We start from the raw sequence: 144,179 nt of genomic DNA, 5'->3' as shown, positions 1-144,179 counted from the left end.
ACGCCTAGATGCATTTCGACTCTGTCCAAAGAGCCTCATCAGTAGGCTTTTTGTTCAAATCTAAGTGAGTTCGGTATACTATTCTTGGCCCAGGGTGTCCTAACTACGGGCCCCTACCTTTATATTATTTATATGTTTAGTGGGGAACTGAGTCCCGGATGGCCCATACTCCTTCTAGCGCTTTTCTATGTCCCGTCCTCCCCTTCTTTATTTAACCATTTTTACTCTGCTATGTCACCCCACTCTTTTTTAAATAACGCAACGGGTGGGGGTTTTTTTTTCGACTTTTTCTCCAAAGTGACCTGTACATATTTTTCTTACATATTTCCTTATTGATAAGTTACGCTAGGCTTTATGATATACTTTTGATTAAGTTTAACTGTTAAGGTAGTTCCTAAGTTATTAATAAGTATATATTCATTTATCTAGAGAATAAAACAATTGTTGTTTTTGCAGTTAAAGTAGTGTTCAGTGAGAATCTGTAACAACGGTGTTCGAATAAAGGCTTATTACAACGTGAGAAGCGAGAAGAATAGCACTCAGTTCACAGTGGAAGTGCACAATGTCGAAAAGAGAGACGAACAGAAGCGATGGGTGATCATCCTTCCAGCTAAGGGACCCAGTCTCCAAAAGGGCTACATCAAATTCAGGAAGAGCAATCATCCGAAAAAGCGGAAGTTGGAAGTAGAAGAAGAGGAGACAATCCAAGTCGCCTCACAAATGAAAGGTACAGAGCTCGAGGAGTTCAACCGTAAGCTGAAAGAACAAAATCCGAAGTTAGAAGCTTTCATCATGAAATTGGAGGCTCGAATGACAAACAAACTTCTGAAACAGCAAGCAGCAATGATCATACCGTGACCACCCACGGCAACTTTACAGCGAAACCGATAACCGACATGACTACGACATCCACCAAGAAGCCAACATCACCCCTAAAAGCACCACAATCAACCCAGATGAAAGCACCGACACCCCAGAAGACAGCACCGACATCGACATCAGAGAAGACAACTCAACCACCCAAGTTAAACGATGGATAAGGAGATAAGTCGGGAAAAGTCCCCTGCCGCCCTTAATGAGTTAACACACATCACCAACCGCAGACCCCCCCAAGTTTCGACTCGGCCCGGATCAACGCGGGCGTATCGTACGCCCAAGCCACTCGCGGGAATCCCGAAAAATATTCAACAACTAGTGCCGCCTCGCGGACGACTTCACACATCCTAAACAACAAAGCCCAGAGCTATTCCACTGCAGCTTGTTCGGCCTCGGGCACCAGATGATCATTTATGCCGGCACTGTCTTTTCCAAAGGCAGCTGGGAGCAGCGTGTGGCACAGCAGGATAAACAACATTCGAAATTTATTTCGAATGTTATTAATGCGAGCGGATAGATGACGCCGCCGGCGCTCTCCGTGGCTTTTTAGAACTCGCCACAAGAACGGAGAGCCAGCGGAGAAAAAGTTCCGTTGGTTGGAAACAGAGGGACCGCGTGGAAAACCAGCCGGTCTCTTCTGCTCTAACCGTCGGTGCAAACGCACGCAGTCAGTCGCGTATTTAAATTAAACATATTATTGCCAATCAAATAAATAAGAAAAATATCAAGTGGAGTTTAGTGTGTTTGGTCGAAACGAAGCAAAGAGGACAATTTAGCGTACAGCGGAGACAGCGTTTTGGCCGGAGTTTTGAAGTGGGTAAAGTGTTTAAAGTGGTGACCCCGACAACAGAACAGCTGAAGTGATCTCGAATAGCACGTTGCCCACATCGCCTGGAAATTCTCTGAAAACAAGGAAAGGATCGCAGTGTTTTTTTGTCATCAACAACAAGGCAGCCTGCCTGAACTCTGGTAAGACCAGCACTTATGCGTTATTAGTCTAATATAACCTTATGTGTCTTCTTAGTTTATAACTTAACTCCCTTCTAAATTTTACAAGGAATTCACAAGATGCCTCCCCAATTATCAATTCGACCGATGCATTTCAGGACATCGTGCAGACTCTTCCAGCAGTGCATGCACAGCTCACCAGTCATCAAATTGTTGAAAAGCTATTCGGGAGATCTTGCCATCGAAACCGTGGTCAGAACTTAGGAAAGCCCTTGTACTGCATTTCAATAAGCCGGAAAAGGAGATGAGGCCAATGGAGAAAATACTCGGCTCAGCTCATTTCACAGCTCAACTCTATTCTTATCTGAGTAAGTGCTTGAATCTTGTTTGTAACAAAATAAAAGTGAATAGTGCGTATACAGTTGGACAAGCTAAAAATGAAACTGAAGGCAGACGGAAAATTGTAAAAAATGTGAATACAGTACAACTCGCAACATAACCCCTCGGATAAGTGCTTTCCACGGCTTAGAGTGTCAAAAATATTGATTTCAATGTTTTTTGAAAAATTACCTACAAATTTACTGGCATAAGTACTCCACGTAAAAGCACCTTTGTAGCAGCCTCACTTAGCTCACCGCAAGAGTTGCTTTTGGCGCCGTCAATTAACTTTGGATGTGCCGGAGTCATCACGTGATGAGAAGATGATCACAAACGACCCTTCTTCCAAGAAAGATGCCGAAACACATGTTAGCGACAACACATTAGCAGATAAACCTTATCTTGTGTATCTTATGTTGGAAAGCAATAAAATTCACGGGTCATAGGGAAATATGTTTTGTATATTTTCCCAATGAATCTGTTAGAGATAAGGTTTGTGTATTTTCCGTATTAATAATAAAATAATTAGGATCATGAGTCATAGGGAAATGTGTTATGTATTTTCCCTATCTACTCATTAGACATAGGCAATCCTATTTAAGAGACTAGAATGTAAGAAACAAGGCAGTTGTTTGAGTACCTCCAGCCTGTATAGTCTGGCCCTCTGCAACAAGTAATAAAATAACGTTACCAAATAGCAAAGTCAATCATCAACGTTAACTCATGCAAAGTATTAGGCTTGATTTTGTAAACAACAATGATAATCAACTCGCGGTAAAGTGGATTTCGGAAATTCGAGACAAAACTGAACATAATCAGCTCAAATTCATGTGTAGCATAACTACATTGCATGGAAAATTTTTAGTTTTTATGCTTTGAGAATCCAGACGTAAAGTGCCTCGAGTATCGCAATAGAGTTGCTAGTGAAAGTACAGTGTTGTCTTTTCGAATTTCAAATTGACCAAATGATTACGATTATTTCTATATTCATAAAATCGCATCCAATAATTTAAGGATTATTGGTAAAAAAACAATAAAACCGATAATTTTAGGATTATTGGTAAAACAAATACAACATAAGAATCATGTAGCGACCCAACATGGCAACGACGTAAGCGTGGCAGTGCCCTGCTTTTGATGTCAACCACATTAGCGTCGTAATCGAATACTCAGGGTACACATTATTCAAATGTCAGTCAGTTTTCTTATATCAGCTTGCTTATACGCTTTATCCAGTCTCTCAATAAAGATATTGTTTTGTCGTAATAAAAGATATCGTTCTCTCTTCTAATTCCCCGCAATTCTCTATAATGACATAACATATTTTCAATATGTATACAATAAAGAAATCAGTTGTTCGCTACCCGGCAACTCTTGTGTTTTAATAACAATTTTTTTATTTTGGTTAAAGGGCCTAAATATTTTTATTATTATAGTGAGTGCCTGTACACGCAATAATCAACATTTACAGTGTTCTAGTTGAAGTGCCTGAACGGTAAATTAATATTTTTCGCGTGTTAATATATTTATTAACAACCTATGGACTGTAGAGGCGCAGCAATGTGCAGCCGCTTCACACCAAAGTAGCGCAGCACAACTCACCACGACTGAGCAACTCGAAACTCATCCGCCTGACCATCGGTAGCAGGATGATAGCTACGGGTCCGGTGTAGGAACCGGGCCAGTCTATAGTCAGCTACAGACCGAACCGGTCAAAATTAACTTTAATTAATTAATATATTAAGAGGATATGATTATTGTCTTTGCACAACCGAAAATTCTCTATTTGCTTGTAAAAAGATTTTAAGGAAGTTAATGACTTCTTCAGGACGATGATCCATCACCTCCTAATAATTTCATTTGCAGCCGAAGAGCATTCAATCAGACACTCAAGGCAGCATCCCGGGCCACGGTCTAGTCTCTTCGTAACAATCGCATTGACGCAAAGTTGAGTATTGGTACAGACTCGGTTCTGGTCAAAAATTGACTCGTGCATTTTTTTGAGAACCAGTCTTTTAAAAAGTTAACTTATATCTCTCTCATACATCATCCACTCCCTACCGGAAAGCCACAGGTCTTGAAGGTGGCTTTGTTGGCGCGTTTCACGGGTCCGCAGGAGGCAGGCGAGCACGTCATTAGAGACAAGTGGTTAATATGCGCAAGTCACACTTCTGCACGAGGTGAACCGACAGTTAAGTCCTTCAGGGTTTAACGTGAGCACCTGTCTGGACGACTTAATCCAACGGTCTTCTTAAGAGACGGATTGATTTTGTGACCACAATCAGAGCTCCGTTGAGACAAGCAACAACGGTACCAGTCTATACCAAATGCATGGCTTAGCATTCATACTGGTGGATGCAAGACCTACCTAAATCTCTACCGAACTAAGAGGCACGGCGCCCGTGTTGAAACGCAACACCACGCCGAGGCCCGAAGATCTCTTCTCGCTTGATCATAACCACAACCCCCGTGATACTCCCACTAGGGGGCCAACCGCAAACAACCGAGCTGTACTCACATACAACACCAGTTCAGCCGAAGTATGAGGGTCCAGGGGCTATCCCGATTTCCATGGTACCAGTATACCCCTGGTAAGGTTTCGTGACCAAATTGCCGCTTCAGATGAGTGCCCGTGCAGACTCGGGTCTGATCGCCCTGATTAGGTCTTTGGAGCATTCGCCTACTGCATCACGACCGGCAAGCCAGAGTACAGCGTCTCCCGGTGCCACTACTATGGAGGTTCTCCTCAGCCACTTGGTTTTGGTTTGGCCGGCAGGGTTACCGCTCCGTCTTCCTCACCGCCACCTCCGAGCACCAGGTGTCCCGACAGTGATGGCGGCATCGCGCGTTCCCGCACTCCAGCTTCTTTAACCTTCTCTTCGACGACATCGGATCCCATTTTATCCAAACTCGCCGCGCTGTGTAAAGCCAGCTCACCATCGCATCGAGAGTGTCTCCGTCGGGGCGCTGTCACAAGGTTTCCAGCACTGTCTTATAATTTCGACCGCCATAGCAGATAGCCCCAGCCAATTCCGTTGTCGGACATGAAATCCCACACGTTTGCCCGAGCCCTCTTCGATGGTTGATCAGAACGACAATCGCCTCGGATCAGGTTCCGCAGTTCAAACTGGCTTTTTCTTCGATCTTACTCGTTTCATCGGCGCCACACGCGTCCATAGGATACCCTACCAGCCTGAGGTGAACGGTATGGTAGAGCACATGAACCGAACCTTCAAGGCCGCGCTCAAATACTCGCATGGCCACAAGCCTTACAGTCCGCTCTTTTAAGCCTGCACACGACTTGGAAAGAGGACCTTCAAGCCTCACCGGCAGACATGGTCTTTGATAGTTGGCTGTGAATTTCGGGGGAGTTTGCCTCCACGCCAGAGCAACCCGCGAGGAGCACTATTTTCCTAGCCGACCTTCGACGACTTTTTCGAGCGTTACGTCCTGTGCCGGCTTCACGTCATACAAGTCAACGCCCTTTCGTGTTCAAAGACCTCCAAATTTGCGAATTTGTCTTTCGTGGCGTTAATACCATCCTTGGTGCCAGCTTATTCTGGACCTCATCGAGTAGTCCACCGTATCATCGATCGCACCTTCGTCATGGACGTTAACGGCGTTATTAAGACGCTCCCGACAAACCACCGACTTTGATCCTGGGCCGATCGAACGAGCCAACTTCAGCCTCCTTATCAGCCCAACCGTCGACAACTACAATTCTTCAGCCTTCTTTTCGGAGATCACCGCGGCGCGCTGTGTCACAGTTGAAGCCACCGCCCCCATTTCCGAGACACGAAATAGCAGCCACACCATCAAAGCCCTCGTCACTGCCGGTACGCCCTATGTCGCGCGTTGAACGCAAAAGGGTCACGTTTGCATGCCCTTCACTTACCGTCAAGCTAATTGGAGAGGGAGTGGCTGTAACACACCGAATTTCCGTGGTCACTACAAAGCATTCGACCAGCGATTCACGGCAGCATCCCTGGCCACGACGACCACCGGTCTAGTCTCTTCGTAACAACCACACCTTCGGTTTCGTCGCTTCCATCATACCTTCGACTTACCTTTTCTCGTTGTACAATCGTGTAATTTCACGTTTTATCTTGTAATCTTACGCTTTCATTTGGATACAAATAAACTTGTTTCTTTCAAACGTCGTGTTCCATTCTGTATAGGGTGTGGACGAGATCGACATGATCTCGTTCCCAATCTAAACGTATAGTAGACCGGAACTAGCTCCCTACACTATACAGCCGGCAATCAAAATCTACCCCAGCAAAAAAAGCAAGCCAAACTGTAAATGAGATGAGCGGCTTGCGCAGAATGTCCGAAAGTGTATATTGGATAGACAAAAAGGCTGGTAACCACTAGATCCAGGGAACATATGAAAGAAGCGGAGGTATCTATTAGGAATCCTTGGAAACCCAAAAAATCTATGGTGGCTAAGCATATAGTGAAAGAAGCGTCAACGATTTTCAAGTATCAAAACTGTTAAAGTAAATACTCCGAAAGAAAACTCCACACCCCTTTGTGAAGCTCGAATATCAGTATCATTGTAACGCTGACAGTGTGCAAATCAAGTTGATTTTTCTATTGAATAAACTTGTTTTTTATCACATACCCACTGTTGCATTTAAAACCCTCTATCAAAAACAGGCACGGAAAATCAATAAACTTAACGCCAGGCTTAGTTGTACACCCCCTACTATTATGTACATCCAAACAAGCCGCGTGCCGTCGTCACTTCAAAGGATTATTTGTTTTTAAACTCTTACTTCGCATCAGATTCTAATAAATCCAGGATACGTTTTGCAATCCCCAAACAATTTAAGCTAAAGTTCGTAATGTCGGTTGGTTATCGTCAACGACGAAGACCAAAGATTTTTACAAAGATCCAACTGTGTATCTTCAAATAGTTGCGAAACTAACTCGAATCAGAATTCGTCAAGTCGCATGTAAGGTTAGTTTCTGCTCTTTTGGCGATGCCTCGTTAAATATTTCTCGTTCATGATACTTTCCTTATCAACTATCTTAAATATAACTATATAAATAAAAAGCATGCAATAAATACTGTTTTCAGGCTTCCGTCACGTAAACTCCTTCCGACACCATTTCTGCTGATTTAGGTTCCTCCATTTTGAATTCTGCTGGATTCATCACATTCCTGAGCTCGTTCAAATCTTGATCCGAATCGTTCGTTGATAACTCCGGAATCTCCACATTGCCATTTTGCAGAACTTCCGCATTCACATTGACCACCGATGCAAGTAAATCATTGACTAGCATTGCATTCTCATTGAATTCTGCATCACTTTGGATCTCCTCGATCCGAATACGATGACTGTGATGGTTGAAATGGTTGTCCTTCTCCAAAACAGTACTGTCCGGCGATTCAACACGACTTGGGTAGGAGGTTCCAGCGTTCATTGAATGAGTTTGCATGTGCTTTTTCAAATACGACGAGGTCGACCATCTTTTATTGCAAATTTCACAAGTGAAGGGTTTGTCTCCAGTGTGAAATCGTTTATGTTGAGCTAGCTGACCCGAAGTGGTGAACTTCCGGGGGCAATCACTACATTCGTATGGTTTCTCACCGGTATGGATTCTCATGTGGATCGTTAAGTTATGCCTCGCGAAACGTTTACCACAGAGCTTGCAACAATAAGGTTTTTCGCCGGTATGTGTGCGCATATGCATTGCTAGAGTTGACGAGCTTCCAAACGCCTTGGAACACTTTGAGCATTTGTATGGCTTCTCGCCTGAATGAACTCGAAGGTGAAGCATTAGATTCGATGATTGGATGAAGGACTTGTTACAAACTGTGCAAACAAACGGTTTTTCGCCAGTATGCGTTCTTACATGGCTTATTAGTGTACTTCGATGGGTGAACTTTTTCTCACAAATTGTGCATGAATGCTTTCGCACATTCATATGCGTTCGCATGTGTGAATTGAGGAGGCGCGAGTCAATGAATCGTTTATCGCATTTTGTGCAAACCCATGGTTTCTCACCGGTATGTGTACGGACGTGAATCGAAAGCGAATGAGAATCATAGTAGGATTTGCCGCATTGATCGCATGCATATTTTCGTACGCGCGGCTCGTTTGTGTGGATACGGTAGTGGCGGGTTAATGAGGCCATTTCTGGAAAGCCACGACCACACTGCTCACACTTGATGGGTTTATCCTGGTAATGGGTTTTGACATGGCGTCTGAGTTTTGGGAGATCTGAAAAGCGATTAATTCACCAATGTACTCGCTGTTACTTCAGTTATGCATTGGCTGTATGGTAAGTGACCATTCTACATTCTACGTTTTTTAGTAAAAAGCAAAAGATTTATTCGACGTTAAAGAGAAGCCAGGGCACCAACTGATATCAGCTTCATCTCAGCAATAGCCTAAGTTAAACAATAAGTTTAACGATAAAGGAAACTCCTCAACTTACTTGAAAACTCCTTCAGACACTCCCGGCATTGGAGTTTATCACCCGTCACGTGAATGGATCCGTGAATGTACAAATCACGTTCAACCGAAAAAGCAGCTTCACATTCATTGCACTTGATTTTCCCTTCCGATTCAGCATTGTCAACATTTTCGCTCCTGTGTGATATCATATGACATTCTAAATTAGCAGCGTGTGGAAAGGCTTTGTGACAAACGGGACACTCATGATCAAGTTTTCTATTTGGATGAACTTTCATGTGTTTGTTCAGAAGAGCACGACCTAGAACCCCATGATTTTAGTATTTCAGGAAGAAATCAAGAATTGAGAAATGACTCACTAGCAAATTGTTTATCACAAGTAGAACATTGGGCGGGAGTTGCAGACCTTTGCTCTTTCGGATTTTGCTCGGCATTTTGCTCACTTACGACGGGATTCACCTCTTGTCCGAGGTTGGCCTCTACAGCGAAAGTAACGATTGGTACATCAACTTGTTCGGCCCCTTTTTCACAGTCGGAATAAAGGATTGGATCCGTTTCGTACACCATCATATAGCCAGTTTCATAGTCCTCCTCTATCAGTTCATCTAAGTTGCTTACATTCTGTAGTCCCTGCTGCGATCCGTAATCCAAGATTGACTGATTATTACTAAACAAAATATTGTTCTTATTCCAAAAATCGACCTAACTCTTATGAAACTGACTTACTGCTCTTTGGTCTGTGAAGCGACATCTAGATTTCCGGCTATATGCTCTGAGTATTTCGCAGCGTGCTGTTTTATGGCCTCTTTTAACGTTGCATCTGCTGATTCGATTTGTTGTTTGAATGAAATGCATTTTTTCAGTTTAGCATAGCATTCTGTACAGATTCTTTTCGGTAAAACGTCTTCGAGTGATATCTGTAAAGATTGTGAAATAAGGAATTCTCTTAGATTACTAAAGTTAAAAGATGAACATTCCATTTTCTCGAACGTTTACAAATAAGATTCTAAAACTTTAAGATCAATTTTTTTTCTCAAAAAAATCGACTATTCAGAAAAGAATAACCCTTCCCAGCAACAATTGCCAAACTTTATGGTAATAATACAATTATACCCCACTTTGAGGGGGCTTCTGTTACTCAATATTTGAATTAAACAATTCACAATCTCTGTCGCCATTTATGGCTTTGAGTACTGACCGACTATACAAAACCATGATCGCTGCCTCGCGGTAATGCAGGCATAGTTATTACGTTGGGCCAATCGCACAACATGTCATGATCTCATCCGGAATGAGGACGGACATCCGCCATTGCTATAACGTTATATCGGCCGACAAAATGCAGCAAGCGATCAACCTGTGAGAGGGTAATATAGCTCTCGCGATGGAGCATAAAACCTGCGAAACGCCAGCTGAACCAAGCCGGTGGTGGTAGCCATCATTTCTGGGAGTTATTTCTTAATGAAAAACTGTAATCGAAAAAGGATAGAAGTCTCCCATGTCTAAAATGAAACAAATTCTACCAACTACTCCTCGTTAGGATTGGGTACAACCCTACGCGAAAACCAAGGTTAATCACGAAAGAAGCCTCGGACTGGATGGATTCTACAACGACGGATCCGACAACGGAAACGGATAAATGATTTGAGTCTTTTTTCACGGAACGTGCGCACCCTGCCCAAGTGAAGAGCTGCCAAGCAGCTAGCCGATACTCTGTCCCAATAGAGGGCTGATGTAACTGCGTTGTAAGGGATGTGCTGGGCAGGGACCGGTTTCCTGGAGAACAGTCACTAACCATACATTATAGTGGCCATCCGGTAAACCGGGTCAGCAAAAAAAATGAAACCTACCGTTATCGGCTTTGAAAACATAAGTAAACGACTATGCACTCTGCGTTTGCGACGTAAATTTCGAAATATAAGCCTCTTTAACGTTCATACCCACACAGAAGAGACTGGAAAGTCGGAGGATATTTTATACGAGGCAGTAGATCGAACTCTCGAAGCCTATCCCAGGTATGATATCAAGATCATACTTGGAGATTTTAACAGCCAAGCAGGGACGAAGCCCTTATTCAGGCAATATGTTGGATCCCATAGCTCATATAAAACTACCAACGCCAACAAACAGTCGGTTGATGATCAGCTTACAAAAACTCCACCTAGTATTGTCATACAAAATGATTGTTGGAAGTACAAGGTTTACGCGGAAAGCGGTCCGGAAAAATGCCTGTACATGGGCCTCTCCAGGCGGGACCACTTTCAACAAAATTTACCACGTACTAATCAAACCCCGAAACCTCCCAGCCTTGATGAATGTCAAAACATATAGGGGTCAACATAGACTTAGATGACTATCTCGTCGGCATGGTACTCCGAGCTCGAATAACAATACCACCTCGAATCCCCTCTGACAATCAGGTGAAAGTGAACACTGAAGCCAACCATAACAGAGTCATCTGTAACATCCAATTAAGGCGAAATGAATGCCCGAATAATCGCAGTCAACATTGGTCCTGGAGATGAAGCATTAACAAACGATCATTACAACCACCTGAAGAATGTTATTATTAGTACGACAACAAACATACTTGAACCCGGTCGCAAAAAATCGGAACAACTGTTTCGACGATGAATGTAAGCTAGCAACACAACGGAAGAATGCTGTATACCGTGGAATAGTGCACTCGTCAAGTGGAACAACGACTTCACAGAAAGAAAAAGGAAGGCTGGGAGAGCCAACAGGTCTAGAAAAGTACAGGGAGCAATCGCACCATTCGCAAAATTCTACCAGCAAGTCAGCAGGATGAAGCCTTAGACACTTCGTTGTTCTTCCTGTCGGGACAAAGAGGCGGCATATTGGAGCGACGAGTTGAGTACTTTGATGAACTGCTCAACAACCAAAATATCGGTGAGTTGGAGGTCCCGCCAAAAGAAGACAAATACTGCCACCACCAAGAATGCAGAAACCGTCTATGCAATCCATCGGATTACAGGTCATTAATCGCCAGAAGCCGATAGAAGTACTGCCGAACTAGTTAAATATAAAGGCGACCAATTACACTAAGTGGTTCCCCAATTTATGCTCAATGTACTGGACTTCATCGAACTCAAGTCCGCCTATTATAGCAGAGCCACGAAAGAATTCGGCATTCCGACTAAATGGATGAGATCGATAGATGTCCAGATAAAAGCAGCAGAATCACTCTCGACACCATTCACCATCAACAATGGTCTAAAACAATAATCGTAGGCGCAACAATCCATATTGGATCAAGGCCTTGAAGTGTGTTGGAGCACTTCATCCAAGACCGTAAGGGTACACTACGTACAATGTAGCAAATAATGTGGTCTGCATTGCGCTCGCCCGAGATTATTACCTTGATTTGAATCAGGTGCTCATTCACAGCTGAGTCGACTGAAATTTAAACCGTCACCTTCCACTAAGACCGACTAGCGCTCTAACCAGTTCTTTTTAACTTGAACCCTGGAAAAAGTATCAGTGACGCTGACGTAAATGCGAGAGGTACCATCCTTTTCAAGTCCACCCAACTAGCGACTTATACTGACGATTTCGACATACTGGAGAAAACAGATCGAGCAGTCGGCGTGATGACAGCGTCAGCACCAAAAGCGAAAGAAACAACAATATCAAATGGCACTGGTCAAATGAGAACAATAAAAATAGAAATACAATTTTGAAACCGTGGATAATTTCTCCTAACGTATCTAGAATCGAAAATCACAACGGTGTTTTGTAGGAGAGAAACAAATGCAGTCTATTAGATGCTTTTGCACAATTGGATATAATTCTGTCCAACTAAGGTCATGTAAACCACTTTCAGAAAGGGGGTCGCCCTCAATCGTAGACCTAACTTTTGTCAGCCCTGCACTGGCACGTTGTATGTCCTGGTGCGTCAGCAAAGACTACACCCACAGCGATCACCAGGCAATCTTCTTTGGGCTATGTGTGGACCCACCGGGCAGAAGGCCATAATGCTCGACACTGAGAAAGATATCAGGCTGATCTGCTAAAACTCTGGATGAGCAGCCCTTCATAGAGGTGTTGTTAGACTAACCTAATAAAGAAGGCGCCCCTACGGAAAGCTGGCTATGTGGTCCAATGCATCGCCAAAGCCTGTGACGCCTCCATGCCTAGGAGGTGCTCATTTCCCAGTAGAAGACCAAACTACTGGTAGAATGCTGATCTGGCCAGCCTTCGATTAGCCTGTCACCGAGCCAGAAGATCGACTTAGAGGGCGGTAAGCAGAATCGGCCAAGGGCAAAAAGAGCGCGCCTATAAGGAAGCCCGGAAAACCCTCAAGCTCGCCACCCATCGGAGCAAGAGGGAATGCTTTAAGGAGCTCTGTTCAGAAGCGAACCTAAACCCGTGGGGGAGTACCTATAGAATCGTGATGGGTCGATTCAGAGACCGATCACCTCCACAGATCACGTGCCCTTCACTCTTGTCAAAAATTATCCAAGGGTTATTCCCCCAGCAAGAGGAGGGCACAGACAACTTCCAGCGTCCTCTTAATTCGTCACCAGTGACGAACTGCTGGAAATCTGCGCTAGGATAGGAGATAACAATGCTCCAGGTCTGGATGATGTGCCGAATAGGGCCCTTAAGCTTGCCGTGAAATCCAGACCGGACATGTTCGCTGAGTTGCTCCAAGCGTGCATGTCGGAGGGGATACTTCCGGCAACATGGAAGCGACAGAAGTTAGTGCTGCTGCCTAATGCTGGCAAACCTCCAGGTGAACCAACCTCCTACAGACCTATTTATCTTCTGGACACTGTGGGCAAAATGTTAGAGCGGGTAATTTATAATAGATTACTCTCGGTTGTTGAGAGCCAAGGCGGCCTTTCAGATCGACAGTATGGGTTCCGTAAAGCCAGATCAACCATTGATGCCATCAAAATAGATACTGGCTTGGCCGAAGATGCAATCCACGAAAAGGGCAGTACTAGCAAATATTGCATAGTAGTGACCCTGGATGTGAGAAATGCATTCAAATCGGCCAATTGGAACCTAATACGGGAATCTCTGGCGAAGATTGGTATTCTCGCTATTCTTGTAACTATTGTCGACAGCTATTTACAAGAACGGGGGCTTTTGTATGACACTGATGACGGTTGTTCTCGCAAAACATCTCGAAGATGCTGGGTTATACTCATGGGAAGCGATCAGTGTGGTTAAGGGTTGGCTAGAGAGTTCTGGTCTGACACTTGCGGAGGAAAAAACCGAAGCGGTCCTCATCACCAAGCGCCGTAAAAGAAATGTTGCCTCTATTTAAATAGGGAATCATATCATCACTTCTAAACCTGCAATCAAATACTTGGGAGTGATGACAGATGGCCAAGGATGATGCCGAATGTGGGAGGACCACGGCATGCTTCCAGGTTGCTTGTAGCTAGGGTAGTGAGTTCGATCCTGCTCTATGCAGCTCCAGTTTGGGGAAAGGCATTGCAGGCCACATTTAATGCTAACAAACTGAGTTCAGTCTACAGAAGAAGCTTGCAGGAGAACAGCCCTAAGAGTATGCTCGGCATTCATGACTGTCTCAGAGGATACAGCATTCGTAATCTCTAGAATTATGCCAATTGACATCTTGGCAAATATATACAATGCGAAGTCTATCTCTCCTATATCGCAGATGAAGAACGCCGAAAGGGAGAAATAGATGGCAAGAGCGTTGGGAACGCTCGGGAAAGGGTTGGTGGACACACGGGCTCATCCCTACCATCAAAGAGTGATTGGAGAGATGGCGCGGTGAGATTAATTATAATCTTACCCAGTTTCTCATTGGGCATGGAGGATATCGTCAGTTCCGTCTAGATACATCACCCGATTGTCCAAACTGCGATGGAGTCCCAAAAGACCCAGAGCATATTTTCTTCCACTGTCCAAGATTTGTGGAGGAAAGGAAGAACCTAAAGGAGACTCTAGGAGAGGTGTTTATACCAGAAAATCTGGTGCAAAGAATGTTAGCATGTCAGGAAGACGGATGCTATCAACTCCATGGTCGCATCTATACAGAGCAAACTGCTAAAGGCAGAGGAGACTAGAAAAGCACGGTTACGTACGCCGCGTGGAGACGAAGATAAAATGGTTCCACGAGGCTTGGGTGTGGTTTGAGTGGGTAAGAATCCCACACGTTGGCGTGTCCAGGCCAATGTCTTTTGAGGATTTCCACCTCGTCAAAAAAAAAAGACAGACAATAAATCGATTCTAATAAAATGTTGTTTTACACAAAACCTTAAAAAGGCCGTTGTCGTGGGATTCGCGATGACATTGGGGTGGCCATAACATCCAATCACGCTGGCTTGAAGACTTCGGACTGAAGCTTCCCGAACAGAAAACCGAGCTGATACTTTTTACGAAGTTACCAAATCGCAAAAACCATTCAGATCTGCATCGGCATATATATAGAGTTCGCTCCCAATCATCACTAAAATACCTGGAAGTAACTTTCGAACCCAATTCAAAGCTTAGCTCGACATTAGCGAGGATGCTTCCAAATATCCACAGCCGGCGATTACTTTCATTGCGAGTCGTCAGCTCTGTTCTTTTATACGCGGCACCAGAGTGGGCATCTGCGATAAAAATTGTAGAAAATCGCAGACAGTTTCAAGCTGCATATCGGCTAACTACTCTCCGCACATGATCTGTCTACCGGACAATATCGTATGAGGAAGCATGCGCAATTGCGGGGATGATCCAGTGGATGTTTTAGGCGATGAAGGAAGCTGATTGTACGAGAAGCAGGAAACCTGCCTTAGCAAGCAAACTGAGCCAATAAGTTTATTGGCTGCGTGGCAAATAGCATGGGACCAGGCGAAGAATGGTCGGTGGACATACAGGACAATCCCGAACATAAAGATGTGGACTACACAACACCATGGTGAGACGACTTACGACTTGACTCAATTCTTAAATGGACATGGTGGGTACAGAAGGTTTGGATAAATAGCCAGATTGTTCCATATGTGAAAATGCAGAACACGTTTTCTTCGAACGCCCAAGGAGAAACCTCGAGAATGAGCTGGGGTCCCTGTTAACGGTGGAAAATCTGGTTAGGTATATGGTGGAATTGGATACTGCGTGGAATACAGTAGTCGGAGCCATGAAACGGAGGCACCACCAGCTAAAAGCAGAAGTTGAACGGAGGCATAAAAGCCAAGCTAGTGCAACTAACACAAAATAAAGCAGAAGCAGCTATTGCATGAACCGCTAATAAACTGAACAACGCTGCGAAGCAATTCCAGAACAGTAGCCCCGCGGGGAGAGTATGGAGAAAATATGTGGATTTAGTCGGTAAAAGTTCGGGATGCGCGCATATCCTTGATAGATTTCCTCCAGCCAAAACAGACATTGAACCGACATTGAAAGCTACGGGACACGTACTCTCATTGATAATGGAAAATATTTGGTAAAATTGTTAATTTTCTGCGTTAAGGCTACTGCTATTGAGGCTTAGACCGCTAAAGGTGTTCCCCAAAGATCCGACTCTCTACCATGAGGCGCAAAGTCAGCGCGAATTCAAAGGACATTTTTGTTTGCTAGAGACTTACAGAGAGAGAGACGGTTGGGAACCAGAATATTCCAACTAGAGACAAGGAACGGAAGGTTATAATTGTACTCACATATCAACCACCTGTAGCTCGCACACAGTTTTCGCTCGGCATTTGTTTTCTCGCCTAAGATCACGAATATTTGAAGGAAACTATGAGGAACAGTTACCAGATGCTAAACAACGCACCCCCTCGTCACTAAATCTACAAAATAATTGTTGGGACTGATAACCAATTTTCCTGGAACCACCAGCCGAGAATGCAATGCAAGCCGCACTCCAAATAAAACGGTCCGCCTACAGCATTGAACCTAACGGGAAATAAGATCACGTGAGCTGATCCCAAGAACCCGGTCGAAGTATTAATGCAGGTTCGTCCTGTAAAAATTTCCTACTGAAAATCTTAGACGCTACGTGATAAGTTCAAAGAAATTCTGGTAAATTAACCAAAGTGAACTTCAAGGAACTACCTGCACAGGAGACACTTCCGCAATCATTTCCAGGACGCCGTTGGACGTGTCGAATATCTCCAGGAACTCATCCCCTTCGACAAGGCAGAACCGGCAGATCGAGTTAAACCTGATAAAGGACAATTCTCCCTGTAAACCGCCGTCGATGAACGTCTCGTCTTTGGTGTCCTGATCCAGCTCAGCTCCGCCATTGCAACCAACACGTTCCACAGTTTCCTCGAATGTGTCCGTTAATCCACCGTTAGCGACCAAACTAATTTGAACTCCTTCTATTTTAGCGTTTTGTATAACTGAAGTCATCCCGCAAGCACTATACTGGGAAACTCGGGGAAAACCGTTTGTTTATGTTACGCACGACAAAAGTTATTGCAAAGTGAGGATGGTTGTCAGCTGTACGGTTGCAGTACTAGAACAACTGCAAAGAATTGTGCTAGAAGAGCGGCGGTTATTTTAGTGTTGTGAGAAATCTTCGAAATTACAATATGTCCTGATGTTTGTAAATAAAGAGAAATTAGTCTTTTTCTTTTATTAATGGATATTTAATAGCAATGTATTATATAACAGTTCCTCTAAAAACGATGTCGGTGATAAAAGGTAGGTCGTAAGTATAGCGAAATGGTTCGCGTCTGACTCCTATGTGACTGAATCTGCGGCGCTTCAGATAGTGGAACCTATGGAGCGTCTGAGGGAGAATGAGAATGGGGCGCCTGCCCCCTCGAAATTAGCAGGTTTCAGGTGATCCGTAGAGTTTCCTTGCAACCGCATTAATGTCCACGAGGATTGTTCAGGCCTGTGGCTGGTTTATTCTGAGGAGCAATGAACTCGCTCGGAATCCAGACCGATGAACCCAAAGCTATTTCAGCCACAGACGCTTGTAGATCGTCTTTGAAAGTGGTGCATAGCCAAAGGAGGAGTGCTGAAAGCGCTCAACGCCATGGAATCCCGGGCGTGCAGTTTAAGACGGCCTTGAGAGTGCGATGCATCCATTCCACCATTTCGTTGGCCTGGGGTTGGTAAGGTGTCGTGTAGACATGTTTCGCTGCCACAAGACGGATGAACTGGACGAGCAAATCAGCTCCAAATTGATGAAAGTAGACATCCGATGATCGAGTAATGTTGCATTCTCAATGAACGCAAGCAGAGACTTATCACGAACTCCGTCGAGCGGAGAAGCGACTTCACAGACAGAAAAAGGTAGCCTGAGAGAACCAACAAGTCTGTGAACTCGAAAAGTATAGGCAGCAACCGCACTAGGTGCGCAAATTTTACCAACATATCAGCAGGATAAAGCCTTATACTCCTCGATGTTCATCCTGCCGAGACCAAGAGGAAAATCTGATTTCCGAAAGAATGGACATATTGTCGCGATGGGTTGAGTATTTTGATGAACTGCTTAACAACTAAAATATCGGCAAGTTGGAGGTCCTGCCAACTGAAGACGACGGTCAAATGCTGCCACCACCAAGCATTGAAGAAACAGTCCGTGCAAATCATCGGCTTAAAAATCATAAGTTGCCAGGGGCCCAGGGAATTACAGTCGAACCAGTTGAATGTGCACCAAACGGTTCATGAACTTATACTCAAGGTGTGGGGCAACGAATCAAAGCCTGATGGTTGGCAGCGAGGCGTTGTCTGTACCATACATAAAAAGGCAGATATCACGCAGTGAAGCAATTATAGAGCTACTGAGTACCATCTGTAAGATATTTTCCACTATCTTGCTAGGTCGGATAGACCCATAAGCCCAGGACATAATTGCTCCAAAGAGGCTTCACTCCAGGCAAATCAGCAACAGATCATATTTTTTCTAGTTGGCAAGCGATGGAAAAACTGTTGGAATAAAGGCATCACTTGCACCATCTTTTCATCAACTTCAAGGTCGCCTATGGTAGCATAGCCAGGATAAAACTGTGCATGACCCTGAGTGAAATCGGTATCCCGAAGAAATTGATAAGACTGACTAGGTCGACCCTGACCAATATAAGCGGCCTGATAAAAGCAGCAGGATCACTCTCACGGTTTTTGGCAGCTAGCAGAGCCTATTTCAACTTACCAAGTCTGTCTGCGCTCGAAACGTCTCATAATAGGATCAAAGCTCTTATTAGGCCAGTCCTCATCTATTTCTCGGAAACTTGGGTTCTTAGCAAGAAAAATTGCGAACTCTTAGCCGCATTCGAGAGAATAATCGTCCGAAGAATTTTTGGCCACCTACATGAGGATGGATGATTCCGTGGTCTACATAACAACGAAATTTATGAGCGATACCATGACCCCCTGGTTGTAGATAAAATCCGACTCAACAGGTTGTGGTAGGCACGTCATCTAATCCATATGGGTGGAAAGCCTATAAGGGCAATCTCTATAGTAGAAAAAAAGGTGCCACAGACCCTGTCTGAAATGGAGCGATGGCGTAGGTCATCAGACAGCTTTTAGGAATATCGAATTGGTGAACCTCGGCATAAAGCCGAGATGTCTGAAGTTACTTACTAAGGCAGGCCTGGACGGTATGCCGGTTGTTGCGTCGTTGATGATGATAGTGACGACTCTTTCAAGCAAAAAGACTCTGCCAGCGATCCAGAGAAATACCGGACTCCGGTGGAAAACAGGGAGCATACACAAGCTTTCTAGTAGGGCAGGGGGTTTTCTTGAGCACCCCTCGCCTACATGCTAGCCTTCCTCCTTGGAAATTTTCACGGCTCAAACTACACCCATAAACCTGCGGAGACAAGTGTTAATGAGAGCTTGGAGTTTTCGAGTAAGAGGAGTGCTCTACCTCCATGTGCGCAGAATAACCTCAACTTTATATTGGTGTAGAGGTATCTATATTTCCAGCCAAAGTGAATTGACGGACTCGACGTTCTGCGACGACTGGTCATACTGATAACCTTAGTTTTATTGGTGTTTGTTGCTCTTTCAAGGAGTCATGGAGAGGCAAGTAGAAGTGGGGTGAAGCTCGACTTGCGTCTCCATGACTCCGTAAGATAGCAAGCAGATGTCATCCTCGGAGTTGAAGGAGCGATATCATGGTCCATTGAAACTGCCCGTTCTCCAAACAAGGTAGACGTCACTGCTAACAACAAGGAGTAGTATCGCCGCCAAAATGCAACTTTTTTTGGACTTGATTTTCGACTTCAAGTCGCACTGAAATTTTAGCTAGATGCAGGACGTGATACTCTACGCCACCATATGTCACCCTGATAATTTCTATTAGCTTCTTCAGAACGCCCCCTTGCGTAGAGCATTCCGGATATGTTTCCTGTCTACGCTATCTGAAGCCTGCTCGAAATCGATGAGCAGCAGGCAAAGCGGAGATCTGTACGCCGCACATTGCTACTGCTACAAAATTATGCCAAGGATCAATGCTATTACTGGATTGCGTTACGAAATTCATTCACGTATCAGCGGTTACGCGATTCTTGAATGCATTCCTCAACTGGCATTCTTCAATCCATAATTTACCGCAGTGTCATCCGCCCTGTCGACCTCTATCGTTCCGCATGTTGCCCGACTATAAAAGACAAGCAACGTCGCCTCACGGTAATGGGGGCTAAGATGATGCTTTGGACCAATGGCGTGGACATATAATTCGCGTTTTTGAGAACCGACTTGCCAAGATTGGTCTGAACATCGAAATCGATGGGAAAAAACCAAAAGGCCGGCGCAAACATCGATAGCCTGATACGTTGAATGGTAATTCGAGAACTTCGTGGATCCTTCCAGACCAGGTCTTAAACCAAGCGATATGGCAGCAAAGAAGTATTGATGTGGCTCGTGTAGAAAGGTCTAAAATGGAAACTAGCTTGCTTCTTGTCGATCAAGCTTTCAAGATTTTCTTTAGCAAGTTCAAGGATTTACGGATGAATAACCGAAAGATCGTCAAGCTCAATGGTCTTGCCCACTTGAGTGCATTGACGGCCGAGATGATTTTACCTATGTTTTGAAGATTAGGTCGTATCCGTATGTTACGGTGGCTAGCCATTCCATCCATAAAAAACTGGAATTTCACTAGATGTTATATGGTCGAGAACTACGGTGAAATATTCGCTATATCTCTTAAGTTTCTTATCGTTTTTGCCCCCTAACCAACGCATTAACGAACTCCCCCATGGAACGACAGTCTGGCGTGTTTAGCACCATTAAGGTTCAGCCACCAGCTTGTTCCCAGTTTTGATAGCAGCATTAGCTAATGCTACTGGCACCCCAATTGTCTTAGGATGGCATACACTTCAGCATGAAAGACAGTTGTATATTGTCTCAAGGGAAAAGCCCACCTCTCGTTTTTATTCGAGAGGTAGGCCCCTGCTCAAAAACCCTGTTCTGTTTTTGAGCCATCGGTGTAGTAGACATCAGTATATACTCACACGCATTGTTCTGGTCCCAATTTTTTCTTCGTTTCAAGATAACATAATATCTTCTACCAAACAGATGTACGGGGATCTGAGAACCGGAAAGCATTGGGAAAGCTCGATTGAGTTCTCTCAAGGACTCTTCCAATGCTCTGTGCCCCCGTGTCCATTGTTTCCCCATAGATCTAATCGAATTAGTCTGCTCCCATTGCAGTGCTCTGAATAATCAAATCCAAGGACTGGAAATTGAGTAATGTATTCAGAGGTGCGTCGGATGTCGTGATCATGGCACCGGTGATACCTAGACACACAGTTCTTTGCAGTATGGCTAGTTTACAGCGAAAACTCTTTTATTTCATCTTAACCCACCATACTAGGGATGCATAAGCGAACATCGGCCTAATAATAGCAACATACATATATCCGCATTACTACCCGAGGCTTAAGTCCCTATGTCGAGATAAAGGACCGCCTACACAGTCTATAAGCTGTGAAAGCTCGTTTCATTTTTATCCCTACATGTTAGTTCCAAACAAACTTCTTGTCTAGAATGATTGCAAGATATTTCATTTCTTCGGGGAGTTAATAAGTTGTACCCCTCATCTCTCGAAGGCAAAGACCATTCAGTTTCCTCCTTTTTGTAAATAATACCATTGTGGTTTTATTTGGATTTACTGAAAGTGCATGCCTGAGGCACCAATTATCAATCAGATCAACGGCGCGGTATGTACTCAACCAACAACCCGCACAGCCACGCCATACGCATAAGCTTGTAGCTAGTGGTGAGTCGACTAGCATTCTCCACAGAAGTGGCGATAGCATACTTTCTTGAGGGCAGCCTTTCAACGCTTCCGTTATCAGGCAGCTATCAATACCCACTTCAGCACACTGCAATCTCTGCGTTAGGATAGCGTCGATCCACTGAATTAGAGTTTCATCAACACTATGCTCTCTGGCGGCATCAGAGAGGAGTAAGGGCGTACATCCAAATGCTCCTTGAATGTCCCTGAACACCTCCATTGCGTACTTGCCTTTCAGAGTGGTGTCCTCTATCTTTTAAACCAAAGAGTCAAGAGCAGACTTGCAGGACTGTCCACGTTGGTAAACATGTTGGTTTTCATTTAGTGGGTGCGACTAAGCCGAAAGCCTTCTCGCAAATGTAACGCTCAACGAGTCTCTTCAGACATTTCACCGAAAATGATTTTTAGCTGATTTGCCCGAAGTCCTTTGGATATGAATAGTCAACTTTCCCAGGCTTAGGTATGAAGACTACCTTCACCTTCTGCCAAGAGGGAGGCACGCAGCCCAGAGCAAAACATCCTCGAAAAATATTTCTTAGAAGTTGCTGTAAGTCCTCTATACCCTCTTTTAGCATAACTGGGTAGATGCTATCTGTGTCAGGTGCTTTCAAGTAGCAACCGCTCTCGCAGAGTCATGCAACACCTTCGTGTTGAAAGGTTTATAAAAACTACCAATTCTCTTAACCAGTCTTTATTCTTATTGGTTTTGGAAGCACGATTTAGAAGTCGTCTGGTTGATTTCCTGAGTTGCAGTTCAGTCCCACGGGAACCGTTCTACCGTATTGGTCTCGGGAAATAGGACAAGCCTCTTCCAAACACTCTAAAACTATTCGAATCAGAGTTTCCAATTGATCTTCTATCGCCAAAGGAGTCCTTAGTCGCCTAGGGAGTCCCACTTTATTGCCTTATTGTCTTTGTGTTACAGGCTGTTCGCCTGCAATAGTCAGACTAAATTTTAATTAGCGGCGATCTAAGAGTGAGACTTCACTCCATTTAGCACTCGCCAGTTTCTAATTAACTCTAACAACTTTGAAGTGCATATTGTTAGGTCAATTACTTTACTTCTTCTTGGCCCCACGAACGTGGGGCGCTCCTACGTTCGCGGTCATCAGACCAGCTGTGATAAAATCATCTTCTCTAGGATTGCATTTGCTACAGCCCCAACAAATATGCTGATCGTTCGCATCACAACCTATTAAAAGTTCAAGCCCACTTGATTCTGCATACACTACCAGATCCATCAGTTCTTGTACCGGCAGAGGACACAAAGACTCATAGGGTAAGTAAGCAGAGCAACTATAACGTTTCTCCTCTTACCATTAACCTGGTATTGTAAGTTGACTGCAATAAGGCCCTGGGAGCAGAATTATCTCAGCATGGTTGCCTTTAATAATTTTGACATCAGAACGCAGGCCCTCGGTCTCGAGCATCTTTCATCGAAGAAGATCTTAGTTCCCTTGACAGATCCAATACCACAGATTCTATTAAAAGGAACCCATGGCTCTTGAACCAGAAATATATAAGGACAGTCCTGGAACTTTGCCAGCTTTGCCGACAGTAGATAGGAAGAATCTTTGGCATGCTGCAGGTTGATTTGACTAAGTCTTATGTTTACAGCCATAAGTTCAGTTTAATATGAAAACCGCCACTTATTGAAAAATCTGCTGCGTTCAATGTGGATCTCACCAGCTTGCCTTCATCTTCCGCCAAAAGTTCCGGTTTCTCTGGATACCGCCATACTTGATGGTGTAGCAACGTCCATGTCTTCATTCTCAACAAACTCAGCGCCTTCCGCTGTCGCCGGTTAGAAACCTTCCCAGGTTCACGGAGTGCGGGCTGCATGGCTCTGCTTCCTCACACCGAAATTAGACCAGTTCGTCCACATTACCAGCTTCCCTTCCGCTTTTGCTGATAGAGGGGGAGGAGAAGACTCTGACAGGCAAGCCTGTAGTCCCTTTTCTTTGGGGCGTGACCTGCTCGAGGCTTTAACAGAGCTGCTTCAAACACTGAAAATAAGTCGACTTTCCTCAAAACAGGTTCAGGCTTAATAGTCGTTTTGACATACATATATGAGTATAACATTAGCGAGGAGAATGGTCTGGTTTGTTGACGGGGACTAAACCCACAGCCACCATCAGATAATTCTCCCTCAGATCGAAAATAGGTCATGTGAGGGGATGCGTTCCTGTGGACGTGCAGCTAGAAATCATCCATGGTGAAAATGTTTAAATATTCGCCAATCATCATCATCATCATCATCAACGGCGCAACCACCGGTATCCGGTCTAGGCCTGCCTTAATAAGGAACTCCAGACATCCCGGTTTTGCGCCGAGGTCCACCAATTCGATATCCCTAAAAGCTGTCTGGCGTCCTGGCCCACGCCATCGCTCCATCTTAGGCAGGGTCTGCCTCGTCTTCTTTTCCTGCCATAGATATTGCCCTTATAGACTTTCCGGGTGGGATCATCTTCATCCATACGGATTAAGTGACCCGCCCACCGTAACCTATTGAGCCGGATTTTATCCACAACCGGACGGTCATGGTATCGCTCATAGATTTCGTCATTATGTAGGCTACGGAATCGTCCATCCTCATGTAGGGGGCCAAAAATTCTTCGGAGGATTCTTCTCTCGAACGCGGCCAAGAGTTCGCAATTTTTCTTGCTAAGAACCCAAGTTTCCGAGGAATACATGAGGACTGGCAAGATCATAGTCTTGTACAGTAAGAGCTTTGACCCTATGGTGAGACGTTTCGAGCGGAACAGTCTTTGTAAGCTGAAGTAGGCTCTGTTGGCTGACAACAACCGTGCGCGGATTTCATCATCGTAGTTGTTATCGGTTGTGATTTTCGACCCTAGATAGGAGAAATTGTCAACGGTCTCAAAGTTGTATTCCCCTATCCTTATTCTTGTTCGTGTTTGTGTTTGACCAGTGCGGTTTGATGTTGTTGGTTGATTCGTCTTCGGTGCTGACGTTGCCACCATGTATTTTGTCTTGCCTTCATTGATGTGCAGCCCAAGATCTCGCGCCGCCTGCTCGATCTGGATGAAGGCAGTTTGAACGTCTCGGGTGGTTCTTCCCATGATGTCGATATCGTCAGCATAGGCCAGTAGTTGGGTGGACTTGAAGAGGATCGTACCTCTTGCATTCACCTCAGCATCACGGATCACCTTCTCGAGGGCCAGGTTAAAGAGGACGCATGATAGCGCATCCCCTTGTCGTAGACCGTTGTTGATGTCGAATGGTCTTGAGAGTGATCCTGCTGCTTTTATCTGGCCTCGCACATTGGTCAGGGTCAGCCTAGTCAGTCTTATTAATTTCGTCGGGATACCGAATTCCCTCATGGCCGTGTACAGTTTTACCCTGGCTATGCTATCATAGGCGGCTTTAAAGTCGATGAACAGATGGTGCAACTGTTGTCCATATTCCAACAGTTTTTCCATCGCTTGCCGCACAGAGAAAATCTGATCTGTTGCTGATTTGCCTGGAGTGAAGCCTCTTTGGTATGGGCCAATGATGTTCTGGGCGTATGGGGCTATCCGGCCTAGCAAGATAGTGGAGAATATCTTATAGATGGTACTCAGCAACGTGATACCTCTATAATTGCTGCACTGTGTGATATCTCCCTTTTTATGTATGAGACAGATTATGCCTCGCTGCCAATCGTCAGGCATTGATTCGCTGTCCCATACCTTGAGCACAAGTTGATGAACCACTTGGTGTAACTGGTCGCCTCCATATTTAACCAATTCGGCTGTAATTCCATCGGCTCCTGGCGACTTATGATTTTTTAGCCGGTGAATTGCACGGACTGTTTCTCCTGAACTTGGTGGTGGCAGTATTTGTCCGTCGTCTTCAGTTGGCGGGACCTCCAACTCGCCGATGTTCTGATTGTTCAGTAGCTCATCAAAGTACTCAACCCATCGCTCTAATATGCCCATCTTGTCGGAAATCAGATTTCCCTCTTTGTCTCGGCAGGATGAGCATCGAGGTGTATAAGGCTTCATCCTGCTGACTTGTTGACAAAACTTGCGCGCCTGGTGCGGTTGCTCCCTGTACTTTTCTAGTTCACAGACTTGTTGGTTCTCCCAGGCTTCCTTTTTCCGTCTGTGAAGACGCTTCTCCGCTCGACGGAGTTCGTGATAAGTCTCTGCGCGTGCCCGCGTTCTTTGAGAATGCAACATTACTCGGTATGCGGCATTCTTCCGTTCCGTTACTAGCTTACATTCATCGTCAAACCAGCCGTTCCGACTCCTTTTGCGGCTGGGGCCAAGTATATTTGTGGCCGTATCCATGATAACGTTCTTCAGGTGGTTGTGAAGATCATTAGTTGATGCTTCATCTCCAGGTCCTCTATTGACTGCGGTTATTGCGGCATCGATTTCCCTCTTATAGGTGTCGCGGAGGGTTGCGTTGTGGATGGCTTCAGTGTTCACTCTCACCTGATTGTCAGAGGGGATTCTAGGTGGTATTGTTATTCGAGCTCGGAGCACCATGCCAATGAGATAGTGATCCGAGTCTATATTGGCCCCCCTATATGTTCTGACATTCATCAAGGCTGAGAGGTGGCGGCGTTCGATCAACACGTGGTCAATTTGGTTGAAAGTGGTCCCGTCTGGAGAGGCCCACGTATGTTTGTGGACCGCTTTCCGCGCAAACCAGGTACTTCCAACAACCATTTCGTGTGACCCTGCTAATTGAATAGTCCGCAGTCCGTTATCATTTGTTTTTTCGTGTAAGCTATGGGAGCCAACGTATCGCCTGAATAAGGGCTCCTTCCCTACTTGGCTGTTAAAATCCCCAAGTATGATTTTGATATCATATCTGGGACAGGCTTCGAGGGTTCTTTCTACTGCCTCGTAGAAGGTATCCTTCTCCGACTCTGCAGTCTCCTCTGTAGGGGCGTGAACGTTTATGAGGCTTATATTTCTAAACTTGCCTCGCAAGCGCAGAGTGCATAGCCGTTCGCTTATACTTTCAAAGCCGATAACAGCAGGTTTCATTTTTTGGCTGACTAAGAAACCTACTCCGAGCACATGGTTTACTGGATGGCCGCTATAATATATGGTGTAGTGGCTCTTCTCCAGGAAACCGGTCCCTGTCCATCGCATCTCTTGCAACGCAGTTACATCAGCCCTATATTGGGACAGGGTATCGGCTAGCTGCTTATCAGCTTCATCTCTGTACAGGGAGCGCACGTTCCATGAGAAAATGCGCAAATCGTTGTTCCTTTGTCGTTGCCGGGTCCGTCGTTTTTTTCGCCAATAGACAGCTAAACTATTGTTTGATCGATGATATCGACATCTTGCGGGCGACATGATTTCAGGCGAAAAGACTCTGTCAGCGATCCAACGAAGACCAGACTTCGGTGGGAAACAGGGAGCATACACAAGCTTTCGAGAACTTTAGGCCGAGGAAGGAGGTTTCATTGGGGACCTCTCGCTCTCATGCCGGCGCAGATTTTCGTTGGAAATTTTCTCGGGTCAGACTACACCTATGGTCCGGCGGAGACAGGTTCTAACAAAGGCTTGGAGTTTTCGAGTGACAGTAGTGCTTCATCTCTTGCATCCGTAGTGTGGTGGGTTAAGGTGAGACAAAAAGGTTTTCACCGTAAACTAGACGCACTGCAAAGAACTGTTTGTCTGGGTATCACTGGTGTCATGAGCACGACATCCGGCGCAGCTCTGAATGCACTACTCAATTTGCAGCCCCTGGATATATTTATTCAAAGCACTGCAATGAGAGCAGCTCATAGGCTAATTCGATTAGATCTATGGGAAAACAACGGATGTGGGGGGCACAGAGCATTGGAAGAGTTACTGGGAGGACTAAATCCAGTTCTTACAATGCCTTCCGATTTTCGTGTCCCCATACATCTGTTTGGTAGAAGATATGTAGTTACCCTGAAGCGTGGAGAGGACTGGGAAGACCCAGAGGAATGCGTGGCGGGATATACGGAAGTCTTCTACACTGATGGCTCAAAAACACAAGAGGGTTCTGGAGCCGGAGTCTACCTCTCGAATAAAAACGAGACAATATGCAACAATATGCGATGCTAAGGGTGGCAAACTGGATGATTGACGAGCGGTTAAAGGGCAGGCGCATCGCAATCTGCAGAGACAGTCAAGCTGCACTGAGGACAATGAGCAGTCCTTTGATAACCTCGAAAATCGTTCAGGAATGCAGAAACCGTTTGAACTCTATGTCTAGATTCAATACGGTGGAACTACTCTGGGTACCTGGTCACTGTGGCATAGAGGGAAATTAAATCTCTGACGCTTTAACGAAAGAGGGGTCAATCTCCCCTATGCCGGGACCGGAGCCAGCAATTGGGGTATCAGTAGCATTGACTAAATCTGTTTTCAAAAACTGGGAACAAGTTTCCCATAACAGGTCATAACAGGTGGCAGAGCTTAAATGCTGCTCGACACACCAAACTTTTCCTGCCAGAACCCAACATACGTACCGCAAAGTTTATCCTGTCGAAAAGCAGGAGGACTTGCAGGTGTATTGTGGGCATTCTGACAGGCCATAATTCACTAGCTGGGCATATGTTCAGAATAGGAATTACCGAAGATGATACGTGTCCCTCGTATAATGAGGAAGCGGAATCCACGGAGTATTTCCTATGTGAATGCCCCGCCTATGGACGCATCAGGCATAGATCTTTGGTGCCGATGTCCTCCAATTGCGCCGGGTAGCATCACATCCATTAACGGAAATCCTGCGATACGTTAACGAATCCGGAATAGTCCGTTGGACGAGGGAGGCGAGTATAATGGGCCAACACGGCCTGAGTGCTCAGAAGCTGCAGCTTCTCCCCCACCATACACACACACAGTGCTTCATCTTCATGTGCAGCCCAGTATAATGCGAGCTTTGGTACAAAATAACCTCAACTTTATATTGGTGTGGATGCATCTGCATTTCCAGTCAAAGCGGATTGAGAGCTGATTGGAGGACTCGACGTTCTGCGATGATTCGTCACACTGATAACCCTTTTTTTTTGTGTTTGTTGCTTTCTCAGGGAGTCATGGAGAGGCGGGCTGAAGCTTTACTTACCTCTCCATGACTTGGTGAGAGAGCAAGCAGATGTCATTCTCAAAGTTGAAGGGGAGATATCATGATCCATTGAAACCCTCCACTTTGTTGAACTTGATTTTCAACTCCAAATCGCCCTGAAATTTTATCTAGATGCAGCATGTGAAACTCTGGCTCATTATATGTCACTCTGATAATAGCTATTAGTTTCTTCGGAACAGCCCTTTGCGTAGAGCATTGCAAATTTACTTCCTGTTCACGCTATTTAAAGTCGTCTCAAAATCGATGAAAATATTACTACTGCTACAAAATCATCCAAAGAATCAACGCTATCATTCGACTGCGTTATGAAATACATGCGTTCCACAACTGGCATTCTTTATGATTGACGTATTAGCGAATGTCTCCATTCCATAATTTACCGCAGTGCCATCTGCCCATTCGCCCTTAATAGTTCCGAGTGTTGGCCGTTTATAAAAGATAAGGAAAGGTGCCTCTCGGTAATGGAGATTAAGATTGGGCCAATGGTGTATCCACACTGATGAGAACCGGCTTGCCAAGATTGGTCTGAACATCGAAATCGATGGGAAAAGATCAAAAGGTCGGCCCAGAAAAACAATGCCTTGAAATGCTGAATGGTGAGTTGAGAACATCATGGCTCTATCCAGACCAGGTCTTAAACCAAGTGAAATGACGAAACCGATCAAAACGAACCGACTTAGCAGTTAAAAGGAACAAAGGTTGAAAAAGTAGCATTGGCCAGTGTAGGATGGTCCAAAATTAGTCTGCTTTTGGTTTATCAAGCTATCTAGATTTTCACGTTCCAGGATACAGCAAACGGCAAACCTCTAATGATTTAATTTTTGTTTGGGAATTGGGGGCTTTTTAGCCTTTTCCTTTCAAGATTATCAATAGGGCAATGTCAGCTTCTTGCCAGCGCCATATTGATCGCGAAAGTCTTGATTTCGGATATGATTATAACCTGACCACTGATCCAATGTACTGGCTTCGCCTTCATTGCCGTGAGGTGACATTTACTATCTTGCTGCCCAGCATTCGGAATCATAGGGAGCCACAGGGTGAACAACGCTGCCTTGATGCGTCAATCGCAAAGAACGCCAGTTGTCAAGCGCGGTTTCCTGTAGGCTCATTCACCACTTTGAAAACTTCAAACTTTTATCAGCTCGTGTCTGCCTCAACTCATCTCGCTTGCGCAAATATGAAATGGACAACTTCATTCAGATACCGGGCGTGCTGATCAAAAATTGGGAGTGGATAGGCTACTTGCTGAGAAAGGGTGACAATTCTAATGCGAACTGGTGCTTGCAATAGCGTTAACTATCATACGATGGCCGGTAAGTTGGTCAATCTACATAAGCTGTGCAGGACAATGGAGTAGGAGTGCAAGTTTCTCGGCAAATTTGGTCTAGTCAACGTCTTACGCTACACATAACGGTTCATGGTAACTTAACAACATGGCAAAATGTGAGTGGATTTCAGATACCTCAATGTCAGTCATTCCAGAAATTCAAAAAATTACAATATCCACCCGAGAAATATTTGGCAGGAAATCTAAAATCTGGAACTAAACCAAATTCCTGAAAAATTATTATATTTTAAAAGAGATGTTTTAATTATGTTCGAACTTTTTTAAAGATCTTATAAGGACTTACCTATTGCCTAAATTAATCTTAATTGGACCAAGATCCAACTATAAATATCTGCGAGTTGAAATAAGGCAGCATTACAGCTTTGTTCTTCAACTAATCAACAAAACTTTGAAAATGGCATCAAATGTTACAATTGATCAAGATATCCGCAGGTACATAGAAGATGTCCTGAAAGAAGCAAATCAAGTTGACAACAAAAAACGGAAACGGAAAAATGTGGAGGAAGACAGCAGGTTGAAAGATTTCGATTTAGTCGATAAACTTCATCAAACGAAAAAGAGGAAGATGGACGATGTGTATCGGAGAAGTCAGGGTCCAGCTCGAGTTAGAAAATTGTATCAACCGAAAAATAAGATCCAAGGACCTACCCGCAATGACGTACCAGAGTATGCGAATTTCAAGTATCCTTGTTTGATGGCTCCCATCACCTTCAAATATATTGGGCGTACGTCTGAACCTACCTTAGATTTCAACTATCTTTTGAATAAGAGTAGCGAAGAAAAGGGGAAGGCGAAAGACATTGTAGAATCAGGAGAAGAGTCATCTGACTCATCTCAGCCTGCCGAAGAAGCTGCAGGAATTATGGACTCCCCAATGGTAGAATGCATAGCTATTATCGATGACACAGACCCTGAAGAATCGGGGAGCCCGAAAGGCATTGTAGAATCAGGAGAAGAGTCATCTGAGCCTCTCCAAGAAGCTGAATCAAACGTGGACTCTCCAAAGATAGAATGCATAGCTATCGACGATGACACAGATCCTGAAGAGTCAGAATTAAACCGGACGGATATTTTTGTAAGCGACGAAGAAGGCGATTTGGTTATTGTTCTAGATGACTAGTATATTTAGGGTTGAAATATATTCTTGTTCCCATTGTAATACTTAGTTTCAAATACATTTTTGCATTCACGTAAATATTGTTCTATATGATTACTACTTCAGAGTGGTGGAATTTCCGTAGCACGATAACTTCGGTTAACGTCCATAGTGATAGGATGGTGCGTTTGATTTCTGGGTATGTTAGGTAGGTTTTCCCCTGGATAAAACCGGCGGTTGACCTAAACCGGAATTGAGCCTTGTTGTTGAGTTGTTTTGCTTTACTAGTTCTTCTTTTTATGCAGTTATGCTCCGGTTTAAACTGCCCACAGAGATCCACACACGTTCAGTCCAACTGTCCAGTCACTTCCATCATGGAGTTGATTGGGGAAATTAGGGGTGAAAACTCCCATTGCTTTTAATATTTATCACACACACAAAGTATTCGTCTTTTCCTACAACGCACTTCTCCAAATGATTCTTCCATTGCTCACAACATTTTTTAAATTCACTCATCGGGATGTCTTTTAGGCCTTCCAGCGTTTTTTTCTCATCTCCTCCACAGTGGCAAAACCCTTTCCTTTCATATTCCTATTGATTCGTATCCATAGCACCACGAAAAAAATTGGAAAAAAATGCAGTGCCCTCTTCGAGCTGGTTTTGAAGCTCAAAACATGCCTGAAGTCGACGCTCCCTTTGCTCATCTGTGAGAAGGCGCGGGACGCATCTGGCTGCAACCCTTCTCTTATGCATAAAATTCTCTGAATTGAATTCCATGACATTCCCGACATCTCACGGGGTTGATCAACGTTTCGGCGAGGGTATTGATTTTGTCGACATTTTTATCAGTTCTTGCCGTTGAGGGGCGTCCTGAACGAAGCAGTCTTCGATCGACATTTCTCCATTTTTTAAATGTCAAAACCAATCGTACACTTTAGCTTTACTTAAGGCAACATCCCCATAAGAAGTCTTAAGCATTGCAGTAGTTTCCGCGGCCGATCTCACAAGCGAACCGATGCACTCACAGCGACGCAGGTGGCGTAACATTAACAGACATGTGGTCAAACAATAGGTTCCCCCACTATCCCTCCTCTTTAATTTCAAATTAATAAAATTTCAACTAAATTTAAATTGTGTGTTTTCATTTGAATGTTAATTGAATAAATAAAAGAAAAATAAGTGGGGCAGTCGGCGAGATCTTATTCTCACTGATTACTGCCTTATTGTGGTGAGGGACTTCAGTAAGGAAGTTCCTCCAGAAAAGGGGAGGTGACACCTGAAACCAAGCGGTAATTAAAACCCCAAGCCAAGGTGCGACTACTGTGCCGAGGGCTGAATGGTCACAGGGTGAAACGGTGAATTCTGGGTACCAGGACAGACAGTTTCAACTAGTCTTGTCTCAAAAGGGGCTCTGCTGAGATCGACCTATTTTCCCCGATAAAACAGAGGCAATGGCAGCCAATTATGAAAAATAAAAGGAAACAAAAACCTTCTAAACAAATTAGAATTAAAGTGAAGTGAAGGGTCAACCCAGTTCATCAATGGAGAACCTGAGTCTAGACTCATACTACTACGCTTTCGATGGATGGGTCCTGTATGACAACTTTAATCCATCCGGCTACGATAGGAAATTCCTCCTAGCTGTAAGGACTGCATTATCGCAAGGCATTAAGCTTTGTTTTAAGTCGGTAGGTGTATACCGTAAAATCTTACGGCTAAACTTTGCCGACGAAGACATGAACGAGTGGCTCAGGCAGTACTGCTCCTCCCTCAGCGATGTGAAGGAGGGTGTGCGACTATCCCTGAAAAGGGTTTCTGAGTTACCATCGTTAAAAAAGTTCTTCCTCTGCCTTCAGAAAAAGAGCGGAAGGGTGCTGGAGTCAACACTTCCACTTTGCTGTTAGACAGAAAAACAGGAGAGAGACCAGATAGGCCGGGAATTTTTTTCACTATCGGCGTTCCCGAACCCGATGTTAAGAAGATTCGGGGAAAATCCAAAATTTAATCTCGGGACCGACAGGTACATACAGCGCTCAACCGAAAGAGTGCAATCTTGCATGCAAAGTAGTATCACTGGAGCGAGTAAAATGGGCATTTCACTGGAGCGAGTAAAAATGGACATTTCACTCGTTCCATAGAAGTCTGCAGGTCCGGATGGCACCATTCCTGCGCTGGTAATAGAGGGAATGAATGTTGGGTCTGGGTCTACATACTCGGAATATATATCGTGCATGCCTAGCAAACACTTATATTCTAATTAACTAAACTAACACCAAAAGAAATAAAGAACTAGAAAGATTAGTAGTTCGGTTTATAAGGGATACACACATTCCTAAGTGGCCGCTTCTCCATAAACAATACACCTATCAGAAAGGCAAATCCACGGAGACAGCACTCCATGAACTTATGCCTCATTCGCGGCGATTTGTGATGCGACTCGAAGATGAGCTTCTTCGAGCAAATCAAAGCAGCGGCGGACAGGGCTCCAGTGGAGTCTCGGCCTTGAGTTGGCTCATGGCGAATTTTGGGGCCCTATATCTACTAGGAGACGTCTCCTTATGGGAGCAACGCAGTCGGTTTTGCTCTATGGCCCGGAGGTATGGGCTGATGCCTCTGACAAGGAGGAGCATCGTAAACGCCTTGTCCAAGTGCAGAGATGGAGAGTTTTGCGAGTGACGTCTGCCTATCGCACTACCTCAAAACCAGCGGTGATGGTGATCGCGGGAGAATTCCTTGCCAAGGGGTGTAAAGCTATCTACTGCCGTAAGGGTGGAAACTTAAGAGAGGTGGTTGCCCGTGAAGAACGTCAACGAACCCTTATCTTGGCAAAATGAGCCAAGGGGAAGATGGACTTCGCAGCTCATCGACAATTTAAACCTTTGGCTGAACTGAATTGAGATTGATTAATTCCTTACCCAACTTCTAAGCGGGCATGGAGGTTTTTCGTCTTACCTGCACAGGATTGTGTGTCATGCAATGGAGTGGCGGACGACGCTGAACACACCTTTCGTCAGCAGATTTATGCAGACACAGAAGAGCTCTCTCCACATAACATCACTAGAGAGATGCTGAAGAGCGCTGGCAGCTGGAGTCGTGCAATATGTTCGGGCTCGGTTGTTCTTCCCATGATGTCAATATCGTCAGCGTAGGCCAGTAGTTGGGGGATTTGAAGGGGATGGCGCCTCTCGCATTTACGTCGGCATCGCGAATCACTTTCTCCAGGGCCAGGTTGAAGAGGATGCATGATTGACCATTGTTGGTTTTTGGTGTTGCCACCGTATATTTATCTTGCCTTCTTTGATGTCCAGTCCAAGATCTCGCGCCGCCTGCTCGATCAGGATGAAGGTAGACTGTACATCTCGGGTCTTCCTTCCCATGATGTCGGTTCCGAAAGACTCTGCTATGGAAGGCTTCAGTGATCACTCTCACCTGATTGTCAGAGGGGATTCGGTGTGGGATTGTTGTTCGAGCTCGGAACACCATGCCAAGAAGATACTGGTCCGAGTCTATATTGGCTCCCCTATATGTTCTGACTTTCACCAAGGCTGAAAAGTGGCGGCGCCCGATTAACACGTGGTCAATTTGATTGAAATCGGTACTGTCTGGACTTTCCGCGCAAACCTGGTACTTCCAATAATCATTTCGTGCGACACTGCTAATGAGTAATCCACAGTCCGTTGTTCTTGTACGGGGAACACACGTTTCATAAGAAAATGCGCAAATGGTTTGTTTATTTTTGTTGCCGGGTTCGTTGGTATAATATCCATCCAGTCCGAGGCTCCGTGCGTGTTTTCCGTGTAGGGTTGTCAGCCACCCACAACCTAGAAGATCATTTGGTACAATTTGATCCGTTTTCAGGCGCGGAAGATTCGCCTTCATCAGCAACTTTTCGTTAAGAGACACCTCCCAGCGATCACCACGTGGAGGTGGAGATAGGGTTTGGTAATAACTCCATTGTGGGTACCAATGCGCGTTTTCCCCTAGGACTTTTACTATCCTTTGACCATCATTTTATTATAGATACACAGTACTTCGGGAATCAGATTTTGCCTTCCTCAGTGTTTTTCCCTTTTGATAGTTTTCACCAATCAGTTATAGCAAAAAATGTCAAAAGGTACCAAACATTGAGAAAGACGAAAACTGTTTCCTGAAATATCGTAAATGACCTATTTTTTTCATTTCACATTGAATCGAACAACAAATGGAGACAGCTACATATGGCTTTCCTTGTACTTTTTATGCTTGTTATGCTAGTTTAGCCAGTCTTCATTTTTATTGCTTTTGCAAGCAGATTTAGAAGTCATCTGGTTGATTTCCTGAGTCTCTGCAGTTCGGGAAATAGGGCAAGCCTCTTCAAAGCACTCTAAAAGTGTGCGATTCAGAGTTTTCAATTGATCTTCTATCACCAAAGCAGTCCTTAGTCGCCTAGGGAGCTTCATAGGATTCCGTCTTTATAATACAGGCTGTTCGCCTGTAATAGTTAGACTAAATTCTAAGTAATAGTGATCTGATAGTGAGACTTCACTAGCCGCCAGTTTCTAATCAACTCTAACAACTTTGAAGTGAAGATTGTTAGGTCAATTACTTCACTTCTTCTTGGGCCCACAAACATAGGGGCGCACCCTACGTTCGCGATCAGACCAGCTGAAATGATAAAATCAAACAGCTTCTCTCCTCTAGGATTGCATTTGCTACTGCCCCAACTAACATGCTGAGCGTTCGCATCACAACCTATTGTTCAAGAATAGTTCAAGGCCACTTGATTCTGCATACACTACCAGATCCTTTAGTTCTTGCATCGGCAGAGATCACAAAGAATCATCATCATAGTAGGCAGAGGCAACTATAACGTTTCTCCTCTTACAATAAACATGGTATTGTAAAATAGTTATCGTTCCGATGCTTGTAGTTCTTCTAAATAGTAGGAGCAAGCTACCTAGTTTTATTTTTATTTATATGGTATTGTAAGTTGACCGCAACAAGGTCCTGGAGACAGAATTGTCTCGGCATGATTGCTTCTAATAATTTTGACATCAGAACACAGGCTCGGTCTCAAGGATCTTTCATCGAAGAAGATCCTGGTCCCGTTGACTGATTCAATTCCATAGATCCTGTTAAAACGAACGTATGGCTCTTGAACCAGAAATGTATAAGGACAGTCCTGCAACTTTGCCAGCTTTGCCGCCAGTAGATAGGAAGAAGCTTTGGCATGCTGCAAGTTGATTTGACTAAGTCTTATGTTTGTAGCCATAAGTGCAGTCTAATATGAAAACCGCCGCTAACTGAAAAGACTGCTGCGTTCAGTGTGGATCTTACCGGGGTTACCAGGTTGTCCTCACCTTCCACCGAAAGTTCCGCTTTCTTGCGTCCGATTTCTCTGGATATCGGCACACTTGGTGGTGTAGCAACGTCCATGCCCTCATTCCCAGGAAACTTCGCCTTCTTTCGCAGTGCCTTCCATTGTCGTCGGTTAGAAGTCCTCCCAGGTTCATGGAGTCCGGGCTGCATGGATCTACTTTCACATACCAGCGTTAGACCAGTTGCGTCCACATTACCAGCTTCCCTTTCTACCGTTTTTGCGGGTACAGGTGGAGGAGAAGGTTCTGACAGGCAAGTCAGTAGTCCCTTCTCCTTTGTGGCTGAAGTTACCTTTTGCCGAGCCTTCTTCTCCCGTATTTTAGAAGAGTTAGATAACAGTGTCACCGCCCGACCGACCGTAGTGAGATTTCTAGTTCCTCTCATTAAGGGAGTTGCTGTACTATCCTTTTTGGCTGCCCACGCCGTAGACACCGGGTGTAGGTTTTCCACTGAAGTGGAGAGCTTGTCTTACATAGATTTTAGAATTAGGTGAGGCGTCCAAAATCCGTGCCTCGGCCACCACCTGATTTCTCAGAGTCGCCGGTGGATTCGAAGTTTGTGACTTCTTACCACTTGGAGAATTACAATCATTTGTTTCTATTTCCATGTGTCTTTAGACACTCTTAGTGTCAAGTGTATCCGAGGGGGAGACAAGTTCAGGTTACTTGTCAGAATATGAATGGTCACACAGTGGAGCCGACTTATCGCTCTGCGCTCTGCGTGAACCCCCAAAACCACAACTTGCACTGTTGTCAAAAAATGTATTCTTCGGAGAGAGTTTGACTAATGGGGCTGACATTTTTCGCCTACTCCATTTCAACTGTTTCCTTTAAGGATTAAGGATTTCATTGCTCATTCCTCTACAATACAGAAAATTTTCGTGTCATCTATATCCGCATTTGATTTTGAAATACTTTGATGAGTTTACTCGCTTTGAAGGTTATATTACTTCATCTGGGTTGGCGTAAGCCAAAAATCTCAAATTGTTATTCGCGACAGCTATTTTAGCAACAGTAGACATCAGCAAGATTCAACTATAGAAACGTCGTTTTTTCCGGGACCTTTATTTTTATATTAGATTGTTCAAAATGTGGAACGCCATGGCACGTCAAAGAAACTCATACCTCCATGCAACTTTGAAAACTGAATCTATCGACCCTTATGTGCTCAATAAGTGTGTGGAAATTGGTGAGCTTTCTAAGTTTCCTACAGAAAACTGTCAATAATATTTGAATGATTGTTTTCAGCAATGCACAAAGAAAAAGATATTAAAGTTGAGCGCGCAGATTTCCATCAGCCAACTCTGATTCAGCCAAAACGCTTCGGAATAAATCCTATCAAAAAGAACGCGAACCTTGCATATGGGTTAGATGGTATTCCGCAACTCCTTAAAGATCTAGCTTCCTATGATTTGGGTGTACAGTCAAAGGCGCTCCATAGTTTAGAGGAAGAACTACAAAATTCTTACAAGTGCTATCGGGCCATCGTGGAATTCAATATTGCATCCAGGTTTGTGTTAAGATGGTTTCTTAGGAAGATATCTAAAGTTAGTTTTTGTAACCAGACTCAACCAATCGCTGGACAACTTCTTTCCACTTGTGCCAGGTGATATCAGTCCTTTGTTGAAGAATATTGTTTGCATAGGTGAGTTTTAGGTCATTTGGATTACATGCTTGGTCTTTTGTGGACGGAATATTTTACATTGGATATCTTATCTTTCCACAGGATTGGTTGCATCTCACTATCAAGGTGCTAAAGCGTTGATGCATGAACACAATTTAATTAGCAATTTATATGATATGATCATCGATACCAATCCTGTTAGCAGAAACGCAGCTTTGGCTCTGTATCGCATGTCCTCCCAGCCAGAAGGTAAGTTACAACGTCCGCTTCTTCCTCTTTTGTGTTAATAAAAATCACTATGGTAAGTAGTGGGCTGGATTTAGAGCGACCTTAACTTGGTGCAGTGTAAAAAGTTCTTGTTATGTGTTCAACTTGGCATGATCGTGTTTTCAAGGGGTGGTTCGCCGCCTGAACTGGAGAGGTGTCTTTCCTTGACCACCTTTGAAGTTCTAGAAATGCCGAGTTCTCTGCGTGATACCGTTAAACTGGTTTAAATGAGGTAGATATTCTAAAAGAGATGGGCTAATTCAGACTCTTCCCTCACCGCCAGACGGTCATAGCTTTAACTAACTCCCCTTGCGTCCATCGATAGCATTCGAAGCTGCGCCTTCCTAGTTCCTCACTCTTTTCTTGGCTAATACTGAATATGCTCTAATATATCATTAACTAAGTATATTCTAGTTTTTCGGAAGGCGGGTATTTCCCTTACTATAGTTCCCTTTGTTAATATTTAATACTTCATTCAGATTTTGCCTTTACCCAAGATGACTATATTTGGCGAAAAAAAATTTACAACCCGCCTTTTGCATGTATGGGGACCCCCCCTTAAATTCGACGTAAAAGGATATAACTCACTGTATGCGTGAGTGTTCACAGTTCCCACCTTTTCACCAAATTTGCTGCGAATCGCTCTAACCGTCTCCGAGAAAAATGCGCGTGACAGACATACAGACAGATAGACAGACCTGTGAGGAGTTGCCAGATTTCCCATCAGATGCATGGCGGATAGGATGTGTAAATATGTGTTCATGGGCTTTTCTTTTCTGACTGTGCATGCGCTAGTGTTTGCTCTGCTATTGGGTAGGACACCCAGAAAATAAAACGAACATGTGCGAATTGAGAAGTAGTAAAGTGACTGTGCAGGGGCTCGGAACCCTAGTACCAGCGACTTTTGGGAGTGAGCAAGCGGACTCCCGGCCGTCGATATCCATCGATCGCAGTGCCTCGGTGAAAGACAACTTAGCCACCCAAGCATCTAATGCTACAAGCGTTTTAGATTTGGAGAAGGAGGTGTTCCCACGAAGCACAACTCTGCCAAGAACATCAATTGCAAAAGCAAAGAATGATGGGCTAATAGAATATAGCTAGCCAAAAAGGCATCTCTCGCAGCAGCAAATAGATCCATTCAGGAGAAGCTCATCAATTTTACGATCTCCTCCAATGCGGCAAAAGAGAAAGCTCATGGGATCTTAGCAAATGAAAAGGGCGAGTCACCGAGAACAGAATCGTGACCCAGAAGATCTGCCTTTTATGCAGCTTGGGACTAATATAGTTGAGCTGCCCGAATTCACCAAGGACAAGCACAACGTGCACCAAGCCATCAGGATGCTTTACAATAGGTCGCGGGAAGAGGAGGGAAAGGCTAAGTCGGGTATCCCAGTCCGAACAGTGTCACAGGTGACCCAAGTGACACCAAAGCAGACGGTTACCAACTTTCGATCAGGGAAGAGAGTGCGAGGCAGAGAGGGGAAGCTTTGGAGAATCACAACGCGACTACCAGTGGAGTCAGCACAGAAGTTGTTGGCCGTAGGGAAGGCTCGGATTGGATGGGTTGTTTGCCGACTAAGGGAACAGTCTCTTCAAAGAGGTGCTTCAAATACCTAATGTTTGGACATCGATCATCGGCATCGATCCTTACATTGGGAACTGCCAGCGACCTTTTTCTGGTCGTTCCCATCGCTGTTCCTCTGCACTTGAATAAGTCCTTAGGGTTGTCCCAATGAGTTTTTTCTGTTAGATATTCGTAGTTGGTGATTTACTATCTGATTTAATAGGGAACTCTAATGTTTTACGCCAAGCCTCACCAATGGGATATCCCTAGCAGCTGCCTGACATTTTGCCAACAAACGGTTTGGTCCAGGGCAAAGGCAACTCATCAGACGTTGGCACACCTCCACCCTGGGAGCAGAGTAACTGAAAAGAAGTGGTAGTATCTCACTTGAGTGTGAGCGTTATTGATACGCCCTCTTCTTCTCTCATAGATATAGCCCCTATAAATTTTCCAGGATGGATTACCTTAACTCATATAGACTAGGACTCGTAGGCAGCCAAAAGGCCACGAAATTTTAAATGAAATTGAGTAGAAAATCTTGGCGAAGAATTTTCGGGTCTCGCTTCCTTCACCTAAAAATTTGGAACGATGAGAGAAAATTCTTCTAGAACGATGTCTCGGCATAGTCCACTTTATATTTATGGAGGTATCTGCGGTGTCTTTCAAGCTCCATAAGATTATAGCTAATCATATAGTGTAACTTCGCTAATCAGACATTGGCACTGGTATTTTGTCCGTGGATAATACGACTCTTACCCGAACATTTTTATTGCTGTTGCCATCTACTAAAATTCTTTTCTTTTGATGTTCCTCTTATGTCGATCAGTTTATCACGCACCTTCGATATCTTTAACAACAATTACTGCTTCATCGTCGGCGTACCTTACTATCGTGGTTTTCTCAGCACTTGGGACGTTCCATACATCATATTTCAAATATGGGTTCTGGCCCAGAAAAGAAGTTATGGCCACCACATGCTTATTTAAGGGATTTATTGGATGTAATCGCACATTCTGCTCGGTTGCAGGAACAACCAAAGAACGACCTCCATAAGGGTAGGGACATGGGAGCCATTGAAATGCAGGACCTTTTTTGATGAGTGAATATCCGCGTGTGTACAGAGTTTCATGACGCTACCCCTCTAGCTTCACTGCAGGGATGTAGGTAGCCTTTTCAGCTTTACTTACTGTTCTTTGGGTTGCTCGTCTAACAGGTGACACATAGCGTGAAAGTCAGACAATTCACTATTACACCACTTACAACAGTTGGGGGTTCTACTGTGGAATATGTAGTGTCTCGGCATGGATGAATCGCATGGTATTGCAATGCACTCGGTTATATGAAGTGTTTCCCCCAATGACGCTTTTGCAGAGGAACCAGAAGTCTGCATCACTTGTGGCCATATAGGTCTCAAATTCCTTGTCTTATTTCTTAGTTCAAGAACGTTTCAGGTGTGGTAGTGGTCTATCAAAGGATTGAAGAAAGTTACATCTACAACCCCCGTACCTTATAATGAAGTTTCATTTGATGTAAAAGCACTTTTTCCGAGTTTACCCGTCAACCGACCGCCCATACCACTTCGAAACGTGGCTCAACAAACACCGCACTTCAACCAAGGAAACGAGGGAGAATCGTCAATATACAAAGCTAGCGTCAATAATTATGAGTGAAAACTACTTCACCTTCCGGAATGAATATTAGAAAATCACCGCAGGACCGGGAATGGGTAACCCACTTTTCCCTCTATTAAGCGAAATGTTTATTGCGGGTCTAGAGGAATTATGGAACAACGTGGGATAATGCCTACCTTATATTTTAGATGTGTTAATGTGGACAAATCGCAGTTGAATGGATTGCTAGAAAAAATCAATCAGCTCCATAAAAACATAATATTCTCTATAGAGACCGAACAAATGGGGGAAACATCATTCCTGCACATCAAAGTAATTAGAAACGGGGAAGACTTCGATATATTCAGGAAGCCTAACGCCACCCAACGAGTCATTCCTAGCAGCCCTTCTAATTCATACCAGCATGAAATGTTGAAAGTATCTGGTTTGCGCGAAGAGTGGCCCAAAAACAAACGTGGGCCTCTCCAGATGACGTATAGAGGGGCCAACATACACTCGAATCACTATCTCGTTGTCATGATGCTCCGAGCTCGTATTACAACACCATCTAGAATCCCCACTGACAATTAGGTGACAGCTAAAACTGAAGCCACCCACAGCACAGCACTCCGCAACACCTATAAGGGGGAAATGGATGCGACAATAACCGCAGTCAACAGAAATCCTGCAGATGAAGCATCAACAAATGATCATACTTGGCCCCAGCCGCAAAAAAAGTAGGAACGGTTGGTTCGACGATGAATGCAAGCTAGCAACAGGAGGGAAGAATGCTACTTACCAAGCATGCATTCTCAAAAAACTTGGGCATGCATAGAGATTTATCATGAACTCCGTCGAGCGGAGAAGCGACTTCACAGGCGGAAAAACGAAGCCTGGGTGAAACAACATATCTGTGAACTCGAAAAGTACAGGAAGCAACCGCATCAGGCACGGAAGTTTTATCAACAAGTCAGCAGGATGAAGCTTTATACATCTCTATGCTCATCCTGGCAAGACAAAGAGGGAAATCCGATTTCCAACAAAATGGGCATGTAACTAAAATATCGGCGGCTTGGAGGTCCCAGTAACTGAACACGACGGACAAATACTGGTATCATCAAGCACAGAAGAAATAGTCCGGGCAATCCAGCGGCTTAAAAAGTATATGTTGCCAGGATCCGATGGAATTACAGCCGAATTTGTTAAATATGAAGGCGACCAATTAAACCAAGCCATTCATCAACTGATGCTCAAGGTGTGGGACAGCGAATCAATGCATGAGGCCCGTCAACGGGGCATTATCTGCCCTATACATAAAAAGGGGGATATCACGCAGTGCAGCAATTATAGCGGTATCACGCTGTTGAATACCATCTATAAGGCTGGGCAGCTCCATACGCCCAGAACATCATTGACCTACTACGGGCAAATCAACAACAGATCAGATTTCCTCTCTGCGGCGAGCGATGGAAAAACTGCTGGAATATGGCCAGCAGTTTCACTATCTTTTCATCGACATTAAAGCCATGAGAGAATTCGGAGAGAACTCCGACCAATGTGCGAGGCTACATAAAGTAGCAGGATCACTCTCGAGATCATTCAATATCAACAACAGTCTAAGACAAGGGATGCCTTACCATGCGTCCTCTTTAACCTGGCCCTGGAGAAAGTGATCCGCGATGCAGATGTGAATGCGAGACGGTGCTTCTTCGTCTCCACCCTATTACTGGCTTACGCTGACAATATTGACGTTATGGAAAGAACAACCCGAGATGTATAGCCTAGCTCCATCCAGTTCGAACAGGCGGCGCTAGATCTCTGGCTGCAAATTAATGAAGACAAGACGAAGTACATAGTGGCTACGTCAGCGCCAAAAGCCAAAGAACGAACAACATCAAATTGCACTGGTGAAAAGAAAGCAAGACAAGCCTAGACCGGATACCGGTTGTTGCGTTGATGATGGTGATGATGACGAAACGAAAACAATAAAGATAGGAGACTACAAATTTGAGACCGTTGAAAATTTCTCCTATCTAGGGTGGAAAGTCACAACTCATAATAGCTATGACGATGAAATCCGCGCACGGTGCCAACATGATGAACCTTCCTCTTACTTGTACTTTCGGTTTTCCCTGCCCTTTCCCAAAAATTTAGAACAATGAAAGAAAATTGTTTTCAACTCCTCTAGATCGACATCTCAGCATAGTCCAGTTTAAATCGGTGGATGTTTCTGCGGTATCCTTCAAGCTCCATGATATTATGCATCTTTGATGTCCAGATCTTTGATGTTGTCTATAAATCCTAGGACTCTTTTACTTGGGGATTCCTCTCTTTTGACGTCCTTTTTATGTCGATCAGTGTATCACGCATCTTCGATATCTCTATCGTGGTTTTCTCAGCAGTCAGAACGTTCCATATATCAAGCGTATTTCAAATATGGCTTGTGCATCATAAAGGAAGTTATAGCTTCCACATATAGAGACTTTAGTTTAAGAGCTTTATTGGATATAATTAGATCTTCTGCTTACCTGAGGAAATAACCCATGATCGATCTTCATAAGGGGGTAGGAGGGGGGGATTCACTAAAATGCAGGACCTCTTCTTCGCCGTGCGTGTGCAGAGTCTAATGATGTTACCCAGCTTCGCTGCAAAAGTGGTCGAGGATTTCTACGAGCTTCCTAGCTTACATAACTGCCATACAGTTCGTCTACCAAGGTGCTACACGGACCGAAGGTCAGGTCTTCTAGATATTGAAGAGCCTAAGATCATTATAATTTAGCTGGGTATTTTTCCTCGACTATCGATTTTGCAGATCACCCTGAAGAAAGCTAGGTGTGCAGCCGTACCATGTCCTCGTTTTTAGTAGATATTTACTTCACTTTCGTTAACAAATGTAACATTTACCTGTGGGAAAGCTCCCGAAAGCAGCGCTATCTTGCATCCGTAAGAGAACTTCTAAATTTGTTGACCCACGCATGAATTCACTGGAAATAATGTTTGAACTTCGTTCTCTAGCATTCCGTAACTAGATTGCCCAGCATGTTTTCCAATCTAGGATATGGACGAGCATAGAAACTGCAGACATATAATACTTGTATGCTTATTTTTTTTCCAGGTTAAAATTGAGGGTTGTCTCCTAATTTTCAGTATGGTTTGATTGCTGTATGCCCACCATGCTACTTTGCCTGTCAAATCGGTTGTGTGTGTGTGGCACATGATTGCCAATGCTTCTATGAGATTCGCTTAGTCAATTCACTATTTTTTACGTCGAATTGCAACCTAACAACTTCACCCAAAGTGCATTACCGGAAGCATTGGCCGGAAATATTGCATTACCTACTGGCAGCAAAGCACATTCTTTAGATTCTTTGCCTTGAGTTCAGCGTCCCAATTAGTAGGTACTAACGTCAGCACTTGCTTCGGTCGCTCTCAATTTATCAAGATTTGTGTCTAATACATCGACTGAAGAGGTTCTGAGATATGTGGAAAATGTGAGGTACTTGCCGTTTCTGCTGGCTTGTACCAAACTAACGACAACAATCCGGGTCGTGTTATTACATCCCTGTTCTTTGATAGGTTGAATCTGTCGTTCTGGCCACTAGGCGTTTTTATCAAAGGTTTCAATTGCCAGTGCCATCCCGCAAATTTCCGAAGAGAGCGCATCCTCGGCGGTGCACTTAACTCCGTTGACATTATACTACCAAAATATAAGAGGCCTGCTAGATTTGCGGATATCGGCCGTGTCCTCATTGCATAACGTTTGTCTTACCAACTTTAAAGTTCTACGATCGTTCACAAAAACCTTAATTAGGAATGCTTATTCAGCATATCTTTCGAATATTGAAGGCTCTCTCGAGCGACATGAATTTAATCCCTTCGGGTCTCATATCAGACCTGCCCGCTCTTCGACTTCTGTTTCTCAAGAAGCTCGGTTCGTATGGCTTTGCGCCATCTGTACTCTCCTGGTTAAGGTCCCACTTATGTGGTAGAGTGAACAGGGTCTCCTTCAACAGTTCCGTCTCAAATCCGTAAAATTTTACGGTACAAACCAACCACTTCGATAGCATGAACAGAGAGTGTCGTCCCATTGATGACTTTTCATTTGAAGCAATATTAAATAATCAACTTTGTCGGTATCACGTATTGTGAAAGCGCGAAAATCAAACAATGAGAAAGTACGAAAATTACATCGCTGGTTATACCACGCAATGGAACCCACTATCCCAGAATGTCGGAAGTGTGCCTTACTTAAAATGTCTGCTATCGGAAGTATGTGAGGTTTATCCTAATTGCCCACGTTAGGCACCGGGCACTCATTAATACTTATCAATAAAATAATCATTCCCTAGGAAACGTGTAAAAGAAGCAAAGTCTCTCAGCGTCTTTAGAAGCTCGCTTTTGCAGGTGGTTCGATCCTCAGCAAGGAAGCAACTTCGTTAACACTATTTCCAGCAAACTTTTCGATGTCGTGCTATGTTATGATATTTATTTTTAAAGTGAAATTGAAGGGATTTCGGGTAAATCCACAAAATATAGTAACATTGTACTGAAATACTCCTCCTCTAACCAGAACCTCAAATCCTTTTCCAGTTGCTGATGTAATGGCGTCCGGAGATCATCTACAACGTGCTGTTCGTGTACTGGAGCGAATCGATCACATTGAAGAAGTTTACATGGTGATCGCCAACTTAATCGAGAGATCTCCAGGGAAAGCTATGTCCAAAGGAGTTTTCGAAACTATTTACTGCAAACTAAACCGTTGCCACGAATATCCAACTGTTATGAAATGTCTTGCCTTGCTGATAAATTGTAGAGAGGCCGAAGAGGTGTGTGACAAGAAGGATATCGTCTATAAATTTAAAGAAATGCTAGCCGATGATAGTTTACCGTTAAAAACTTTGGAATATCTTTCCCTGGGAATATGCAATGCCTTATACACAACAACCGCTATGTGGAGATGCCGAGAATTTTGGGATTTACCAGCGATTTTGATCAAGAGGGCCCACAATAAAACCAGCGATTTCATGCAACTGTGGTGTTTGCAGGTAATTCACAATATTGTTACTTACATGTTTAGCAAAATCGAGCCGGCTCAAATCTTCAGAACCAGCAATAATAGTAGCTCCCCCACCCTACAATGAGAGACCTCTTCGAAGTGCCCAAACAATTGTTTACCTGATGTCTACAACCTGGCTCTATTTCACAAAGAGAGTGTCTCCCACCTCTCCGCGCCTTCGACAATGCAAATTGTAAGGTATGCTGAGTTTAGCTGCATGATCTCCTGTTCTCTTTGCTGACGTTAATTGACGGGATTTTATTGTAGGACGGGAAGTTCTTCTTTGACTTAACGTAAGTGGTGAGCGTTCGTCATTTTGAATGGTTGTCCAGTAGTATGAGTAGATTCCCATTCCCCCTATGTTCTGGTGACTGAGAAGGAGGAGTGTGATTTTAAGGGTACTGCCCAGACTATTTAGCGCATCCCTGAACATCCCCAACAGCTTCGAGGATGTCGTCACTGAGTACAAATTCTTAATGACTGTTTAGTTCTCGGGCAGAATGACTATGTTGCACTTGGGGCTCAGGTCATGCCCAACCGTCGAAAGGCCTGCGGAATCGACAGTACCTCTGTTTGGAAATACATATATTAGAATACCATAAGGCTCGACTGCACTGTCCTTATCATAGAATGTTTCCGTTCCGATTCCGCGGACCATCTTTCACCCGGCAGTAAAGGATACTGTGCTATAACTTTGCAACGCATTCACTCTTTCCTGCTTAGAAGACTCACCACGAAATTTTTCTTGAAGCTCGGTTTGCGAGTAGTGTAGTCCATTCGGAATTTATTGAGTTCCCGAGGTGCTTCGCCTAGGATTTTACTGTAGGTGTAGGGTTTTGCTGTCGAACAGATATTCTTATGGAGCGCTCCACGGTAAAGCGTATTTAATATGAAGATCAAAGGAGAAGAAACATAGGAGTACTTTGTGAGCATCCATCACACAGGACAGCAGCCTTTTTTGGGGTCGTATTAAGCATGGTTCTATCGTATTTCCTGGTCGTCACCGGCCACCACATCATAGAACCGTATGTTAGAACCACGGCTGAGCACATTTAAAGAATCATCCTCAGCCGATGCCCCATTTCCTCTCGAAGGTCCTTTTTTTAGGTGAGGAAGGCTATACAAGCCTTTTTAACCTTATATTTAGTCCCCAATTTAGCTTAGATACTTCACATTGTAGAAAAATGCCAACTTTTGCCCATTTGGTCGCGGACAGCATTTTCCTGGTGGTAAACAGCATCAACTCCGTTCTGGTTGGATTTATACAGAGTCTGCATCTTGCAGCCCGCAAGTACATCTTTTTTCTGAAGGCACCCAAAAATCCAAAAGGAGGAAGCCTCCTTAATGGTATTGTTGTTAAATGCGTCGCCCATGTTCACGGAGGTATATAAGGTATTTTGCTTCTAGTGTAACGGATTTTTCCTTCCGGCAGAAATGCTATGATTTTGAAAAGGCTAACCCCTAAATGATCGTTCTGTTTCAACACGAAAAAGGAAAGGGTGATTGGTCAAAAGTGCAGTGCCGTGTGATGTTCGCACCTGCTGACTTTCAATATCCCACGTCTCTCCAATGCAGTACATGCTCAAGCCAAACTAAGCTCTGATAAACCTTTATAAACTACTGTACAACCCATTTCGGCTGTTTCTGGGGCATGGCTGCCTTACGCCCGTTTATATGATTGTTATTCACCATTAATGGGATGTACTAAATCCCGCTTCGACTCTTTCGCTAGACGACACTGAGTTTCACTGCATGCAGAGCAATTGTCGCTCTTCCTTTATGTGTGACTTTTTCACTACCACTTCCGCTCTCTGACCATTTCGCTCACGGGGTCTGTTCGTCAATGAAGTTCTTTGTTCGAAATAGTATTAGGTCTGCGCGTATTCGTGGAGGATGAACTCCTCCTCGTCCTCTGGACAACGTTATACTATATGTCACTTTGATAATAGCTGTTAGTTTCTCCGGAATGCCCCTCCTGATTAGAGCACGCCAGATACATTCCCCATGCTGTCGAAAGCATCCTCAAAATCGATGAAGAGCAGATAAGCGAGAATCTAAACTGTTCCAAAATGATCCGTAAGGTGCCCGTTGTCCTGGATAAGGGTCAACCATGCTCGTTTCTCCGTGATGTGGAATACAGTTCTGAAATTATTGCTTTCTGCGACATTATCCGCTTCCCCGACCAGCACAATAACAAATTCGCTTTTGTCAATTAGCACCGGATCCGAATTCGATGGCGTCACTTCAGCGGTCAATGTAACCTTCAATCCCCTCCGTTCATCGATCCACTCTACAATTTCGCAAGCAGCCAGATCTCGCCAGAAGTGGACGACTTGCTCAGGCGGTTTATTTATGGTATCTGCCGTCTGTTCAGCACGGTAGCTCTCCCACTGTCGAGCGACAGCTAGATCATATAAACGGTCGATGTTGCAACTCTCAAACTCTACGAGATGTGGCAAACGTAGTACACAAGTGAAGGTAAGCGACCATCAAATGATGATTCCTTTCGAGACCGATGTCAGCCTTTCTCTTCTTATGCACATCACCCATCACAATCACAATGTCACCTTAGGGAAGCTTTCCCTAAACTGCATGTAACTGCATGCTCGTAGAAAGTATCATTATCCACCATACCGGAAGTCTCCGTTGGTGCAAACCACTGTACAATTTTGATGCTCCTTAACCTGAATCGGAATCTTAAAGTCAGAAGTCTGTCAGAGACCAGCTCCCAGATCCAGAAAGCGCGCCTTGCGATAGCCGTCAAAAAGAATACAATTTGCGTCTGCTATCACTTGGCTTTCGAGAGTCCGAAAGCAAATTGCTGCCAAAGGGAGAGGAGTACTCGTCAGAGTCCCACTATCCCTCATCTCTTAAGCACAGAATGTCCATCTTATATCGTTGGAATTCTGGCTTGAGTTGGAGGTAGCGACTATTCTGAGGATCCTCGCTACCCTTGTCGAGGAGGGTGCGCCCATTTCAGAACCTACTAGTCCGCTTAGCCTCTTTTCCAGACGTTGTTGATGTCTCGGCAGCACGTTACTTGCTCACAAGTTTCTATTTCTTTTAATCGCCTTTTACGATGAGTAGGAAAGACTTTGAGTGTACACTTATACTTACCTCACAGGAGATTTATATTAGTCCAGGAGATTTATATATGGTGCGGTTTATAGCCCAATTAATTTTATCCTCAGTGATGCCCCATTCGATTTTCTCAAACGACGGGGACGCATCATTTTCAAGCCGAGTCTAACTCACAGTTTTCTTCACTGGCGGGGAAGTATGGTCGGATTGGCAGCTCATCAGAAGATTTGGCCCGGGAGCCCTCAGATCTTTTAAGGAAGGATGAGCTCCAATGTTTCTTGACCGAAATCTTACTGAGTCTCGCAGAATTGCTGATACTTTCCGAGAAGGATTTCTGATCACATTTCTTAATTCTATGTCCCGAAAAACCCCTTAACAGTTAGTACGGTAATATCAAGCACTTCTTACCTACTATCACAGTTACACATAGCTTTCTTGGATTTCCGAGTTGCCCAAACTATTACCAGGTTCGTTCTCTTTGACACGATAATAGATGTCAGATATTGTCATTCTTCTGATGGAGGTGATTGGTCGATTGAGAAGATATACACGTTCTCCATTGCGACCTGCTTCACTTTTCCCAATGTTAGGTGTTATTATTAGGTCACTTGAACTAAAGACCAGACAGAGAAGGGGGTGAAGGGGCTTTCTGAGGTCATGGAATAAATTATAACACATATTTGCAATAGAGTCTTCCTCCTAGAGGAAGACCTACAGGTTGGCTTGAGTTGGTTTGAGTGCTGCAGATTTATCTTCAATTCCGACAGCCTGGCCTCAACACTGGTCCATACCTCCGACTCCGCTTGCCACAAGCGGAGTTCCTCACCGCCTGCGGCCTCTCTAAGATACACCTGGCCACATCGCTTAAGTTGCTGCTTGGCTGTCTGTAAAGGTTGTTTGGCGTCCGAGCTCTTACAAACTTTGTTTCTCTTGTTCTCTTTGCCGATCTAATCCTAAGACGTGATGCATTTGAAGGTGATAGGTTCCGGCTTCTTCTTCTGGTTTTCCAATTGTTTATTATGATATTCCTTAGTAATCGTCTGGTATTTCGTCCCGCTCGGCAACAATATCGGCCTTCTTATTCTTCGCAAACTTCTTCAGAGTATGGTCGGCTTTTTCTATAACGAAATACCATGACCGTCTGGTTGTCGATAAAATCCAACTCAACAGATTGCGGTGGGCGGATCACCTAATCCGCATGGGTGAAGATGATCCTGCCCGGAAAGTCTATAAGGGCAATATCTATGGCAGACTCTTCGTCAGATGGATCGAAGGCATAGGTCAGGAGACCAGACATATTTTAGAAATATCGAATTAGTTGTCCTCGGCCCAAAACCGGCATGTCTTGAAGTTTCTTACTAACACAGCCCTAGACCGGATACCGTTTGCTGCGCCGTTGATGATGATGATGAGCTATCAATTAAAAAGGGCTACAATTTCAACAATTCATTCTAAATAAATAATAATCTATTTAAAAACATTTCCTGGAAACAGCCAAAATAACGAATACTTTCATTTTGATAACTATCTTCTTCAGTTAATTAAAAAAAACATGATTATCTTCTGGAATTCGTGCTAACCGTTTTCCATGAGATGTGCTTCGTTATCATTGATAGTGGACATCTTGATAAAGAAAGACAATTGGCTTTCGCTCACTTTTTTGTCGCTAATCAGGAAGAATTATTTATGCGAAGGAAATTCAAAACGTTTTAAGAAATATGTGCGATGATAAAATCGGTGTGTCATTGGTGGAGTACTTGATATTGATTTATGTATGACGGACCATATTTTCAGATTCTGCAACTAATTGTTTTCCAAAATTTATTTCGATTTATGTCAACTTTTATTGTTTTAGTTTTAGCGATCGATTTCGTCGATATTATTTGCTTTTCAAGTGTTTGTTGATAGTTAAGACCTTCCTAGGTGTAATATACACGTAAGATTTTGATATAAATCTTTATTGAGTGGTGTTGTTTTTCAAATATTACTACATATTTTAAGGGTGTTAAAAATATTTTTTCTATCTTCAATCAATGCGAAGATAGTTTAGATATATCGGAAGATTTGTTCAATCTTCAAAAAGGAGTAGGTAGAAGTGAATTTCGCGTATAATGCTATTATCCTAGTATGCGGATCAGATTTATATAACATAATGATGTCTTCTATTACTCCTTTGTGAAACAGTCGTGCCCTTAATTCCTGCAAGTTTCGAGGAGACACTGACTGTGAGATTCTGGCTAACAATCGAGCCAGGGGGTCTGTCTGCCCCTGCTTGGGAACGTGATGGAAAATATGGTTTTGGTGACTGCGGCAGTAAACGCAAGAAGTCTGTCGATCGCTGCAACATCCACAGCCTTGTCAGTAGTTGCAACTGACCAATAACGTACGAGTAATCTGAAAAGCTGTCATTTGTGGGTGGTTAACAAGAGGAGCGCTGACATCGGTCACGAAATGATGATAGTTTGCCTTCGCTTACGTGTTGCATCGTCAGCTTCCCATAGGGCTGAGCCAGCTGAGCCGCCATTAACAATGATTTCTCATGTGCTACTCAGGTTGTCGGCTAAGCCCGGAAGGAGCGCGACAAGACTTGGCTGCCTGCGGAATCATCGAAGCGGATCGATGAACGTAAAGGACTAAATTTCTAAGTAACTGAGGAGAACCTCCACGTGATGACACCCGAAAACGCTGCAACCTCTATGACTTGCTGGTCGTGATGCAGTAGGCGACTAATCCAAGGCTTATATAGGCGATCAGACCTGAGCCTCTTTAGGGGCTCATCTGAAGTGTCTTTTGTCACGAAACCTTACCAGAGGTATACTGATACCAGGGACGCCGGGATAGCCCTTGAATTTACATGTCTCAGGAGAATTCCTCGTTGGTGTACTTTTAGCTCGTTTGTGGCGCTTCACCCCCTAGTAGGAGTTTCATGGGGGTTGTGGTAACGTCTAAGCGGACAAGGGACCTGCGGGGCTCAAAAGTGGTATTGCATTTCACTACAGGTAGCGTACTCCAAAGTTCGATGGAGATTTAGGTAGGTTTTTCGTTTACCAATATGAATGCGGAACCATGCACTCAGTATAGATTGGTACCGTTGTACTTGTCTCAGCGAGGTTCTGACCGTAGTTATCGGACTATCTCGAATTAAATTACCAAGGATATAACTGACCCCTTTCAGCGGTTGTCAACGATCTTTAATGGGTCGCTTACGATACGGAAGGGGTATCGCCGAGGTCCCCGGGCAAGTAGTCCTGACCCCTTAGCTGGCATAATACCTGCGACCTGCGAACTGCTAATGATCACGCCGGGGCACAGTGGGAGTCCCCGGATGATGTGAGCCTAGGTAGTAGCATGGAAATGCGTCGCTCGCCCCAGCGCCCAGGGAAGGATGCAGCAAGGGCTGAAATACTCGACGAGGATTCGCAAACAGAGAAAAAAAAAACTCGCAAAGTGATGCAGCACCTGCGACGAAGACGGCAACTCAGACAGTACCATGCAGTGCTGTAGTTGCGGAAAGAGGCATAGTGGAAACTGCTGAAACTGGCCAGATCGTTTCAAATATAAACCAAATGGGAGCGCTGCGAGTACTCTGGCGAAAATTGAAGAGGAAAGGCTTATTGATAAATGCGTGGCTGATATGGGGCGTATGTAATCTGCGACGTTCCTCCAGAAAAAGCCAGCAAAAGGGTGAAAAACGGGCTGATGGAGCTGGTGCATCTCCTGGGTAGAATATCGTAATACAGGTGGACATGGAGAGTAAGGAAAGCAGAAACAACCACGCCTCCCGATGAGAAAGCCGCGTGCGCGAGCGGGTCGCAGATAGCCTGTTGTAGAGCGAACTGGGGAAAAACGAAAGGGGGAGGGCGTCTGAAGGAGATTTCACTGAGGTACTCTCCCGGACTCAAAAGAAGACTAAGAAGGGCACGAGGTGACAACACGCCACGCCATCAGAAAACCCTCTGCTTAAAATTGAGGTGGACACTACGGATGGAGCACCAAAAGGAAAGGTGGCGAGACCAAGAAGGTTAATACCGCCAACTCTGCTTATTCAGCCGATGGAACGCAAGACCTTAGCGGAAGTCCTCATGCAATCCGTTACCAGATTGAGCCCATAGATAGTGGAGCAGAAGTGTCTTTCATTCGAAAAACGAAGATTGGTGGAGTCCTAGTTGAATTAGATCCGTGGTCAACAAATAAAGGTATGTTCTGTGAAGCAGTCAGTGGCTTCTAGGAGATAAAGCTTTGATTTCTAACCTAGAACCCACGTGCTCTGTGGAAATCCAAGACCTTAAAGCTTCACTGAAAGGAACGAAGTAGAAGAGGTCATCAAACCCGAAAGCTGTCATGCAAGTCGTGGATGCGGTTCATCGAGCTGAGGCATATAGCCGCCGAGTTCGACAGGTGGTGCTCCTCGTAACGCTTGACGTAAAAATCGCCTTTTTTCCTAAAGATGGAAAGACATTCTAGACACTAGACAATACTTTCGGCTTGCCGAATTATCTCTTACGGATATTGAGGGGCTATCCGGGGAACCGCTCCCTGCTCTATGAAACGCTAGAGGGTCAGAGGAGGATGGAGGTCACGTTGGGGGTAGCGCAGGGATCCATCCTAGGGCCGGACCTCTGGACTGTTTCCTATGATAATAATAATAATAATAATAATCGTTGGCGCAACAATCCATATTATGCAGATGTTGTTGCGGCGCAAAGCAGACTTGGCATATTGATGCGACGTGTAAGAAAGAAGAACCAAAGGAAGAAGTTGCTCATGAAGAACGGCAACGCACCCTAGATGAGTAGCAACTTTTTTGGCAAAATGAAACTAGAGGCAGAGGGACTGCGCGGCTCATTGGAAATTTAGGTGCGTGGTTAATTGGAAGCATGGTTAGACTGAATTTTCTCTTACTGCACAAGATTGGAAAGGCACGATCTCCGGATTGTGTGTTTTGCAATGGAGTTGTGGAAGAGGCCTATCCGAACATTTTTTTTGTGGAAGGTGGGAGGGGATACGTCAATAGTTCTATTTATACACAGGGATCTCTTTCCAGATAACATTATCGGGGAGATGCTGAGCAACACTGACAGGTGGAGCCGTGTTGCCTATTACGGTCGGGTTCTTCTCGTTACAAAGAAGATAGAGCTCGACTGGTGGAAGAGCCGGAAGGCACGGGGTTCCCTTCCTCCTCTCCCCTCCCGTTGGTGAAATAAATTCCCTGATTTGAATGCTCCAAAAGGCGGGAGAGCTCGGGGACTAGCCCAAAGTAATATGACAAATGGTTCCAGGCTAGCTCTCCGTAATAGTGAACGTGACACGCTGGGGGTTCGATACCTTACGAAATCTTAGAATGCTCAGCGGGTAATGAAGAATTAATAAAAGTTAGATCTATAACCGAACTGGCGATATGATACTGAAATCCTCGAAAGTTCGCCTACATTCGTCAGTGAACTTGCCAATGACCTTTGGTCTCCATTCTTTTGTAGCCTAGAATGTGAGACGCGGAGGAGCGTAGTAACTACCGACGTACATGCCTTCCATTTTCGCCTACATGGAGTTGATTATACGTTGTCACATTTCCACATTGCAGTCATATCCGTTGATCTAGCTAACTATGCATTATTGACAACGTATGCAGATCCAACAAAAGTCAAGAAGCATATTCGTTGCTTTGTTGGTAGTCTAATTATCACCAACCGTGTACCATAAAATGGCTTTCTGATGCTGAAAAAATATGCTTCATGCTAATCTTGTAGTTTAAACTACTTCGATAAAGCAGTATGGAGTTGTGCCGTAGAAGTGACTTCCTACAGCACTCCCCCCCAAATATTTTTCTTTTATTTGACTGCGGACAACTTCAGCTTTGCTCTAGAGGGACCTTTCCAGCTTCAGTATGAGAATCCTCTTTTGGTTTTCCCGGATCCAGCCAAGTTTTCGCTCCAGGCCCTTCCCTTCTCTCAGGATTTCCGTGCAGAAATGATCATACTCTCAGGGCAGATTTTTATTTTCTATTCTTTGTTTTTAGGCTTTTAGACATAGTTTTAGTCCAACCCTCACGTTCTTTTCGAATGGATGTCAATTCCGAAAAAGTCTCTGATGCGGTGTCGCTGACGTCGTTTCCATCGCCGACGAAGCTCTACTCTCCGCCGCTATTCTATACCCTGGCCCTTCAATCAATCGTGCGAACGGCCAGGGATAAAAGTGGCCTCCCCACCAATAGAGCTGTTTGTTTCTAGGTTTGCGTTCGTCATTTCTGCGGACGAGCTACTGAAGTATGTAAAAAGCAAGGTTGGCTGACTTTGAATGTTGTCTTGTGTCAAACTGACAAAAGAGAGCAACCCCGACCGAATGGTAGCTTTTTTAAAGTCACTTATCCGTACAAATTTGACACAATCGTCAATCGGCAAGTGTAGTAACTCGCGAGTAGAAATCAGGGCATCCCACCTGCCTTGCCGATCAATACAACTGGTTCCGTGTTCACTGTCCGCCCCTTTTATCAAAATGTAAAATGTAAGGTGCGGGCCTTCAGTTTATCCACCCTGGATCAGTAACATCATGCAGTTTGTATTTTTGAGACCTGGCTTGACGACAATATACTGAATTCCCCTCCGTTGCGACAAAGACCGCGCTGAGTCGTGTAAGTCCACTAGTGGTGGAGTCGTAAATGCAATTGAAAATCAACTCCGCGCCGAATTAGTCTTTTCTTCATCTGGCTCAACATATGATTGTGTTGCTCTTCGTGCCTTCCCGCCTAACTCCCTCGTCTTTATTCTATATTGTATCTACGTTCCCGTGCTAGCCCTTTACACCTGTACGAAAAATTCTTTGACAGCTTGTCGGAACTTCTTACTGTCAAATTCCCTTCCCTCCTTTTTATCCTCTTTGGAGATTTAACCTCCCCATGCTCAACTGGTCTAATCATTCCAGCCTTTAATAATATCCTGTCCGATCTCCTCTCGTGTTATGTCCCTTCTTCACCTACTTGTTTTCGTGATTACCCAACTTGGTTCATCACGGAGATCCTTAAAAACATTGGCTTGAAACATTGAATGCAGCAAATGCCAACGGATGTGCTATCGACTTAAACTCTCCCCAACTCTTTTCAAACTTTGTAATTGCCAGATGGACTGTTCTGCCAACTCCGATATTATTTTCCGCATCGCCTCTCGTAGTACACGTAGTGCGGACATTTTTGAAATACCCTTCGTGGAGCTTGACACTCCCCCTTCCCGAGGCTACGCCGGTTTTACAACGCCCTACAGCGTGAGTCCTTTGGCTCTGTCTCTTTCCTTAGCTTTACGCGTAAGTTAAGCCATTTATTTACTCCTCCCTGTGCAGTTGGTGCCACTTCGGCCTGTGATCCCATTCTTCTTTGAATGTATCCTTCGCGTTTGTTCGGTGTTTCATAGGGAGGGATGTACTGAATTTAAACATCTCCTTTTCGCCGGACCACAGACCACCACCAACAAGACGAGGACTGCAGGATAAAAGGGACCTACTGGACTTAAAAGCTTCAGCTGCTGAGGTCTCACGATAAGTAAGCAATCTTTGTTCAACCATTTATCTCTAAGTTTTATTTGAAATTTGCTGCTTGTTAATGAATACCATCCTAAATTAATATCCAAATTGATCTTATATTCTCTCTTCTCTCATAGGCCCTTCGTCAGCTTATAATGATGCCATCAATAAAGAATCTTGTCCGGAAAACTTACAAGAAAAAGATTAAAAATATTGTTTGCAGGAAGGATTACGTCGAAAAGGTGAAAAATGATCTCCTCAAACAGCTCCGAACAAAGCCTTATTTGGTGGCTGAGAGTGATGAGGAGAAGGAAGAGTCAGAATCTGACACTGATCACATTACAGCTGGTCCTCATGTTAGTCGAGGACCTGATATTCAGAAAGCTAAATTTGATAAGGAAGATTTTCCTCCACCGATCGCTTATCGTCTCGATTATCGGCCGTTGAAGAATTATGATATAAATAACAGAATACAATCGGATAGTGAAAGGAATAGTAAAGATATAACTGACGAAGATATGGATCAATTTGTTGATCACGAAGTGAATCAATTTGGTATATAAGTTGTAAAATTTGAGCTCGGTTTTAACGAGATAGTTCGCTATATTATCAATTAATATTATTTTTTGTGAAACAAGAGCTTAATAAAGTAAATTCGCAATTTGTCTGTCGTATATGCCAGTCATTTGGAATTGATTTGCTATACCTATTACCTGGTAGGCTCAAATCTTTCAAAAAAAAACTACATCGGCGGAAATGTTTAAAGTAATCCTTCGAAGTTAGTGATTAGCATCTATTTTCATATAATTCCACTAGCCAGAAAAGGCCTTCCATGAAGGAAGAATGCGTGAGGATCGAGTCCTAAAATGAGCGGTTAAAACGACAACTCCCAGAAAACCAACCACAGAGAAAGCTATGGAAAAGGTTGGATAGTTCAGTCGACCCAGAAAGCATAAACGTCTTTCCTGCAGATCTAACCAAAGGTCATGATTCGAGATGTGATAATTCCAAATTTGGATGAGTTGCTCGAAGTCACCTTTCTTCTGAAAAATCGAGAAAATGCGATCTACGTAAAACAGCGTGCAAAGCGTTGATGGTTGGATGTTTCTCATGAAAAATGATGGAGAAGCGGAGCGGTTTTGGTACACACCAGGGTGTGGCTCTTCTGGTGTAGATTTGTAATATTTCTTCAGAGATGTCTATCAGCATCAAACCGACCAGCACTAACGCTGCCTCATCCGATATCGTTAGAAAGTCGTTGATTACCCTCTAGGCAGGTTTTTCCCGAAAACCGCAACAATCCAGACGAAAAATCTCATGGACGTCCTAATTGCTCAGAATGAGTATCTCCTTACGTGATTAGAGAGAGCTTTCAGGAGCAAGGTGGAGGCCAAGAGTAAACTCCTCACGATCGGGGTAGATGAACGATCCCTGGAGGCAATCAAACTTTGGAGCTACCATATTACCTATCCATTTAGCAGCGTACCTGTGCACGTGCACAGAGAAACACCGAGAAAAGATACCTCGAAAGAGACACCGAGTGGAAAACATACCGAGGTCCCTGAAGAAATCTCAGAAGCCATAGAAGTGGAAAGGACAGGATCAGTCTGCCGCCCAGTGGAGAGCAGAAGTTGGAAGACCTAGCCCTAGATCTTCTAGGGCTTAAAGTGAACAGCGATGCGCAGGAAAGCGCCATGTCGGAGTAGAAGGGTGATACTGCGACAGTGGAGAGGAGCTCCAAACAATAACGGAGCCAATGGCTAGCAATAAGATAGCTCAGATAAATCTCCACCATGCGAAAGCTGCATCTGCGGTAATTACAAGGGCAAGTTCCATGGAGCACACTGGAATAGTGCTGCCTCAGGAGCCCTGGGTGTACCGGGGACAGATCCACGGTCTGCAAGGAGGGAGCTTACATGTAATTTGGGACTCCTCTTGCGAAAAACAAAGAGCTTGCATAATTCTTAAACGTAATTTAAAATATATATGTATTTTAGTGTTCCTGATCGGGGACTTTGTGGCTATGTAAGTCCCACTGGAAGCGGGGGGGGGGGGGGGTGAACTGGAGAAGCAGTCATAGCATCGGGATACTTCGCAGAAGACGTCATCCGGTTTTATCAGAGTTAGTTGCTAAACTGGTAAGTACTATGAGAAGAGGGCGTTACTGCCTCTCCTCGGCTGCGATCCAAATGTCCATCACGAAGTCTGGGGCAGCAGCGACACTAGTCGAACAGGTGAGCACCTTCTTATATTTATTCCTAGGAATAAGTTAGAAATATATAGCATAGGCAACGCTCTAACATTCGTGACCAGCACTAAACAAGAGGTACTAGACATAACTCTAGCAAATACTCTAATGACCGAACTGGTCAAGAATTGGAGGGTGTCAGATGAGCCCTCTATGTCTGATCACAGAATAATCAGACTCAACATTGAGGGCAACTCCGAAATAAAAGTTATAATAAGGAATTCCACGAGAACGGATTGGAATTGCTATACAATGCACCTGAGCAACAACAAGGCGAACCAGCAAACTGGAACTATATATAGTGGTGGAAAATCTAAACAGAGTCGTCATTGACGCATATGAGGCCAGCTGTCCGGTTGTGGAGTCCGCAAGGTGGAGTACTATCACTGCTTATGTGGAGTATGATAGTGGACGAACTCCTGGACGTGCTAACAAATACTGAAATACAGTTCCAGGGTTACGTGCACAACATCCTTTTAATCTGAAGGAGCAAATATGAGGATATCCTATGTGATCCAAACTGGCCTAAGGGTTACTAATGCCTGGTGCCGGAAGGTGGGAGCGCAGATCAATCCAGCCAAAACTACCATAGTACCATTCACTAGGAGACGCAAGCTTGATCACCTGAGAACCATAAGGTTACATGAATTGGAGGTGAAACGGGAAACAGAGGTCAAATATTTGCGAATTATGCTAGACCACAAATTAGTGTGGAAGATGCATGTCGAAAACACTTGTCGAAAAGCTACAAAATTTCTGATGATACTATTTTGGATATATACTGCACTACTAAGGACAATGATTACCTATGGGGCAGGAATCTGGGTAGAAAAAACTGAATTCAGCACACAAGCCAGAGAGTTACATGAACTTTAATGGCTGACTTACATGAGTATCAGTGGGGCAATGAGGACATGCCCAACGGCATCCGTGGAGGTCCTTCTGGGATTAACTCCTCCCCGTCTGCACATACAGATGCAGGCAAGTAGGGCAATCTTTAGGCGGGGAGCTGCCTAAAGCGAAGGGAGATTGATATTCTTTCTAGACTGTACCTCGAATTATTGATACCAAGGGATAACATGACAACGAGGTTTCACTTCGATAAAAAGTTTGAAACACGTTGGAGTAATAAGGCAAACTGGGAGAACGTGGCTGTTACATACGACTTAAACCAGAAACTGATTACTGGGTACACTGACGGATCCTTTAGAGTAGATGAAGTGGGTGCCGGGGTCATTGGTCTAAGGAAAATGTACTTGGAGATCCATTAGCTCCTCCTCAGATACACTAGCATACTCCAGGCGAAAATATACGTCATAGACAGGAACTACAGGAGGCAGAATATTTCAGTTTCGACTGACATCCAAGCAGTGATCAAGGCACTTAGGTCCAACCAGGAGAACTCTAAACTGGTATAGGAATGCTTTGAGAGACTCAATACGCTCGGGTCACTCAATATGGTCTGGATACTCTGGGTTCAGGCCATGGTGGGTTGGAAGGCAACAAGGCAGCGGACGAACTAGCCAAGAAGGGAGACGGGACGCCTTTACACGGGCCAGAACCCTTCTCCGATTCATAGTGGGAATTTACACTGCTCACTGCTAGGGATATCTATGGACGCTGCTTGCAGGTTCTGTGCGGAGTTTGTTGAAACCTCTATACGTCCCACGTTCTGGGACAGTGTCAGGCACTTGTGCATAGTAAGTCGAGCACCTGGGAGAACACTTAACACCAGATGCAAAGTTGACAAATTTGGAAGTTGGGAATATACTGAACTTCCTAACGGTTATAGGCTTTTTTGAGATGCTATAGTTAATAGGTACATTACAACCAGCAAAAAGGGCACAATAGTTCTTTACCGAATTCTTTAACAAAATAACAATACCCGCAAGGCAGCTATCCTGTATGTCTGTAACAGATTTCTGAGAGGTTCCACCTGGGTCCGTCATTGGTCCTTTCGTGTGGATATTAATGTATGACGCCATTTTCTATTACAGCTTTTTAAAGGGTTGACCGTTATTGGCTTTGCAGATAACGTCGTAACTAATGTGAAATAACATTTCAAGGAGTTTAAGGGCCTCGCACATGAGAAATTTGGGAAACTAAGTCCCGGTATCGCGCTTGCGATATTGACCAGAGACTAAATTTCAACCTCACATTTTGGGAATCGCACGCACACTTTTCTCATAATCGGCTGTACAAATTGACACGAAATTTGGTGAGAGGACGGGAAATGTAAACCCTCACCCATGTTCTTCAGAGGATTCTTCTCTCGAACGCGGCCAAGAATTCGCAATTCTTCTTGCTAAGAGCCCAAGTCTCCGAGGAATACGTGAGGACTGGCAAGATCATAGTCTTGTACAGTAAGAGGTTTGACCCTCTGGTGAGACGTTTCGAGCGGAACAGTTTTTGTAAGCTGAAATAGGCTCTGTTGGCTGACAAGAACCGTGCGCGGATTTCATCATCGTAGCTGTTATCGGTTGTGATTTTCGACCCTAGATAAGAGAAATTATCAACGGTCTCAAAGTTGTATTCTCCTATCTTTATTCTTTCCGTTTGACCAGTGTAGTTTGATGTTGGTGGTTGGTTGGTTTGGTTTTCGGTGCTGACGATGCCACCATATACCTTGTCTTGCCTTCATTGATGTGCAGCCCAAGATCCAAGACCCCGTCCTGGATAGTACACATAAATCCCTCCGTCTTAGCCAAGAGTTCCTCAGCATACAGCCATTGGTTGGGCAGATCCAATGGCTGCCAAAGACAATTCACGTGTCTACCGTGCATTGCCTTCGACTTCCATTCATCGATCCGTTCTTGATCTGGCTTCACCCCACTGAGAGAATTGGAGGATCGATCCTTCAAGTTGAGTTGAGTCAGTCCACAGTGTGCTTTACAAACAACCGCATGCAAGGGACTCGCCTGCTCTTTTCTGTAAAAATAAGCGCGTAGTGAGTCGACTTGGCGATGGTTGTGATGGTGATGTTGTGCCGCCTCATCAACCACGCCTCTACCTCTGATGTCACGAGGGATGTTCATCCGCTCCACGGCAGAATTTGCATTGCATTCGGAATTTGGAATTAGTGATCCGTATCCGCCGCTGGACGTTTTCCTCCACGGCAATATTCTGAATGCATATAGTATGTCAGTGAAGGGATAGCGAATACATTCAATGCGCTTATTTTATTCTTCCTCAAGAGATGCGATTTCACTACTAGCTTTATACGTCGCAGGAATTCGGACAGCAGAGCATCCTTCAGATCACCAACTCGAACATGCGTTCCTTGCAGAGTTCCTAGGGACTTGTAGAAGTCTGTCTCGGTCATAGCTTAGATGTGGAGGTTACCAATGCTATGTTGGGCATGCGGCTCGTGATGATCTTTGCGAATGGCTTGGATTGGACTTTTGTCTAATTCAGATTCTATCCGAATATCACGGCTGAACATGCCCCTCCGTATATGGATAGGCTCTGAGGTATTGGCATCCGCAGACTACTACACTGTCTGGACGCTCTTTTGGGATTCGTTGAGTGCGGCGTGGTGTTGTTGATGCCGCCTCTCTTGGTCACTAGGTCTGCGTTGATCTCAAGTCGAACACGCTCCCTGATGATGGCCGGGATTGATTGATTGATGCGAATAAAAAAGCGGTTCTGGTTTGTAATTCGCTGCACAGTCACGTACGCGAATTGCGGGAAACGTTCGACGAATCTCTGGTGAAACGGACAGTAAGATGTTGCACCTGGCCTCGCCGTTATTTCCTAGTAGGAACGGACGATGAAGAAGTTTATTTCTTCAGCCCACTTCATCCGCTGCCCATGCGAACCTGTTGCCACAGATTGTTGCGAAACAGTAGCAGCAGGCGGAGCAATGCTCCTCGTTATCGTCGCGCCTAGACGTCAAATCGGTTTCGACGCCATGCTGCCTTAAAAAGTCTCCTTCTCCTCATTTTTAATAGAGAATTTTATACCAACCTGCCGGTTGTGGTGATAACTTCCTCAGTGAGTAATCTGCAAGACTGCAAAGTTTCTGCACTTTCCTTACCTACCCACTGAGACGCTGCATCCCTCCTTTCACAACTGGGCTTGGAGAGTTTGGTGGAAACCGCAATCTGACATTGTGAAAGTTAGGATCACGGGTAGTGTTCCAATGGACTTAGGAATGTTTTCGGTTTAGGGTGAAAACAGAGATGGAACCTTGAGATATCTCGACTGAATTGGTGATTGAAAGAGAGATAGTTGTTACTGAATCTAATTCGAAGCCGGGATTTTTTGTAGAATTTGGTTTTCATGATTAGGCGAGCATATTCAACCAAGTGGACAATACGGTTGGCGAACGAGATTCTATCGCCACTACCGTATCACTGTGATTGGTTTGGGTTACGACAGTCTGTGTAGATAGGTCTGCTGCTTTTAGGGACGGAAATGATTTCGGTATTTCTGAAGCTCGCAGATAGGGACAGATAGGGACAGATAGGGACGAAGTAGTGAATGCGATTTTGTCAAACCCGGTTTACCCTTTTTTCCCTTCCAGAGCAATAATTATCTAGCTTAATTGCGTGGACGGAGTGATGACAAATTCCATTCTAACAGGATCATTGAATAAATCAAGCAATAAAAAACAATATATAATAATTCTCAGCAATTTATTTCAAACAATGATCAGTCTCTTTAGAAGCATTCGTTGATACTTGGGAGAGCTCCTTGGCAGTGGTTCAACCATCCGTACCAGGCCTTGAATCCTTGCTGGGCCTTGATCTTCTTGGCGCAGTTAACAGCGCCGGTGATGTCATCAGAAAGAAGAGCAGAACAAGCGACGTTGCATTCATTGTATGAGCTGATGTTTCCCTTGCACCAGTATTTGTTGTTAATTTGGAAGAGACCATAGTCACGGGTTCCGTTGGAGTTGAGGGCTCCTACGGCAGCGGTGTTGAAGGACGACTCGTGTTGGACGAGACACACCCAGTTGGCGAGGTCAGCCTTTGGGATACCATGAGCATAGAGAGCTTGAGCAAGTCCGCATTTGGTGAAGACCTTGCCTTGGGCTGGGGCGAAGGCGCAAACGAGGGCAATAGCCAAAACAACGAATACTTTCATTTTGATAAGTGCCTTCCTGATACGATTCAAAGAGACTGATAGTTCGTTCCTTTTTTTGTCGTTTTTTTATAGTGCCAGATAGTTGAGAAATTTAACGTAAGTAGACGTTAGAAGTAGTTATTTCATAAATAGAAGCTCAGCATGATAAGAATAGATAAGAAAGTAATTTGAATGACTAAAATTGCAATTAAAAACTATCGACAGTTGTTCCTCTAAGATTATTTAAACATATCTGCTGATATGAGGAATTGTTTTGTCAGTCTATATTCAAATTTCCTGATAGGAAAAATGTCGTGTGATACAGAAATCAGCCGATATTGTTTGCTTACGTATTTAGTAAATTTTGCGATTAATAACTAAACAAGCAAACAATAGGTATCTACAGTTTTTTTTAATACTGCAAGGTGTTAATACTCCGTCATAATTATAATACTATTAGTTTTCATAGTTTGAGGTAAAATTAAGAAGATGTGCTCCTATTTGCATAGAATAAAGTTACTGATCTAATCACAGTTTGATAAATCAATATTTGTAAATAGATACTCGCCCAAATTATGTTATGAGATCTAAAGTAGTTTCGAGTGTAAGCAGAGGCTGAGAGAGTAGAGAGAGGTTGATGCCTGTTTTGTAATTATATACTCTTTAGGTACTCTTTGGGAGCTAGTGTAATGGAAGTTGACAGTTGAGACGTTCATAATGAAATTTGTAATGAGCATTGCTGTTATCCAGAAATGTAGTAGGAAGGCCATTTAGCATTTAAGTGCAGCTTTATTAAAGGGCTCCATTAACATGCGCTTGCACAACGTTGAGTTTAGTCATGAGTCAGAGCCTGGCTAGGAGGTTCTGACTCACGATGGACGCTAGCCAATCTTGTAGTATAGGTCATCATCATCATCAACGGCGCAACAACCGGTGTCCTGTATAGGCCTGCCTTAATAAGGAACTCCAGACATCCCGGTTTTGCGCCAAGGTCCACCAATTCGATATCCCTAAAAGCTGTCTGGAGTCCTGACCTATGCCATCGGTCCATCTCAGTCAGGGTCTGCCTCGTCTTCTTTTTCTACCATAGATATTGCCCTTATAGGCTTTCCGGGTAGGATCATCCTCATCCATACGGATTAAGTGACCCGCCCTCCGTAACCTATTGAGCCGGATTTTATCCCCAATTTGACGGTCATGGTATCGCTCATAGATTTCGTCATTGTATAGGCTACGGAATTGTCCATCCTCATGTAGGGGGCCAAAAATCCTTCAGAGGATTCTTCTCTCGAACGCGGCCAACAGTTCGTAATTCTTCTTGCTAAGAACCTGTAATATAGGTCCCGTAACAAAAGCTTGGAGTGATACCCACGACGAAGCACAACACCTTCGAAATGTCTGCTGATCCAACACCAGTACCCCTTTCACAAAATGCTGTTTGATGACCTAAAAATCGCTGGGAGTTTCCTCCTAATGAAAAACTGCATATGGGGGAGGATAAACACGAGTTTCCCACCCCTAAAATGGTGAAAAATTGTACGAACTGGTCCTTCTAGTAGAGGTGTGGTGAATTGGGCTGCCTACTCTACCCGGAACAGAACTACTCGTGACGAAGCTCCAAAAGGAAAGAGGACCAACGATTGGCACACTTTCTCATGAAACGTGCACTTCCTCTACAAACAAGGAGTTGCTAAGCAGCTCTTTCCAGCCCTCGTTTCGATTGTGTCGTTTGTCCTGATGGGTTGTTTGATTTCATCATAAAACAAAAACGTTTAGAACAGAAACGAGGCGGATCCTTCAACATCTGACGGGGTAGTACGGCTGCCACTGTTTTGAAAAAAGAATCCAGCTTGAGGCACAATTTGCTCTAGTCGGTGTCACGATGCAAGCCGCACAGTTTGGCGACGAGCTCGTTGGGCTGCATAAGGGGATAGTTGAGCTCTATGAACGCTTCGGCTGCTACAGCTAACAAATTCCACGCAGTCCAAGTGGTTAGCGATATGTCGCGTGACAGTGCAAACCAACCGGCTCAGTTGCAGCAGAACGTTGCAGCGCCGTCAACATTTTTTTAAGTTGGTATAGATGGTAAATTCATGCGTCCTGGGAGTAAAACTAGATCGCGGCGTAGATCCACCTACCAAAAAGAAGGACCGGATTGTAGATTGTCATGACCCTGGATAATTGCTGAAACGTGCTGGTACTACCACAGATTTCTGGAAAAAGCCACCTGCCCCTGTCCTTTTCAAAAAATTAACTCGCCGGGAACTCTAGCAGCGGCTACTGGAAATGCAGCCTGACAATTTATGACCCCTTGCGCCAGCGCAACTACCTATTCAGTACGGGCGCTGAATTTTCGGCCTTTTCCGCATCCCGCAATCATTACCTAACACCTAAATGAAGCCAAAACTCTTGACAGCAATTTCCTCGCCGATCTGCACGTATGGCTACAATCAAGTCGATATAAGTCTAGGACTTTAACGAAGGTTTTTGGCACTTCATTATAGCGGATATCAGTACTCCCAGCTTAGGGCAAGACGTCCTGGGCTGCTATGGATTGCTAGTTAATCTGTGCAACAGATCCCTGATTGAGCCCCCTTCTGCAGGAAGAACCTGCATACCCAACACTCTTTCCATCCTTTTTCAACACAATGCTGACAAATTCGGGGACCTTTTTAAAATACTGCAACATCACTACCATCTATCAGAGTCAGTTAAACATAATGTTCAGCAGGACATCAACATTACTGGTTCCCCTATCTTTTCTGAGATGTGTCTATTACCACTCCAGAAGCTTGCAGTTGCGCAAAGAGAATTTGAAGAACTCCTTAGGTTTGGTATTTGAAGACCTTTAGAGAGCTGTTGGCCTTCGCCACTTCACATAGTCCCTAACCCAATTTCGAATGGATACCCTGTGCCGATTATGGGCTTCAAAATCCCCAAACGGATCCCCCATTCCACTCATACATGAGTTTGCGCATTGTGTCGCAGATTGCCGTATTTTCTTGACCTTGGACTTAGTCAAGGCATATCATCAAATCCGAGTAGCTTCCGAGGACATTCCGAAAACGGCAACATGTGCTCCTTCCGGACTCTCCATGAACAGAATGTGCAATGCCACACAATTTTTTCTACGAAATTTGGACTTCTGTTGGTGCTGCTTTTCACCAAAAGGTGAACCAAATTTTGCAGCCGTTGAGCTCACTTTCCAAGCAGCTGAACGCCGCTCAAAGATCCCGATTTATTAGCCGCAAACCTCGCAGTAAAATATTTCTACCAGGCCGTTCACAGTGTTTGTTGGCCATAAGACTGAGAGAGAAGTCCGACCTGACTTCGGCAACTGAGTTTTATCAGCCCACATTCAACATATGTCTGGAAAGGATAAAGTGGTTGCGACGTTTTGTCACGTGTTGTCTGGAAAGGATAATCTAATTGCGACGTTTTGTCACTTGTTGCAAAGACCAAGATCCCCGCAACTGCTGATTTTTTGGTAATCGTGAATTCGCAGATGGACGCAGTTCTTCAGAGTCTCTGCACCAACTTCAAATGCACATCTAGGGAGTTTATAATCCGCAGTTCAATGTGATGCTTAAAAAATGGACACAGGATTCTGAAAGTCACTATAGTAGCCCCAGAACATCCTTATTGATCGCAATCCAGCCGCTGGCTAATTTCCCCAGGGGACCGCCCTCATCTTCTACTGTTCTGCGTCAAGTGCTTTTGGGGCGGCCACTCATGAAATTGAATGAAATTGTGGCTGCTCCTTGATATGTGGCCTATTTATTGCCATCTCCGGAATACATAGTATAAGGTCACCGTACTTTGAAGAAACGTCGTAGACAAGTGTTAACGGAGGCTGGGAACTTTGGAGTGACAGTGGTGGTCAATTTTCATGCGCTGCTCTCATGTAGCAACACCGAAAGAACACAAGCATAGAACAGCTTCAAATTGATTTTGGTGTTGAGATAATTGCTTTTCCAAATTTTAGACAAAGTAGCGAAGGCGGATTTAGCTCTGTTAATGGGTCGAACATGATTGTTAGATACACAAGTTGATAAACGCCTTCAGTGCTCTGTCTATTAATGCAGATTGGAAGAGTACGATGTTTTATCAGACTAAGAACCTTAGTTTTGTTAATGTTTATCTTCACTCTTTCCTTCTTGCCTCTCTTCTTCCAAATCCAGAGCCATTTGACCAGGGTCCATAATCCAGTAAGAGAACAAACAGATATCATCAGTGTCGAGGTATTTTTCCTCTCTCCTGCGTAGAGCACGACAGATAGACTTCTTATTCACGCTACCGAGAACTTCTTCGAACTGGATGATCCTAAATGATCCGCAGGTTGTTCATATTTAAATCAACCTGCACTCTGCCTACCAATCTTTGAAGGTGTTTTTTGACGTCGTCTAATATTAGCTTAGCTATTACCTTTGGGAAGACAAGGAGCACGCAGAACCCCCACCCTCCCATTCTCACACTCAAAATGGGTGCCCGTCTTTAGAATATTAACGATCATCCCCTTCTTCCACTCTCTAGGAAACGTCTCATTCCCAAGAATTGTCCTAAATCTGCTGAGCACAAAGTGGTGAAGACGTTCAGCGACTCTGCCGCTTTAATCAAGCGGGGTAAAACTTCTACTAACCTGAAACAAACGATAAACGAGTTGGGCCTTGTTTTAACAGTGAGTTTAAAGTTCTTTTGGAAATGACATTCATATCGAGGCTTTGTCTCCCGGAAAAACCTTGAAGCATTCAGACCTGCGGGTGTGTGGGATCTGCTTCAGTTTAGGTATAGCCCCGCGAAAACCTCGATCAGAACATGGCCTTTGATGTTTCTAGTTCAACTACTCCAATCCATAGTCTAGATTTTGGGGCCCTGAAGCCAAAATCAGCTCCTTGAGCTAGGATTTAAGAATACATCAAGCACTGTTTGCTTGCGGGGGTTAGAAAATCTCGAATTTTCTTGTTAACAAAACATTAATTATGTCTCATTTAAGAACCAATCGCGAGGCTACGAATTTTGGCTATCGGAATTGATTTCTGACATGTGCGCATGCTTCTCGGCAATGATATCAAAGGCCTACAACCTACAGAGATAACAACTGGATATTTTGGACCTACGCGAAGTAAGATGGTGGGACAATGAAAATTACTTTGCCTCCTTTTCCGACCATGCGCTTTTGTGCTCTGGAAAGTCAAGCGATAACACTGTACGGGAGTAAAGGTATCTAGAAGGGCTAAATGCAAAGTCGAGCAATTAACTCCCTATGTTTGACGTCCCAGTCAAAACGGAACCCACCTATTCGAAGTTACCTAGTACAAAAGCGCTCTAGATATGTACGCACTGAGAAGTATGCACACGGAAAGATATAAGCAGGATCCTCGCAATGTGAAATATGGTGCACAATTCTTCGAGAATGCTAATCGATGCTAACATTTCTATCACTATTAACTCTTTCTTCCAGGACACCTTCTCCTTCTATGGCACAAATATTAATTATATCATGAATTAAATAGGCAGAATACCCTAAGACCCTACGAAAGATTCTTTCAGACTTAGTTAGATATATGCTTGATTCCTTCTTTGACTTCATCACAAACAATTGTCATGTCCAGAAGACGAAGAATACAAGAAAATAATTAACCTACTAAGAATATTAGAGGAGCCAGAAGCAAAGTACGCAATTATTCAAAGATACTTCGCCCAATTATTGGCATAAACGCTCCAAACTATAGATTATCACTATTAAAGTTTCTGTTCGCTGCCCGTCTTCCAACTTAATTGTGTATATCTATGTTCAGTCACTATCGCAGTTATCATTGGCAGATTTATTTCAAGATACTTATCTCTCTTAATTATGTCAAATAATGTTTGATTTGGAGATATCGTATAAAAATAATCAGTACGTAAATCTCCAAAGTTGCTATAAAAGGACAGGTTCCAAAATTGAAAGGCATCAGTTTCACTGAAATCAGAAAGAAGACAATCATCATGAAAGTATTCGCTGTTTTGGCTTTCGCCCTCCTCTGCGTCGCTGCTCCTGCCTGGGGTAAGACCTTCACCAAGTGCAGTCTTGCCAAGACCCTCTACGCTCATGGCATCCCAAAGTCTGAACTCCCCGATTGGGTCTGTCTTGTCCAACACGAATCTGGATTCAGGACCGACGCTGTAGGAGCCCTCAACTCAAACGGAACCCGTGACTATGGTCTCTTCCAAATCAACAACCAATACTGGTGCCAAGGAAACGTGAAATCTTACAACGAATGCCACATCGCTTGTACTTCTCTTCTTTCTGATGACATCACCAACGCCCTCAACTGCGCCAAGAAGATCAAGGCTCAACAAGGATTCAAGGCCTGGTACGGATGGTTGAACTATTGCCAAAAATCCAAACCAAGTGTCAGCGAGTGCTTCTAAATTTTTGGTTGATATGGTTGATGTGTTCATACAATAAAATGTTTAAATTGTAGAAAAGCTGTTTCTTAATTGTTTCCTGAAGTATGTAATTTATCACTTTGCCTATCATCCAATCGCCTTCACTTCACCAATTGTTTCTCCAATTGGCGCAACTGAAGGTTGTTCTTCTATTTTGGCCAATCGCTTTCTGTGCATTGATTTCTTAGCAATCAATATAGCTGATTAGTCCTTTGATTCAGTTATTGGTTTGCCTTCAAAAAGTCCCTGCATAATCCTTCTCCATCTGGTACCGAGGAAAGGGTGACAATGTAGGGACTAACGGAAATTGAATATTTTGACAATTCCCGATTAACACTCGATAACAAATTCATAATTTCCTGAGAAGATCGAATCACGCTGTTTACTTTGAACCGGTTCCAATGTGCTTCCCCTCCAACGTTCTGTCCATGCTTGCCACCATATCACCTGAAGCTACATTTGCCATCATTCTGCGCTGTGCTTCTACTTATTCAAATGGTCCAAGTCGCTTCATCACTTTGGTAACCCTTCATATCTCTATTGGCTTATTCTACCTCTTCAGATGTCATTATTGACTACAACAGCAGTAAAATTAAGTAATTTCGGGCACCTTTCCTGGGTGTAGATAACCAAGAGTGGCCCGGCCAATTAATACCTTAATTTAAGGAGTCGTAACTCTAAGGCATCAACGTCATCGTCAAACTTTCCTTAAGATCGCAGGAGACTTTCATCAAACTTTAGCAGAGGAGCAAACTACAAGGAAATATGCGTGCCGATCCCGAACCTCGTTAGCCAACATAAATAAGGGCTAAATTGTTGCATTTCAATCTATCGGCATGACAAAATTCTGAATTCTGAGCACTTCGATAGATAGATACACCTCTGTCTTTCGATGCTACGGAAACCGCGTGGCTTTGAGTAGAACAACTGGTCTGTATCACTGCTAAAAATCTCTTCCTTGTCAAACCCATTTATTGCCTTTTCTTCCCCTTACGACTGTGTGCCCCACATATTGTTGCGTCCAATCCTCGGTGAGGCTTCATGATCTTTGGCGTTCAGGATGTCCTTCCTCCAACCATCTCGATCCAGCGATCACGTCCTTTAATTTCGAAATCCGAACAGTGATGCGCTATCTTCGTCAATGGAATCCACCCAGCGCTTCCCTTCGGATACCTTTTAGGCATCTGGTATCGAGCATATGTTAAACGTGGCCAGCCTATAGTATCATAGTTTCAGAAGTTTGGTTATTTTAGTGATTTCAGGATCGTCAAATATTTTATACAACCCATGGTTATATTTGGTTCGCCAATGATCGTCCTTTCGTTTAGCTGTTATTACTCTCCTGAGGACCCTCCCCTCAAAGGTATTGAACAGCTTTTCGGAAGTCAATCGGTTCGTGTTCGCGGAGCTTTCCTTTCCAGAATAGAAGGCGCTATTTGCGAGCCGAAATTGGCGTTTCATTTCTCCACCCAATGCATTTGTTATTTCCTTTGTTTATTTGCCTTGTTTCAGCTACTCCCGCATATACAATTCTTTGATAGATTATCGGAAATTCTACCTGTAGCTTCTCCCTCCCTCCTCTTCATTGTTAGTAGTGATTTTAGTCTTAGTATGCTCACTTGACCTGGCGTTCCCGGGCCTCTACACTTTGTCAATAACTCCGTCTACCCCTCTCTTCCTTTATCCACCTTAAATTGTTTAAATCTGACTTTTGATTTTTTTTTCTCTTCTTCCAACTTGGATCCGAAGCGTAGATCGCTTTTCTCAATTCCTGATGCACTCAATCTTGGCGACCTTCCCAAACTTTTTTCGTTGAAACCCAGTAAATGAGATTCATCCCTCTTTGTGTAACTTTTAACAAAAATCATTTCATTTGACTTCTGCCCAAACTCTACTATTCCTTTTTCTCTCGTTACATGGCTAGCCTTCTACTTTTATAATCAATCCTGAAAAGTTTCTTTTGATAACGACATATCTCATTCCTTCTTCTGTTGCACCACAGGCTTCATTCATTCATTCAAAGCTGAATTTTTGACGACCGATCCTCATGAAACAGGCACAATCATTGTCACCGGCAGTGCTCTGCCCAGAATTGAGCGATTTGAATACCTCGGGTCAACGCTATCAGCCAATGGAGAATTGTTATGAAATTGTTTCACGCATTAACGCAACCTGGATGAAATAGCGTTCCACAACTGGTGCTCTTTGTGATCGACGTATCAACGAACGTCCAAAATCTAAAATATACCGCAATGCAGTCCGTCCTGTCGTTCTCTATAGTTCTGAGTGTTGGCCAACCATAAAAGACAATGAACGGCGTCTTGCGCTAATGGAGACGAAGATGTTGCATTGGACTAGTGGCATGACGCATTTTGATCACATCCGAAATGAGGATATCCGCGATCGTTATGGGGTTGCGCCGATCGTGGAAAAATTGCAAGAGAGGCGTCTTGGATGGTATGGTCACGCAATTCGTGCTAACGAGAATTCACTTGCCAAAATTGGTTTGAACATCGAAGTCGATGGTAAACGACCAAAAGGCATGCCGATGCAACTATGGCTTGATACGCTGGATGGGGATTTAGAGGCCTCGAAATTGCACCTAGATCAGACATTCGACAGAGCCAAATGGCAAAACCGATCACGACGAGCCGACCCCGCTTGTGAACGGAAAAAAGGCTGAAGAAAAAAAAGATTCTGGGTGTGCCACTATTTTTATTGCAAATCAACCTTCCGTCACTGCTCAGTTATCAGTGCTTGTTTTATGCCAATGACCGCAAGCTCTTCTTCTATGTAGCTTCCCCAACAGAACTTAGTCACTCTATCTATTTGGGATATGAGGGATACTTAGCCCACATTCACTTGATTTTGGACAGGCCCAAAGGGAGAGCGACTTACTTCCGCGCTTGATGAGTTGCCTCTGCCCTGGCCGAAACCCATAGACTTTCTTTTTTTGTCACTCAGTTACGCTAGTGCATTACAAATGAGTTGTCATTAAACCTTACCAAATGTCATTTGATGTTCTAATCTCCAAAATTCCCTTCTACTCTCGTTTCTCTACTCTCTTGGCAGGCACCTCTTATTCTACTGGAACTCCATCCAAGATCTTGGTGTAACTTTTGATGGTACGTTTCCCTTCATGTCAGCGCTCTTCTCTTTTGTGAGGGAATACCAAAGCTCAGAACTGGAAAAGGATGCGGACTGATTCCGATTGAAAATGAACAACAACTTAATGTAAAGTATTCCCTGATGAAATGTGTAGAAACTTGCTAAGTTCCAAATTCCTTTGATAGCAAAAGGCCAACATAGGCTCGGGTAGGGATTGACTCATGTCTACGACTTGAACACAAACTGATATCAACACCATTATTGCCAGTAATCCCTTATTTAACGGCTTATTTCACTGACACATTTAAATTATAGCAAGATCAAAACTAAGAGACAACTCTGAGAGTTTAGGTTTTTAGGAGACGGTCCTTTGAGAATTAGCTAGTTAAAGTTATTGTTATGATTTTCACGAAGATATCTAGAGTTCTGTTTGAAGAATTATGAAATATTTTGAATCAATGAGCCTTTTGTAAAATTAGAGGAATCAGAAGGAAAGTAGGCAATTATTCAAAATACTTCACACAACGATGGACATGAAATGCCTCAGACTATAGATTATCACAATTAAGGCTTGTACTCGTTGCCCGTCTTCCAACCTAATTATACACATATGTTTGTACTCAATCACTATCGCACTTATCAAGATACTTATCTCTATCAAATATGTCAAAAACTATTTGGTTTAGCGATATCATTGGGAAAAACCTGTACGCAAATTAGAAAAACTGGTATAAAAGGAGAAACTACAGAACTGAAAAGCGTCAGTTTCACTGAAATCAGAAAGAAGACAATCATCATGAAAGTATTCGCTGTTTTGGCTTTCGCTCTCCTCTGCGTCACTGCTCCTGCCTGGGGTAAGACTTTCACCAAGTGCAGTCTTGCCAAGACCCTCTACGCTCATGGCATCCCAAAGTCTGAACTTCCCGATTGGGTTTGCCTTGTCCAACACGAATCTGGATTCAGGACCGACGCCGTAGGAGCCCTCAACTCAAACGGAACCCGTGACTATGGTCTCTTCCAAATCAACAACCAATACTGGTGCCAAGGAAACGTGAAATCTTACAACGAATGCCACATTGCTTGTACTTCTCTTCTTTCTGATGACATCACCAACGCCCTCAACTGCGCCAAGAAAATCAAGGCCCAACAAGGATTCAAGGCCTGGTACGGATGGTTGAACTATTGCCAAAAATCCAAACCAAGTGTCAGCGAGTGCTTCTAAATTTTTGTTCGATATGGTTGATGTGTTCATACAATAAAATGTTTAAATTGTGAAAAAAATTGTTTCTTATTTATTTTCTGAGGTATATGATTCACTACTTTGCCTGTTCCTCAATCACTTCCGCTTCACCAGTTCGTTCTCTAATCACCAGCTTAAGACTACCAATCTATTCTGGTCGATTGGCTATTTAACAGTTCTCTTGACAGTTCTCCCGATCACTCATTTAATTTGAAGATTTGTCCCAAACACATCCGAAGGGGAGGGAGTAAGCCTTCATAACATACATTTATGATTTGCACAGTCTTCACGAGATCGTCTCTGCTGTAGGGAAAATTCCTCAATTAATTTTATTGGAAGACTGAACTATTGTTTTCCCCCACATCTTAATAATAATAATCGTTGGCACAACAATCCATATTGGATCAGGGCCTTGAAGTGTGTTAGAGCACTTCATTCAAGACCGTAACAGTACACTCCAGGATTACAGTATCCTATAGGAGACAATGGGGTCAGCATTGCGCTCGCCCGAGATTATTACCCTGATTTGATTCAGGTACTCATTCACAGCTCAGTCGACTGGTATCCGGCGGCGAATCACGATACAAATTCCACTGCCACCAGTAAGATTTGAATCGTGACCTTCCGTACGATAGCCTTGTGCTCTAACCACTCAGCTTTGCTTAAATCGGTAATGACCTTCTCCTCTTTAACCTACTGGCACCTTGCTTATCGCACACATCAGATGCTCCCCCTGATGTACTTGTGATGCTCGTCCTTGTGCTCTTGAATTCGATGGCCAGATCGTTCATTTTACCTCTCAAATTGGACACAAATTTGCTACTTTTAACTTTCAAAAGACCAATATCTACGGTTTGAATTGAATCCCGGCGAGTGGTATCTAGTCCTTACTCCTTTAATATGCGACCAAGCCCAAAGTGTAGAAAGGATTATTTGGCCAATACTAGGGCCTCCTTTTTCTCTCTCCAGGCTAGGGTCAGTCTATTCCGTGTCATCTGTAATACAGAGTACTTCCCTTGACGCCAGTGTTGTATTTAATCTTCATGGACTTCCTAACCTTATTTGGCTAAAAACTAATCAATATATTTTTCTTCCTCTTTGTATAATTTTTAACCAGAATCTCGACTGTAGTCAGCTAGAGACAGGCTTCCATTGTCGATGAAAATCACCGTCCTATTTCACTTTTCTAGCCTTGTTTCAAAATTCTTGTATGTATGCCATTTTGAACAGCTCAACGCTAAAGAGCAACACAACTGTGTTAAGTATCAGTCGATGGGTCGGTTTGTCCACCCACGGAGCTTCATGTTATGTACAATAATTTCTCTTAAACTTTTGACTCTTTAAATCACAACCTCTTTCCAAACACAGCTTGCTTGACGTTCTTTTCTTACTAAGCATATGACCCGCCTTGTATGTTTCTTACTGATGCTGCAGCGTCCGTTTTGGCGATTATATATCCCATCTTTTCTTCCTCTGCTATATCCTCTTTAACCTGGCGCTCGATTCCGTAGCCTACATAACGACGAAATCTATGAGCGTTGTGGATAAAATCTAACTGAATAGGTTACGGTGGGCGGGTCAGTTAATCCGTATGGATAAGGATAATCCAGCCCGGAAAGTCTATAAGGGCAATATTTATGGTAGAAAAAGAAGACGAGGCAGACCCTGCCTAAGATGGAGCGATGGCGTAGGTGAGGACGCCAGACAGATTTCAGCGATATCAAATTGATGGACCTCGGCGCAAAACCGGATACCGGTTGTTGCGCCGTTGATGATGAAACATTCTCCCTATATATCTTCGACAACTCTCGGTCGACGTCGATGGGCTGATGTGAGCGTAGCTCTGCCAAGGTGGTTGTGACGTGTATCAGGAGCCAGACTCTTCGGGTAGTGTGCATTGAACCGGTGTTGGTAGACCGCGTTGCCCCGAGCGAGTGCTGATTTATCCGTCAATTCCGAGATCAGCTTAGCGTAGGTCAGGCCTCAGAGAACTGGGGTAGGGGCTGCATCCCGTTCCTGACTATTGCGGCCCGCTTCCTTGCATTCGATGCGCTGGTTACTTGTCCAAGGCAACACATTTGCGGAAGTCCTTAGTAAAATCCGCCACTGGATGAAACCCGATGACAACGGAGCAGAGGTGTCTTCCATACGGAAAACGAGGAGTGGCGGAGTTCTCGTCGAACTAGGCCCAAAGACGACTAGCAAGAGTATGTTTTGCGAAGCGGTCAAGGGGCTATTGGGGGAGAAGGCTCTTGTTGCCAGCCAAAAGCCCATGTGCTCTCTAGAATTCCGGAACCTTGGCTGCCGCACAGAAATGGTCGAAGTGGAGGAGGCGATAAAGTGCGAATGTCCAGAGGGAAACAACATCGGATAGGTATCACCTCTGTAAATGCTCGAGGTCAAAAGCTCGCCGTGGTGGAAGTCCCCGAGCAATACGCGAGTAGCGGGAGAATTAAAATTGGATAGGTAGTATGCAGGGTGCGAATGCGGATAATCCCCACCAAGTGCTACAGGTGTCTGGAGAGAGCGTCGCACACGCTCGGTACGGTGTCCAATTTTCAGCGCGGAATTGAAAAGGGCTAGGGTGCAAATGGCATGATCGCATTTTACAAATTAACATGCACGGGAGATGCAGTCGCTCACCAGTTGCTAGCACAATTCGCTGCGGAAGTAAATGCTGATCTAGTGTTGATTAGCGAGCAATACCGAAACAAGGCATCTCGACTTATCGGGCACCGCTGCCATCTGTTCTTGCCGAAGGCCGGGTGAACGGGTTTGTCTGGATCCGCTGTTTAGGGATAATGTTTTTAAGCGTTTACCTGACACCGATCGAGACGATGCCGGACTTTCGGTGTCGACTTGATGCCCTGGAGGAAGTCGTTTTGAACACGGAGCGACGAATCTTAGTAGGCGGTGATTTTAATGCCAGGACCCTTGAACAGCGCATGCCTGAATCAGACTCCAAAGGGAAACGGATTCTGGAAATGGTGGCGAGAACCGGATTCACGCCAACGTTTCGACACCCAGGCTGTGAAGGAAGCATTCCTAACATCACTTTTGCGTCGGAATCTCTGGCTTCATCTGTGAACGGGTGGCGAGGACTTCTCGGCAAGTGATAACCTGTACATTGCGTTCGAAGCGATTGACGCTACTTGCTGGCGATCACCAACCCGACGCTCCCCCTGCCTATGGAATGTTGCGAGGGTGAACATCGGGAAGTTCATTGAAGCTCTTGGAGCAAGCAGAACCGCGTTGGAGGGTGCTGGGGGGGGGGGGGGGTGGTAATGTCGCAGCTGACACCGTCGTAAATTCAGTGATGAGCCTGATAACGACGGCGCGTGAGGCTTCCATGCCGAGGCAGGGCATTCTATGTACTGGTGGACGGCAGAAATTGTCGACCTGTGGAGGGAGTGTCATAAGTTCCGCCGTTTAGCACAACACAGTATAGATCCGCAAAAACGAGACTCCACATTGTTCCCCAGACATTCTGTACGGGTTAATGTCAATAGCACGGAAAGCGTCGAGGATTACCTCCTTTTCACAATGAGAGTGCTCGAAGAAACGGTTCTCACTGTGAAAAATAAAGAAAGCGCCAGGTTCTGATGGTCTTCCGCCAACGGCCAGAATTGTTGCTTGAGGCGTTCAACGCTTGCTTGAAGGAGGGCATTTTTCTTTGTCGCTGGAAAGTGGTCAGAGTCGCGCTGATCAGCAAGGGTAAAGGAGACCCCAAGTTCCCGTCTGCATACCAACCACTATGCATGCTTGACACGGCCGGGAAAGTGCTCGAGAAGCTCATCAGGAGTAGACTGCCGGGGACTTATCCTCAAGGCAGTTCGGGTTCAGAACAGGGTGATCCACAGTGGATGCTATTATGGAGGTGGTAGATGCGGTTCATCGAGTGGAGACACACAGTCGCCGATCTCGACGGATAGTGCTCCTCATAACGCTCTATGTCAGAAATGCCTTCAATTCCGTAAGATGGATAGATATGCTAGACAGATTAGAAAACTCATTTCACGTACAAAGCTATCTCTTGCAGATATTGAAGGATTATCTGAAAGACCGCTCCCTGCTCTACGAGATGCTAGAGGGCCAAAGGAGGATGGAAATCACATTGGGATTAGAACAGGGATTCATCTTAGGACCGGACCTCTAGAACGCTTCCTATAATAGTCTACTGAGACTCGATATTCCCGAAAAGACGGCTTCCGTCAGCAGCTTTATGCAAACACAGGGGAGCTCTCTCCAGATAACATTGTGAAAGAGATGCTGAAGAGCACTGGCAGCTGAAATCGTATTGCGCATTATGTTCGGGCTGTTTTTATTGCGAAGAAGATTGATCTCGACCGGCGGAGGGATCGAATGGCTAGGGGTTCCTTAAACTAACAGCTCCCTTCCTCCCCTCCCTCCCCTCCCGTTGGTGAAAGGAATTTCCTGACCTAAAGGCTCCCAAAGCCGGGAGAGCGAGAGGGCTAGCCCGAAGTAATGTGTCAAACGGTTCCAGGCTAGTTCTCTGATCACAGGGAAGTGTTTAATTGATAGTCCGACAGCGTATTGTTGCGAGAGCCCAACACTCTGTATGTAAACGCATTCACCTACCCTACTCAAAAAGAAAAAAAATTGTAGCCTGCAAACGGTTTAATTGCCTACCATGTTTGGCCTTCTTGTTTTTAAATTTATAATAGTTTGGGTTTTCAGGAAGCCATGAATGTATCCGTCTTTCGCCACGCAGTAAGAATGATGATCCTACGAAAACTTTCATTAATAAAATAATTATATTCTAAATACTGGGATTTTGTTTAAAATTTTTTTTGAGAATGAAGCCTTTTTAAAATTGGTCTACTGTCTGTTTATCCGTCTGGCGGTCCGTTTGTCTGTCAGCCTTTTTAAAAGTTATTATACCAACTGAGACGAAATTTATGGAATATCTTGAAATTGTGTCCCCATGCATGCCTCGATTAGTACTTTTTGAAGTAGGTTTTGGTTTTGATTTAGGTTGTTGAGGGGGGAGCGTGATGGTTAAAAAAGAGCCAATAATCTACTTATTCTGAAAAAGGACCCATTCCAAAGAATCCCAACCCCGATATCTGCTTAAATGAAGTTAATAATAGTACACTACTATATTCCTCAAATTTTTTGTAAACCTTTTCTAAGCCCATCCGGAAACCATAAATAGTTGCAATAATGTTGATTATAATATACTCGGATCAACGCTATCAACCAATGGAGAACTGTGTTATGAAATTGCTTCACGCATTAACGCAACATGGATGAAGTGGCGTTCCACAACTAGTGTTCTTTGTGGTCGACGTATCAACGAACGTCTCAAATCTAAAATTTACCTCAATGTCGTCCGTCCTGTCGCTCTCTATAGTTCTGAGTATTGGCCGACTATAAAACACAATGAACGGCATCTTACGGTAATGGAGACGAAGATGTTGCGTTGGACTAGCGGCGTGACACGTTTTGATCACATCTGAAGTGAGGATATCCGCGATCGTTTTGGGGTTGCACAGATCGTGGAAAAATTGCGAGAGAGGGGTCTTCGATGGTATGGTCACGCAATTCGCGCTAACGAGAATTCACTTGCCTAGATTGTTCTGAACATTGGGGTCGATGATAAGCGGCCAAAAGGTCGGCCGAAACAACGGTGGCTTGATACGCTGGATGGGGATTTAAAAGCCTCGACATTGCACCCAGATCAGGCTTTCGATAGAGCTAAATGGCGGAACCGATCATGACGAGTCGACCCCGCTTGTGAACGGGACAAAGACTGAAGAAAAAGACGGATGTTGATTATAATATGGAGCCGCATACTGAAAAGTTTGGTGGAAATCGTACTATTATCAACAAATTATTGCACCCTACGATATTGAATGTTCGTATTACATTGAAATGAATACTTAATAACTTAAGGGGGTCATCCCGTGTGTCGGATCCGTGGAATTGATTTTTTTCCCCATGAATTGTATCTAGATATAGTGTAAAATATATAGGCCAAGTGGTTTTTAAGATTTTGTTTGCAAAACAAAACCTTACTAAAATCGATTCAATGTCTGTCTGTCTGTCGGTCTGTCACACGCACTTGTTTCAGAAACGGCCATACCGATTGACACCAAATTTGGTGATTTTCGACCCTAGATAGGAGAAAATATCAACGGTCTCAAAGTTGTATTCTCCTATCTTTATTCTTCCCGTGTATGTGACCAGCGCGTGTAAATTTACTGCAACTAAATATCAATATCACACTAAAGTGAGTAGTCTGACATGCTAAGTGCATATATATAACGGGCTACGTACAAATGGGATAGTTCTGCACTCAAATATACTCACAGAAGAGCAAACAAAACCTTTCATACCTGAAGCGCCGAGCTTCCGGTCTCCCGACTTGTTTATATCTGGTGTCAGTTAAATTCTTCGCATTTGCAAATAATATTAAACTCAGAGTGTGACGCGTATGAGGTTGACTATTATCAATACAGGACTTTCCATCAAATGATTTATTCAAATAGCTTCTAAAAAATAGAGATGAATGGTATTTTTTAGCTATGTGACACGAAGCTGCCATGCTCTCGTCGCACCTCATATTTTCTTCTTTTTCTTCAGCCTTTGTGCCGTTCACAAGCGGGGCCGGCTCGTCGTGATCGGTTTCGCCATTTTATTTTATCAAATGCCTGATCTGAATGTAATCGCGAGGCGTTTAAATCCGCGTCCGGTCTATCATGCAACCGTTGTTTCTGCCGGCCTTTTGGTCATTTACCGTTGACTTCGATGTTCAGACCAATATTGGTAAGTGAATTCTCGTTAGCGGGAATTACGTAACCATACCATCGTAAAGAACACCAGTTGTGGAGCACCACTTCATTCAGATTGTGTTAATGCGTGAAGCAATTTCATAACGCAGTTTTCCATTGGCTGATAGCATTGACCCGAGGTATTTCAATCGCTTAGTTCGGGGCAGGTCACTGACGCTGACAGAACTGAACGATTGCTCCTCACATAAGAAAACACAAAACCTTTTATACGTGAAGCGTCAGCTTCCGGTTTCCCGACTTGTTTTTGATTCACCAAAGAAGCCTCGAAAAAACGCCAAAATTCAGAAAAACAAGTTTAAAAAGGCACCAAACATTTTGCTTTCAATATTTTTTAATAATCCTAGTTTGCGAACTGTGGTTAGGTCCGCACGTTAGAATGCCTTTCACATTTTTTCTTTAAGATGATCGCAGCGCCCTCTAGCGGGGCAGCAAAAAAAACGTTTTTTTTGGAGATGGGTGTATAAATTGCTCTATATTTGAATAACGGACTATGCTATCAGGAGGGAAAAATTACCACGCATGCTCAAGATATTAATAAACATATGGTGAAAAATTCATTCATACATTGTACCTCTATCCAGTTCTTCTCAAAAAATTCTAAAAAAGGCGACTAAAATGGCCTTCACATGGAATGACCCTCTTAAACTCAAATGGAACTATCGTGCACCGAGCTTCTGTTTCGTAAAAAAATCGACAAAACCTTTCATTCCCCACTGAACTTCAGGTCTTCGACGATTTTGTTGATTGACTTGAAGACAGATTGACCCCTCAATAACACCAAACTTAAAGAACTAGAAAAAGCAAGCATGAACTGATGTTGTGAAAGCGTGGAAACATTTGTTGTTGTTGTATCAAGATAAGCGGCCTTTTATATTTTCACTGAAGTAAGGATATTTTTGGTGAATATCCCGTTCAAGTTCAGGGATAAATGTAAATTGGGGGGAGGGGGGTCTAGAATTAACACATTCCTCCAACCCTTTAAGCGGAGGGTGGTGCAAAAGGCTCAGGGGTGAAAAGTATGAGTGAGAAAGTGACGTAATGCAAGTTTTCATCCAGCCCCACAATGCCAGTTGCCATTCCAATTGAAAGTATGTATATATGTTTTGTTACATATGAAAATATATGTAAAGGCACTAAGAACGACACTCTCCATACTGAAATGTAGATAAAAAGGATCTTTGGAACATCAACTGCGACGCCTAATTCTGTACGCGAATTCCATGATAAACACTGACCGATATTACCACTATTATTGCCAGTAAGTTCTTATTTGAAGACATATTTCATTGACATAAATTTAATTACGCTCTAAACGAAAGGAAAACCTAATAGCCTAGATTTTGATGGGAAGATCCTTTTAGCTTTAGCTAGTTAATCTTTATATTCCTTCACCCACGAAATTTAAGATTCTTTTCGTTTGCCGCAAGAACTGTGGTACAATGGTGATTGCGACACATCCTGCTTCAGAAAAATAATACATAAAAGTGAATCTGATACAAAATTAGATGGAACAAAAGCAAAATACACTAATATCTCTATATACTTGAGAGACATTTCAGACTATAGATTATCACTAAATTCCAATTTTGTTCGTTGCCTGTCATCTAACTTAATTATGAATGAATGTATTCATTGACTATCGCATTATCATTAGTGAATTCACTAGAAGACACTTATCTTTATCAATATGTCAAAAAATATTTGATTTGTCGATATCATTGGGAAAAACCTGTACGCAAATTAGCACAACTAGTATAAAAGGAGAAACTACAGAACTGAAAAGCGTCAGTTTCACTGAAATCAGAAAGAAGACAATCATCATGAAAGTATTCGCTGTTTTGGCTTTCGCCCTCCTCTGCGTCGCTGCTCCTGCCTGGGGTAAGACCTTCACCAAGTGCAGTCTTGCCAAGACCCTCTACGCCCATGGCATCCCAAAGTCTGAACTCCCCGATTGGGTCTGCCTTGTCCAACACGAATCTGGATTCAGGACCAACGCTGTAGGAGCCCTCAACTCAAACGGAACCCGTGACTATGGTCTCTTCCAAATCAATAACCAATACTGGTGCCAAGGAAACGTGAAATCCGCCAACGAATGCCACATCGCTTGTACTTCTCTTCTTTCTGATGACATCACCCACGCCCTCAACTGCGCCAAGAAAATCAAGGCCCAACAAGGATTCAAGGCCTGGTACGGATGGTTGAACTACTGCCAAAAATCCAAACCCAGTGTCAAGGAATGCTTCTAAATTCTTGTTTGATATGGTTGATTTGTTCATATAATAAAATGTTTAATTTATAAAATGACCTGTTTCTTAATTATTTTCTAAATTATTTATTTAACTGACCACTTATTCGTTAAAAATTGTCTCCATTTTATTGACCTATTCAAATCGATCGCCTTATTGAATTTTTGGGTAAATATTGTCTGTACGTGACTATCCAATATCAACCTTTCGCTAGTTCCTCTTTAACCTATTTGATATAAGTTGATGTCCTCAGTATCACGAATTGGAAACCACCACCTGTCAAAGAGTGTCAAATGTCCGGTCAAAAGTTATATTAATTAGGAAGAAAGCCAGCCACGTTTGAAATTAAACAACTTTGTTGACACACTACGATGGAGTCGCCCTTTTCATTCTGGGAAGTGATACGCGACAACATAGCATTTACTGATTTATTTTAACCTAAATTCATAGTTCTTCTACTTCACATTTGAAATATTAACCAAGATATTTAACATCAACAAATTTTTTTTTTGAAGTCAATTCAAATAATTTTTTCACGTTTACGTTATATCCTTAAATCCATAATTCTCAATTTTCTATAGTAAATATTTCAATTCGCTTATTGTTGTTGCTGTGCTTTTACTGCGACAATGGTCAATTAGATGGACATTGGAGGAGGCAAATGGTAAGTATTCTAATTGCTCCAATTTAGAGAACCTAAGAGATTCAGTGACGCATGCGTGATCAAAATCTGTGGATGATATGTCAGAAATGACTGGTGTAGAAACATACTATATGTTTCCAACAGCTGTTTGGATAAATGATCAGCTCAGTTCAGGATGAGTTTTCTACAACTGAAGAGCAAAGAAATCTATTTTAAATTTTTCTTTTGACGCGGTGAAAGGAAAGATACGACTGTTTTTGTATATTTTCCCATTATTATTATTATTATCCAAAAAATTGCAGTTAGATAGAAGTAGATTTCAACGTTTCCTCAGTTCACCTCAAAACATTGTTCAATTAATCACAAACTTGTAACGGGTAGACATGATTTTGCGGATAATGGCAGAATTGTCAGTTTTATCTAGTCATTTCGTAATATATTGTCTGAGCATAAAATTTGCCGCAATTTCAATTTGATATTCCAATCCGCAGTCATTTCAGGAAAACTCGCTATTACTTGCCGCATATACAAATTGTACCGCGCTAGCTTACTGCTGGCTTTATCGAAATAACCCTAAAGGCTGCGATGAATTCATTGGCTATCACAAAACGCACTTTCCTTGACAGTTGTGTTTTATCTGGTGAGCGGTAAGATATATACACCCAAAGAATACAATGAATGAATTGAAAATAGCACATTGCAGCATCACACATTCTTCTGTCGATACTGAAACTGATCCAGTGTAACAGGTTTTTTTCTACGAACGCGGCATTTCAGGCAACCCATTGCAAAGCGAATTGGGGAAAAAACGAAAGGAGGAAGGGGAATCTGAAGGAGACTTCATTGCGGTACTCTCCAGGGCTCAAAAGAAGAAGACGAAGAGCAACCAGAGACAACAATACGCCGCGTCATCAGAAGAACCTCTGCTTAAAATTAAGGCGAACACCAAAAGAAAAGGTGAGAAGTCTAAGGAGGACTAGACCGCCAGTTCTTCTTATTAAGCCGACGAAAGGCAATACTTTTGCGGAAGTCCTCAGTGAAATCCATTACAAGATCAAACCCGAAGATAGTGGGGCAGAAGTGTCTTCCATTCGAAAAGCGAAGGGCGGTGCAGTCCTAATCGAACTAGGCCTGAGGACAACAAATAAAGTTACGTTGTGAAGCAGTTAAGGGGCGTCTCGGAGAGAAAGCTTTGGTTTCCAGCCTGAAACCCACGTGTTCTCTGAAAATCTGAGACCTTGACTGTCTCATAGACAAGTTTCCGAGCAATAGGCGACGAAGATTCTAAACAGCGGGAAAATCAGAATTGGTTGGGTAGTGTGTAAGGTACGAATCTGGGCCACCCCAACCAAATGCTACAGATATTTGGATTATGGGCACACGTCTGCTACCTGTCGGGGAACTGACAGTAAATGCGGTAGTCGACTCAGGCTTGATGCACTTGAATGAGACGTGCCTCACTCAGACTCCGGAGGGAAACGAATTTTGGAAATTGCGGCGAGAACGGGACTGGTAGTTCTAAACACCGGATCCATCCCAACGTTCGGCGCCCAGGTTGCGAGGGAAGCATTCACAAGTCACTGGTGTCGCTGGTGGACGGGTGGCAAGTTCTAGAAGACTTGCCAGCAAGCTACCATCAATAGATTGCCTTCGAAGTGGTGGATACAAACTCTCCGTGTGCGCCACCCTGTGCTCTTTCTGTGCATGGAACGTTGCGGTTGGTTTGTTAAAACTCTTGGAACAGGTGGGGCCGCGCTGAAGGGTACTCCTGGGGGTGGTGGCACTGCAGCTGCCACTATCGTAAATTCAGTTATGAGTCTCATAACGACGCCCTGCGGAGCTTCCATGCCCAGGAAGGTATCGAGACGTGTCAAACCTTCTATGTATTGGTGGATGGTGGAAATTGTAGAGCTTCGGAAGGAGTGTCACAGGCTCCGCTGTTTAGCACAACATCTAAGCGCGACCGGGAGGAGGCATGTTCCATAATGACGAAGTAAAAATCACCCAAAGGGAGACTCCGCAGCGCAATAAACAGGAACAAAGCTCGCCGCTGACAGGATCTGATCGACGACGTGAATGGGGACTCGTGGGGACTCGGTTACAAACTGGTCACCCGAAAAATCGAGGCTCCGCGGAAACCCTTTTCATATTGATGGACCGCATTATACGGGCACTATTCCCCACACACCCTGTACGGCATGACCACATCGGCTCGTAGAGCGCCGAGGACTGACCACTTTCCACTATAAATGAGTTGGAACAGGCAGTCCTCTCTAAGACAAACAAGAAAGCGAAAACTGGTATTCCAACACCGACCAGACCTTTTGCTCACCGCATTCCTGAAAGAGGGCATTTTCCCTGCTCATTGGAAGGTGCGAGGCTTGCACTGATCAGCAAAGGAAAAGGCGACCCCGAGTTCCCATCTTTATATAGTCCACTTTGTATGCTTGACACTGGTAGAAAAGTGCTCGAAAAGCTCATCAGAAGTAAACTCGCTGAAGCAATACGCGCTGCCGAAGATTTATTTCCTCGTAACGCTTGACGTCAGAAACGTCTTTAATTCCGTAAGATGGAAAGACATTCTACTACACTAGACTTTCCACGTGCCAAACTATCGCTTACGGATATTGAGGGACCATGTGAGGAACCGCTCCCTGCTCCATGAAACGCTAGAGGGTCAGAGGAGGATGGAGGTCACTTCGGGGGTAGCACAGGGATCCATCCTAAGGCCGGATCTCTGGAACGCTACCTATGATAGTCTATTTAAATTCGACATGCCAGAAGAATCGCGCCTGGTTGGATATGCAGACGATATCGCGGCGTTTGTTGCTGGACACACTGTCGAAGAGGCGCAAAGCAGACCTGACATATTGATGTGACGGAAGCATGTGGAAAGAGAAACCCGTTCACGGAGGTCATTTTAAAAATTTGTTGTTGCCAGGCATTAAAATCGAAGCCACCAGCAAATGGTTGACTAATGGTGTAGTTTTCTATAAGACTGAAGCATTCCTAACTTCAATTCAGGATGCTTCGCTCCCAACAAAAAATTACAAACGGTACATCCTTCACGACTCCTCAATCACCAATTCTAGTTGTAAGTTATGCAACTGCGAAGAGGAGACCATCCAGCACATAACATCTGCGTGCGGGATGTTGAGCAGCACCGACTACACCAATCGTTACAACTCCATCTACAAGATTTTCCAGCAAAACTTCGCGTTGAACTTAACACTTAGTGGCAACCTACCATCCTTACTATAAGTATACTCCGCAGAGAATCTTGGAACATGATCGGGTCAAACTACTGTGGGATCACACTATTGCCACCGACCACAGTGTTAATCATAACAGACCCGATCTAGCTCTGCTTTTGAAGGAAGAACGAGCGTGCTTTATAATCGATGTAGCCGTACCGTTGGACCGGAACACTGTTGAAAAACAGCACGAAAAAATCCGGAACTACGGCACCTTGGCAGACGATAGGAAGCAGACTTGGAGACTACAAAAGATCGAAGTAGTCCCAGTAGTAATTTCAGCGACGGGATTAGTCCCGCAGAACTTACATAAAGCGCTGAAAACGCTCGATCTTAGGACTGGACTATACATTATCATCATCAACGGGGCAACAACCGGTATCCGGTCTAGGCCTGCCTTAATAAGGAACTCCAGACATCTCGGTTTTGCGCCGAGGTCCACCAATTCGATATCCGTCCTAGTCTACGCCAGCGCTCCATCTCAGGCAGGGTCTGCCTTGTCTTCTTTTTCTACCATAGATATTGCCTTTATAGACTTTCCGGGCTGGATCATCCTCATCCATACGGATTAAGTGACCCACCCACCGTAATCTATTCAGCCGGATTTTATCCACAACCGGGCGGTCATGGTATCGCTCATAGATTTCCTCGTTATGTAGGCTACGGAATTGTCCATCCTCATGTAGGGGGCCAAAAATTCTTCAGAGGATTCTTCTCCCGAACGCGGTCAAGAGTTCTTCATCATCGTAGTTGTCGTAGTTGTCGTAGTTGTCGTAGACCGTTGTTGATGTCGAATGGTCTTGAGAGTGATCCTGCTGCTTTTATCTGGCCTCGCACATTGGGCAGGGTCAGCCTAGTCAGTCTTATTAATTTCGTCAGGATACCGAATTCCCTCATGGGGGTGTACAGTTTTACCCTGGCTATGCTATCATAGGCGGCTTTAAAGTCGATGAATAGATGGTGCAACTATTCTCCATATTCCAACAGTTTTTCCATCGCTTGCCGCAGAGAGAAAATCTGATCTGTTGCTGATTTGCCTGGAGTGAAGACTCTTTGGTATGGGCCAATGATGTTCTGGGCGTATGGGGCTTTCCGGCCTAGCAAGATAGCGGAGAATATCTTATAGATAGTACTCAGCAACGTGATACCTCTATAATTGCTGCATTGTGTGATATCTCCCTTTTTATGTATGAGACAGATAATGCCTCGTTGCCAATCGTCAGGCATTGATTCGCTGTTCCATACCTTGAGCACAAGTTGATGAACCACTTGGTGTAACTGGCCGCCTCCATATTTAACTAATTCAGCTGTAATTCCATCGGCTCCTGGCGACTTATGATTTTTTAGCCGATGAATTGCACGGACTGTTTCTTCTATACTTGGTGGTGGTAGTATTTGTGCGTTGTCTTCAGTTGGCGGGACCTCCAACTCGCCGATGTTCTGGTTGTTCAGTAGCTCATCAAAGTACTCAACCCATCGCTCCAATATGCCCATTCTGTCGGAAATCAGATTTCCCTCTTTGTCTCGGCAGGATGAGCATCGGGGTGTATAAGGCTTCATCCTGCTGACTTGTTGATAAAACTTGCGCGCCTGGTGCGGTTGCTCCCCGTATTTTTCTAGTTCACAGGCTTGTCAGTTCTCCCAGGCTTCCTTTTTCCGTCTGTGAAGTCGCTTCTCCGCTCGACGGAGTTTGTGATGCCTCTGCGCGTGCCCGCGTTCTTTGAGAATGCAACATTACTCGGTATGCGGCATTCTTCCGTTCCGTTGCTAGTTTACATTCATCGTCAAACCAGCCGTTCCGACTCCTTTTGCGGCTGGGGCCAAGTATGTTTGTGGCCGTACCCATGATAACGTTCTTCAGGTGGTTGTGAAGATCATTTGTTGATGCTTCATCTCCAGGTCCTCTGTTGACTGCGGTTATTGCGGCATCCATTTCCCTCTTATAGGTGTCGCGGAGGATTGTGTTGTGGATGGCTTCAGTGTTAACTCTCACCAGATTGTCAGAGGGGATTCTGGGTGGTGTTGTTATTCGAGCTCGGAGCACCATGTCAACGAGATAGTGATCCGAGTCTATATTGGCCCCCCTATATGTTCTGACATTCATGAAGGCTGAGAGGTGGCGCATTCGATCAACACGTGATCAATTTGGTTGAAAGTGGTCCCGTCTGGAGAGGCGCACGTATGTTTGTGGACCGCTTTCCGCGCAAACCGGGTGCTTCCAACAACCGTTTCGTGTGCCCCTGCTAATTGAATAATCCGCAGTCCTTTATCATTTGTTTTTTCGTGTAAGCTATGGGAGCCAACGTATCGCCTGAATACGGGCTCCTTCCCTATTTGGCTGTTAAAATACCCAAGTATGATTTTAATATCATATCTGGGACAGGCTTCGAGGGTTCGTTCTACTGCCTCGTAGAAGGTATCCTTCTCCGACTATGCAGTCTCCTCTGTAGGGGCGTGAACGTTAATGAGGCTTATATTTCTAAATTTGCCTCGCAAGCGCAGAGTGCATAGCCGTTCGCTTATGTTTTCAAAGCCGATAACAGCAGGTTTCATTTTTTGCCTGACTAACATACGGAAGGTTGCGGTTCAAATCTCACTGGTGGCAGTGGAATTTGTATCGTGATTTGACGTCGGATACCAGTCGACACAGCTGTGAATGAGTAGTGTACCGTTACGGTCTTGAATGAAGTGCTCTAACACACTTCAAGGCCCTGATCCAACATGGATTGTTGCGCCAACGATTATTATTATTAAGAAATCTACTCCGAGCACATGATTTACTGGATGACCGCTATAATATATGTGTGTAGTGGCTCTTCTCCAGGAAACCGATCCCTGTCCATCGCATCTCTTGTAACGCTGTTATATCAGCCCTATATTGGGACAGGGTATCGGCTAGCTGCTCATCAGCTTTATCTCTGTACAAGGAGCGCACATTCTATGAGAAAATGCGCAAATCGTTAATCCGTTGTTCTTGCCGGGTTCGTCGTTGTAAGATCCATCCTGCCCGAGGCTCCTTTCGTGTTCCAACCCCCAAACTGGAGGACCAGTTGGTACAATTTGTCCCGTTTTTAGGCGCGGGAGACTCGACTTCATCTTTCCCCGTCTGCAGCTTTTCGTTATGAAAGAGCTCCCAGCGGTCACCACGTGGAGGTGGAGATAGGGTTTGGTAGTAGCGCTTTTGGTGTTGGTTCAGCAGGCATTTCCCAGGTTTTATGCTCCATCGTGGGTATCTATTCACTTTTCGCCCTGGGACCTATACTACCCTTTGACCACTGACTATACATGGAGATGCAAAAAGCGGTTATCCTTGCAACCTGTACTATAGTTCGAAGAGGTCTGGTAACAATCTGTCAGTCTTGATCCGTACTATCTTCGATTTAAGATCCATGTCTCTGTAGTGTAGTGTAGAACCAACGCGTCATTGCTTGACAATCGGGATGTAGTAATACATTTTCCCATGTCGCACACACTTTGCATTGAGACGCATCATCGCTGTGGGGCGGGCCTTTGGATGTTGCCTTCAGCCCTTAGGTTGGTCGCCGCTCGGTCCGGTTGGGCGGAAAGAGGGTCCGTGGGCTTTTTGTAACTATATATATGTACACTAAAATAGAAAAACTGTAAAGATATTTTTTACTTGAAAAGATAACCGTATATGAATAAAAGCGAATTGCTGATAAGCAAACTAAACAAAAGTTGGACTTGATGGAACTGGTCAGAAGAACTCATTCATAACAACTAGGACTTCTTTAAATGTACCCACTGAAGGTTACCTATTTTTTTCTGTTCTTTGGTCTATAGAAAACATACGTTGAAATGAAAAATTTGCGTATTATTCAATTGTTATATTTTTTTTCGGAAAATTCCCCTAATCTCATGCTCTAACTATCAGATAATCACATTTGATTGCCTACTATCTTTTAATTAGTCTACAGTTCGGCACTATATTAGAGAGATAGGAGAGGAAAATACTTAGAGATAACATCAAGAAAATACGATATAAAAGCGTCCCTATTCACCCTAAAGTCATCAGTCTTTTTGAGTCGCATCACAAGACATTCACCATGAAAGTATTCGCTGTTTTGGCTTTCGCCCTCCTCTGCGTCGCTGCTCCTGCCTGGGGTAAGACCTTCACCAAGTGCAGTCTTGCCAAGACCCTCTACGCTCATGGCATCCCAAAGTCTGAACTTCCCGATTGGGTCTGCCTTGTCCAACACGAATCTGGATTCAGGACCAACGCTGTAGGAGCCCTCAACTCCAACGGAACCCGTGACTATGGTCTTTTCCAAATCAACAACAAATACTGGTGCAAGGGAAACATCAGCTCCTACAACGAATGTAACATTGCCTGCTCTGCTCTTCTCTCTGATGATATCACCAACGCTATCAAGTGCGCCAAGAAGATCAAGGCCCAACAAGGATTCAAGGCCTGGTACGGATGGTTGAACAACTGCCAAAAATCCAAACCAAGTGTTAAGGAATGCTTTTAAGTGAATGTTCAAATAAAATTATAGAAGCTTTGCAAGAACTTTTCGATTTTTAATCAGTCTCAAATTTATCAAAAATAAAATTTATTTTTTTCAGAATTTCAGCAGATTATTGAAGAATAATCCTTTTTAAGTTATTGTATTTGCCTATTTTTCCCGCCGGGGCAACCAAATTAAGAGAGAATCAACTAAAAAAGCTTTGAAATAACAGCTGGGGGCAGATCATATCGTCAATCTATTTTATTCGAGAAACTTCACTTTAGGAGGGAGGTTAGGGAGGTTGATGTATAGAGGCCCCAATGTTATCAAAATCGGGATGTCAAGCTGTCTACTTCCCTAGCCAAGCTCACTTCAGACTAAGGAATTAAGATCGCAATTCACCCTTTTTATTGCGCCAGGTTGTAAATATGTAACTAACCTTTTCTGTAATGAGTAGAATTTACAAGTCCCTGTAGTATCCATTTGAGATCTATTATTATTCTGTGGCAACTGGATGTGTATGCTAAATATTCAGAAACTGCCTATATATGAACTTCAATTAAAATTTTTTTTGAAAAGCTGTCAGTTTCACTTGTGGAGCTTTTGATTTATATTTATTTATTGATAAATGTTTGAGTTGTGAGACTATTCTCGATAGGTAGATCTGACTTGTTATAGAGTCGGATAATGGTCCTAGAACGAAGAGAAGCTGAAAGCTATAGTCGCAATGCGGAAGCTTTCTTTCTTCACCCCGAATTTAGATCCTGTTATATTTTTTATTGCAGAGTTGATCCCGCGGGCTAATGATTCTCCTACACCTCTCGGAACCTAGTGCTCTGAGGTGGCGACGAGAAAGATGGGGCAGCAACATTGTCGGCTGTACTCCCTTTGACTTCCTGACCGTGATGCAGTAGGCAAATACTCTAAGACTTAATTAGAGCGATCAGACCCAAGCCTGCACTAGGGACTCATCTGATGTAGCATCGATCACGAAATCTTACCAGTTGTACACTGGTACCAAGGGAATCGGGATAGCTTTCTGAATTTACGTGTCTCAAGACAATTCCTGGTTCATGTACTGTTAGCTCGGTTGTAGCGCTTGGCCCTCTAATGAGAATTTCATGTGGATTGTGGTTACGTGCAAGCGGGCGAAAAACCTTCGAGCCTCAAACGAGAAGTTGAGTTTCAACTCGGGTGCTGTACTTCATATTTCGGTGGAGATTTAGGTAGATCTTGCATCCATTAGCATAAAAGCTGAACCATGCACTCATTAAGGAGTGGTACCGTTGTGCTTGTCTCAGCGGCGTTCTCATTGTAGTCACAAAATCAATTCATGGTCTTCTTAAGACTGTAGGGTTAAGTTTATACTACAGGAACCCACGTTAAACCACCAGAACTTAACCTCTCAAAACCTAAAGTGATGCTAAAAATATGTATGTAAATTGTTGTTGATTGTGTTGATAATAAGCTTATTTGATATGTCAACTATGGCTTTAGATGTTTGTCAACATTTTAGATGCAATATAGTCATACAGTGAGGCTTCTTTATAGGGCACATGGTAACTGCATGCCTCCGCTCCACGCGAAAAAAGAGAGCATAATTTTTTTCCCCATATATCCATCTGGGTCCAAATAAAGGGTTTCGGGCAGCACTTTGGAAGTTGGCCAAAGGACTAAAGAGTGCATATTTAAAATAACTCTGCCCTAAATGATCCCATGCCTATCTGAGCGAAGAGGTTGAAAGAGTCACTATACGAGTGGTCTGAATGACCATGTCTCACCTAGAGATCCCAGGGTGCACTTGGCGGAAATTCGGACTAATAATATTTTTTGTTGGGTCGGGAATCAAATACCTCGCTAATGACGGGATTCCCTCTGTGAGTTGTAGAATGAGAATTCACTTAAAATATTTGCGGTTTGTCTCAAAAGCGTTACTAAAGGGTAAAAAGTTTTGTAGGCTAGCAATCTGCACACTTTGAATCTATACTATTTATGCTTCGTAAGTGCTAAGCTAACACGTCTCGAAGGATGGCCGATTTTTGAGCAATGATATTTTCACATTGGTGAATGATTTAAGATTCCATTATGAAATGTGCGACCACTTTTCGACGACGATGCGGAGGCTCCTCAAAATGTTCTCTTGCTCCAACTTCCATGTTCCAGAGTTAAGTGGGACAATTTAGAAGGACTTTGAGAAGTAATTCGCCCTCTCCTATTGTATGATAATCATCCTAAGGCGGACCCTCATTACGTGAAAACCGCTTTCCGACAGAATACTTACTACGGAATTCCTGCCAATAATGTAGTACTACGCACCAATGGATAATTTTTACACAGAAGAGAAGGAAATTCTCAATGAACAACTCAAAGCAGTCAAAAGGATACCTTTCTGATATTGCCATCGTAAAGGGTGATCTGAGTGTTAATGTGCCCAGGGATAACATCGCACTTGAATATATGATGGGAAGGCACCATCTTGGGGACCATAATGACCTGAGAGGTGTGTGGTTATTTGAAGCGACCACCATATCATGGGAACGCATCATCTTGAGGAACATAATGACATGAGAGGTTTGTGGCTCACCGTCTCGTCATTAGCACATCCATCGAAAGGTTGTTGCTCAGCGTCCTAAAAGAACTATTGGTCCCCTTTACTAGGTATAGTATTTCTATAAATTATAGTAAGTTGTTTAAACCTTCCAAGTGTTTCAACCTGGCATTTGGAATTAGTTAAGTGATGCGCTTTTCTCAGAACATGTGTGGAGGTTTCATCACTCTCTTCACAAAATCCACAGACAGTGTCCGTCTACATCCCTAGCATCCTAATTTTTTTCCTGTTAGGGACCTATCAGACAGAAAGCTATTGCCTTCCGCCGTGGGGTCGGACTTCGGGAGGTGAGGTCTGAGAAGATATTGCCTTGCCATTGGCTATAGTTTTATATAGCCTGGATGCTTCTGTGGTTTGTTCTATCAGTTCACAGGATTCCCAGAAGCTGTGAAGGTTGAATATTTTTCGCACTCCCACTTTGATTTTGGCTAGGCTTCTGTTTCACCACATCCTCCATGAGGGCAGCTCATATACGTCAACGACGACTTTGTTGAGGGATTCCACAACTGTTTCTAGCTCATTTCGCCCCTCTTGTCACCGCTGCACTGTAGATGAGCCAAACTGTCACTTAGGTGTCTTCCGTAGAAGTCTCAGTCTTCTGCAGTTCCTTGTTATTCTATCTACTTCCGAGTTGCCCTCAATGTCGAATTTGATTATTCTGTGATTCAACATAGAAGGCTCATCTGGCATCCTCCAATTATTTGCCAAGCCGCTCGTCAGAGCCTGGTACCTTTTGCCTGGCGCTAATCACAAATGTTGGTGTGTTCCCTGCATTATGTATTTCTAACTTTTTACGGAGGATTAATTCTAAAAGTTGATCACCTCTTCGATTAATGTTGCTGTTTCTTCAGACCCCATGGCGGACGTAGCCATCGTAGCCGAGGAGAAGGAATAATGCCTTCCTCACACAGAATTTCGTTAGTTTAACGATTACTTTCGGTGAAATCTGGAAAGTATCCTCCCGCCACAAGCGCCTCTCGACTTCTTACCCCGGCTTCCAGTGAGACGTGGATAGTCAAGAAGTGTCCAGTTAAAAACTCTGAAAGTAATTTAAGTTTCTTTTGAGAATGATGCAATCTCTTGGTTTTTCACAAAATGAATCCCAAAATATCTGCATGCTTCCTCCTTGCAGACTACGAATCTGTACACTCAGGGCCTTTCAACCAGCACTATTCCAATGATATCCTTACAAGTTGCCCTTGCAATTACTGCAGATGCAACTTTTGCATGGTGGAGGTTTGCATGTTACATGAGGTTTTAGTGCGGGAAATCGGTTTCGTTAGCGCTTGGAACTCCTCTCCAATGTCAGGTTATCATCGTTCTAATGGCCATTCCTTGCTTTTTGCTGTCCAATTTGAGCACTCGAAGGCGTAGGTGAAGGTCGTGCAGCTTTTCCTCTTCTGTGGGTCCTGCCCTTTATGGCCTCCGCGATTCGTTCGGGCTTTCCTCCTGACATGCCCTCCGAAGTATACTTCTTTGGTTTCTACCTGCGCAAATGCACCGATATGATACCAAATCTGTAATTGATGAGGCAGTTACGACGTTTAATTGCCTCCAAAGGCCGGTCGTCTGTCCCGATCATATAGAGTTTACCTTGGCCCTCCACGTTGCTTATAAAAACTCTCCGTTTGAAGATCAATGTTTTGGGTGATGAGAAGGCGAAGATGCTTCCCCGTCTCTATCGCCACCGATTAGGGAAGGTAGATCCTGGTACATCATCCGTTCCCTTCCTTCCTGACAGTTTAAAGACTGTAGTGCTCAGCCAGCCCGCCGTATTCTCCGTCGTGCAGTCTACCAGTATAAGACCTGGTTGAGTGGTGAGTATTTGCTTTGAAAACATTTTCGACAGTGTGACAGTAAGGGGGTGATTTTGTTGGTTGCGGTCTTCGCAGTAGGCAATGCTGAACTAGACTCCACTGCTTGACCTCCTAGCTTTAAGAAAGTTAAGACTATTATTGCGAGGAGGATGTATCGTCTTGTGGTTGAATTCCAATATCATGGCAAATCTCAGGTATAAATATAATTTCAGCATCACTAACTGCATCATACAAGAATCCGCAAGGGGTCGCAAGATTTGCGATGCCGAAGTGTAGAGCTTATTCATCTATGATGGCGAGCAGCTGAAGAGGTGGAAGGGACGTCAGTTCTCAAACGTATAACATCTGGTGAAGTTCTACTTTTCCTGGGTGAAATGGCCGTCACCGAAATATGCGGATATTGCTCATTCCTCCGTATAGATCAATACGCTCATCCGGGGCAAAGCTGCTTTCTGAAGCAATTTTAGAATGGAATGGTGTTTTGCAGCCTCTTCTGTACCTGCATATCTGCTACTTTCACTTAGGCTCGAAGTTAACGGCAAACGAGAGGCAGGAACCACGGCCGATTGCATCCTCATCTAAATCATCCATCTAATTCTAGATGACATTAAGGTAGGACTTTCATGATATTCTGAACCCTAAATTATACCAAAATATCCCCAAATATTATATAACTGAAATTCTACCCTGTGGGCATGAGTATGGGGATCAATCATAAAAATTTTCAATGTATGAGGTGAATTAATATTAGAGCGCTAGTCCTACCGAGAGAGTGTGAAGAATTTCTAGGAGTGTTAAACTGGGCGTGCACGTGCATTTCGCCCGAGATTATTACCCTGATTTGACTCAGGTACTCATTCACAACTGAGTCGACTGGTATCCGACGTCAAATCACGATACAAATCTCACTGCCGCCACGACCTTCCGTACGACAGCAATATACTATTATTAATTTTATTTAAGAAAATATCGGTATGGAAGGTCTTTTGGTCTAAGTAACTCATAGGGGCAGCCCCGTTAAATACGGGAAAAACTTCAAGCCCCCTCCTCCCAACTAATGTCAAAACAAATTCCCTTCTTCGGAAAGTACTAATCGAGTCCTTTCATTTGATATCTCACATGACTATATTCGCTGAAAAAAATGTATACCCCCTTTTGTATGTTTAGGGGCCCCCACTCAAACTCAAGGTAGAAACATGTTACTTTCACAATTCCGACCCTCTCACTAACTTTCGTGTCAGTAAGTATTTCTGAGAAAAGTATGTGTGACAGAAACAGAAACAGGTAGTTTATATGCTAGTATATAGTAAAGAATTACTTTTAGGGAATACCCTCAAAAGAAAAATGAAATTCCAAATATTTTCCTTGAATCATCAACATTGTGCCAAAGAATTTGGTTACGACTTGGCGTGGTGCTATTTCCAGAAGTATAATATGTTGTCGCGCTGTCATTGATAATCTATATTCGAAAGATACAATCAATTGCTACTTGTGTCGTCGATTGTATTGACTTATCTGATCAGTTCAAATGACTACCAATTATTAGAAAATATCCATAATGAATTTTTCTGGCTGCTTCGAATTAATGTTCAGAGAATTATTTAGATTAATATCTTTTGTCAAAATTTACCGCAATTTTCATTTCTCAAGGTTTTCACAAACAAACAAAATAAATAGATGAAAAGTAAATATTTATAAAAGAGAGACTTGACCTTCATAGGAAAATTGGTATATTGCGGTTTATTCTTCTAGTATACCAATGCATCCTGCAATTCCATAAATAAGATAATCTTAGTGACCACTAGTTCTTATTAATGGGTTAAATTATATGGCCCGGCTTGGGATTAGTCCTTATTTACGCCCTTTTATATTACAAAAGAAGTCTTTGATCTTCTTCTTTCCGGTCCAAGAGCGAGACCAGCTCGTCTTGATCGGTTGTGCAAATTTGCTCTGTCGATCTCGTATAAACTGAATGCAATCGCGAGGCTTTAAAGTCTCCAATCTACATGAGGATGGACGATTCCGTAGCCTACATAACGACGAAATCTATGAGCGATACCACGACCGTCTGGTTATGGATAAAATCCGGCTTAACAGGTTGCGGTCGGCGGGTCACTTAATCCGTGTGGATGAGGATGATCCAACCCGGAAAGTCTATAAGGGCAATATCTATGGTATTGGCAACAAATTCTCGTTAGTCTGAATTACATGACCACACCGCGTCTCTTTTTCTCGACAAATTGTCCACGATCGATGCAACCCCATATCGATAACAGATATCCTAATTTCTGGGTAGGTCAATACCACCCACTCAGTGGTAATGCCTTTTTTATTTTCGTCGGTCGTCAAAAATGCTCTCTTATTCAGATTCAATCTGAGACCGTGTTGCATGAGTCAGTCATTCCATCTGCATAAAGCAGTGTATGAGGCGTTGGACGACTAAAAAAAAGTGGAATGGTAAGAAGAAGCTTCATTGATGTGCACCGACGGAGGCCCGCTGACTTATAACGAGTTCTTCTGGTACAAGTTGTTGACTCAGAGCATTCCAGATGAGTTCGTGTGGCAAATGTTCAAATGCCTTGCGTTGACCCAAAAATGCAATGTAAAGAGGGGATGCTTCTCAATTGCGTCCATAGTTCCGCAGTTCTAAACAAACTTGGGTTGATTCACGATTATTTAAATTATGTCACGAATACGGTGTTCAACCAGATTGGGCGGTAATTTCAACATTCTTCTGGACTGGCTTTCCTTTCCACTCAAATGGTATTGTACCTTTCTCAATAACTCGATCGAAGAACTCACTGAGCTACAGTGTTAGGTCCCATCTCTACGTAATCCAGAGTTTAAATACGATGTCATCAGGTCCTGTTGCTTCTCCTAATTTTATTCATTTTGTTGCTTCCTTCAGTTAGTCACGCTGACAGGTGCAACTGTTCCAAATGTTTATAAGTCGGCAGTGCTTGTCAAAGCGGGCGATGAACAAATTCTTCCTTTGAAACTTGGTCGTAATATCCCAGCTATCTATCCGTCAAGATCTGTTGATCGGTAAACAAAGTACCGTTCTGGTCATGAAGGCAACAGAAGTATCCGATATCCCGTGCACACTGGTATTGATTTAGGACAAGTCGAAGCAGATCTCTCTCGCTGTGCCGACTGTCGAATCGTAAAATCTCTTCCGGGTGAGAGAGATCGCTTTCTTTGCTTCCCAATTGTCATCCTTGCAAGTACCAATTGGCCGACGGTTTATTTTCGAGGAACCTATGGTAAAGGCGCTTCTTCTCACGGACCTACATTTGGACACCGTCATTCCAAAGCCAAGTTATATCGGTTGTTGAACCGCTTACCTGACTTGGGGACCCCGAAGGTTATATAGACCACTTTGTGGATCGTGTCTTTAACTTGGTTCTACGATTCTTCGGTTGGTAATCGCATAAGTGAGATCATTTCTTTTTTCTTCTCACGAAATCGTCACTATTTAATACGCGGCGGTCCAGTGCGTCCCTCACAGCGTTTCATCGGTGGCTAGCAAGACAGCAATCAACGATCGATGTTGAGGTATCAGTGACGTTGATAAAATTTCGGCGTCTTATGAGGATGCTGTCGCTTTGCGTTCTACTGTTAACGTTATAAAATGAAGAGACAATGCCTTGAGTGTCCGGAAAATCGACTATACGCTCGCCACCCTCATTGCGGGCACCAAACCCTTTCCCCTAATGGCATCTGGATGTTGCCCGTCTCGTTAATATCGTTAGATTCGTTTTCGCTGTCTGGAAATGCAGTTGTCTCACATCAAGATCAAACTGAGACTGACCCGTGCAAGTGCTCTTTTTGTGTTGCTATATGGGAGTAGTCCGGATAGCTGAGTGGTTAGAGCACTAGGCTGTCGTATGGAATGCCGCGGTTCAAATAACACTGGTGGCAGTGGGATTTGTATCGTGATTTGACCTGAGTCAAATCTCAGGCGAGCGCAATGCTGACCACATTGCCTCCTATAGGATACTGTAATCCTGTAGTGTACCGTTACGGTCTAGAAAGAAGTGCTCTAACACACTTCAAGGGCCTGATCCAATATGGATTGTTGCGTCAACGATTATTATTATTATAGATGGGAGCAGCTCGTGGAAAGTGATCCCCACTCTCAGCCACCATATTGAGGCAGCCTCCTGATTTTTTTCAGATGTTGGTAGTTTCTGAGAATGGTTCCATTAAACAGATGATCATTTTCGACCCCCCTCACTCCCCACCTTTAAATCATAAGTCAAAACTAAGACCGGTTTCGGAAAATACTTATCGAGGCCTTTCATTTGATATCCTACATTTGGTGTAAAAAATGCATACCCCCTTTTTGCATGTATGGGGATTAAATTCGACGTAAAAGCATGTAACTTACTGTATGCGCGAGTGACAGACAGATAGACAGACCGGTGAATACATCGTACAGTCGCAACCAACACTTAAATACCTAGGAGTCATGGTTGACCAAAGACTGAAATTTAAGTCCCATTTTGAAAATTTAGCAACCAAAGCTTTCGGAGTGGCTACATTGTTGGGAAGAACGTTATCAAATATAAGTGGTTCTAGACAAAGCCGTCGCCTCCTGAAAGTTGTCAGCTCCATCTTGCTTTATGCAGCTCCAGTCTGGGCATCGTCTTTGAAGTTGGAAGCAAATAGAAGAAAAATCGCAGCCCCATATCGTGCATTGCGAATGACATGCGTACAACATTAGGTGATGCATCTTGTGTGATAGCAGGCATAATCCCCATTGACATCTTGGCTAACGAGGGTCGACGTCACTATGACCTTTTTACTTTTTGTGGGCAATTGACACGAAGTGAATCTATTTTGGAAAGGCAGAAAAGATGGGATGGGATAATTCACCTAAAGGACGCTGGATACACAGGATCATTCCAGATGTCTCTAAGTGGATCAAACAAAGGCACCGTGAGGTTAGTTACCACCTAACTCAATTCCTAAGGGGATACGAAGGATACCGTACATACCTTTATCACTGCGGTCGTGACGATTCCCCGTATTGCCCGACATGCGTGATGATTACGGAGGATGCGGAGCATGTTGTTTTTAACTGCCCGCGGTTCGCCGCACACAGAGCGGAGGCGTAAATTGACGCCGGGGTACGGTTGTCACCCGAAAATATCGTAGACCACATGATAGCCTCTGAAATATCTTGGAGGGCGGTGGAAAAATTAATGAACGCGATCCGCAATCTGCTGAGGAGGGAGGAACTTCGAAGGAAAGTTACAAATAACGGCAGGAGTAGCAGTTCATAACTGATCCTGCACGGCGAAGTAACACCGAAATGGCAGTCCTGCGGGGTAAGCGAAGGAGAATGAGATGGTTTTAGTAAGTAAAAGCCTCACATAATGGTGTAGGAGGAGCCAGCGGTAGGTTTTGAATCTTTCCACCTTCCAAATTCTAAAAAAAGACAGACAGGCAGACGGCAAAATACGGTAACTACAATTAAGGTTCTACTTGGACTAAGGTGGAAAAGAAGAAAAAGTTACAGAAGAGAAGCCGGCCCGATGCGCTAATAATAACAAAACAAAGTGAACTACGTACGCTGATATTCTGCGCAAAATCAAAACAGACACCTCGTTAATAGAGCTAGGTGAAAGTGTGAACCGCATAAGGCGAACGCAGAAGAGCGACCCATTGCTGGAATTTAAACCAGGCGAAAACAAGTCAGAAGACTTGCAGAAAAAAATCGAGCCGTCACTGGGTGAGGAAGCTCAGTAAAAATCTCGTGGTTATTGAGTGTAAAGACTTGGACGAGATTACAACGAAATTTTCAAGCCCTACGAACCCAGCTGGGAAGACAGTCGGTCCAGGAGCGAGATATTCTACAACTAAGGAAGGTATATGGCGGCACACAAACTGCGTCCATAAATCTAACACTTGAAGCGCGCAAAAGGGCTATCACTGGCAGTAGAGTTCGGATTGGCTGGGTCGTCTGTCGATTACGAGAGCAGATAACTCTGAAAAGATGCTTCAGATGTTTGGAATTTGCGCACGTGGCGAAAAATGTACTAGCGTTCACGGTAGGTCCGAGCTGTGTCGTAAATACGGAAAAAAGGCCACATAGCGAAAGTCTGCGAAGAAAATCCCAATTGTCTGTTCTGCAAGCAAATAAACGACATTGCCAGCGTCCATATCACAGGCAGCAGCACATGTCCGGTGTATAGGAAGGCGATCGACACTGTACGCAAATGAGGTTCCTACAGCTAAACCCGAACCATTGCCAAGCGACTCAGGACTTGCTCTCCCAGATGATATTGGAAAACAAAATCGACGATGCTATTATTGCGAACAGTACAAAAATCTAGATAGTAACATAGAGTTTGGGTCGCGGATAAGAACGGAAAAGCAGCGATTTGGACATGCGGAAATCGGCCATAGAAGGAAAACCACGAAGATTCTTGAGAGTGGCTTCACTAGAGCAAAAATAGGCGAAATATCCATTTACAGCTGTTATGCGGCTCTAAGACTTACGACAGAGGCGTTCCATTCTTTGGTGGCGAGGCTAGCAATGGATAAACAACCATAGCCGTAAGTTAGTGGCCGGCGATTTCAACGCATGGGCTGAAGAATGGGACAGGCGAGAACCGAACGCAAGGTTCCGTGATAGATGTCACTTTTGTTAGCGATGTTTTAGCTAAGGATCCGCAATGGTATGTCAGTGAAGAATATACACATAGCGACCACCAGGCCATCATTTTTGAAAGCATGCATGGTACACGAGTGAAATGGTCTTGGGCGAGAGCTGAAGGCTAATAAGTTTGACTAGGAGATTTTCGAATAAGTTCTGCAGCAAAATGCAGCGCTTGAAGAAAGGGCAGAAGATCAAGCTTTACAGATCGGCGAAAAGTTGCGGAGAGCACGTGACGCCTCCATGCCAAGGTGTGTTGAAATCGGAGAACGCCGCAAGACCTGCCTCAAGGCCAGAAGGCGCAGTCAGCGAAAATAAACCGATCTGGATACGAGCAGTTACATGAAGAATACAAAAATAATAATAATCGTTGGCGCAACAATTGCACGAAGAAGTCGAGCTTTACGCGAATGAAGCAGTCTATGATATTAAATCCTGGTTAGAGAATGCTGGTCTACAGCTCGCAAAGCATAAGACGGAAGTAGTACTTATTACCAAGCGGAGAAAGTGCACTTCCAAGAAGATCAAAGTTGAAACGCAAACAATTCATTCCAAGCCTGCACTTTAGTATTTAGGTGTAATGATTGACCAGAGGTTGAATTTCATGTGGAGGGTGCAGCAACAAAGGCGTGTAACATCCGAGCACTGGTTGCGAGAATGCTACCAAATATAGGTGACCCAAGGCCGAGCCGTCGACTCCTTATTTCGAAGGTAGTTAGTTCGATCCTACTGTATGCAGCCCTAGTATGGGCAGATGCTCTCAAAAAGATAGCAAATAAGAGAGTGATTGGAGCTGCGTATCGCATAAGAGTACTCCGAACATGTTGCCCTTACAGAACAATATCCAATGAAGCAGCTTGCGTGATAGCAGGAATGGTTCCGATTGAGATTCTAGCGAAAGAAATACAACGATTTTACTATCGAGGGTATCTCACCGGAGAATCTCCTGGCCGCCGGCAACAGTTCGCACGAACTGAAACGGTCGCGGAATACCAGGAGAAGTGAGACGAGTCAGAAAAAGGCTGCTGGACTCACAAAACCATATGGGATTTCGGGAAATGGATCGAGCGGCCCACGGCGAAGTAGGTTTCAACCTAACTCAATTCTTGAGCGGAGACGGAAGCTATTGAACATATCTGTATCGATTTGGGTGTGATGTTTCACCATATTGCGCGAAGTGTCCAAATATTGCAGAGCACGCAGAACACGTCTTCTTTCATTCCCAGATTCGAAGCCCAAGGAGTTACATTAGAAGCTACAACCGGGGAGCACTTTACACCCGGAAATATAATGGAACTTATCGTGAAAGCAAAGGAGATATAGACTGAAGTCGAAAAAGTGATTGCAGCCATCGGAAAGAAGCTTAGGTAGGACGAAATCATCCGAAAGAACGAACGCAAGAGAAACACGAATATTCAGCGCGGAATAAATTCTGATCCTGTACCGCGACGTAATACCAAACGGGAGTCCCGAAGGGAGAATGAGGTGGTTTTAGTGGGTAAGAGTTCCACATAACCGTGTGACAGAAGCCTGCGGTAGCTTCTGAAGCCTTCCACCTTCCATCAGTAAAAAAAAGACAGAAGGACAGACAGACACTTGCGGAGGAAAACACGGAGGCGGTCCTTATCACCAAGCATCGTAAACGAAATTTTGCCCGTATTCAAATTTGGAATCATCACTTCTAAGCCTGCCATCAAATACTTCGGAGTTATGATAGACGGGGAACTTAGCTATAAGCAACACGTGGAATATGCTTATGATAAAGTATCCACTGCAAGTGTGCCCCTAGAAAGGATGATGTCGAACGTAGGAGGGCCACGGAATGCTTCCAGGCTGCTTATAGCTAGGGTAGAGAGTTCGGTCCTGCTCTATGCATCTCCAGTTTGGGGAAAGGCATTACAGGTAGCATTTAACGCTAACAAACTGAATTCAGTATGCAGTGGTTGGAGAGACAACATACTGAGATTAATCATAATCTTACGCCGTTTCCACGGGGCATGGAGAATATCGCCAGTACCTGTTCAGATTTAAACTAGATACCGCACCCCGTCCAAACAGCAATAGAGTCCTAGAGGACCCAGAGCATGTATTCTAACACTGTCCAAGGTTTGTGGAGGAAAGGAGAAACCTAGAGGAGACTCTAGGAGAGGTATTCGTACTAGAAAATCTGATGCAAAAAATGTTAGCATGTCAGGAAGACTCCATCAATTCCATGGATGCATCTATCCATTAAATTAAGTTTTAAATGATATTGTATAGTTGTTTATTGTATTAATTAAGTAAATTTGTTAGTAATATTAATACCATTTTTTTTATATATACTAAAATTTAATTTAATTTAATTTAAATTTTAAAATTCTGAAAACTTTGTAATTGTAGGATTATTATTCTGTTAAGGGAAAGTCCCACCGCATCCTTGAAGAACTATTGTGCCCCTTTTACTGGTTATAGTGTACCTTTTAATTATAGTGCCTCAAGCAAACCTATAACCGTCAGGAACTTTAATATATTCCCTTCTTCCAGATCTTTCAACTTTGCATCTGGCATTAAGTGTTCTCCCAGATGCCTCGGCCTACTTTGCACAAGTACCGGACACTGTCCCAGAACGTGAATAGAGGTTTCATCACACTCCGCACAAAACCTGCAGGCAGTGTCCGTAGATATCCCTAGCTACCCTAGGTGATAGTTTAGCCGACAGTGACCAGTGAGAATTTCCACTATGGTTCGGAGGTTCTTTTTGGTGAGGTGAAAACTTCGTATTTGTATCTTTCTCCAGTTGTTCACAAAAAAATTCTAAAAAAAGCCAAAAAAAAACAGCTTTCACACGGGATGACCCCCTTAAACTCTGTTAGATTTGATAGTTCGCATATATCCACGGAATTTTAAGTTAAGCGATAAATTTCTGTGAACCGTAGGAGAACTGGGCAAAATGAGGACAGTTAATTGCTTCTATGATAGTTCCTTACATTTAATCGTAACCGGTTTACAGAAAAATTCAAAATAAATCGATCCTTTAGTTCAGGGTTCCTTTTGGCTGACCTTCCACTGAAGGTATTTAATATTACAGACTCTGGCTGAATTTAATGTTATCCGAAGCTAACCCATCCCTTCAATGTCCAAACATTCGCAATCACAAAACGATCCTCCATTACCATTTCTCAATAATAATAATTATCCTGGATAGGCGAATAGTTGATATATCATAAGCATTTTTCACAGCATATCTCACTTTCCTTCCTTTCCTCCAATAAATCCTTGTATATGTAAAGAGAGCAGAGCAGTAATACGTTCATAATCGTGATTAGTCACTCATTTCACCCATGGCATACGTGAAACCCCTCGATTTTACTTTTTCTTAAAACATTCAAGCACTTGCCACTCAGCGCTCTGCTTTCTATAATTCGTCAAAATCTATCTATTTAACTACATACGAATTACGATGGTTTCAAACAATGATATTCTATTAATACCACATGTGAGGCACTATAAATCGGACGATTTAACACTTTTTTTTAACTTGTGGTCTCAGTTTGGGAAAACACTTCATATCACAGCAAATTAAAAAGACAATCACTCAACGATAAGCAAAAACAGTTATTATTAAAGCTTATTAGTTATCAATTTAATTGCGGCCAATTTGATGTGACGGGCTTATAATGGGTAATGCTGGAATACGGCTCAGAATTATCTTCTGAAATTATTGTTTTCGGTACAAAAAAAAAATTCATTTACTCCTCTTCAATTTGATTAAAACTGATTTAATTCAAATCGACGATCAAACAATTCATCAGCATTTTCAGGACAACATGTCACCAAATTTTCCATTTCTATAATTAGAACGGGCAACCTTCGATGCATCTGAGCTTATCATGAAATTTTAGTTGTTCAAAATATTTTTCGATTGCTGCTCTCCTTTTTTTCAACATTATTATTTTAGATTACATGCATATGTTCATGCCCCTAAAAAGAGACTGCAAAGTTGGAGAATGAGGAAGAAGAAATCTCTTGCAGCTAAGTATGGACGGAGGCTGCATTCAGACAATACGTCGGCTTCCGTAGCTTGCATAAAATTACCAATATCGACAGACTACAGATTATCCAAACAGCGTCACACGAAATGATCGTTGGAAATACACGGATAGCCTCATATGTCCAGAACGTCATCTACTTCACCCGATCATCTTCTACGCAAATCAGCAACAGACCAGATTTTCTCTCTGCGTCAATCAACGAATGGTGAACCACGCCTAGACATCTTGGTACACAGCCCACTGAAATGCGCTTCAATTCTATCCAGAACGTCCGCGGCGCCCGAACTCCTCCTCTACTGTTCCACGACAATTGCTCTTACGCCGAACTAATCGTCTGCCATCTTGGGAAAGTGAGTTCCACTACATGGCATAATCAGGAATGCAGTCATCGCCCTTCCGTCATGGTCATCCACTGCCCCTTCCGCCTTCCGATCACCTTGCAAACGGATTGCAGGTCTGCGCACCAAACAAGTTCTTGGTTTGAAATAATATCAGGCCAGAGTACTTAGATTGCAGGTCCTCAGTCCAACTCTGCTTGTCTCTCCCTCCAAATTCAGAGCGATTTGGTACATGATCGAGTAAGAGAGCAAACATATGCCATCAGCGTAGTCGAGGTGTTTGAGAAAAGATATCATCGTCCACTGAACTTCTCCACATCTTCCGGACAAAGCAGCATAAAGAACGTCACAGATGATAAGAAGAAATAATATCGGTGACAATATACATTTATTGCAGACTCCCCTCCCGAGCTTAAATTCCTCTGAGAGTTTACTTCATTTTGTCGCTCTGATAATATAATAACTATCTGTTTCTTCAGAATATCCCTCCTGCGTAGAGCACATCAAATACACTCCCTTTTCACGTTATCGAAAGTTTTTTTGAAATCGATGAAGAGCAGGTGAAGCGAAGATCTAAACTCCACGCACTGTTTCAAAATGATCCGCAGAGTGTTGAGGTGATGAATGCAGGAGGATCCGGAGCCGAAAACCGCCTGCTCTCTGTCGATCAGGCTTACCAAGCGTTTCTTGATCTGTTCCAGAAATAACATAACAACAAAGAGTAAATCGTTAACGTTCTTCACTGGACAATCGAAAAATTTGGAAGATATTTCGTAATGTGGTATACGTCTTAATATCCTTGCAATCTGTGTGGTTTTCGCTTCCCTGACCAGCACAATAACAAATTCTATTTAGCCTACGTTGCATCAAAGGTCTGGGGACCCTCAATACCGTTGGCAAGGAGCATGCAGAAAGCAATTATAATTCGTTTTCCATATACAAAGGTTTCCGGCGTGGGGTCAGTCCCTATCCGAGGGGATGCTGACATTTTGGTAGCAATTAGATTTCGAAATTTTGAGGTTGCTCGCCCTCAATTTCTCTATGCATTTAACAACAAACAGAGAATGCTGTGGGTGTATTGTTAAGAACTAACTGACAGGGCTCAGCATATAAAAGTCATATAACAGCAAAATTGTGTGCCTCAAAAGTAAATGTAAGGATAGTTTCCAATTAAAATTTTAAAATATTGTAATTAATACGCAATTATTAACTTTATTTGAACGGATTTCAGAATCAGTTATATTTTTTGATTCTTGAATTTCATAGAGATGCATTATTGTGAACTTTTCCAAACTTTTTGGTTGAATAGGTTTTGAGAATGACACCTTCATTATCCCTAAAATCGTAAAGGCAACCAGGTTGATAATTTTTGCAACTGGGTTTTCTTGGGGTATCACACCCCGTACGGCCATCAACCTCTATTTGTGTTAAAGCCCATTATAGAGTTTCAAAATACTTTACCTACTTACTTGCACCAGATTTTTGCGTTGGCGAACGAGCCGCCTCTCCATTTCACAAGGTCCCTCCTGGCAGCCAAAGAACTTCTTAAATTAAAGGAAAGACACCCCAAAACCTATCATTTGGTGGTTCAGAACCCGGATGCTGAAAATGGTCTCTTTTGACACTGAAGGGCATTAGATCAATGAGTTTTCTAGTCCTGGGGTCTGATGCTGCTTTCAGATATTGCCTGTGTGGTGGTCGGTCCGGATGGGAAACAAGTCTCACGTTTTCTTTTGATGTCAGTTTGCGTTTTGCGGCTGAACCTTTTGCCGTGCTTCAGACCATCAAGGTGCCTTTCAGGATGGGTGAGGAGAAGTTAGAGCCTCTCTCCATACTTTTAAATTTCTCAAACCGTCTACGCCATCGCATCACCTAATAAGCAAAATACATGCCCTTACTCTTTAAAAGTTCTATGGTGCCCGACCCATGCGGTTCATTCATTAAATGGAACACGCCCATGTAGAGAGTCTGGACTCTAGTCTAGTTTGGTCGAACCCTCCCCTGTAGATGTTCTGAAGGCAATTTAGGATAACTCCCATGGAGAGTGGGAGGATGACTTTTTGGCGATATCACGTGTCAGAACCATTTTTCTCTAACATTCACGCTTTTTTACCCATAATTCAACCGGAGGCTACGCTTAGGCTTACAGCTTCCGAAGAAAAATGGCTGAATCGTTTTCAAACCAATCATACATATAATAAAGTTTTTCTCAAAAGGCTTGGAAACATAGATTCGGACAAATGTAACACTTGCATGGTTAGAGAAACTAAGGAACATATCATCTTCGGGTGTAAGGATTATGCCGGGTTTTAGGTTGTAGATTGTAGTTTTTTAACCTTCAACAAATTTTTTTGAGTAGAGATCCTTGCATGATTGATGACCTTGATCTTAGGTCCGTTTGTTGTAGTTCGTGAGTAGTATTAGGCCCTGTTTGGATTATTGGCCTACCAGGTCCCAGAGGACAAACAAAAAACAACGACAACAACAGAGAATGAGGCCTATTTCTGTTTCTGGGGTACACATTTTGGCCCATCACTCTCCTATGTCCCACCCAATGTTACATGTTAAATAACATCAGTTTCGAAAAGTAAGAAATGAGCCCTTGCGTTTAATCCCCAATATGGCAACATTTTGAAAAAAATGTTACACCCCTGTTCCCCATATAAAGACAGTCCGCTCCCCCCCTTTAAGTTAATACAAAATGATGCCACTCCCTACATGTAAAAAGTTTCGCAAACCACACGCTCTCATCAAATTCGCGACGATAGCTGTTTCCGAGTAAGTCACGTACGATAGACATACAGATAGACCGGCCTGCTAGGGGTTGCCAAATCTCCTCAGGTGGAGGATGGATTGATTGTAAATATGTGCTTTCTTTTCAGACCGCTTATCTCTAGTGCGTGGACCAAAATAGATATGGAAAAGATACACAGAAAATAAAACCAAAATGGAAGAAAAGAGAAGGGATAAGCTGACGGTGCAGAGGCTCGGAATCCTAGCACTGCCGACTTTCAGAAGTGAGCAAGCTGGCTTCCAGCGGCCGATATCTGTTGAACAGAGTGATTCGGTAATGGATAACTTCGCCACCGTGGCATCTTATGATACAAGTGATTTAGATTTGAAGAAGGCGACGTTCAAGCGAAATAAGGCGATAAATGCACCTACCGCATTCACCCAAGAGAAACGACCGCAGTGGATACTCCAAAACAAAAGAAATCTCCCATTCAGAAAAAGTTGTTCAATTCCTCGATCTTCTCCAGCGCCAAAGACGGCCAATAATGAAAACCAAGAAAGCACATTAAATACTATGACGGAGAATTCAAAAGGAGTAATCCAGCCATCGCTCAAAGAGAACAGAGCCTTGGCACGGAAAAACGACTCTTCATACAGCTTGGAGTAAATATTGCTGAGCTGTCCGAATTTATCGAGGACAAGTATAAAGTGCATCAAGCCATGAAAAACATAATAAGAGCCATTATAGTCCTCTATAGTAGGTTGCAGGAGGAAGAAAACGGACCCAAGCAAAAGTCGAAATTTGATGTCCCAATAGTGTCACACGTAACCCAAGGGGCAATTAACCGTAGTGTCATAGACCTGTCACGAAGCGGAAGAGGGTGGGAATAATATGGTGATCTCCTACGGAATCAGCAGAGCCTAAAAGGAAAATAGACACACTAGCAGTTTCGAAAAATGGTATTAAAAGTGCGGAAGGGAAGAAGCTTGTGCCTATGTTAGCGTCAGCAACTGAAGCGAAACATAGGACAACCGAAAAAGGTGGATGGACGAAAGTCATTAATAAAAAGCGAGTAAGAAATCAAAAGTGCAAATTCGCTCTGGGGCAATTGTTATCTCCAACAAAAGCAAACTGTCCTACGCGAAGATTCTAGAAAAGGTTAGGGAAAAAAATCCAGCTTGAGCAAAAGTGACGGCTTTCTCGCTTGGGGTCGTGACAGTAGGGGCCTAGAAACGTAATTTCTATATACAGTGTAAGGATCTCGACGAAACATCATCCAGAGGAAAAATTTGCCTTTCACTGAAAGAACATTTTAAATTAAATAGTTGGAATCGGAGGTGCTTCAAGTCCCTCAAGGCATTTATCAGCTGCATTGGCTAATCCGATCAATGTAGAAAGTGTAGAAGGTTATATTGCCAAAGGGTACAGCAAAGAGGCGAAGTGTATATTGTATAAAAGAAAGGGGTCTCTCAATGTCCAAATTTGGGAACATGGTAGACCACCTTGTTCGCGATGCAATCGCTTTGCGGTTAGCACATATTATAAATCAGATCATTACTCAGCGGGAGGGATTTCCCCATTTCAAGGACACGAATTCATAACGTGCATTATTAGTAGGAGGGGAGATCAAGGGGTTGTAAAGGTAAATTCATTATCGACTCGATAGTTACAGGGGAGGCAACTAGAAGTCAAAGGAATCTCTTTAGTTACCATATAAATTACGTCAAGGCTTTTGACAGAATCCCGCACCCCCGGCTCATCGATATTCTACGTCTGCATCGTATTAATCCCAAGCTAGTTTTTAACGACAATCATGGAAGGGCGGCATACCACTTAGTCAGTACGTTCATCTGAGGATACCAACTCCTCAGGGTACATCCTCTTACGGGGAAGAATTTTCTAGGGGGATTCATTGAGTCTACTTTGATTTCTTGTGACACCAAACCTTCTTTCGTGGCTGAATGATGCTAGAGGGCATGATTTTTCTTCACATGTGACCTATGTGATAGATACGAGTTTATACTTGATGTAATGACATTAAGATATCTGTTGTGAATGCCGTGACATTCGGATAGAATTTTGTTTAAACAAGTGTCGAATCTAAGCCTTCCGCAAAGGTCATCACTGACTAGATGACGGACATAGCATTAATTAACTCCACATCCCAGCCATGATCGAAGCAGACTTCAACGAATACCTAAGAACAATGCGAAGAACCCACGCTAGCGTTAGTGATTTCAAGGAAGTTTTTCTGTCGGAATTCCTGTGACGTGTTACGCTGGTGCTGAAATCATATCTCATGAGGGAAAATCAAATAAGCGCACTGAATGTATTCGGTACCCTTTCCTTAGCATATTGATATATAGTCAATGGCCAAAACCGATCTGGAAAACGCCCAGCACATGAAGAATGTCACCGATAACAAGAAGAAATAATATCGGTAACAAAAAGTAACCTTGGCGGACACTGTTTTGGACCTCAAAATCCTTCGAGGTTTTACTTCGGTGTAGCATGTGGTATTTTGTACCATCGTATGTCGCTTTGATAATGGCTATTAGTTTCTCTGAAATGCTCCTCCTACCTAGTGGAGAGCAGGTGAAATGAAGATCTAAATCCCACGCACTGTTCCAAAATGATGATAGGGCGTTGATATGGTCAGTGCGGGAGAATCCAGAACTGAAAAGAGCCTGCTCTCTGTCGATCAAGCTTTCAAGATATTCTTTGATGCGCTTCAAGATTATTGTAGCTACCCTCTTTACGACGACAGAGAGGACCCAGATTCTCCTTCAATTGTCGCATTTAAAACAGGTGCTTCTCTTTGGCATCTTAATTATCATAGGCCACTCTTTGGCAAAGTTCTCGTATTCCCAACATTTCCGTATGAGTGGAGCCCGGTTCTCGCCGCCATTTCCAGAATCCGTTTCCTTCTGGAGTTTCACTGAGGCATGCCCCATTCAAGAGCCCTGGCATTAAAATCACCACCAACCATCAAGCCGGCGCCGAAAGTCCGGAATCGTCTCGTTCGGCGTCAGGTAAACGCTAAAAAACGTTATCCCTAAACACCGTATCCAGACAGACCCGTTCCCCCGCCGTTCGGCAAAAACACGAAGTCGAATGTCGTCCCGAACTAAGATGGCTGCCGAGATAGCATGAGGACGGGTCCTTGTTTCAGTATTGCTCGCTAATCAGCACTAGATCAGTATTTACTTCCATAGCGAACTGTGCTAGCAACTGGTGAGCGGTTGCACTGCTAATTTCCAAAATGCCGATCATGCCGTTCGTCTCCAATTCCGCACTGAAGATCGGGCACCGTCCCAAGCCCGCAGTGTGTGCGACGCTCTCACCAGACGATCCCTGCAGAGAACGCAACTCTCGTTTTCCTTGCAGGTCTTCGCTTGATGACCCACTTGACTGCATTTCCGGCATGCTGTTCTCCTGTCCGGACCCTTGCAAGCTGCTGACGTGTGTCCATAGTCCAGACACCTGTAGCACTTGGTGGGAACTATCCGCATTCCCACCCTGCTTACTACCCATCCGGTTTTGATTCTCCCGCTGCTAAGGAGTTTCCTCGCGAATTGCTCCGGGACTTCCACGGCGAGCTTTTGGCATCGAGAATTTAGAGAGGTGATACCTACCCGGGCATTGGTTAACTCTGGACATTCACACTTTATCGCCTCGTCTACTTCGACCTGAGGCAGTCAAGATCCCGGATTTCTAGAGAGCACATGGGCTCTAGGCTGGAAACAAGGGCCTTCTCCCCCAATAGTTTGTTAGTCGTCTTTTGGGCCAGTTCAACGAGAACTCCGCCACTCCTCGTTTTCCGTATGGAAGACACCTCTGCTCCGTTGTCTTCGGGTTTCATCCTGTAGCGGATTTCACTAAGGACTTCCGCAAATGTCTTGCCTTCCGTCGGCTTAATGAGCAGAGCCGACGGTCTAGTCCTTCTTCACTTCCTCGTCTTTTCTGCTCCTGGCTTTTGGTTGGCAGCCTCCTTGTTTTTGGACAGACGTATCTCTGGCGGCGGAATCAGTTGTTCCTTTTTTTTCCTGCTTCGCCTTCTTTTTTTGGGCCCTGGAAACTACTTCGATAAAGTCTCCTTCGGACACGTCGTCTTCTTTCCGCTTTTTCCCCAGTTCGCTTTGCAGTGAGCTAACTGCGGTCCGTTTGACGCAAACAGCGTTCTCAGCGGGGAGTGCGGCTGTTTCTGCTCTCCAATCGTCTTCCGCTGCTCTCCACGATCGCCTATAGAAGGAGATGCGGTCCAGTAGTTCCTCCAGTTCCATCAGCCCGTTTTTGACGCTTTTGCTGACGTTCCTCTGGACGACCGTTGGCGATCGCATATGCTTCACCATTGCTGCGCATTTCCTAATGAGCCTTTCCTCTTCGGTTCTAGCAAGGACGATCGACTGCACTTGCACTCGGTTTATGTCTGAATCCATCTGCTTAGGAATAGCAATTCTGACTTAGCTTACTTCCGGAACAGGGGCACTACAAGGTATTGGAGTTGGTCGCTGCGGTGAACGACGCTCCGCCCAAACGTACTCAGCTCTTCTTCCTTTCCTGTTGTTTCGTCGATTTTTTTCTTAAGTTTATGTATATTCTCCATGAAAAAGTAACCAGCGCATCGTGTGCAAGGGAGCGGGCCGCATTAGTTAGGAACGGGTGTACCCTCGGAGACACAGCCCCTATCCCAGTGCTTGCCCACTGTTGCTAGTTTATCACTTGTACAACATTAAGTAAGTATGGCCTTAGTGGAATTTAAATGTTGAAAAAATAATAACATGAAAGATGAGACTATGTATAAGAAGGAAGTGAAAAGGACACATATAAACTAGACAGATTGTTGCCAACACCCATTTTATTCAAGTATTATCACATAAAATGTGTCATCCTTAAAAACATTCGCTGACGCTTGGTAAGGATTTTTGGCAATAGTTCAACCATCCGTACCAGGCTTCGAAGGTACCGCCACGACGTTCCTTGATCAATTTAGCACAATTCAAAGCTGCAGTGATGTTATCGGAAAGAAGATCGTCACACTTGATGTGGCACAAGTTGGAGGACTCAATGCTTCCTTGGCACCAGTATCTGTTGTTAATTTGGAAGAGGCCATAATCCCGGGTTCCATTTGAATTGAGGGCTCCTAAGGCCTTGGTGTTGAATCCAGATTCGTGTTGGACAAGGCAAATCCAGTTAGGGATTTCAGACTTTGCGATGCCATGTGCAAGGAGTTCCTTTGCAAGCTCGCATTTGGTGAAGATCTTACTCCAGGCCGGGGCGGCGCAGACGAGAACGAAAGCGAGAATAGCGAATACTTTCATGTTGAGAAATGCCTTTCTGTGAGACACAAAGAGACTGATGTTTCACGGAAAAAACGGCGTTTAAATACCGAAAATGAATTTAAATTTAGAAAGAAATGCGGTGATTGTTTGATTATCACATTAGATTCAGCGAAATATGCTGAAGTGAATATTATGAGCAGTAAACAGAGTAAATAATTATGATATCAATTCAATCAAATCAATCTTGTTGAAATCGATATCTGCTATTTGTGAAAGAAGTATATCTTATCAATGTAGTTAGATACCATCGGAATATCTGATTTGCACTCTCAGATGCATATTGTGTGCAGGAGCTGAATTTGGTTGGATCCCGAAATAGAAATGTTTACGAATTCTTAGTAATCTTATGCAAATTCAAAAGATACGAAGAAAGATAAAAAGTTCTTGCAATAACTGAAAGGCACCGTAATGGGAAGTTTGCCTTTGATAAGAAAGGAAAGTTACTTCGATTAAGAAAATAATTTTCCTAGAAAAGCGATTTATGAATTCTTATCACGTAAGTTCTGAGCTTATCGCTGAAGCTGCCTATTTTGCGAAATGTTCTCCCATAGGAGGCATGTTTCAGCGATCGTTGTGGTTTTCTCTGTTAGGTTTAGCACATACTTAAGTAATCCAAGTGTCATGAGTCAGATACTTTACAAAATTTATACACACGCCACCCAGCATATAGTATAAATGGGGAAACAAATTAAATAAGATTAGCAATGTTCATACATGATATGCATTGCCGGCTGATACAGCTGGCATGGAGACTCATTCGGGGAATAACTGCAAAAAATGTAGTACGAATTTAGAACATCCAATGGTATTACTCCGGCATTATAAAAGCAACATGGATAAATCTTCAAAACTGCGATTTATCGACTTCAGTTTGGTTCTGTTCACTATCGAATAAGGATGAAGTTCTGTACAGTATTCCTGTTTCTGGTTTTAACTGTGTTTGCCTCTGTGGAGTCTAAGCGATTCACAAAGTGTACCTTGGCGAGAGAACTGTTTCAACGTGGTATCCCCAAGTCTGAGCTGCCCGACTGGGTCTGCTTGGTTCGCTGGGAGAGCAACTATCAAACGAATGCAATGAACAAGAATAACAGGGATGGCAGTTGGGACTATGGACTATTTCAAATCAACGATAAATGGTGGTGCAAAGGACATATTAAATCTCATAATGCTTGCGGTTTGTCGTGCAATGAACTCCTGAAGGATGACATATCGAAGGCAGTTACTTGTGCAAGATTGATCAAACGTCAACAAGGCTTCAGGGCGTGGTATGGCTGGTTGAATCACTGTACAAAAGTCAAACCATCTATTCACGAATGCTTTTGAATATTATCAATTACCTTTGGCTCGAAATTCATGTAATCTCTATACATAAAAGCAAATAAACTTAATTAAAATCTATTTTATTCATTTTATCTAATATCAGTATTTCAGCTTAAAAGAAGGCTCTCGCAGGTTCAGTTTTAGATAGCCTCAACATCAGGATATTGGCTAAAAAGGGAGATGAGGATGAGTGTATTACTCAAAATGTGCGGATCTTTACCGCCCCTTTTTCATGCATGAGCGCATTGTCCAAACTACGGCTTTTGAACATTGGAGTTCCAGTATCCAAAACAGAATAGTCAGTGCTCGGTTAGGCAATATGCAAATTTCTGCCCCATATCGCCGCATTTTCAACGAAATCTCGAGGTTAACATGCCACTCCAAATTTCTTCCAGTTTCTTTAGCACCCCTGGACGACGTTGAGGGGTTGCATAATGCTACAGTGATCTATGTCGGCCGATTCTTTTCTGTAACGGGCTCATATTCCCACAAACTGATGAGTACGAAAGCCAGCATCAGATACCCTACCCGTGTTATCTATAGGATAGTGCTATCGACAATAATAGGAACTGCAAAGCAAAGAACCGACATTACCCTTTCGCCATCAAGCCCCAAGATACGCAGCAGATGTATCAACGGAAATAACCACGCAAAGGGATATTGGACTACTCTTTTAAATCTTGGAATGTGCAATCCTTGTGTCGACCTCAACCCACACCTTCTCCGAACAGGTCCCGCAGTACAAACTGAATACCCTAGAGACATTGGAAATGGCACAACTAGGCAGAGAGATGATTATCACGAAATCATGCACAAACTTTAAAAGAGGGAAATCAACGAGCAAGAGATAGTTTGCAATAGCATTTGTTGTTAATAGAACACTTCATCCACTTAATGCCGGCCTCAAACCCATCAAAGAAAAACTAACATAGACGCTTAGATTCAAATAAACCTGGGCATCTTCAGATGGCCGAAATTTAACAGACTCTCGAAAAAGAAAGAACAATTGATTTACCAAAAGGTCTCACTATATCAAATTATGGATAGAAAGAACGATCCTCTTATACATCTACTGCCACTTCTGTCCTCCGATCGCAAAGCTACGAATGCCAAGTCTGTATGCCGACCAAGTTTTCCTTTTGAGATAGTGTCAGGCCTGCGGACTCCGATGATACGATGCAGACCGGTACCGATGAACGCTTGGTGCTTCTGGATAATACTAGTAGTCCCATAGTAACACAGAAGGAACACAGGCACAGAACAATCTCAACTTTATCTTGATGTTGAGATAACTGCGTTTCCAGATTTTAGAGGCGGCAGTGAAAGTAGATCTACCACTGTTAATACGTCGAGTAACATCCAGTTCGGTTGAAGCCACTTAGATATACAAATTGATAGACGCTTTCGATGCTCTGTTCATTAATGGAGATAGGGAGAGTGCATTGACCCATCAGGCTGAGAACCTTGGTTCTGTTGGTGTTTATCTTTAGTCCGATTCTACATGCCTCCCTGTCCACAATCAGGGTTATTCGGCCAAAGTCCATGTCCTGGTGAGAGAGCAAATTGATGTCATCAGCGTCAAAGTTTTCGAGGAAAGGTGTCATGTCCATTTAATTCTTCCAGGTTCTCCGGACAAGGCAGCATGAAGAACAAGAAAAAATAATATCAGTGACAGGATACAAATCTCGCGAACTTCACTTTGGACCTGAAAATCTTCCTCCTAAGTGCATTATGTGACATTTTGCGCCTTCATATACCACTTTTATAATAACTATTAGCTTCTCCGGAATGCCCCTCCTGTATAGAGCACTCCAGATATATTGGCTGTTAACATTATCGGAATCGAAATCGCTGAAGAGCAAATGAAGCTTAGAGCTTAACTCCGCGCACTATTCCAAACTGATCCATTCATGTGGTCAATGCAGGAAAATTCGAAGCGAAAACCAGTCTGCTTCCTATAGATCGAGCCTGCAAGATGTTTTTTGATGCGTTTGAGGATTATTTGACCTATTATATTTCCGACGGCAGAGAGAACGCAGATACCCCTTCAATTGTCGCACTAAAAACAGGTGCTCTCCTATGGGCTTCTAACGATCATCTCCTTCTTCCACTCTTTAGCAAAGGTCTGGGATTCCCAAGATTTCCGAACGAGTGGAAGAAACATTTTTCGGTAATTGCAAGTGCAGTGGGGAGACCATTTGAGTGCATTGAATACAAAAATGATTTTCCTTCTGGTTGTGGGAACAGTCCGTATCCGCATGGAGCGGTGACTAACCATTTCCTGACCAGCGCAATACCAAATTCTCTCTTGTCACGGCGTACATTACGCTGAATTTCTCGGGATTATGCTCGGTATCGAAATTCGAGCGCATCACGCCCGCCATCACTCTCAGCGGTCAGCAGAGCCTTCAACCCCTTCCGTTCATCGATCTGCTTCTACGACGCCGCAGTCAGCCAGATCTTATGACGATCTTTCAGGAAGGACCACGCAACACGCAAGCGAACGTAAGCGACCATTAGGTTGTGATTTCTTTTGAGCCCCTGTCAGCACCTCACTTATTACGCCCATCCAGTAGGAACCAACTCCTAAATCTACTGCTGATCGCGAAACGGTCGATTTAATTGCTCGTATTATGTCGGTCAGTTGAAACCCAGCTGATCTTATGGCAGGCTCTGTGCTCGTAAAATATTGCCTCCAATGACGAGGCAGTAGAAGTTGCGTACCGTTGCGGTAACTATCAGATGTCCGAGCAAGGTGTTGGCAGAACCCACTTTGAAATTCAGATCACGCATCATGATCACAATGTCACCTTTAAGAAGCCTCCCCCGAACTGCATGTAATTACTACTTACTTCTCCACTATATCGGAACCCTCCGTTGGTACGCAGCATTATATAATTGCGATGATCCTTAACCTGAGCCGAAATGTTGCAGTTAGAAGTCTGTCAGAAACCGGCCCCCAGACCACGAGAGTGCGCCTTGCGGTAGCCGACAGAAACAACTCAGTGCCGGATTCACGCCTGTTACCACAAGGCTTTACAGAGTACAAAAGCACGTCTCATAAGTGTGACAAGTGGGAGAGGAGTACTCTCCAGAGTCTCACCATCTTATTTCAATTAGGCCCAGCATGTCCAGCTTATATCGGTGGAATTCCCGCTCAAGTTGGAGAAAGGAAGCATTCTGCGGAACCTCGCTACCGTTACCGAGGAAAACATAAATTGTGGACCGCCTCATTCATACAACAGTTACAAATTTTACAATATTTTATTCACTATTTAGGAAGTTTATCACTTTCCTGTTGAGGGTTTAACATTTTCGGGGGAAGTGTTAGTGCACTGATGAAAAAAACAGTTTTCTTTGAAAAGTACGTCGCGGTACAAATAAACTTCTCCATTGCAGTGTCGACATGTTGAATAACAGCTGGAATGCGGCTTCATGTAATGTTGCTCGATGTCACCGTGTTTCAAGTTTATGAAGTCTTCGTTACAATGTGTACATTTCACAAGCTTTTCCCGGAATTTCGTTGGAACTACAAAGTTTGCTGAATCATCACTGTTGCTCCCGCAGTCTCCCATTTCAACTTAATAATTAACTATCTGACTCTACAAGTACCTACACTGCCAGGGCTCGAACTGAACGAACTGTTGTCGACAACTATAAGGCAATCGACATCACTAGTGCAATAAATGTGACATGATCGCAAGTATCATACCATCCATCTGTGGACATACACAAAAAAAAACATTGTACTTGGGGATTTCCCGAATTTTACGGAGATAAGGAGAAGCATAATCACTTATGACCAGTGTTATCGGAAGCGAAAGAAGTATGGTCGGAAAATGTGCTAGAACTGACCGTTTTTAGGTTCAAGCCAAAAAGCCTCTCTTTCCAAATTTAGAGCCATTTGGCCAAGGTCCATGACCCCGGTGAGAGAGAAAACAGATGTTAGCATATTCGAAATGTTTGAAGAAAGATGTCGTCGTCCATTGAATTCTTCAACGTACTCCGGACAAGGCACCACGAAGAACGTCACCGATAAAAAGAAGAAAAAGCCAAGACGCTTTACTCCGCAGCTCCCCAACCCTATGTCACAGATGGAACACGCAAGCGAACATAAGCCACCATTAGATGAAGACCCTTAAAAGGCCGATGTCAGCGCTTCTCTTGTTGCGCACATCCAGGAGACAACTCCTAAATATACTATATGGCAAGCTCTCTGTGCGAGCAATCAGCTTGTACGGCGTCAGTCAGTTGAAATCCAATCGACCTTTTGGCAGGCTCCGTGCTCAAATAATGTGTCAAATCCGCAAACCACCAACCATTAACATTGCAGTCGCTATGACCGTCTCATGTCCAAGCAAGGTGTTGTCAGATTCCAGATAACCCACAACGATCACAATATCACCCTGCTTTTCAATGCGCGTAGAATGCATCCTTCTTCCTTACATTGGAAGTCCCCGTTGGTACGAAGCATTGTACAATTTTGATGCTCCTTAACCTGAACCAGAATCTTGCAGTTAGTCTGTCAGAAAGCGACTCCCAGGTCGCGCCTTGCGGTAACCATCAGAAGCAACCCGACACCGGATTCACGTTTCCTATCATTTAGCTTTCCAGAACACAAAAGCACATTGCTGGAAGAGGGAGATAAGTACGCTACAGAGTCCCACCATCCTATTTCGTTTAGTCCCAGAATATCCAGCTTATATCGCTGGAATTCCCGCTCATGTTGGAAAAATGGAGCATACTAATTACCCCCGCTACCATTATCGAGGAGTCTGCGCACATTCTTCTGACCAGGTTCTTCGGGCAGGTTACTAGCCTATAAATTTCTATCCGTTTTAGTCGGCTCTTACGACAAGCACGGGCACTTTGAGTGTATAAGCCCCAACTTGCAAGGCCTAATATGATACTCAGAAGCAAAAAAGCTTGTCTTAACGTCCAGCATTGTAAAAATGTTGATGTTTTTTGCTCCTCAACAATAGGATACTGAGAAGCACAATGGTAGACGTTAAGGAAGGTTAGATGACTGGGCTCTGGAGAACACTCATCTCCCTCATGCAACAGTGTGAACTATTGAACTTCGGAAAAGTTAATGGAAGCAAGCGCGAATCTGGTGTCCAAATAATGCCTAGAGCAACCACAACGCGTACCCTCATTACCTGGGAATGGGTTTCGGACGGGATGCTGACTGCGTGATTCCGGCCCCGAATGAGGGACATTTCAATAGTAGAGTGTTACGCACCAACAAAAACATCCGATATACAGGAAAAGTATACTTTGTATGATCAATGTAGTCTAGGAGAAGCTTCTAAAAGGACTGAAATCTGAATGCCAAAATAGGCTCTTGCAACACCTTGCTCAGACATCTGATGGGTCAACATGGTTTTGCAAGAAGAGGTTTATAGATTTCAGCATTTCTGATTTCCTCGTCGTTAGTTGAAATTGTTCGGCCACAGGGCCCACCAGAGGTCAGTTGAATTTCAACTGAATGACAGCGGCAGATATACCATATTGCGATCAGCAGCGAGGGAGAGGTTCACATCGCTCTTGAAAAGGATCATCATTTAATAAAAGCTTGCCTTTGCTTAAGTATTGTGTCCGCTGTTAATCACAAGGATGCAGAGCTTTGTCCCCCCCAAGTTCAACGCGGATCAAATACAGGATCCAACTGACGCTCGACAATGTCTTATATCATATAATCTGCTTGAAAATATTGCGAAGTATTAGGTGACCATTAGAAATGCTTCTTTCTCGGGCGTTATTCAGGACGAGGGCCGTTCCAACGTCTGTTTGACTACGGAGTTGTCGTAGTGGTTCGACAAATGTAAGGGACTCTATTGATCGCTGCGAGTGTTAGCGAACATTATGCGCTAGAGTTCCGATACCGTGCCAAATCCCGAGAAGTTCTACGTAGTGTGGACTAGACAAAAGGGAATTTGCGCAAGCGGGAGATGCTATAGATACCAATGGTTTCAGAACGGTATACCGCATGCCAAAAGGGCGCTAACGGTCGATTCATCATCCGCGATAACAAGCAGCTGAAGAGACGGAAGAGAAATTTCACTACGGTCCTGAACCGTATCACATCCGGCAATTTTGCTGATTTGGATGAAATGACGAGTCACCGTAAAATGCATATACGGACTGACTCTCCAAACAGCAAAAAAATCGTCTCGCCGTGAATGCACACAACAACGCCCCGCTCAACAATTACCAAAGGTGACAGGTCCCTTTTCCTCCCACTTATCACATCAACCAGAATTACCCTTAGTGAGTTTCTTGAGCAGCTGTCCGGTTGTTTCTAACATAATAAGAGGGCGCAATAGGAATACCATCTAGTTCCCGCGTTTTCATCCATCATGGCCAAGTCTATTTCTTCCAGTTCTTCTACCGTGATAAAGTCGACTCGAATAGAGTGGACGGGAGAAAGCTTCCTTGAAACCGATAGATCGACGAGCGCAATATTTTTGAGTGGCGAACTTATATCTATAGCCCTATAGATTTTATACTTTTCGCTTTTATACTTTTTTCGCTTATTGATTTCATAGCGGAGTTCCTTTTTCACGGTTTCTATATTTTCCGCACCCAAGTATTGGCAATGGGCGCCTTTCTGTAAGTGGATCTCTTTTTAAGTGTTGACATGTCGCAATCTGTTGAGATTGGTTTGATAATTTAGTAACTGCTCTTTTATTCGCGGCCTGTGATCCTTTTTGCGACTTTGAATATAGTTTCGGAAAATGTCTCGTCCCAATTTTCTAGTGGTTCCAACTGACAAATATTAATTTGATGCGACAATATTGCTAGCAGTCATCCACCTCCTCTAAGGAAATGTACTTGTACGGTGATCTTTTAATCTTCCGGTAACCTCACCGCTGTACTGCCGGCAAAATAGTGTCTTCACAAACAAGACATCGAAGGTCAGAAAGTAGCAACTAATATTTATTAATGATCCCTGCTCTGGCAGCCATTTTTATGATTCGTTTTATCACGAAAGTCTGATTGAGCCATGCTCCTCAAAGGAAAAACAGTTTTTCGCTCTTGTTTCATCTATTTTATTAATTCATGAGGGGGAGTGCTACTTTCTGCACATATCTGCCTTGCTTTTTCACGGATTTTTTTTCTGAAGATCGGACATGGCCTTGAACCATACCCTATATCCCATCAAATCCTGCTATTTTTGCATGTAAAACTTGGTTTTCTGTCCAGTCTCGCCCTATTTGTACCATAAGAATGCCCCGATCCTACTGTTGAAATGTTCCGGAGATATGTCCATAAGACGAGCATTTTGCATACCGGGTCAAAACGAACCTCCCTTATACCCGACAGATGATCTGTCTGATCTTTATTTTCCTTCCTTTAAGAAATTTTTTCGCTATTTTCTCGAGGACGCTATGGTCAGCTTTTTCTCTCTAAAGACGGTAAATGTAACTCCTATCTTGAGATTGGTCATATCCAAAACCTTATTAAAATCGGTTTACTGTATGTCTGTCTGTCTTTTTTTTTCCGATGGAATGTCGAAAGCTTCAAAAGCTACCGCAGGCTCCTGCCACACGGTTATGTGGGAGTCTTACTCTCTAAAACCACCTCCTTCTCCTTCCACTCTCCCCGCGGGACTCCCATTTGGTATTACGTCGCGGGGCTGGATCAGAATTTATTCTGCGCTCATGTCAACATTCGTGTTCCTCTCGCGTTCATTCTTTCGGATGACTTCTTCCTGCCTAAGCATCTTTCCGATGGCTGTAATCACTTTTTCAACTTCGGTCCATATCCCCTTGGCTCTCACCATAAGCTCCATGATATTTTCGGGTGTAAAGTGCTCCCCGGTTGTAGCTTCTAATGTAGCCCTTTGGGTTTCGAATCTGGGGCAGTGGAAAAAGACGTGTTCTGCGTCCTCTGGAATGTTTGCACACTGTGGGCAATATGGCGAATTGAGTTAGGTCGAAACCTACTTCGCCGAGAGGTCGCTCGATCCATTTCCGGATATCCCATATGATTTTGTGAGTCCAACGGCCTTTTTCTGACTCGTCCCACTTCTCTTGCCATTCCGCGACAGTTTCAGCTCGTGCGAACTGTTGCCGACGGGCAGGAGATTCTCCGGTGAGGTACGTTCGATCATAAAGTCGTTGTATTTCTTTCGCCAGAATCTCAATCGGGATCATTCCTGCTATCACGCAAGCTGCTTAATTAGAAATTGTTCTGTAAGCGCAACATGTTCGGAGTACACTTATGCGATACGCAGCTCCAATCTTTTTCTTATTTATTATATTTTCCAGTGCATCTGCCCATACTGGGGCTGCATACAGTAGGATCGAACTGACCACCCTTGAAATAAGGAGTCGACGGCTCGGCCTTGGGTCACCTATATTTGGTAGCATTCTCGCAACCAGCGCTCCGATGTTATATGCCTTGGTTGCTGCACCCTCTACATGCAATCTGAAATTCAACCTCTGGTCAATCATTACACCTAAGTACTTAAGTGCAGGCTTGAAATAAATTGTTTGCGTTCCAACTTTGACCTTCATGGAAGTGCACTTTCTCCGCTTGGTAATAAGTACTACTTCCGTCTTATGCTCTGCGAGCTGCAGACCAGCATTCTCTAACCAGGATTTAATCTCATAGACTGCTTCATTTGCATAGAGCTCGGCTTCCTCGAGAAGGCGTGCAACAACCGTCACACCAATATCGTCCGCGAAACCAATGGAGGCCACACCAGTAGGAAGGTCTAGGGTCAGTACCCCGTTATACATAATAATCCACAAGAGTGGCCCTAGGACAAACCCTTGTGGAACTCCGCATGTCGTCAAGTGTCCTAGTAGCTGTGTTAGCTACTAGGACAAGTGCATCCGTTGTATACCTCCCCTTTCGAAAACCGAACTGATTTTCGGAGAGACCGCCATCCTTTTCGGCAATTCGAATTAATCTGTTATAGATTACTCGTTCAAATAGTTTGCCAGTATTATTTAGAAGGCATATCGGCCTGTAGGACGAAGCTTCACCCAAAGGTTTGTTTGACTTGGGGACTAGAATTAATTTCTGCTTCTTCCATTGTGTAGGAAATACTCCCTCTTTAAGGCATGTGGTGAACGCCTCGGCAAACATATTTGGAGCTATTTTTACTGCTGCCTTCAGAGCTTTATTCGGGATGCATCCGTCTGTTTGTCCGTCACACGCATTTTTCTCGGCATGTAGTGAACGCCTCGGCAAACATATTTGGAGCTATTTTTACTGCTGCCTTCAGAGCTTTATTCGGGATGCATCCGTCTGTCTGTCCGTCACACGCATTTTTCTCGGAGAGGGTTATAGCGATTGACACCAAATTTGGTAGAAAGGTGGGAAATGTGAACGCTCCGCAATGCAGTGAATTACATTGTTTTACGTAGAATTTAAGGGGGGGTCCCCATACATGCAAAAGGGGGGTGTAAAATTTTTTTCATCAAATATAGTCATGTGGGATATCAAATGAAAGGTCTTGATTAGTACTTTTCAAAGCCGAGCTTAGTTTTGACATTCGTTGGAAGGGTGGGGAGCGCGGGGGGTTGAAAGTGATCACTTCTTTATGGGGGCCATTCTCAGAAACTACCAAACCGAAAAATCTGAAATCATCAAATCAGGAGGCTGCCACTATATGGTGCCTGGGCTCCGAAATACCTTCCATGCCGATATCTGTTTAAATAAAGTTAATAATAGTATATTACTACAATTTTTTGTAATTGGTTAGAAACCCCCCTTAAGTTCATCCTAGTACCATGAAATTTTGCAGTGATATAGGCTATAATATAGAGCATGATCTTACCAAGTTTGGTGGAAATCGCACTATTACTAACAAAGTTATAATACCTCAAATTTGTTGCTTCTTTGAAAATTGAAGACTATGAATGTCAATATCACCCGAAAGTGGATACTCTCACATAATATATGGATATATTACATCTACGTACTAAGAAATACACAAAACCTTTCGTACCTGAAGCGTCCAGCTTCCGGTTTCCCGACTTATTTCTTTCTACTATTGCCGCAATTAGTTTCAACTTTGTCATGGTGCGATCGTAGTCCAAGTCTCACTGTGTAAATCCGCTGCTGCATTTGTTTTTTTTTGACACTACTTGGTTCGTTTAGTTACCACTTCGCGGAGTTCCACGTAGAACCATTTTGGCAGCAAATTTCCGTTATTCTGCATCTTATTTTACTGGTTACTTGTAGCTCCTTTCCGGTGAGTTGATTGTGCCGTGTTTCGCACCACACTAACGCTGTACCTTTTTATCGCCCCTCCTCCTTAGGGGTCTTCCAGGAGCTTCGCGGGTGATAAGTTGCAGGAGTTTTCCATCTGGATTATGACATTCCGGATCTGATTCAAATATTATCATAATTAGTGGTGACTTGGAGTCGTACCTCTCATTTGACCGAACACCTGTTACTATTCGTAGTACTACTTTCTGTCCTCCCTCTAGAGCGTCTAAAAGGTATATAGGTTTGAAAGAAAATGGTTCAAAAACAGGTAACAGCATCAGCTCCTTACACTTTCATGGATAATGAAAGATGAAAGAGTTTTCGTAAGCCCTCTGGACTACCCCATACCGTGGAATCTCGTCGAGAATGGTTTTCTCTACCGCTCGGCTTCCTTCATGAGTACCACAACCGTAAGACCCCTCCCGATGCTTCATTGCAATCTATCCTCATTTTGTCTAATTGAAATACTTGTGGGCCTTTGCTTTTATCCTGGTTTGATTCCTGCTCCACAAGGGAATTCCAAATGTGTTCTTCCTTTTTCAAAAAAAACATCAGGGAAAAACACTCCACTCTCGTCGACTGCTACTCCGTTGAAAAATCTGAAATATTGTTCCGTCACATTCCCTTCTTCAGAGCACAAGTTGGATTTGAGCGGCTATCTAGGACAAATGCTTGACGCTCGGATCCCCAAAGGAGCGTTTAAAAACAGAGAAAATTTATACTGATCATAAGGGAGGCTAGAAAAAAAAAGGATCAATCAATTGGCGTTGGTAGCAAATCACTTTCGAGGTTTTAAATTGCTGGAGGAAATGTATAATATATATTTCTATTTGATTTTTAATTTATCGAAACTTTACGTATCAGATCAATTCAGAATTATTTTAATTTTTTTCATTTAGGGGTAATTTCAATTCACGCTTAATAGTTGCAGAGTTCCTGGCGCTGTATGAACGACAAATTGAACAATCAACTTTTTTACTTTGAAGCTTATAAGTTTGAATTAAGATAAACTCTCCAAAAGCTTTCCGACTTACACTTTGACAATATTTCAATCAAGCTAGTGTTGACAATAAATGCAGCCCCACCGAAATGTTATCATTATCGAACAATAAGTGCGTCTACTCTAATTTATCAGCAATGATACGGATAACAATAATATGTGAGCAAAAAAAATTGAGATTTAAGGACGTAATCTTCTTCAAAATCACAGTGGCGATAGTGTAATGGAACCTAGGGATTAGATGCCTTTTTATTGGGTTTCATTCATTTTTTGATACTATTAAAAATTCTTTTTTAATAGTATCGTTTTCTTTTGGAGAGAACTTTAAGTGGGTCCTGGCCATCAATAAGAAGAAGAAGTTCACAGTTAAGATAAAAACAGAAAGTTTTGAAATAAAAGCTTTCTTTTTTGTTCCCCATCCAAAAACTAACCACTCTCAAAAACGCTTAACTTATTGACTCACTCGAAGATCACGGCTGCCACGAAAAGTATTCAAAAGTATGTGATATTTATTCGCTGAAACAGAGCAGTTCACGACGAGAGAAAGCGGGAAGGACAGACTCTGTACTATAACACAGAACTACCAAAGGCATCTATTGCCAATCACAGGAGAAATATGATAGCCCATAACTGCCGTTTGATTTTCCAACTAGCGGCTCAGTTCGCGTTGGCGGGCGTCACCACAAACGCCAACAAATACAACAACCTGAACCAGGAGTCAGCTGCACTCATTGCCCATATTCTGAGGGAGAGCTTCTGCACTCGACTTAAAGAACAACTCATAAGGCGTCTGTCGGTAAGTGGCACAACAAAGCTAAATTACTTGCTGATGGACTTGACGTTTGAGGACCACACCCCCAGCCAGCTACTAGATGAAATGAATGAGCAGGCTGGGAAAAGTTTAGCGAGGAGCTCCTCACGTTTTTGCAGCTTCAAGGACTGTCGTGTGCAAACGGCAGTTCCAGGGAGATATTGGCCTTGATGGCCAATAAAATACACAAGGAACACGGGCACCCCGTGATGGCGGAAATATCTATCATCGAGATGGCGGAAAGCTCAGACACCCTCAACGTCCACCCCACGAAATGGGCTGTCGGTTAATCGCCGTGGTCCGCATTGAACTCCGCCCAGCACATGCACGTTTCCTGGAACACAACAAAAAAACTAAGTTCGTTGAGGGAACTATTTCCTGCGTCACTATATCTTCCAAAATTATGGCAAAATTACTATCGAATATAGTATCTCCCAGCATGATGTTTACCACATCAAAATCCTTTACCGCCCCAGAGCTTGCTGTTGCGAAAAAGAGCTTGAACATCTAAAGCATGGTATTTATGGATCTTCTGTTGGTCATTTCCACTCAATCTAGCCCCCAAATACAACAGCGAATATCGACCTTATGGAGAAGACAGACGTCTAAATGTTTAGACGATTTCGGATCGGTACCACAATCCTCTCATTCAAGACTTTCCTCATTACTTAGCAAACGATCGTGCTTTCTCGACTTTCGATCCCACCAAAGCATATCATCAAATCCTTACAATTCCAAAAACGACAATTTGTTGACCGTTCGAATTTTCCAGTAAACACGGATGACTTTTGGCTTGTGCAATGCAGTGCAAATTTTCTTGAGATTCATCTCCTCACGAAACTTGGATCATCACAGTAACCACTGCCGGTTGGCAAAGGATCCCCCCCCCCCCCAATTTCAGCGCTTAATTTTCCTTAACGAGTTTACCTCGGACGTTCAGCATATGTACATAGACGGACTCAATTTTTCGACAACCGCATCAGTCCAGAAGGATGACGCTGCTCTCCAAAGTATGCAGTCGGACTCCAAATATACGTTGAAGGAGATCTCTACCTTCGGATCACCTTCTTCTATCTGTTGCGAAACCTCCGTAAAAGGGATCTATGTCATATTTTCTGATCGCTTTCTGCATGGAAGTATTCCACTCAGTACATCTACGAACAGAGGCGATAATTCTTTGGCCACAGAGTGCTTGGCATGCTATAAGTGCAAGCCACTAAGCATGGTAAAAAAGAGGTAAGTGTATTTCCTAAATCAACAAAGTGTTTCCACACTTTATACTGTTAGCATGGCTAATGGCTAACGATCTTTGACCGGTCTAAGCGGCGGACTGAGGCAATGCCTCTCAAGGGCACTATAACACAATTATGTGCTGAGGCGCTCTGTCAAGAGCAGATTTGCACTTTGGGGTTCCAGCCGTAATAATCACGGATCAAGAAATGCAGTTCGAATATGCTTTCTTCGATGCGATGACAGAATTGGAGGCTCGGTGGATCATAACTCGTCCCATAGGGACCTCTGGATCAGGGGTGTAGAGTCAGTGGAAGCAACCCTGATGTAGGAAGGCATTGCAGACGAAATCAAATCGGATTGAGAGCCCTGGTGCAGAGCTTCCTGAGAAGATGTTGAGGCTACACTGTTAGGCACAGTAGGAAGCGACTTTTTATAACTCAAAGTCTCGTCGAAAGAATTTCTAAGCTGCCGGGAACACATAGGTAATGACGACCAGTGTTGCGGTTCACGTTTACGGCGGAATTCAGTGATTGTGCTGAATCGCTCGGCTTGGAAAGGTCATCCTTGACAGAAGGAGAAGTAGACACATGGAGTTTGTGTCTACTGCACTGTGCGTTAGGCGGTCGCCGCCGTACCCCCTGCCTTTCGGGATGGCTTGTTTTCTGGCTGGGCCAGATGGTAGATTTCTTGCAAGGATACGTCCTTACAAGTCCCTCACCTGGGGATGCGACTCTAGCTTGTCGACATGTTTAACATCACAACCACCTCGAGTAGAACACCAATGTTAAGTTTCGCGCTAGGGCCGCGAATGGGCCTTACTCAACCCCGAGGTACGCGTTCGATGTAGATTCCTTGACATCCGGTGCGATCATCCGTTCGACACCCTTTAGGCTATTCTCATAGATTAAGGAAACGCATTTCCGTGGGCTCATTGCCTACAACAATAGTTGCAGGCAATGCTCGTTTCGCATCGCTGACCTTGCCAGCGGGCTACGCGAGTCTTTTCACAGACCCTCTCTAATTCTCATAATTAATCCATTTGACACTCATTCAAACTCCCTGTGGCCCTATTAGTCCATTCATTCAACTATCCCACTCTAACTTATAGAATTTCCCTCACTTAATATCCTAGATAAGTTCGTTCACTCACTGACATATTCATTCACTTCCTTCCTGATTCAATGGCAACTTCCAACTCACTTATGTCTAAAACCCTAGAAATCTTTTTACTTTTAAGTATTTCCTTGCAGAAATCATTGAACGCAGGGAAAACCTTCTCCCCCACTAGCTCCTCAGGGGAAACATTTCCCAAGCTCCCTTCTACATCTAATTTCCACCCTATTACGCTCATGCTTCTACGTGGGACATTCAAATAACACGTGCAGTGCTGTCTCTTCCTCACCGCAGTCGCAGTCACTGCTTCCGCTGAGTCCAAATTGAGCTAATTTGCTCCTAAAATCCCCGTGTCCCGTAAGGAATTGACTCACATAATGGTTGATGTGCAGCCATTTCATCTTAACTCTCTTTGCGACATCTGGAAAGAGACATTTCGTAATTCTTACCTTTTCGCTAATATCCCATTCCCTCTGCCATTTCTTTAAGATGGCATCTCTTAGCCTCAATTTTTCTTTCCTTCCCTCAGACAAGCTCTCGTTAAAGGCCTCTACTTCAACCGAGAACCTAACTCCCCTCCTAAGCTTATAGGCAAAGTGTCTCTCAATTGCCGCAAGCTTTATCGGTAGCTCACCAGCTACCACACACACAGCATCCGTTAAGACAGTCCGGTGTGCACATGAGCCATTCGTTGGGCAGATCTAACTGGCCCAATATTTGTGTCGCTCGTGAATGGTGCCCAACCTACCGCTCCATACGTTAGGATGGGAACCGACAATCCTCTATCCCAATCAGCGTTAGCAAGTCCAAGAAGGTCGCTGAATATCCTTTTGGCTTTACCTGCTGCCTCCATCATATGCCGGCGATGGTTTGTGCTAGCACTCAACCATAACCTCAGGTATTTTAACTCTGAGACGACTCGTATCGTATTACCCTGGATTCTTAAAATGGGCCTTCGGGCCAACTTTCCCTTCAACAGGATTGCCTCCGTTTTATTCGCCGAGAGTTTCAACTTCATTCCCTTACACCAGGTATTAACGTATTCCGTGGTGCTCCGAGCAAGATTTTCGATGTGTGAGCCACTCTTGCCCTCAATGAGGATGAGGATGTCATCCGCATATGCAGTTGGAGTAATCTCCACTGCAATGTCGGATAACACATTTATCAGTCTGTCAAACACCAGGTTCCACAGACTTGGTCCAAGTAGGGACCCCTGTGAGCAACCCTTGGTGATTATTTTCTCTTCCCTCTGAAAATTTTCTTCTATTGCTACCCTCCGATTTTAGAGGTAGCTGTAGATAAGCCCATACAGTGCAGGTGCACACCCCCTCACCTCCAACTCTTTCAGCACCGCTGGCCACCATAGGGGTCAAAGGCGCCTTCAATATCGATGACAATTGCCAAATCATACGGCTTGTCAGTGTCCCGCACAATGCGGTTCACTTCGAAGATGGCACCCTCAGTGCCTTTCCCCGTACGGAATCCAAACTGACGTTGGGCAACACGAATCTCGCTCGTCAGTAGTGGATCGAGCCGATTCAAAATAAGTCTTTCCAGTAATTTGGCCGCTACAGGTAGTAGACATATGGGCCTGTAAGACTTTACTTCTCCCCTGTCTTTACCCCCTTCCTTGTAGATGGCTCTGACTGAGCCAATTTTCCATATATCAGGGAAGACTTCATCTTCGAGGCACTAATTATACATGTGCAGCATCTCATGAGGGACTGCCAAAATTGCACGCTTCAAGATTTCAACCCGAATCTGATCTGCCCCTAGTGCTTCCCTATTTCAGAAGCGGTTAGCCGCGTTTAGCAGCTCCACTATTTCGAATGGCCGTTCACTTTCAACACTTCCTCCCTCATTTTCATTGCGGTGCTTAAGAGATTTCCTGATGGATTGCCTGAGGGCACGCTGAGTTTCCGTGTCCATTTCTGGCTCTTCATCAGGAAAGAATCCATCCAGCATGGCTCTTGCAGTGTCTACCCAATTTCTTGCCAATCTTCTATCATTTTGATGTCTCCTGGCACATACCGGGTCCCACAGGAGCGAGATCGCATTGGAATCTATGGTAATGATAATAGGTTTATCACCTATGATGTCCAGTGCCTTTTCAATAGTTTGTATCCCCGGTTCTATTTTGTTGGCGTACTGGAAATATAAGGTCATTTGACACTGTCCTTGAACCCTGCATATTAAGCTGGTGGATTCTTAACATGCGTAATTAGTTCGCATGACCCTCCAAGAAATAGACACAGCTGAAAATACAGTAAATAGAGTAGATGCCGCCGGTAGAGGGACATCATTTGACTTCGGTACCAAAGCAGAAGCCTTAACGGCGCGCTGAATTGCTGCCAAGGTCGAGGACTGTTTATTAAGCAGCTGTATTGCATCTGACAGCGTGGAGCCATGGCAAGTGTTGCAGCGATACGATACGTTGTTAGCGAATTTTGCTCGAATCTCTAAGAACACTGCAGGAACACCTAGGCATTTGATGTGGTAAGATTTCCGGCAGTAATGTTGTCCTCTTTGCGGCGACGTAATGCTCCAAGACCTCTTAATTACACATTTCACGGTCCTGATTTTTTATCCGTAATAGGGCCTATACACTGTCAAACAAATTGGGCAACGGGGTGATGCGCAACATAGAGGGGAAGGGGCGGCCCCATCTGCAGCCCCTCTTACACATTGGGACGATAATTACCCTACCAGCTTATTTATGATGAGATGAGATAGCACCTTTTGCCGGGGTAACGTAATTTTAACAGAAGTAGGATGGCGGGATCTTTTTTGCTTTTATGTATATAACCTCTCAACTTTACCATGATGGCATCAAACTACCCCCGCGCCCGGGTGCCCACGCATCTCGTTGTTTGAAATTCTTCAAACATTTATGCAACGCATCAAACACGCCCATTGGCAATTTGTTTGATGGATACACTATCCCCTAGCCCTATTAAAATTAACAGCTCAGTAAGACTACAGAGGAGGGTGACGGACCCTCACACGCACTTCACACTAGTGTTGTTCCAATCTCCACGGCTGTTGGCGCCGATAGTACTATCGCTGTCATCTCTGATAATATTTTCATCAATTTTTTTATCTGTGCATATACATACAACAGTTACAAATTTTACAATATTTTATTTACTGTTTGTTGAGCTTATCACTTTCCTCTTGATGAGGGTTTAACGTTTTGTGGGAAGTGGGAGTGCACTGATGAAAAAAACAGTTTTTTTTTAAAAGTACGTCGCGGTACAAATAAACTTCTCCATTGCAGCGTCGACATGTTGAATAACAGCTAGAATGCGGCTTCATGTAATGTTGCTCGATGTGACCATGTTTCAAGTTTACGAAGTCTTCGTTACAATGTATACATTTCACAAGCGTTTCCCGGAATTTCGTTGGATCTACATAAATTAGTGAATCATTACTATCGTTCTCGGAATCTCCCATTTCAACTTAATAAATAACTACACACTCTTGAAGTACCTACACTACCAGGCTTGAACTGAACGAACTGTTATCGACAACTATTATATAAGGCAATCGACATCAACAGTTCAATGAATCAGCTTTGCGCAGAGGCGATATCGTAACCAATGAGGTTCAACCGAGGTACGATTATTGCTAGTTGAAAACTTTAACCAAAACAGTTCAATGAGTGTGACATGTACACACGTATCATACCCCACTGTCCAGCTGCGGACGCGCAAAAAAATTAAATATTGTACTTGGGGATTCCGCGAATTTTACGAAGCTTATATCAGGAGATAGCATTATCACTTTTTCGTTCTCTATTGTCGGAAGCGAAAAAAGTATGGTCGAGAAATGTGATACAACTGACCGTACTTCGGTATATACATATATATTTTTTTTTATGGATGGAGGTGGAAATCTTAGAAAGACGCTGCTGCGCCAGGTTGCAGCAGTGTGTGGGATTCGCACCCACTAAAACCAACCCTCCCCGCGGGACCACCGTGAAGTATTACTTCGCGGGGGATGCTCTGGTTCGTTACACCAGCTCGTCCATGTCGCGTCTCCGTCGCGCCAACTTCCGAGCTCGATTTAACTCCAGGAGTTTCGTCTGCACCACAGCTACTGCCTCATTTACCGTCATCCAGCTGCCCTCCAACTTTAGCATCTCTTCCACCAGGTTGCAGGGCTCGATGTCCGTCCCAAGATGCTGTTCAACCTCCTTTTCTGGTGCAGAAATCTGGGACAATGGAACGTAACGTGCTCCTGGTCCTCGGGTATAGCACCGCACTCAGAACAGTTGGGAGACTCGTCCAAATCGAAGCGAAGCAAGTACTTCTTATAGCCACCGTGTCCCGTAAGGAAATGTGTCAGGTAGTAATTCAATTCTCCGTGCTTTCGGTCGACCCATTTCTCGATGCACGGGATCAATGTATGGCTCCACCAGCCCTTGTCGGAGTTATCCCACCGTTGTTGCCACTTGCCACACAACTCTCTCCTGATGGCTTTTCGGAAATCCGTATTCACCTCGGCTGGATTTGCCTTCCGTTTTTTGTAGAGCCAGTGGCCAGTGGCGAAGATCTATAGGGATCATTCCCGCGATGGCACACACTGCCATCGTCGACGCCATCCTAAATGCGCTGCACACTCTTAGCGCAATTGGTCGGTATGCCGAACTTATCTTCCGCCGGTTGACAGCGTGGGTAAACGCTCCCGCCCAGACAGGGGCCGCGTATAGCAGGATCGACCTCACCACTCCCGCGATGAGTACCATGAGACTATACTTCGGCCCTCCCACGTTAGGTATCATCCTTGCAAGAGATAAGCTATCATTTGCTGCCTTCTCCCGCGCATAATCCAAGTGTCCCTTGAAACTCAGCTTGGCACCCCCAGGTATTTGACAATTGATTTTGAGACGACTTCACGATTACCAACCCGGATATTAACCGTGTTATTCTTCCTGCAGTTGGCAATGAGGACCGCCTCCGTCTTTTCTTCCCCAGGTCCAGGTTGGTCATTCGTAACCACGACTTGATGGCATGAATGGCTTCATTTGCATAAGCCTCCATATCCTCGGGATGCTTTGCAATTGCAACTACCGCCAGGTCGTCCGCAAAACCAAACAGTGTTGCCTCCTCCGGCACGCGTAGGCCAAGCACTCTGTCGTACATTATGTTCCACAGCAGTGGTCCAATACAGAACCTTGAAGCACACCTGCTGTCACAATGTACTTCTTCGGCCCGTCGTCTGTCTCGTACCAGAGAAGTCTGTCTGAAAGGTAACTCTCGATTAGCCGAACCAAGTAACTAGGAACACCCAGTTTGGCCAAAGCGCCTTTAATCCAGCCACAGTTGGCTGAGTTAAAAGCATTTTTGACATCCAGCGTCACCAGAGCATAGCATTTGCCCATGGCCATTGTATTTAGAGCCAATTCCACGACCTTTGCTAATGCATCGTAAAACAGGCTTGCTGAAACCCATATTGCCGCTCTGAAAGACCACCCGCAAGCTTGATGAACGGGAGCAGCCTGGTGTATGTCACCCTCTCCAACATCTTCCCCTTGGTGTCTAAGAGACAAATAGGGCGATATGAAGGGCGGTTTTTGGGGCTTCGCTAGCAACACCAACTTCTGCCTCTTCCACTGGGGGGAAAATACTCGTTCCGCCATGCACGATTCGAATGTGCTTGCGAACTACCTTGGTCTGGCCTTGACCGCGACCTTCAGAGCCTAAATATATATACATGGTTGCCCTTCACTCGTTAGTGGGTTAAATCGCGTCAACCACACCTCATCGCTTACGGTTACCTGTAATGTTTGTTACTTCCGTCTTCCAATCACAGTGCGCCAACCAAGTTCTTCGTTTGAGATATGTAGTGTCAGGCCAACCTACTCCGGTGATACGACACAGAAGGGTATTGACGAAAGTCTGGAGCTTTTGGGTAACGAGTTCACTTTTCATGAGCTACTCTCATATACCAACACGGAACAATCTCAACTTGATCTTGGCGTTGAGATAACTGCATTTCTGGATTTTAGACAAGGCAGCAAAAGCGGATCTAGTACTGTGAATGCATCGGGCGACATCCGGTTCGATGCCACCGTCGGCAGAAATCACACTGCTTACATAGATATACAAATTGATCGACGCCTTCGATGCTCTGGCCATTGATGCAGATAGGGAGATCGCGATGAGCCGTCCGACGTGGACCTTGTTTTTTTGTGTTTATCTTCTGTCCAACTCTACTTGCCTGTATTTCCAAATCTAGAGCCATTTGACCAAGGCCCATACCTGGTGAGAAAGCAAACAGATATCATCAGCGTAGTTGAGGTGTTTGAGGAAAGATATCATCATCCATTGAATTCTTCAACGTCCTCTGGACAAGGCAGCATGAAGAATGTCACCGATAAAAAAAGGGATAATATTGGTGGTAGGATGCTACCCTGGCGAACTCCGCTTTGGACCTGAAAATCCTCCGATATTTTACCTCGATGCAGCACGTAACATTTTGCGTCATCATATGTCGCTCTGATTATAGCTATTAGTTTCTCCGGAATACTCCCCTGCGATACATTCCATGTTCGCGTTATCCAAAGCTTTCTCGAAACCGATGAAAAGCAAGTGCAGCGAAGATCTGAATTTCGCGCAATGTTCCAAAATGATCCGTGAGGTATTAATGTGGTCAATGCAAGAGTATTCTGCCCTCTCTTCATCACGCTTTTGAAATATTCTGTGATCCGTTCCAGGATTATTATAGCTATTATCTTTCCGGCGGTAGAGAGTACGCAGAGACCCTCCAATTGTCACACCCAAAGCAGGTCACCTTCTTCGGGATCTCGACGATCATCACTTTCTTCCCTTCTCTCAAAAAGGTCTCGGATTCCCAAGATTTCCGTACAAGTGGAAACAGCAGATCTGCAGTAACTGGAAGTGCAGCGATAAATAAATCTGGCGGGAGAGCGTCAAGCCAAGAGGCTTCACTCCATTTGAGTGCATTATTATTATTCAGTTAAGGGAAAGTCGCACCGCGTCCTTGAAGAACTATTGTGCACTTTTTACTGGTTAGAGTGTGCCTGTTGATCATAGTATCTCAAGCAGGCCTGTAACCGTTAGGAACTTTAGTATGTTCCCCACTTCCAGAAGTTTCAGCTTTGCATCTGATATTAAGTGTTCTCCCAGATGTATCGACCTACTTTGCGCAAGTCCCAAGACGTGCATAGAGGTTTCGTCCTCCTCCTCACAGAACCTGCAAGCAGTGACCGTAGATATCCCTAGCTTCCCTAGGTGATAGTTCAGCCGACAATGACCAGTGAGAATTCCCACTATAATTCGGAGGTTCTTTTTGGTGAGGTTTAAGCAATCCTTTGTACGCATGGGTTCGTATCCCCCAATAAGCACCCTGCACTGCTCCATCCCTGGTGAGTGCACTGATGGCCTAAATGATTTCTCTTGTGCTTGGAGGAACAGTCGGCATCCGCATGTTCAGCGACTAGCCATTTCATTCACAAGATGAGAAACCTCACCGGATGTAATAGGGCTAGGAACCATGGTGAAATGTTATTTCCTCCTCTTCAGTTGTTCATCATCGTGGATGTGAAGTCGACCATTGCCGTTCTTTACAGGACCATCCAAAGATTTGCGACCACATGCAAGCTCTTCCGTGATAAAAAACTTTTGAAATCGTGGCGATCTGCGACATCTTTCGCTTCCATGGCTGATGCAATAGCAAATTCTCTCCTGCCACGGCGTACATAAGCTGAATATTCCGGAAGAAATACTCACTCATACGAAGCAGGAAATCACCTACCTTGTGGCGACAATGAATTTCCGTCTATCTCACCTCTCGCATATCACGAAGGTGCTAAGCCGTGCAACTGGCGCCTTCAAATCGCTCGACCCAATCCTAAAATACAGTAATCCAACATCTCAGAAAGTCAAGCTGTTTTGCTACAAACAGCTTTTCCGTCCTCTCCTCATTTCCGTCTTCATCTTCTGGTCAGACACTTCCCCCTACCAAATCGAATGACTCCGTCTCAAAGAGCGCAGAATCCTACTCCACTGCTCCAACATCTACAGGAACGAAGACCGCTCCAAATACATCTCCAACCAGATCCTTTACGACACCTGTCAAACGTACCGCATCGACGCCGTCCTAGCCCGGCATCATCATCATCAACGGCGCAACAACCGGTATCCGGTCTAGGCCTGCCTTAATAAGGAATTCCAGACATCCCGGTTTTGTGCCGAGGTCCACCAATTTGATATCCCTAAAAGCTGTCTGGCGTCCTGTTCTACGCCATTGCTCCATCTTAGGCCGGGTCTGCCTCGTCTTCTTTTTCTACCATAGATATTGCCCTTATAGACTTTCCGGGTGGGATCATCCTCATCCATACGGATTAAGTGACCCGCCCACCGTAACCTATTGAGCCGGATTTTATCCACAACCGGACGGTCATGGTATTGCTCATAGATTTCGTCATTGTGTAGGCTACGGAATCGTCCATCCTCATGTAAGGGGCCAAAAATTCTTCGGAGGATTCTTCTCTCGAACGCGGCCAAGAGTTCGCAATTTTTCTTGCTAAGAACCCAAGTTTCCAAGGAATACATGAGGACTGGCAAGATCATAGTCTTGTACAGTAAGAGCTTTGACCCTATGGTGAGACGTTTCGAGCGGAACAATCTTTGTAAGCTGAAATAGGCTCTGTTGGCTGACAACAACCGTGCGCGGATTTCATCATCGTAGTTGTTATCGGTTGTGATTTTCGATCCTAGATAGGAGAAATTGTCAACGGTCTCAAAGTTGTATTCTCCTATCCTTACTCTTCTTCGTGTTTGACCAGTGCGGTTTTTGTTGTTGGTTGATTCGTCTTCGGTGCTGACGTTGCCACCATATATTTTTTCTTGCCTTCATTGATGTGCAGTCCAAGATCTCGCTTCAATGGCCGCCTGCTCAATCTGGATGAAGGCAGTTTGTACGTCTCGAGTGGTTCTTCCCATGATGTCGATATCGTCAGCATAGGCCAGTAGTTGGGTGGACTTGACGAAGATCGTACCTCTTGCATTTACCTCAGCATCGCGAATCACTTTCTCGATGGCCAGGTTAAAGAGGACGCATGATAGGGCATCCCCTTGTCGTAAACCGTTGTTGTGTCGAATGGTCTTGAAAGTGATCCCGCTGCTCTTATCTGGCCTCGCACATTGCTCAGGGTCAGCCTAATCAGTCTTATCAATTTCGTCAGGATACCGAATTCTCTCATGGCCGTGTACAGTTTTACCTGGCTATGCTATCATAGGCGGCTTTAAAGTCGATGAATAGATGGTGCAACTGGTGTCCATATTCCAACAGTTTTTCCATCGCTTGCCGCAGAGAGAAAATCTGATCTGTTGCTGATTTGCCTGGAGTGAAGCCTCTTTGGTATGGGCCAATGATGTTGTGGGCGGGACTGTCCGGCCTAGCAAGATAATGGAGAATATCTTATAGATGGTACTCAGTGATACTTCTATAATTGCAGCACTGTGTGATATCTCCCTTTTTATGTATGAGACAGATAATGCCTCGTTGCCAATCGTCAGGCATTTATTCGCTGTCCCATACCTTGAGCACAAGTTGATGAACCACTTGGTGTAACTGGTCGCCTCCATATTTAACCAATTCGGCTGTAACTCCATCGGCTCCTGGCGACTTACGATTTTTTAGCCGATGAATTGCACGGACTGTTTCTCCTAAACTTGGTGGTGGCAGTATTTGTCCGTCGTCTTCAGTTGGTGGGACCTCCAACTCGCCGATGTTCTGGTTGTTTAGTAGCTCATCCATCTCTCCCACTCAACCCATCGCTCTAATATGCCCATTCTGTCGGAAATCAGATTTCCCTCTTTGTCTCGGCAGGATGAGCACCGAGGTGTATAAAGCTTCATCCTGCTGACTTGTTGGTAAAACTTCCGCGCCTGGTGCGGTTGCTCCCTGTAATTTTCTAGTTCACAGACTTGTTGGTTCTCCCAGGCTTCCTTTTTCCGTCTGTGAAGTCGCTTCTCCACTGGACGGAGTTCGTGATAAGTCTCTGCGCGTGCCCGCGTTCTTTGCGAATGCAACATTACTCGGTATGCGGCATTCTTCCGTTCCGTTGCTAGCTTACATTCATCTTCCAACCAGCCGTTCCGACTCCTTTTGCGGCTGGGGCCAAGTATGTTTGTGGCCGTATCCATGATAACGTTGTTCAGGTGATTGTGAAGACCATTTGTTGATGATTCATCTCCAGGTCCTCTGTTGACTGCGGTTTTGCGGCATCCATTTCCTTCTTATAGGTGTCGCGGAGGGTTGTGTTGTGGATGGCTTCAGTGTTCATTCTCACCTGATTGTCAGAGGGGATTCTAGGTGGTATTGTCATTCGAGCTCGGAGCACCATGCCAACGAAATAGTGATCCGAGTCTATATTGGCCCCCCTATATGTTCTGACATTCATCAAGGCTGAGAGGTGGCGGCGTTCGATCAGCACGTGGTCAGTTTGGTTGAAAGTGCTCCCGTTTGAAGAGTTTTTGTGCTGACCGCTTTCTGCGCAAACCAGGTACTTCCAACAACCATTTCGTGCGACCCTGCTATTTGAATAGTCCGCAGTCCGTTATCATTTGTTTTTTCGTGTAAGCTATGGGAGCCAACGTATCGCCTGAATACTGGCTCCTTCTCTACTTGGCTGTTAAAATCCCCAAGTATGATTTTGATATGATATCTGGGACAGGCTTCGAGGGTTCGTTCTACTGCCTTGTAGAAGGTATCCTTCTCCGACTCTGCTTTAATGAGGCTTATGTTTCTAAACTTGCCTCGCAAGCGCAGAGTCCATAGCCGTTCGCTTGATTGATGATTGAAAAACTAACGCCGAGCACATGGTTTACTGGATGGCCATTATAATATATAGTGTAGTGGCTCTTCTCCAGGAAACCGGTCCCTGTCCATCGCATCTCTTGTAACGCTGTTACATCAGCCCTATATTGGGACAGGGTATCGGCTAGCTGCTCGTCAGCTTCATCTCTGTACAGGAAGCGCACGTTCCATGAGAAAATGCGCAAATCGTTATTCCGTTGTCGTTGCCGGGTCCGTCGTTTTAAAATCCGTCCTGTCCGAGGCTCCTGTTGTGGCTTCGTAACAAGTTGCTTTCCGTGTAGGGTTGTCAGCCCTTACCCAACCCCCAAACCTGGAGGACCAGTTGGTACAATTTGTCCCGTTTTTAGGCGCGGGAGACTCGCCTTCATCCTTCTCCGTCTGCAGCTTTTCTTCTACAACGACATCTACTCCTTATCCTACCCATCCTCGACGCCACTCCTAGCTTCCTTTCCCAAACCCCTCCCGCACGCTCCCCATTCCAGCCTATGTTCTAGCTCCCTTCCCCGCCCGTTTTTATAAAAAAATCAACGAGTGGAGATTTTTTCGACTTTTCCTCCAGAACACTATCAATTTCTTCTTTAGTGATAAGTTAGTTTAAGCCATACTTTTTACCTTAGATTAATCTAAGTTGTTAAGGTAGTGCATAAATTAGGTTAATTTAGCTTTGTAGTTATATAAGGATAATAAAAAATGTTGTTTTTCGTAATCATCAGTCACACCAGCCGAACCACGTAACCACAAAATGTCACTCTGGGGTAATATAGGGTAGTAGAATGCAGCAGCTGTCAGTTCATATTAATTTTAAAATTGATAGACCAGTAGCTAACCCCAAACTACAATTTTATTTTATTATGTATATATATATTTCGGGAGCAACTTATTCCCTTCATCAGTGCAAAGGAAGTAGCTTTGTATTGATGAAGGGAGTAAGTTGCTCCCGAAATATATATATACCTAATAAAATAAAATTGTAGTTTGGGGTAAGCTACTGGTCTGTCAATTTTAGGCTTAACTACAAATAGAAGACAATATCTAACCTCATATTAATTTTATTACTAAATTCTGAAACATTAGAAATAATTCAATTAGCTGTTGCCAAGGGACCTCCAGAACTACTAACTGAGAACCAAGGGGGCTGTCCCCGCATTTTGCGCAGCAAACCA

At 43.9% G+C, this 144,179-nt stretch overlaps 9 protein-coding genes and 1 non-coding gene across 11 annotated transcripts; 7 read left to right on the top strand and 3 right to left on the bottom strand.

The window, feature by feature from the left end:
- Window positions 1-7,197: 7,197 nt before the first annotated feature.
- Window positions 7,198-16,970, bottom strand: LOC119654096 (zinc finger protein 3 homolog). The gene is made up of 5 exons (XM_038059260.1): window positions 16,671-16,970; window positions 9,354-9,544; window positions 8,987-9,294; window positions 8,650-8,928; window positions 7,198-8,432 (listed from the first exon to the last, which is right to left on the bottom strand). The coding sequence occupies exons 1-5, from the start codon at window positions 16,968-16,970 to the stop codon at window positions 7,282-7,284; spliced, it is 2,229 nt and encodes a 742-aa protein (XP_037915188.1). The 3' UTR covers window positions 7,198-7,281.
- Window positions 16,971-37,707: 20,737 nt separating this feature from the next.
- Window positions 37,708-57,980, top strand: LOC119655071. The gene is made up of 6 exons (XM_038060767.1): window positions 37,708-37,889; window positions 37,949-38,210; window positions 38,266-38,345; window positions 38,427-38,573; window positions 46,356-46,810; window positions 57,549-57,980. Exons 1-6 carry the CDS (start codon window positions 37,790-37,792, stop codon window positions 57,972-57,974), a joined length of 1,470 nt encoding a protein of 489 aa, XP_037916695.1. The 5' UTR covers window positions 37,708-37,789; the 3' UTR covers window positions 57,975-57,980.
- A 6,299-nt stretch (window positions 57,981-64,279) lies between these two features.
- On the bottom strand, window positions 64,280-64,803 carry LOC119654865 (lysozyme 1-like). The gene has a single exon (XM_038060454.1). The coding sequence runs from the start codon at window positions 64,745-64,747 to the stop codon at window positions 64,322-64,324; it is 426 nt and encodes a 141-aa protein (XP_037916382.1). The 5' UTR covers window positions 64,748-64,803; the 3' UTR covers window positions 64,280-64,321.
- A 5,851-nt stretch (window positions 64,804-70,654) lies between these two features.
- LOC119654650 (lysozyme 1-like) lies at window positions 70,655-71,197 on the top strand. Its single transcript, XM_038060138.1, has one exon. The coding sequence runs from the start codon at window positions 70,715-70,717 to the stop codon at window positions 71,138-71,140; it is 426 nt and encodes a 141-aa protein (XP_037916066.1). The 5' UTR covers window positions 70,655-70,714; the 3' UTR covers window positions 71,141-71,197.
- A 3,815-nt stretch (window positions 71,198-75,012) lies between these two features.
- On the top strand, window positions 75,013-92,992 carry LOC119655009 (lysozyme 1-like). 2 transcript variants are annotated; one of them, XM_038060678.1, is made up of 2 exons: window positions 75,013-75,068; window positions 92,535-92,992. In XM_038060678.1, exons 1-2 carry the CDS (start codon window positions 75,063-75,065, stop codon window positions 92,952-92,954), a joined length of 426 nt encoding a protein of 141 aa, XP_037916606.1. In that variant the 5' UTR covers window positions 75,013-75,062; the 3' UTR covers window positions 92,955-92,992. The 2 variants fall into 2 exon arrangements, with proteins under 2 accessions (XP_037916606.1, XP_037916607.1); XM_038060679.1 differs by lacking the exon at window positions 75,013-75,068 and having other exon boundaries at window positions 92,482-92,992.
- LOC119655011 (lysozyme 1-like) lies at window positions 75,063-75,547 on the top strand. Its single transcript, XM_038060681.1, has one exon. It carries the CDS (start codon window positions 75,063-75,065, stop codon window positions 75,486-75,488), a length of 426 nt encoding a protein of 141 aa, XP_037916609.1. The 3' UTR covers window positions 75,489-75,547.
- LOC119655010 (lysozyme 1-like) lies at window positions 84,086-84,625 on the top strand. The gene has a single exon (XM_038060680.1). It carries the CDS (start codon window positions 84,142-84,144, stop codon window positions 84,565-84,567), a length of 426 nt encoding a protein of 141 aa, XP_037916608.1. The 5' UTR covers window positions 84,086-84,141; the 3' UTR covers window positions 84,568-84,625.
- A 22,957-nt stretch (window positions 92,993-115,949) lies between the features above and the next one.
- On the bottom strand, window positions 115,950-116,495 carry LOC119654544 (lysozyme 1-like). Its single transcript, XM_038059988.1, has one exon. It carries the CDS (start codon window positions 116,441-116,443, stop codon window positions 116,015-116,017), a length of 429 nt encoding a protein of 142 aa, XP_037915916.1. The 5' UTR covers window positions 116,444-116,495; the 3' UTR covers window positions 115,950-116,014.
- Window positions 116,496-117,262: 767 nt separating this feature from the next.
- Window positions 117,263-117,862, top strand: LOC119654625 (lysozyme-like). Its single transcript, XM_038060097.1, has one exon. The coding sequence runs from the start codon at window positions 117,362-117,364 to the stop codon at window positions 117,785-117,787; it is 426 nt and encodes a 141-aa protein (XP_037916025.1). The 5' UTR covers window positions 117,263-117,361; the 3' UTR covers window positions 117,788-117,862.
- Window positions 117,863-135,738: 17,876 nt separating this feature from the next.
- On the top strand, window positions 135,739-135,848 carry LOC119656335. The gene has a single exon (XR_005250038.1). It is a non-coding gene; the product is annotated as a U4 spliceosomal RNA (small nuclear RNA).
- The last annotated feature ends 8,331 nt before the right edge of the window (window positions 135,849-144,179 follow it).

The sequence above is a fragment of the Hermetia illucens genome, chromosome 4, assembly GCF_905115235.1.
Source record: "Hermetia illucens chromosome 4, iHerIll2.2.curated.20191125, whole genome shotgun sequence".
In the NCBI taxonomy this organism is placed as follows: domain Eukaryota; kingdom Metazoa; phylum Arthropoda; class Insecta; order Diptera; family Stratiomyidae; genus Hermetia; species Hermetia illucens.
This window is presented reverse-complemented; position numbering and strand designations above follow the sequence as displayed.

What these genes read in the sequence shown, in the direction of transcription:
- LOC119654096 (XM_038059260.1), bottom strand. Translation starts at nt 16,970, where the DNA reads ATGACTTCAGTTATACAAAACGCTAAAATAGAAGGAGTTCAAATTAGT. An exon ending in TTGTGATAAACAATTTGCTA is followed by an intron (nt 8,929 to 8,986) that starts GTGAGTCATTTC and finishes ATGGGGTTCTAG; the next exon opens with GTCGTGCTCTTCTGAACAAA. An exon ending in GTGTCTGAAGGAGTTTTCAA is followed by an intron (nt 8,433 to 8,649) that starts GTAAGTTGAGGA and finishes ATCGCTTTTCAG; the next exon opens with ATCTCCCAAAACTCAGACGC.
- LOC119655071 (XM_038060767.1), top strand. Translation starts at nt 37,790, where the DNA reads ATGTGGAACGCCATGGCACGTCAAAGAAACTCATACCTCCATGCAACT. An exon ending in GAAGAATATTGTTTGCATAG is followed by an intron (nt 38,346 to 38,426) that starts GTGAGTTTTAGG and finishes ATCTTTCCACAG; the next exon opens with GATTGGTTGCATCTCACTAT. An exon ending in CATGTCCTCCCAGCCAGAAG is followed by an intron (nt 38,574 to 46,355) that starts GTAAGTTACAAC and finishes ATCCTTTTCCAG; the next exon opens with TTGCTGATGTAATGGCGTCC.
- LOC119654865 (XM_038060454.1), bottom strand. Translation starts at nt 64,747, where the DNA reads ATGAAAGTATTCGTTGTTTTGGCTATTGCCCTCGTTTGCGCCTTCGCC.
- LOC119654650 (XM_038060138.1), top strand. Translation starts at nt 70,715, where the DNA reads ATGAAAGTATTCGCTGTTTTGGCTTTCGCCCTCCTCTGCGTCGCTGCT.
- LOC119655011 (XM_038060681.1), top strand. Translation starts at nt 75,063, where the DNA reads ATGAAAGTATTCGCTGTTTTGGCTTTCGCTCTCCTCTGCGTCACTGCT.
- LOC119655010 (XM_038060680.1), top strand. Translation starts at nt 84,142, where the DNA reads ATGAAAGTATTCGCTGTTTTGGCTTTCGCCCTCCTCTGCGTCGCTGCT.
- LOC119654544 (XM_038059988.1), bottom strand. Translation starts at nt 116,443, where the DNA reads ATGAAAGTATTCGCTATTCTCGCTTTCGTTCTCGTCTGCGCCGCCCCG.
- LOC119654625 (XM_038060097.1), top strand. Translation starts at nt 117,362, where the DNA reads ATGAAGTTCTGTACAGTATTCCTGTTTCTGGTTTTAACTGTGTTTGCC.